Source organism: Amblyomma mixtum, chromosome 2 (genome assembly GCF_055824585.1).
Source record: "Amblyomma mixtum isolate Tamu chromosome 2, ASM5582458v1, whole genome shotgun sequence".
NCBI lineage: Eukaryota > Metazoa > Arthropoda > Arachnida > Ixodida > Ixodidae > Amblyomma > Amblyomma mixtum.
This window is the reverse complement of record NC_143013.1, coordinates 109,672,619-109,799,493: the sequence shown is the minus strand read 5'-3', so window position 1 is coordinate 109,799,493 and position 126,875 is coordinate 109,672,619. Positions and strand designations below refer to the sequence as shown.

At 47.9% G+C, this 126,875-nt stretch overlaps 3 protein-coding genes across 5 annotated transcripts; 2 read left to right on the top strand and 1 right to left on the bottom strand.

The window, feature by feature from the left end:
- Positions 1–6,850: 6,850 nt before the first annotated feature.
- Positions 6,851–58,324, bottom strand: LOC149360544 (WD repeat and coiled-coil-containing protein-like). 3 transcript variants are annotated; one of them, XM_089572382.1, is made up of 13 exons: positions 58,159–58,324; positions 57,182–57,317; positions 44,654–44,835; positions 39,912–40,035; positions 37,564–37,636; positions 34,802–34,866; positions 33,356–33,512; positions 31,456–31,578; positions 30,540–30,635; positions 28,991–29,250; positions 23,032–23,073; positions 10,554–10,785; positions 6,851–8,776 (listed from the first exon to the last, which is right to left on the bottom strand). In XM_089572382.1, the coding sequence occupies exons 1-13, from the start codon at positions 58,211–58,213 to the stop codon at positions 8,231–8,233; spliced, it is 2,091 nt and encodes a 696-aa protein (XP_089428508.1). In that variant the 5' UTR covers positions 58,214–58,324; the 3' UTR covers positions 6,851–8,230. The 3 variants fall into 3 exon arrangements, with proteins under 3 accessions (XP_089428508.1, XP_089428509.1, XP_089428510.1); XM_089572383.1 differs by having other exon boundaries at positions 10,566–10,785; XM_089572384.1 differs by lacking the exon at positions 23,032–23,073.
- A 204-nt stretch (positions 58,325–58,528) lies between these two features.
- Positions 58,529–98,046, top strand: LOC149360543 (glutathione S-transferase 3, mitochondrial-like). The gene is made up of 6 exons (XM_089572381.1): positions 58,529–58,664; positions 91,427–91,576; positions 91,952–92,016; positions 92,830–92,887; positions 95,267–95,339; positions 97,631–98,046. Exons 2-6 carry the CDS (start codon positions 91,448–91,450, stop codon positions 97,729–97,731), a joined length of 426 nt encoding a protein of 141 aa, XP_089428507.1. The 5' UTR covers positions 58,529–58,664; positions 91,427–91,447; the 3' UTR covers positions 97,732–98,046.
- A 16,803-nt stretch (positions 98,047–114,849) lies between these two features.
- LOC149360542 (uncharacterized) lies at positions 114,850–117,973 on the top strand. Its single transcript, XM_089567869.1, has 3 exons — positions 114,850–115,015; positions 115,620–115,873; positions 117,839–117,973. The coding sequence occupies exons 1-3, from the start codon at positions 114,850–114,852 to the stop codon at positions 117,971–117,973; spliced, it is 555 nt and encodes a 184-aa protein (XP_089423995.1).
- The last annotated feature ends 8,902 nt before the right edge of the window (positions 117,974–126,875 follow it).

Genomic DNA, 126,875 nt, shown 5'->3' with positions numbered 1-126,875 from the left:
CACAGATGCAGAGCTGTACAGAGAGTTAAACGGACACTGAGGACAACTCTCTTAATTCGTTATTAGCAGAATCTGATAGCTGGGCCTTTCATGACTCTGTTGATGCTTGTTCAGCAGCAAAAGGCGGTTTCATTGCTGAGAGATCTAGAATTAAAAATTTTAAATATTTTTTTCTCCACTCTGCTTCAAACTCATTTGGTTGGTTTATTGGGGTTTAACGTCCCAAAGCAACTCGGGCTATGAGGGATGCTGCAGTGAAGGGCTCTGGAAATTTCGACCACCTGAGGTTCTTTAACGTGCACTGACATCGCACAGCACACGGGCCTCTAGAATTTCGCCTTCATTGAAATTCGGCCGCCGCGGCCGGGATCGAACCCGCGTCTTTCGGGTCAGCACCCGGGCACCATAATCACTGAGCCACCGCGGCAAGCAAACTCATTTCAGCTGATGACGTTAATAATGATTGGAGTGCTTTGTTGAATTTCCCCCCAAAAAAAGTTTTCATTTTTGTCTTGTTCGTGTAATAAAGATGAACTATAGTGGTAATGACGCAAATGTTACCCAATGTATTGGTGCGCTTGTTCTCGATTATGTTACAAAAAAGATATTAGACAACGTCAGAACAACGTACTTGCTGAAACGGCCAGTGATGAAGACTCCTTTCACTTTTTGCCCTTTCTAGCTTCTAAGATCTCCGTTTTCTGTAAGAGTAGGCTTTTTTTTTAGTTGTCAGATTGCGAACTGGTAATCTATCAATTAGGGCCATCTTCAATTTATCCCCAGTGTCCCTTAAACTTTATGTACGACTATTTTCAGTGAGCAACAGCTAGCGGAGTTAAGCGACTACGCTGCTGCAATCGTCGAACGCTTTTCAGAGGTTGTAACCTGTAGAGCCATGAACGACACACTGAATCCTTGTCACCCACATCAGCAGTGGTAGTGAACCGGACTAGCCAAAGTAAGAATGTGCTTGAACTAACACCCACAGTAGTGCCCCTTTTGGCCGTGAGTCACCCTGTGATTTGCCTGAAAAGATGCCGCTCCGTCTCTCACATTGGAGGCAGTGTGCGCATTGTCACCAACTTTTAACTCGGATGCAGCGAAGGTCCCCCGATTGTTGCTCACTCTGGATGTGATGGGAAACAGCAGCGAACACAACTCTTGTCGGCAACAACAAGGTGAACAGCATTAGACTATAAGATTGCACCACAGCACACTGAAAACGACTAGTGTTGATAATCTCAAGCTTTCTTCAAGTTCTACTTAATAATCTGTGTTGTAAGAAAAAGGGGGACCATTTTTTATTCTCCCGCAAAAGTATGTACAAAAGTCAGCATTTATTATTGGTAGTGGCAACAGCTTGCCTCAGATCCTCACTTCGCAGAGACCTCTCCATGAAAAGTAAGGCGAAATTATTGATAAAATTTTCTTGTTTTTTTTTGTCTCCAGAAAGCCCTCTTAAATTTACTCATGTTCTCAAGGAGACGGAAAGCCTTTTTTAAAATGCAGCCTATGCATATGTTCCCTTGTAGACATGACGAGTAAGCCCAAGTCAGAAAAATCACGATCAAGAAAGAAGGCCACAATAAAAAGCCAGCGAGCTTACTACCGTATATTGCCGCGTATAAGTCGACTCCGAATATAAGCCAACGCTCCAACTCGCAGCCCTCGCTGAAAGTAGACTCCAAACATAAGCCGACGCTTACACCCCCCTCCCCCTTCGACGTGGGATGGCATTGTGGTGCACGCAGCTCAGAGTAAAAACGCATAATGATCCAATTGCAAGGCCAGAGATCAGACGCAAATGTAGATCAAAGATAACTAATTAAAGGGCGCTTCTTCCCGTATTCCTAACCTGCGTGCGGCCGGCTGACTAGCGGCAAACAGAGCTGCCAACGGTCCTGTAGTTTCGAATTGTGGCGTGACACGTACTACGGAGGTTACTGGAAGTTTGTTCTCACGCTATCTATCGCTCTCCGTGAAAAGTAACTGCCAGAACGAGCGAGCCGGGTAAACGGATCACAAACGCATTTTCTTCGCGCAACCGATTTTCACACGAATTAACGATTTTTTTAGACATGTAGCTCCAGGCATCTGCTGGAAAAGGGCACACAAGGCGAATACAACTTGCAGCTCGGACGAAACTACAGACCCCACAAATAGTTCGGCTCCGCGTATTGGTCGACCGCTAAATTTCTAATGACTGGTTTTGAAAAAAATTTGGACTTATACGAGGCAGTATACGATAAATGAATCTCAATGTGATTCCGCTTATCTCTGAAGGGTTGTTCGATTGGCTTTGGACAACACAAGCTCAGTTTAAACAACAGATGACCACATTAAGACTGAAGCAGAAAGCATTTAGCCTGAAGTACTCCCACTTACCCCAAAACCCCCCCTTTCTTTTTGTTCATTGCTCAGACGAACCTCTGAATCCAGAATGGCCTTCCTTTCTGAAGATTTGTTCACTCGTAAGCAAACAAGTAGTACAACAATAAATAAAACAGTAACAAACAGTAGTTTCTTTTCATCAGCCAACAGTTTTCATGTTTTCTAGTACCATTACCAGTATTACAGCTCAAAAGAACTGTGCTTCACAAAAGAGGAATGCAGCCAGGGAACCCCTCAAATGAATAAAAAAAACCCCAAAAAGCTGGTAGCCAAGCTTGAGGCCCAATGCAAGGGTGAATGTGATTAACAGCCATAGTGTGCTAGCAGGCCCAGACTGTGTCTCAGCTTAAACCCTGCTTTCCTGTAAAACAGCCTAGCACAATAAGAGAGAACAAAGCGGACCTTCAGAGAGCTCTGAAGCCTCCGCGGCTCTAGAAACAATGCAAGGAACTGGCAATACTGAGAAACACTGCAGCGTCATAGCTTAATTGCAAACATGACTGCAGCACCGCAGAGCGCACTGTGAGATAGAGGAGAGAGATAAATGATGCAAGCACAGCTGATCAGCTCTGGGCTTCGGAAAAAAAAAAAAAAAAACAAAGACTAATTAGAAGTGAGTACATTTCAAGAGACTTCTGAGGTGACGAATGACACCCGCGATGCTTACGTCTCTCTTAATTCTGCTCAGTGTCGCAAAAGCCTGCAGCTACAGCCACGAATGCACTTCAAATTGCCAAATTGGTACTTGGGATAGGTTGAGTCCCACTCACGCAGTGCCAGTGCATAGCAATCTGCAAACAGATGAGTTCCGTTTCATGTTGGACACAAAGCATCATAACCGCTTATATTTCCGGTGAACACTGAAAGGCTTGTCTGTATTACTTTGGTTCAGGGCTGCATGCCAGAGTAGAATTTAGCAAAGAATGAACAGCACCCTTCTTTACAGCCGCTCTGTCTCGGTGCATTTCAGGGCAGGAGAAGTGCCACAGAGAAAGTATAGCCGAAGACATTGAAAGTTATTTGACACAAACAGGAAAATAATATAGAACAAGACTTCACTTAGCTTCTACGCTATGACTAGTGCAGAAGCTGCCACGTCCGCTCTGAATAAGTCAGCAGGATCGAATGAGCGACCTTTGCTGCCAGGCTTCCTCCCCCCAAAAAAGGGGAACACATTTCATTCTGAGGGTGCTTTCCTGTAAAGTTTTCCCACGGAGGAGGAACAAAGCAAGCCAGAACGTCAGTCCTCAATGAAGTGTGAATAGCCCCAAGGTGAACACAATGCATCTGAGCTCCCTTGACCCATCTCATGAAGGGGCACAAGATTAAGTCAGGATACATGCCTCGTACAAGCTAGGTTATCAACTCGCACACATCTTCGCCACTGTGGCACACATCTTCAACACCGTGGAACATATCTTCAACACCGTACAGGCTGCAGGCATTTGCAACACTTTGCAACGACGATTTGGTTACACCTACATTGTGCCAAAATTAAGCCTGGTAAGCTGACGATGGCAGCATAAAAAAAAAAAGGAAGGTGTTGTGCGTAGTCTCGTGTGAAAGTGCCACGCAGTCGAGCTTATTCTTGTGTACCTTCGCAACGCCGACCCAGAGGGCAACACCGCTATGCAGATACCGGTACCCGTGCTCATGCCGTCGGGACAGACCAGAGTAGGAATGACCAGCATTCGTCAGATGAAAAGGGAGCAGGAAATGTGAGTGGCGCGTTGCTTGCTGACAGGTTCATTGACCCCAATGCTATAATAAACCAGGGCCACAGCTTCGGGCATCCAAGGGTCAGTTGTTGCTGCTCTTGTCGTGGGACTGACTACACAAACATGACCTCACAAAGCTACACAGAAAGATTCAACCACGCGATCACTATGCTACACAACCAATGTATAAAAAGTGTTGAGCAATCATGGCTATTTTTTTTTTTTCCACTTTCTCCCCCACAGCAACACATCGATCGCGACGCGGTGGCGCATGTCCTTAACCGCGCTATATGTGTATATATATAAGTGTGTGTATATTTATATATATATGTATAAAGCTGCCGTTTCCTGCTTATTGTGGAACATGCCCCCGCAGCTTGCTCTAAGCCCCGTACAACTAGTGCAAAGTGGAGCACCGAGAATAAGGAGAATCGTGGCATCAGAAACGAAGACGTGCTCACAGACGAGATTTCCTCAACTGACGGGAAAGAAGCGAGAGATGAGAATGCGCTGCGGATGCCTTACCAGGTGGCTAGAGAGGTACTAGTACGTGATCACTGCAGCAGTCACAATGCACACCGGCAGCAACTCGGGTCCAGAAACTACTAGCGTGCCAACGCTGCGCACGAGATTCAACATACGAGACAAGGAGGACGGGCTGCTACTGGCGCTGATCCCAATGAGAACTCAAGCAATACGTTATGCACTGTAGCGTCAGCCGCCCAGCCTGCCAAAGAGGCAAGTCGTCGTTTCAAATACAGCGGCTCGACTGGACGCACACAAGACCAGCTGCAGGCCACAATCGAGAATTTGACGCATGCTGCTATCTTGAGACACTGCGGTACATTCGTGTCAGCTTTTCACTCGAATTCTAAGAACTCAAGACAAACTGTCAGCACAGGTTGAAGCAGAATCACACCGAACACGAAACCTTCAAGATGAGAAATTGAAAAGTGAATGCAGAAACAGTGCAGAAAAAGTATTCAGGGAACTAGCAACAGACGACAGCACTCTTGTGTGTGACTTCTTTTTCTTGTCCAGTTTTTGTGCTGTTTCTGTACTCGAGTATATGCCAACTGGCCTGACTGCACTGTCCCCTGCAAGACGAAAGACAAACAACCCGAGGTCTGCAATATCAAATTGAAGGGGCTTCAACTAGAAGCTCAAAACAGCAATAGGAAACAACGCTCTGCAGAAGCTCCAAAACACGATGGCATGTGCAAGCTCGCAAACCTCATACTTGTCCCAAACCGCTGCCGAGGTAATGAAAAGTGTGTGCCTGTGCTTGCTACGTCTTCAACTGCAGGCGAGCATGCTTACAGCCTCAAAGAAAGGTTGCAAGCTTAGTAAAAGGTGCTTTGAAACCTAAGATCATCCGCACGTTGCAGTGAAACAGCTGAAGAGCAGCTACAGTTGAAAAAAAGAAAAGTATGAAGCTTCATAAAATGCATGTCTGGGCTCGTTGGTAGTTAATGCTCAATGAAACAGCACAGTAAGGACATGGACAAAGTGACACAGGATGACACAAGTGAGGGCTGAAAGTCGGTGCTTGTGCAGTCCTGTACCACTTCACCCACGTCCTTTCAGCACTATTTTGTCGACCAAGCTTCCTGGAGTTAGCACAAGATGAAAAGATCATGCCACCACCATACCGTGCTAGCGTGTCGAGCAGTCGATGGGCAGGCATGGCATCCTCTGTCAGCTGTTAATAATTTCCTCAACGCTCGCAAGAAATGGAATCTCGAAGAGGCAGCCCTTACGGTTGGTACGCTTGCACTGAATCATTCGTGTAGCCTCCCTCGCCGCTCTAATCATTACAAAATAAATGAAAAATAACGACTAAAGAAGTTTTCGAGCCTCCTGTTAGCATGAAATCTGCATTCCTGGTTGCTTGCTACTGGGACAAAGGTATGTGTGCTTGCACAAGGACAAACCAAGGTAGGAGCCGCAGGAACAACAAATGCCTGCCTGTCACGAGCATCCAGCAGCGAGACACGTCCACATCAACCACAGCTGCTTCTACGTTGCACGTAATACTGACCACACTTGCACGCCGAGGAGTCAGCACTGAGGCCTGCTTCTTTGGGGCGCGCCCTGCACACGTCGCTGGCACCGGGCAGCCCTCAACTGGAGGTGCGAACAACTGGAAAAGCTTGCGCAAGAATACGCAGCTGCCCACTCATACTCAAACGCTCCTAGACTGCAGGGAAGCCACTTCTCTTTGCTGGCTCATGGTTGCCCTATGATGTAAACATACACGCGCATTTACAAATGCATTTATAAATCCTATAAAAAAGCTGAAAGGAAACGATGCCCCTCTTTTCCCCTTCCCCATTGTTGTAACAACAGCAAGACCGGCAGCTGTCATCTGTGTCTGGCAGGAACTGCTGAGCGGTTTTGCATGCCAAGACTTGCCGTCAGTGGCTGTGCGGCAATTCTGTCTGACCACCCTGCTCCCCATCTTTGGTATTTTTTTTTAAAGCTGTTTTTATCATCTTTTATCCTTCTATGTATAGTATGTACAAAGAACATGCGTCAAATAGTAGATTAAGCGACATCATACGCACCCTCGCAGCACACAAGTTGGTGGCGACCGTTTTTGCGTACGTCTTCGGCAGACATGCCTCAACGCCCAGTGGTGATCGCAAGCAGTGACCGCTTGGTTCGCCTTGCGCTTCTGCCCTCTATATTCCCCCCTCCCCCCCCCATCCCGTGTTTCCCCGCCCACCCCTGCCCCAGGTTCTGTGCTTTGAAGTCAATCTAACGTGACCCGGTTTTGGAGAGGAGAAGGCAAGGCAACCCTGGGGCCCCATACTCCGAAGTATGTAGCCCAACTGTTGTGCTGTGACGCAAACCCGTTTTGCTGGGGGCTTTCGCTCTCTCCCCCCCCCCCCCCCCGCACACTGCACGCACACACACATACACACAGGCACGTGAGAAAACGTCCTTTGAGAGCAGAGAACTGGATGTGCTTTCTGGCCGCGACTTTTCCCCAGCGCCATTTTCCAAGGTCACCACAGTCTTGTCTCCTGTCCACGGAAGGGCGCTTTTGTGCAAGCAAGACTGCCTAAATGTATATTTGTGAATGCATGTGTGTATACGTACCTATCCCAACACTGAACGGTAGACAAAAGCGCACCGAGCTGCTTCTTGCCACTAGCATTTACCCACGTCTGCAACAGAGGCAATGGCATCTCTTTTCAGTGGGTTCGTTGCATTGCTGTGGCCTGAGTTTTGCAGCAAAGCTTTGAAAGCCCGTCTGCACAGATGTGCCATGCCCCGAGACTGACTTGTCATGGATGTCACCCATGCTGTGAGAAGTTGTGACCAACGAGCAAGAAGGAAAAAAATAAGAAAAAAAAGAAAGAGGCAGCTGCCAATGTTCCATGCCACACCACAGCCGAGTGAAAGTAGTGAGCAAAAAATGTGTTGATACATCGCTGCACTGGAATTCTTGGTGACCTAGCTGGTGACCTGGGGACACGGTTGTGGTTTGTGCACCAAGAGAGTGCACACTCCCGTCTTTATGATTCCGTGCCCACATAAGCGTTCCCCTTCAGGTCGTGAAAATATTACACCCCCCGTCCACAATAGTATTGCGTAGGCCTGTACAAAATAACAGCGACATACTACTGCAAGCTGTATACAGCAGGTACGCTGCCCATGAAACATGTCACAATATTATCCACGTCAATTCAGGTGCAAAGTCACACAAGCGCATTATAAAAGAGAACCATCCATGGCACAGGCTGGGAAGAGCACACAGCTACCCCACAAAGCTGACGGTGACATGCCCCATGGCTGTGCGTAGTGAACGGACCGGAGCCAGTAGCTCTTCACTCGGGTCTGAGCATGGAGGTTGCACAGTCTGCAGCCACAAACTGATGGACAGGCCGAGTGGTCTGGTCGGCGGCTGCTCAAACACCTGTCGGCTGCTCGATGACGTACCACAGGTTGGTGCGCATCTCCTTCAGACCCAGCGGTGCTCTCCAGCGTCTCCGTGCCCGGCTACGAAATGCGGACAGAGACGAACCTTCGCGTGTGTCGCGGTCGTCGCTCTCTCTCCCCGCTCGAGTCTTTCGCTTCGCGGCTGGCGGTGGCCTAACGGTGGCAGCACCAGCTCACGTGTACTTGGCGACGGCGTCGCTCCTCGCTTCCTCTGGCAGCACGTGGAAGAGGACCGAGATGAGCAGGCGGCGAATGGCCGATAGCTCGCCTTTGATCTCTTGCAGCTCGCGGCTCTGGCTGCGGCCCAGCGCGGCCAGGCAGCCTTCGAGGCCGGCCAGCCGCGAGGCAACTGAGCCCAGCGTGCTGGTCGCGGCCGCCGGCGCCGCGTGCTCCGCGGCGCGCGGCAGTGTGTGCGAGCCTCCTGGTGCCGTCATGGGAGTGCGAGGAGTGCCGCCGCCGCCGCTGCTGCCGACGTCCTGGCGCCCGTCTCCCGAGGACTTCTTGAAGAACTCCTCGTGGAAGCCCCCGCCGAGGCGGCCCAGGTCCCCGTCCAGCTCCTCGAAGTTGCGTCCCACGAGCAGCTCGGACGAGGAGAGCCCGCCGCCCGACAGGAGGCTCGATAGGTCCAGGAGGTCATTGGCCGGTGGCGGGTCCTGGCTGCGGCCGGCTTCGTGGAAGTGCAACAGGCTGGTCAGGTCCTCAACGAGGGGGGTCGGGTCCTGCGCACATGGGGCACGTGGTTAAGCGTGCTGAGACGAGCGGGACCGCGGGATTGTTGCGAGCGAGTCAAAAAGAAAATGCCTAATGGACTAGCCATTTCAGGAGGAAACAACACTCACCAATCATATGGACCAGGGTAACTAAATCAATCACAAAAGCATTAAGCGGTTTATCGCTTGAAGTGAACAAGCACGCTTGAGGAGGCATAAAATTGAAGATTCTGAAGCCTGAGAGAGCTGAGGACATGAAAGTCTGCACGAGTGCAACATGTGTTCTTAATAAACTAGTTCAAACCGTTTAATGACCAAATTAAGAAGGCACCACATAAAAAAAATAACTACCTCTTCAAAAGACACTGTCTGAAATTTATGAGTCGCTAAAATTTGAGACACCTGTACGTCGTGAATTTGAGACAATGGGCATTTGGTCCATTTTGTGCAGCTAGTTGGAGTTGAAAGTTCAACTTGAAGGCCTCAAACCAACTCAAAGGCCCAGGGACAGCAGGTGATTTTTTCATCCACTAAATGTCTTCCTATTCTTCGCACAAAACTTGTCACAAAATGAGAAACAAAGAGTTGTTGAATGCATGGCTGAAAGCTACCTAGTGATGTCGAACGTTTTGATGGAAAGTGCCGGCTGCTGAGAACACGCTGAGGTCAAACTCTGTATTAAACTTTGCATGCATGTTCCATGTATTAATGACTACACAGCGTTCAAGTGGTACGTAGCAGAGTCGAGAAACTGGGCACTGCGGGGTTACCAGAACGTTGTCTCAAACAAGGCAGTGCCGGCTGCTGAGAACACGCTGAGATCAAACTCTGTATTAAACTTTGCATGCATGTTCCATGTATTAATGACTACACAGCGTTCAAGTGGTACGTAGCAGAGTCGAGAAACTGGGCACTGCGGGGTTACCAGAACGTTGTCTCAAACAAGGCATAAGTTTGGGCTAGTCGGGGGTCATCATCATCATCATCAGCCTGACTACGCCCACAGCAGGGCAAAGGCCTCTTCCATGTCTCTCCAATTAACCCTGTCCTTTGTCAGTTGCGGCCACCGTATCGCCTCGCCGCAAACTTCTTAATGTCATTCGCACACCTAATTTTCTGCTTCTCCCATGTCTCTCCAATTAACCCTGTCCTTTGCCAGTTGAGGCCACCGTATCCCTGCAAACTTCTTAATCTCATCCGCCCACCTAACTTTCTGCCCCTCCCATGTCTCTCCACTTAACCCTGTCCTTTGCCAGTTGAGGCCACCGTATCCCCGCAAACTTTTTAATCTCATCCGCCCACCTAACTTTCTGCCCCTCCCATGTCTCTCCAATTAACCCTGTCCTTCGCCAGTTGCGGCCACCGTATCCCCGCAAACTTCTTAATCTCATCCGCCCACCTAACTTTCTGCCCCTCCCATGTCTCTCCACTTAACCCTGTCCTTTGCCAGTTGAGGCCACCGTATCCCCGCAAACTTTTTAATCTCATCCGCCCACCTAACTTTCTGCCCCTCCCATGTCTCTCCAATTAACCCTGTCCTTCGCCAGTTGCGGCCACCGTGTCCCCGCAAATTTCTTGACCTCATCCGCACACCTAACTTTCTGCCGCTCCCTGCTACGCTTGCCTTCTCTTGGAATCCACTCTGTTACCCTTAAGGACCAGCGGTTATCTTGCCTTTGCACTAGTCGGGGTAGATTCATGATACTGGTAGAAAACAGCGCAAACTGGACGAAACAGGCGAGAGGAGGGAGACCGCCCTAGCACACGAGCCATGGGGAGCGCGCACCGAGCGTCTTGCCTGAGCCCGGTGGGCGAGGTGGCTCTCGCTGGTGGCTGACGAGGACGGCCGCGGAGGGGGTGCCGCGGACGATGCCTGCAGGTGGCTCTTGAGGTCGCCCAGCAGGCCCCGGGGCCAGGTCATGGTGGCTGCGGGGTCGCACCGGTTCAGCTCACCTGCCCCGGCCAGCAGGTGGCTGGAGCTGGCCGTTGACGCTGGACCCTGCGGGGTCTTGCTGTACCTGCAGCGGACAACAGCGTACTCTCTCGCCAATTCTGCAGCCTCGGCACACCGAGGGATAGCGGGGAAAGGGTGCTTCAGAGCACCTGACCACAAACGTTTGAGAAGGATAAAAGAAACTTCTTTGCGTGGTGAAACTAAAACCATATTTCAAAACTGCATTTCCCACAGTAACCTCGCTGATGTCGTCTATCCCCAGTAAACTCCTGCCAAACGTATCATGAGCATTTTTTCCTTCAAAAACCCTAAGACTTGAATGGCCTTCCATCGAAAATGGCCACCAACATCAACCCTGGATCCCTTAGAGCCGCCACTGAAGTCCATCTACAATCATGTTAGGTACCTATAATTTGACCACTCACCTCTACCATTATGTAATGTTCCTCGTGCCCCTTTGAGAATGAATGAATGAATGGACAAACAAACAAACAAACAAACAAACTAGCAAGCAAGCAAGCAAATAATTTTAACGACTTGATGCGGTAGTGGCAGTGTTACTGCTGAGCATTGTCCAGTGCCTTGTGCTTTTTAGGCCAATAAACCCCTCTGCAAATGGTGGAGGTGCGAGGTGAATAAATAAATAAAGGTCTGTCGATGGCTGAATATAACTGCAGCTCGAGTTTGCATAGCTCTGTTCAGCTCGAGGAAGCAGTACATTGCTGAGTTAAAACTGATCTGCAGTGACAAATAAAAAAAAACACAAGCGTGTTGAGAAAAATATATCACTGTAACCTGTATATCACTGTAAATATATATCACTATGAACAGCGATACCACTTTTACCAAACACTTACAAAGGCAACATTTCCATGTGCCATGGGAGTGCAGGAGCAAGTATTTTCAGTGTCAAGCACAACGCCAAATGCAAATGAAATATTGCCACGTATCATTGTATTGTTTGTTCGTTCACGCTCAAGGCTGCAGGAAAGGGCTGTTATCATTTTTGTTCGTGACGCGAGAAGCGACCGGACTTATCTCGATTGTTCACAGCCATGAACAGCTGCATCTACGTGTTTCTAGATTACTCTAGATGATCTCGACCTGTTATCTCGAAGTTTCCTTGCCGGCTTTAAATTGAACGATGCCGCGAGCAGCGGGAATTCGTAGTTCGACGACCGACGAGCACGTTTGTTGCTTACGCCGCCGCCGAGTGAGTCAGTTATTTTGCGGGCGCAAGTCAGCCCAAATAAACAGCTTCATTTCCAAGACTGGCTGGTGTCTTCCTGACCACTGGACTGCCGTCACTACAACGTGACATCTGGTGGAGGTGCTGGGTAGCCTTCCAGGTACCGGCCAACTCCTAAAAGTCGGGACGCCAGCCCTTTGAGTTATTCGCCGGAAGACCTGACTCCAGTCTACCACGCAGCCTCTGGAGCCTCCAGCCATGACTTACGCCGCAGCAGTGCGCCGTCCTGTACCTCGACGACGGGACCCAAGCCCCTATCGCCCTTAGCCAGCTGCGCTGGAGCGCCGCCCTCTCGCCCCAACTCGCCCGTCCTACGAGCGTCGTACACGGCCGAGGAAATGCGTCGAGTGGAGAACGCCCGACCAGCGCCGCCCACAATGCTTCCACTGCGGAGAAGCCGGTCACATTCTCCGGTACTGCCCATACAGGAGAATGGGCATCCGAGGGTTCCCTTACGACGCCCCACAACCCCGACCCGGCCAGCGAGCAGCCGAAATCGAGGAGTTTTTACGTCGGGAAGAATACTCATCGCCGAGCCGCCTATCACGTTCCCCGTCGCCATCGTCCCAGCGCTTTGTATCTCCTAGCCGAGGTTACGCCGTGCATGGACGCTCCCCCAGCCCCCGAAGGTTAAACTAAATAAAGCAGCCTCTGGAGGTGAGGTTGCTTCTACGCGCAATGACAAAGATCCTCCATCGATGAGTACTCAAGACCATGCCACCACGACGATACCGACGACGACGACGCGGCCAGAATTGAAGCTTTTACCGCTGCCCAGTGAAGTAACGTCGCAGTACGCCCACCGCAGCCTCACTACTCGACGAAGCTGTGATCGGACACCGAAGACAACGTACAATACGAGAACGCGTACAAGTGACCTTGAAGTTACGGTCGATGGTCACGCGGTTACTGCCTTGGTGGACACGGGAGCTGACTACTCTGTCATGAGTGACCCACTCGCTGTCCGACTCAGGAAGGTAACAACAACCTGGGATGGCCCGCTGATCCGCACCGCAGGTGGCAACCTGATTACGCCGTCAGGACGCTGCACCGCGAGAGTTACTGTAAATGGGAGAATCTATGCGACAACCTTCCTGATCCTACAGCAATGCTCGAGAGACGTGATTTTGGGAATGGACTTCCTGAACGAACATCGGGCGATCATCGACCTTCGATCTAAGTCGATCAAGCTTTCCACGGAAAAAGCCATACCTGTTGCGACGAGCGCGACTCATCACGTTGCCTTAAACGTCCTCGATGAAGCATTGAGCGTGCCACCCCGATCAAGTGTTCTCGTCGGCATAGGTACTGGAGACATCGAAAATGCCGAAGGCGTTATCGAGGGGAACACCCAGTTACTCCTGGATCGAGGATTAGGCGTCGCGAGGGGAGTCGCCAAAATCCGAAATGGCCAAGCCCAGGTGTTACTAACCAACTTCACCGAAGAATACCGGCATCTAAACAAAGGTACGACGATCGCTTTCCTCGACGAGCTGGCAGACATCAGAGACGTATTTGCCCTACCCGACCAACCCGCAGAACTATCTGACCAAGGCCATCAACCCACGTTCGACATCAACCCGGCATTACCCCGGAGCAGACAAGACCAAATACGCAGTCTTCTTCAAAGGTACACCGATTGCTTCTCATCAGCATCGAATGTGCGACGAACCCGGCTTGCCAAGCACCGCATTGTCACAGACGAACACGCGCGACCACTGCGACAGAGCCCCTACCGCGTATCGCCGCTAGAACGCCGAGCTATCCGCAAGCAAGTTGAGGAAATGCTTCGTGACGACGTCATACAGCCATCGAGGAGCCCCTGGGCAGCAGCAGTCGTCCTAGTGAAAAAGAAAGACGGCACCCTTCGCTTTTGCGTCGATTACCGCCGCCTGTACAACATTACGAAGAAGGATGTCTACCCCCTCCCCCGCATCGATGATACACTGGACCGGCTGTGCAACGCTAAGTACTTCTCATCGATGGACCTGAAGAGCGGCTACTGGCAAATTGAAATCGACGAAAGAGATCGCGAGAAGACTGCGTTCATCACGCCAGACGGACTCTTCGAGTTCAAGGTGATGCCATTCGGCCTCTGCTCTGCCCCAGCGACGTTCCAGCGAGTAATGGATACGGTGCTCGCAGGCTTGAAGTGGCAGATTTGCCTAGTCTACTTAGATGACGTTGTTGTCTTCTCCTCAAGCTTTGAAGACCACCTCAGAAGGCTTCGGATAGTGCTGGAAACGATCAAGTCTTCAGGCCTGACACTGAAACCAGAGAAGTGCCACTTCGCCTACGAGGAGCTGCTGTTCCTTGGTCACGTCGTAAGCAAGGATGGAGTTCGCCCAGACCCCCAGAAGACGGCTGCGATCGCAGAGTTTCCACAGCCTAATGACAAGAAGGCTATACGCAGATTCCTTGGATTGTGCGCTTATTACCGACGATTCGTCAAGAACTTTTCGCGCATCGCTGAACCTTTGACTCAACTTACCAAGGCTGACGTGCCTTTTAAATGGGAAAGGCCACAAGAGGAAGCTTTCAACGAGCTGAAGCGCCGCTTACAGTCCCCTCCTGTGCTCGGGCACTTTGATGAAAACGCCGAAACCGAAGTTCATACCGATGCAAGCAGCGTGGGCTTAGGAGCGGTCCTCGTTCAGAAAAATGGCAGACAGGAGAAAGTTATCGCGTACGCTAGCCGTTCACTGTCGAGAGCCGAAGCCAACTATTCGACGACAGAGAAAGAATGCCTCGCCATTATTTGGGCCACGTCCAAATTTCGCCCCTACCTATACGGACGACCATTCAAGGTTGTGAGTGATCACCATGCTCTGTGCTGGCTAGCCAATTTGAAAGATCCCTCCGGCCGCCTTGCTCGTTGGAGCCTGCGTCTTCAAGAATTCGACATAACTGTAGTCTACAAATCTGGCCGCAAGCATTCCGATGCAGACTGCTTGTCACGAGCTCCTGTCGACGCAGCACCCGAAGAGGAAGACGACGACGCTTTCTTAGGACCGGTAAGCGCCAGCAGTTTCGCGCAGCAGCAGCACTCGGATCCTGATTTGCAAAGCCTAGTTGATTATCTGAAAGGCAAGACCGCATCGCCTCCCCGAGGGTTCAAGCGGCAACTGTCGTCCTTCGTCCTTCACAATAATATCCTCCTGAAGAAGAACTTCGCGCCGAACAGGACAGTGCATCTTCTTGTCGTGCCCAAAAATCTCAGGCAAGAAATTATGCAGGCATGTCATGATGAGCCGACTGCAGGACATCTCGGGATTGCTCGCATGTTGCACCGCATCCAGGAGAAGTACTATTGGCCACGGCTAGCTACCGACGTTTCCCATTACGTGAAAACGTGCCGTGAGTGTCAGCGACGCAAAACGCCTCCGACTAGACCATCCGGACTCCTGAACCCCATACCACCGCCAACTAAGCCCTTTCAGCAAATAGGGATGGACCTCCTCGGCCCCTTTCCGACCTCTTCATCAGGAAACAAGTGGATCATCGTGGCCACCGACTACATGACCCGCTACGCCGAAGCAAAAGCGTTGCCTAGTGGTACCGCAACAGAAGTCGCAAAATTTTTTGTCGAACAAATTCTCCTGCGACACGGCGCCCCGGAAGTGCTCATCACAGACAGAGGAACGGCGTTTACAGCGGAGCTCACGCAAGCCATTTTAAACTACAGCCAGACAAGCCATCGGAGGACCACTGCCTATCATCCACAAACCAACGGACTCACAGAGCGTCTGAACAAGACCATCGCAGACATGCTCTCCATATACATCGACGCCGAACACAAGACGTGGGACTCCATTCTGCCCTACGTGATCTTCGCTTATAATACTGCCGTCCAGGAGACAACCAGGTTTACCCCATTCCAGCTGGTATACGGCAGGAAGCCCACGACAACACTCGACGCAATGCTCCCGCACGTTTCCGACGAAGACAATCTCGACGTCGCCGCCTACCTTCATCGCGCCGAGGAAGCCCGAAGACTTGCGCGGCTTCGCATTCAAGACCAGCAGCACACCGACGCCCGACGCTACAATCTGCGCCGACGAGACACGCATTACAAGCCAGGTGATTGGGTTTGGATATGGACGCCAGTTCGCCGCCGTGGATTGAGCGAAAAGTTGCTGCGACGCTACTTTGGCCCGTACAGGGTTCTCCGTCGCATCGGTGACCTCGACTATGAAGTCATCCCCGATGCCACGACAGCATCTCAGCGACGCCGCCCACGCCCGGAAGTCGTACATGTCGTACGCCTGAAGCCATATTATGAACGCTAAAGCACTCGAAGTTTCATTTTCCGTGTTTATTTTCATTTTAAAGCATCGAGACGATGCTTCTTTGGAAGGGGGGTAATGCCATTGTATTGTTTGTTCGTTCACGCTCAAGGCTGCAGGAAAGGGCTGTTATCATTTTTGTTCGTGACGCGAGAAGCGACCGGACTTATCTCGATTGTTCACAGCCATGAACAGCTGCATCTACGTGTTTCTAGATTACTCTAGATGATCTCGACCTGTTATCTCGAAGTTTCCTTGCCGGCTTTAAATTGAACGATGCCGCGAGCAGCGGGCATTCGTAGTTCGACGACCGACGAGCACGTTTGTTGCTTACGCCGTCGCCGAGTGAGTCAGTTATTTTGCGGGCGCAAGTCAGCCCAAATAAACAGCTTCATTTCCAAGACTGGCTGGTGTCTTCCTGACCACTGGACTGCCGTCACTACAACGTGACAATATTCGCAAGTAGAAATTTTAACACAATGTTTTTATGAATTGGTGTTTGGTGTTTTGAGGAAAGGAAATGGGTAACTATCAGTAAGGAAGAGTGAAAGAACACAGAGAGAAAGAGGTGCTGCAGTGGACGGCTGGGAACAATTTCGACCACCTGAGGATCTTTAATTAAGTGCACTGACATCACATAGCACCTAGCCCCCTCTGGGTTTCGCCTCCATCAAAATGCGACCCCTGTGGCTAGATCTGAAACCGGGAACTCCTAGTTTCACAGGCGAGTACCCTAACTACTGAGCCCCTGCAGCGGTTTTTATGGATACCATTATAATATTTTCAAAATTTATGCTCGACGAAAATCGAGTGCAGTAAATGACAGCGACTTTGTCAGGACTACCACACTTCCGTGTGAGCTCCCGCTGATCTCACTGGCTCTAAGGCACAATTAGAAACTTCCATCTACTATGCTTGGTGTTTCACCTAACATGTTCTGCAAGTTAGAAAAGCACTTTCTTCGGCGTAGCATTGTCAGCGATGTAGTGCATCAGAATACAGTGTAGTGTGCCAACTGTGACGGGCTCCACTACCGCCATGCACCAACACTACACTGCGCCTGATGACGACAAAGTTGCTCCGCTCTCTTGGTGCTCGCTATGCCTGTCTACGTTGCCAGATCCTACACAGCGGTTCGGTCTCTTCGAGGATGTCTAATAAACGCATCCCTACAATTGGTGGATGTGCTATGGTGCCATGGTGCTCCGGAAGAACTGCTCAGCAACCGTGGACGCGTATTCCTGTCTGACGCTCTTGAGGCCCCCCTCACGGAATGCCGCATTATCCATCGAACCGCTTCGTCTTACGACCCTCAGACCAACGGCCTGACCGAGAGTTTCAACCGAACCCTCAGTGACATGCTGGCCATGTACGTCGACGCCAACCACTCCAACTGGGACCAGGTTCTTCCCTTCGTCACCTATGCATATAACACTGCGACGCAAACCACCACTGGATTGTCTCCCTTCTTTCTTCTGTACGGCCGCGAGCTCCCTTGCACAATGGATACTTTTTTTTTTATTTATTTATTTATAGATAGTGCGATCTTGTACAGATCATAGCAGGGTGGGACAAAACAAAATACAAGCATATAAACACACACAAATTCACAACATTTACAGGCACTTTTCAAACAGAAGTAAAGAATTTTGATTAACAGTCTCGCTATTAAAGGGTCAGTCTACTGAATTTTATCGACCATATTTTCTTTGCGGCAACCGATAGCTCTTTACTCAAATTACCGTTTAGCCAGCTGTGGTGCCAAGGAGTGCGGTAGAACATTTTAAAATAGAATTTAATAATGTGGGAGCACATCTGTATGAGATGGTAGCCTCATCTGGCAACCATCTGGATTTCCGCCGCGCGGCGACAAACATGGCGGCGCCCGTCGAAGCCGGACCTCTCGCTTCGGACTGAATTCTCGTTGTTGCTGCCTTTTTCAGTGCGTTCACTGGCCATAAATGGGGCGCCTGTCTTTCGCTTCGTCTCATCTCGCCTATAAGAAAACATATAAGAGATAAATTTGCTTTATTTTAATTATTAGAGCGACGATTCTGCCGCTCCTAGGCTTGAGTGGAGAGTCGGTTTGTTTACAGCAATGGTTCCCGTCCTGACGACCAGATGGCGCCACTATAGGCTGAGTTTATTTTTGCGTCTCTGCTAGCATACGCTGAACTAAAAGTGGGAATGTGCCTGCGTTTTGCGTACGTGTAACTATAAATATTCATGTGATTTACAAAAAAAGAGAGTGGTACGCCTTCTACAGTTTACTAGAACAAAACGTGCGTTTCTCTGACATTGGGGCATACAAATGGTACGTAGTATATTCACTTATGCTTCTACAAAAAAAGACTACCACTTTCTTGAACAAAATGAACGTTTGGGGTCGCCACCATGCTTTTTTACGCAACTTTTAACGCCGAAATAAAATATAAATTCCTGCCTAAACCGGGCGCAGACCCCTCGTTATTGATGTTATAGGGTGCCAACTACCAGAATATGCCATTATTTATACACTCATCTCGGTGAGTAGACTGACCCTTTAAGTTTGTTCCAATCAGTAATTGTCCTCGGAAAAAAAGAATATTTAAAGCAGTTATTTCGCGCGTTCAAAGGGGTTAGTGTTACTGCATGCCTTTGTCTCGTGTTATAACCTGAGGAGTAAGAAAAATAATTAGAGGTATCAACTTTATAATGTCCTTTTATAAGCTGGAAAAAAAACTTTAATCAACAAACACGATTGCGTTCAGTGACGGGAGGTAACCCACTTCGCCTCACGAGATCACTTACAGATGCACGGCCATATGAGTTAAAAACAAATCTAGCTACTTTATGCTGTATTCGCTCTAATTTCTGAATGTTTGTTAACATGAAAGGGTCCCAAATGATTATGGCATATTCTAGTAACGGACGGATGAGGGAATTGTACGCCAATAGACGAACACTAGGTGGGGATGACTTTAGGGAGCGCCTCAAGAAAAATAGTTTCCGCATTGAGTTTGCTACTACAGCGTCTATGTGTTTTGACCACGAAAGGTTGTTAGTAATCCATAGGCCCAAATATTTATACTCTGTCACTTCTAATAATGATATGCTGTTAGTACTGTACACAAAATGAAGAGGCATTTTCTTGTTTGTAATTTTCATGAAGGACTCTCCTTCGCTACTGGCCTGACATTTCAGAGTCCATGCCACTCTCCGACGCTCCCAGGTATGCCGAAGAATGCTGTCAGCTTGCTCGCTCATTTACCACAAAGATCCAGTGGCAGCAAAAACATGACCGCGGCACTTCCGAGGCCTCTACCTCCTATCCAGCTGACTCCTTTGTGTGGCTCTGGGTGCCCCCCACAACTCCCGGTCTTTCGCGGAAACTGCTGGCTCGATATCATGGTCCCTACCGGGTTCTCATGCAAATCTCTCCGGTGAATTACATCGTTGTGCCCGTTGTACACTCCGAGGACTTGTGTCGCCGTGTCCGCGAAACCGTCCACGTGACCCCACTGAAGCCGTACTACGACCCCTCTGTTCTTCCTTCCCCTTAATACACCAGGCTAGCTCCTTCTCAACAGCTAAGAGGTGCTAACACTAGTAGGCTGGTTAACCGATACTTAATAGTTAACTTTTTAGCGATTGCTGTTAGTCTCATTTCTTGAGAGGCATGTAGCCCACTGTAAGTAACATCCATATCAGTTATTATAATTTCAAAAACGCAGTTACCCTCAGTGCTGTGGCCCAGCAAATTTTGCCTACACTGCGCCGAATATGTGCACTTTCAAAAAGCTTGCATGCAAAGCAACCTCGCCAGTGCATGTAACTCGCCGAAGAAGCCAAAGTTTGGTGGACCACAGCACTGAAGCTTACTGCATTTTCAAAATTCTAGAACATGATATGGATATTGCATACAATGGGCTGCATGGCTCTTAATAAAGAGGAAGGAGACTAACAGTAATAGTTAAAAAGTCACCTACTCAATATTGGTTAACCAGCCCATTAATTAGGATGTCTTAACTACATTCTGACACACATTGGTGCTGACAACGCTATGCCGAAAAAAGTGCCTTTCTAACTCAAGAAGCCGATTTTTAAAAATTTCAGAACATCTCAGGTGAAACTGACCTATAGCTGTGCCTTCAGCGTTACCTACAGTGGAGTGAGGCAACCTTTGTATTAAGGCGGAAGCCTTTAATGCCTCATCATTGTAGGCAGCCGTTGTCGACAGAAATGTCACGCTTTTCAATTGGTCGGAACGGTCATGACGTCACAGTACGCGAATTTCAAACGGGGCCAATTGGACTTTGGCTAGTGGCCGTGCAACCAATCAAAGGGATCGTATAGTGATGCTCCAAGTAAGCGGAAATCAGTTTAGTTAACCCAATTAGCCTAATTAACCTTTCTAGTCAGGCCAGATAAATAAATAATATCGAGTAAGAAATTGGTCGAGTTCGGGAATCGGACCCCGAGCTCTGGAGTGCGAGACGAGCATGCTAACCACTACGCCATGCCAGCTCAATGGTTTGGAACGAACAAAGGCGCGTCTAGTGAATACGGTGTCTTCGTTCACTCCCATCTTCCTCCCTTCCCTTACGGCGAGGTTCAGGTGTCCACTGAGGTATGCGAGACAGGTACATTTACTTTCCTGTCGCGTTTCACTCTTAGAGGCAAAGCTGAACATCTTAACAACGCATCAGTGACACAAGCAGCAACACTGCGCTTGAGGCTTTCACCTCACCGCATTTTAGGTGAACAAAGTGCCCCCCTGAATTTTTTGTACTGTGCAGCATTCACCAGCTGTCGTTGGTATGGCTGGTAGCCCCCCCTGTGACAGTGACAAGACCACTGGGTGCAACATTCGGGCCTGCCCTCGGTTCGCAATGTAAAAACAAAAGTATACTGTGCGGTGCACACAACCATTTTTGTGAGTGTATGCTGAATGACAACGGGGTCCCGGGGTGGGAACCGCGGAAACTTCCAGCCCCGAAAAGCTGCCACATACTGCTTTTGCTTTCTTGCTTTCTGAGGTACGTTGTCACGCTTGCACAGTAGGTTGCGATGATGATTCGCATTTCACTTCTCTCATTCCCTTTTAATTCCTCCGTTATTTCCTCTTTTTACAGCAATGCTGTTTCAGCCAGAGGTTGTTCCGTTAGTCGTGCACAGCGGTGGCTGTGTCCGCAGTAATGAGGTCACCCATGGACGCCTGACGCCCCCTGTTGGAGCGGACGAAAACTATTGTACTAGTTGTCGTCTGCTACGACAGGGGGGGGGTCAGGCGTCTGTGGGTGGTACTGAAATAAACACTTGTACATACTGATGGCTGAGTGTTCGTTGATATTGGGAGGAAGGGGGGGGGGGGGGGTACTACAGACGACAACAGATAGAAATGACGAGTATAATCACACTTAAATTAGTTGAACCAAACTCAAACAGCATCGTTGTGTCATCAGTCTTACACAAGAGTGTAATCTGCCCTACAATTTTTTTCAATTCTTTTCCTTTTGTTGCTCTCTCCCTCTCTAATCCCATCACATGTGCAGAATGTTGCAACTAAAGAACAAAACAAAGCAAAGGAGATGAACTTTATCTCATTGCGAGCACTCCTTATCTCCGACCACAAAGACGGAACCAAACCAAAACCAGTGTTGAACTTGATGCCACAGAGCCGAAACTACTTGGCAGAGTGACACGTTTCTAGTAGCTCTGCTCCTGTAACTTTTCCTTCCATGCCAAGAAAAGTTGTAGCCAAGTATGGCACATTTGGACATGATTTAAAGTACCTCGCCATTGAATGCAGCAATAAACACCATTACCTCGGTGTATCTGATGCACTTTGAACTCAGGTCTTTTCCCAAAAAAATGTACAGCAAACAGCCGCAACTTACCCGCAGCGTCACAAGTGGTAAAGCAAGCATACAGCCTTATGTGCGATGGTTGTGTAGCAATGAGTCAATTGCAAACTGTCCTTCAGTAACATGAACTACTCCACCATTTCCTTTGGTAGGAATAATCACACAGATGATGGCTTCATGCTACACGGCTGTAAAAGGTCCCGAGCCTACTAGTGCTGCCTATAACTATCAATGCATATAAATCAGTGCTCGTTCCTGTACTGATTTTAAAGGTCTGGGAAGATAACTTTGACTATCCACATGAACGCATGCGAGTCGTGTTGGCAATGGTTCACAAATCTGTCACAAATTTTTTTCACATGTGCAAAATAACTGGAATAAATGTTTATAGAACATTTAAACTCTGCACTGAAACTTTGGGGATCGGTCCTGTGCATTTGGAGTGTGAAGTGCATGGCTTTCAGCAGCCCTTTTTGTGACGGAAAGGAGCAAACAGGTCAGCAAGAACCAAAGAACCAGACAAACTTCATTCCAAGTCAGCCACCAAACAGAGGCCACTGGCATGTGCATGCGAAACAAAAGCCAAAATTGAAGATTCAAACAAAACGAGCAAAATCAGGTGCAAACAAGCCAACGAACGGAAACGATCGGCACCGTCGTGCAGTACATCGTGCGACAAAAACAAAATTTTCAAAAGAGACTTTGCCTTGACCCTTCCAGACAGAATCGATAAATGATCACCCAAACAGACACAGAGACACTGCGTAACTGCAGCAAACTCAAAAACGAAAGCCCACTGATGAGCTGTTCCCTCGCGAAATTGGGATGAGCAAAATGCAGACAAAATGAAACACAAAGAAACCAGAAGAACAGTGCAAAACTCCTGCAGACAGCTGCAGTGGAAGTGTGAGGTTTGAATGCCTCGATACCTTTCGGCCGCCAGATTGTCCCGTCTGTAGGAATCCCTCCGTCTGCAATGAAACAAGGTGACGGTGCGGCCATGGCACTCAAGACTCGGCCACCACTGGTTGCAGTGTTCTGTTGTGACAGCTCTATGCCTGCCTTCTTACGTGTAAATGTGAAAAAAAAAAAAAAAAATTTGCATCTGTAGGCAGGCTCCTCTGGTAACGCATTTTTCAATACTATGGACGTAACTCTGTGAAGTTTTCATGTTCCCCCCACACTCCAGCTTCACCACGCACAGGCATGCGGCAATTCGTGACAGCAAACTATCAGTATTCATTGATCTAGATTGTTCTTACTAATAAAGAGGCCTTTAGTGATAAACGAACACAACTTACTAAACAAGCTTTTCTCCTCGCCAGCCTTCATTTTAGTCTTACAAGATCACCATCATCATCATCAACCTGACTATGCTCACTGCAGGGCAAAGGCCCCACCCATGTCTCTCCAATTAACCCTGTCCTTCGCCAGTTGCGGCCATCGTATTCCCGCAAATTTCTTAATCTCATCCGCCCACCTAACTTTCTGCCACCCCCTGCTACACTTGCCTTCTCTTGGAATCCACTCCGTTAACCTTAAGGGCCAGCGATTATTGCCTTCGCATTACATGACCTGCCCAAGTCCACTTCTTCCTCTTGATTTCGACTAGGATGTCATTAACCCGCGTTTGTTCCCTCACCCACTCCGCCTGCTTCCGATCTCTTAATGTTACATCTATCATTTTTCTTTCCATAGCTCGCTGCGTTGTCTCTTTGTTAGCCTCCACGTTTCTGCCCCATAGGTGAGCACCAGTAAGATACAGCTGTTGTATACTTTTCTCTTGAAGGATATTGGCAAACTGCCGTTCATGATCTGAGAGAACCTGCCATATGCGCTCCACCCCATTCTTATTCTTCCAGTTTTTTCCCTCTCATGATCCGGATCAGCTGTCACTACCTTCCCTAAGTAGACATATTCTCTTACTACTTTCAGCACCTCGCCACCAATTGCGAACTGCTGTTCCCTTGTGAGACTGTTGAACATTACTTTGGCTTTCTGCATGTTAATTTTTAGCCCCATCATTCTGCTCTGCCTGTCTGATTGATCATGCTTTGCAGTTCTTGTCCTGAGTGGCTTAGCAAGACAATGTAATCAGCGAATCGCAAATTACTCAGGTATTCTCAATAAACTCTTATGCCCAACAGTTCCATCTTCAGGCCCCGGAATACCTCCTGTAAACAGGCAGTGAATAGCATAGGCGAGATTGTGTCTCCCTGCCTGACACCTTTCCTTATTGGAATTTTATTGCTGACTTTATGGAGGACTATGGTAGCTGTGCAATCGTTATAAATATCTTCCAATATTTTCACATAACACATAACTGAAACCCCCCCGAAAATTGGGGGGACACTTAAGCTCCGCCTATAAAGGTATGATGCGACAGCGGTTCCTCTTGCCCACGCAAACAAGGTCACTGTTTCCGCTTTCACAGTCACAGTCATTATATGAAAGACTACACGATGTGAATATAAAGACCCGCTTTAATCAAGCTGAATGGACATGCCTACGTGGCATAGCGGTAGAGCGTCTGAATTGCAACCCAAGGGCCCAAGGGTCAGGGGTTTCCTATTCGCCGCTGGTGTGGCTGGCGCCATCTATGGGAGTGTCTGGCAACAACCACCTCTTCAACTAGTCCAATTTTTCTGTCACGCCGCCGGCAACGCCAACACCGGCTTTTCTGCGACGCGGGGCGTTTACACTTTCACGCAATATGAAAATTGAGGCACACTCTTATTTGATTCGAGCAATCTTCTTGTTTGGGACAAATATTCAATGTACAAGTCTCTACCTACGAAACAAGGGATGTCGGAGAAAGGGAGGGCGACTGCATTTTTTCTACTTTAAAGCTCCCTATTCTTTTCACACCGTGGTCAGCCTAAGAAGAGATGTACAGTAGGGGACAAAATTATCTGGACTGCGTGCTCCATAAATGAACCTGCGTTCTATTTTTAGCCATCGGCTGTAAACCACACTTGTGGAGTGAAGGTCGAAACCCTGTTCTTTCTCCTACACAAGTATGGGCTCCAGCTGATGGCTAATAATAGACCTATCAGCTTCATTTATGGGGCAAACAGTCCAGAGACTTTTGTCGCCTACTGTCCTTCAAGGATTCTATGCATGGTGCTTTTCTGCTGTGGCAGGTGTTGGGGATAAAAACCATGCATAAACCAGCTCTTATTGACTGCATAATGTTAGTACTTCAATAAGATTTGCATAAAAAGAGATAGCAAATGTCCTTTTGAAGCAAACAAATCATAAATCCTGTCAGAATTGGAAGGCCAATAAAGTATCTGACAATCTGCACAAAGTGAGGGATACCTCAAATGGACAAGTAAAGCGACATAACTACCACTTATGACCACAGCAACTCATATACGGCAGCTGCTCAAAGCCCAGGCCACACAGGGAGTAAGTGTGCTATCCTGGAAATATCTGCTCTTGAGAAAATAAATGAGGTGAGAACTGCCTCACTTGTAGAAAATGCCATCCAAGACAATGATTTCATAATACCCAACATGTTCTTTCTCTATAGCCAGCTTATTAAATATGGAGAACAAGAGGTGAAAATATTCTCGTCATGACTGTCAAAGCATAAAGTGAATTGAGAGAGAAATGACCAAGTAAAAGTCAATGCTTTCATGTAAGAGACCACATCTATTGAACATCATAAAATGCATGAGAACTTTCTGGATTTGCCACATGAATGTTAAAACAAAGCAAACCAAACGAGCAAGAGTTATAGGAAAATGTTCCTTGTAATAGTAGGTCTGTACTGATTGCATTGAATAACTGGTTAAAAAAGAAATGAATGCTCAAGCCTACATCACAAGCCGCACGGCGTACTCATTCCCCTACCTCCCCCTAAAGCAGAAGGAGCGGGACCGCATCAACGCGCTCCTCAGGAGTTTCACGAAGGTCGCCCTCCGCCTACCCCCCAGCACCTCTACTGCCCGGCTCCTCAACTTCGGTACCCACAACACATTTGAGGAGCTGGCAGAAGTCTAACAGCACAGCTGACTCGCCTGTCGAGTACCGCGACAGGCCGCACTCTGCTCTGTCAGCTAGGCATCGCCCCGACCACCCATCCTACCGAGGAGGCCCCCCTACCTCCAGACCTACGCTCCCATCTCATCATCCATCCCATCCATAAGAACATGCACCCGGAGCATGACGAAGAACACAGGGCAGCCCGCGCCAAAGCCCTGCACAAGCTTTACGGCGACAGTTCCGAGGTAGCCTATGTGGACGTGGCAGCGTACTCGTCGGGCTCTTGCATGGTCCTCGCCATCGCTAACAATCAGGCCCGATTACTCGCATCAGGCTCCATCACCACAGACTCATCAGAAATTGCAGAGGAAGCAGCCATTACGCTCGCTCTCATCTCCACCTCTGCCACCAAAATTCTCTCAGAATCAAAATCCGCCCCGTCCAATTTCGCTGAATGCCTGATATCCCGCACTGCGGCTCGGCTTCTACGCTTCTGGCACCCCACCCGCCCTGTAACCCTTATCTGGACCCCCGCACACGCAGGCCTCCTGGGTAACGAGGAGGTCCACTCCCTCGCCCAAGGTCTCACTTTCCGGGCTGGAGTTGGACCCCCTCCGTCATCCCAGGAGCATCTGCTTACCTTCAGAGATATCCTTACCCACTACCGAGATACCCGGCGCGTTTACGCACCACCGGCTCCCTCTCTAACCCTAACCCAGGCCTCCCAATGGCGCCGACTCCAGGCCCGTACTGCTCCTTACCCTATTCTTCTTCATGCCCGCTACCCCGATCAGTTCCTTTCCTCCTGTAAGCTCTGCGGGAAACCGGGAGACTTTATTCATATCCTTCTCACATGCCCCACCTTCCCACACCCTCCAACCCCAACTGCAGCGGAGTCATACTGGGAGACTCTCCTGGCCAGCTCTGCTGCTGCTGACCAGCGCCTTGAAGAGGATAGCCCTCCAAGTACTGTCCTTTGCCCTTTAAGGGCAACCCCCTAAGGGTTGCCTCGTGCCACGTAAGGGGAGGCAGGGATTGCCCCCTCTGCATTGCTTGGCAATAAATGTTTCAACCACCACCACCATTTGAATGTCATAGGAAGAGTTCATCGCATTTTTGGTGTCCCAGCACTGGGTTTCCTTTGTATAATGGAACTGTCAATGTAGCTTATTCCGTATTCAATATTAGCAGCATCAGTGGAAAGAAGGCAGGACAAGAACAAAAAAAAGAGCCGAAAATGAGTGATTCATAGCATGAAGCAACGAAAGAAAACAAAACAAGCAAAGAACTAAGCACATCACATGTATTAAAACTGTGCTTTGAGGGAAGGCAATAAACAAAAATGTTGTAGAAAACTCTGATGTGTCGCGTGTGCATGCAGGTCACCTGCATCTGAGAAAAAGGGACCCACTGTACCTTTCAAGTTCAGACAAAAAATGTTTATTTGGGATGCACTGTCCGAATTTGCATTTTCTCACGGCCACTTCGCACATGTGCACCTCTCCTTCTCTACCCTCTCTCAAGCTCCACTGGTTGAAAACGTGCCGCCAGGTTCTAGTGCGCATGGACAGTTTATGTTGGTGACAGGTTCAAGTGACAGATGGTGGCAACTATCAAGCATGCACCTGCCACTTAGAGTAGCACCTCTCCTTCTCTGCCCTCTCTCGAACTCCACTAGTTGAAAATGTACCGCCAGGTTCTAGTGCGCATGGACAGTTTATGTTGGTGACAGGTGCAAGTGACAGAGAGTAGCACTTCTCCTTTTCTGCCCTCTTTCAAGCTCCACTGGTTGAAAACAAACCCCAGGTTCTAGTGGGCATGGACAGTTTATGTTGGTGACAGGTGCAAGTGACAGATGGTGGCAACTATCAAGCATGCACCTGCCACTTAGAGTAGCACCTCTCCTTCTCTGCCCTCTCTCGAACTCCACTGGTTGAAAACAAACCGCCAGGTTCTAGTGCGCACGGACAGTTTATGCTGGTGACAGGTGCAAGTGACAGGCACCTGCCACTTAGAGTAGCACCTCTCCTTCTCTGCCCTCTCTCGAGCTCCACTGGTTGAAAACGAACCGCCAGGTTCTAGTGCGCACGGACAGTTTACGCTGGTGACAGGTGGCACCAACTGTCAAGCACACACCTGCCACTTAGTATAGTATGTGCAGTTTATGCCTTGTGGAAATAGACCATGTTTGTGCTACCCATACGCGCTTGTTTTCAACCAGTTTTCTGGGCAGCAGACAAATTTTTGTGAAAAAGGTGGATTACATCATTTACAGGTACCTATTTAGCAATGAAGAGGAATGAGCAGAAACCACTCATTGAAATGTTGGCTACAATCATACAGAAGCACTTGTACCTCAAACTCATTAGCCAACAACAAAAGGATTTGCTTTAACTGCCCTCACACCTGTAGCCTCAAAACTTCGCTTCTTGGTCTGTAAAGTTAACCTCACTCAGCTTGCAGTAAACTGTTCGTTTAATTAACAGTCAACAGTATACGCCTTTATAAGCATGAAATGGAGCTCCATTTTCTGCCTTCGCAACAGTAAAGAAATCAAATAGTATGGCCTGTTGCTTCTTTCTGGCTTCCTGCTGGCGAGTAGAACTGAACACAAAAACCATTCATAACAAAGAAAAGGCTTCTGTTTAGCATCCTAGCAATTGCATTACGTTCAGCTAGACACCTGTGAATAAAACGTTAGAGATGACTGCAGCCCCCGCATTGGAGAAATGCGTAAGCATGAGTTTTCAAACTACGTACAACGCTCCGTTTTCAAATTTGGCGCCATGCGTTGGCTCCGCCCCCCCTCCCGGTCACGTGGTGCCACACTTCCGGCATTTCCAAATTTGGCGTCACTTTTGCTAGAGTTCAGTTGAATGATGACAGGTGGAGACGCACCTGCCGATGGGGTCCGAGACGGCGCTGTCGAGCGAGGCAGACGACTTGGCCGCGGCCTGTCCCAGCAGGCTCTGCAGAGTGCACGCCCCCTGGGGCTGGGCCGACAGTGGGATGCTCTGCAGCACCACCTCGTACTCAACAAACTCGGAGCGCGGCAGCGACAGCACCTGCCGCTCTTCCTCGGGCAGCTTGGCCATCATCAGCAGCGCCTCCTGGTTGTGGATTGTCACCCCCTTGGGACGCTCCTCCTTGGGAAGGTTCTGCAGCAACAAACCAGGTGGCGAGGTGTACAGTTAGGCTTAGCGGGTGGTGCAGGTGTACAGTTAGGCTTAGCGGGCGTCACACACGTCAGTCCAGTTCAGCCCGTTGTTCCTCGTTCAGAGGGCAGAAAGGATGCGCTTTCTCAAGTAAGCGCGTAAAAGTAGAATGACAACACATGCACCAACTCGGTGAACCAACAGCCCAAATTGCCACTCGATATATAAAAAAAACAAGAAATGCAAAGAAAAGAAAAATGGTGAAAAATACAATGCTCTGCACATCAGCAGGGACATAGCACCGAGCTAGTCAGACATATACCAACGAGCCCAACTTGCCATGTTTCTGGGCCGTAGAAACAAGATAAATTTCATCGTATACAGACTATACAGGACGAGGTTTTATAAACACAGACTGTCCAATCCTTTGCAAGTATAGTGATACAGTTATTACCTCACACTGCAGAAAAACACAACAACAGTAATATAAGAAGGAATATAATAATTTATAAGAATAACAATAATAAGAAGTAATATAAAAACAAATATTGCAATCAAGAGAGTTCCACAAAAGCCGGAGAAAGAAACCAACTTGGCTTTAAACGATTTAGCGTGAACAACTGTTTTGCAATACTAAGGGATAGTGCATAACTAAATAATGCTGCTGAAAAAGAGTACCATGAAGCCGTCATAGTTTAAGTATTTTTACAGTTTTATTCTTCATTTGCACAAAAGCAACAACATAAATTGGCTGCATATTCTTGCTGCCAATGTATACTAGTTTCACTGCATGAAATTTTTGTTCTGAACTTTTTCTGTGAAGTGCACATAAACTGGAAAACATACAATGTTCACTATCAGAGTCACAGGGTATCAACTGTCTTCATCAGTAAGCATCCACAATCAATGACGATTGTGTCACTACTTGGCATTACTATTGAAAAAGATTGGTTTGGTTTGGTTTATTGGGGTTTAACGTCCCAAAGCGACTCAGGCTATGAGGGACGCCGCAGTGGAGGGCTCCGGAAATTTCGACCACCTGGGGCTCTTTAACGTGCACTGACATCACACAGTACACAGGCCTACTATTGAAAAAGATTCCAAGCTTCACACATTTACATGGAATGTCCTCATTGAAGAGTATAACCCGATTTTAGTAGAACAAAGTCACATTCTGCACTCTGGACAACGAGCAGGCAGAAAGCTTGTTTCGCAGAACACATGTGGCGGACACCTGTCACCGCACACTGGCCGGTCAAAAAGTTGAGAAGAGCGAATGCCCAGCAACTCACAATGTCGTGGAGCTTCTCGAGCTGCTCGTCAACGATGCCATACACGTACAGGGTGTGGCAACTGTTGCTCCCGACCACAATGAGGTTCGACGAGGGCTGCAGAGGGAGAGGTGTTCATTGTGTTCAAGCAGCAAGGCAAGATGCGAGCAAAAGTAACCAAAAACGCCAGGCACACACAAAGCCCTCGTACTCGAGAAGGCGGCCCCACTTTTTTTATGTTGCCATGTTTTTCATTTGGACCCTTTTTCCTCCTGTCCGTGGTGGCCAATTCAAACGCTCGTGATCAGAAAGCTACAGAAGGAAGTGAACAAAAGTTGTAGCAATGCTTGCCACAACCTTCTCTGTGTGGGGAACATGGTGTTGGGCACAGCTTTCTTCAGGGAAACGAGTTTGGCTGCAAATGTATTCTCAGTGTGGCCATCATTCAACTTCTGCAACACATAAAGAACTGATGTCAAGCTCAATCACAGATGACCACACATTACATCTTCTTGCAATGTTTCCAACGATCATACTCAACTACTTGACCCCCTCAAACCACAAAAATCTATAAAAAAAAAGAAGTGCCATGTTTGAAGAAATGAAACTGCAGTGGTGCACCTTAATGTTTTCTTTTTGCACAAGTGCATAGGTGAATATCATGCTTGATGCCAACAGCAGCAACAGTACAATGTCCCACAGATACCAGACAAAATGATTTACAGTCAAGATCACGTGGAAAAACGTGGGACCTGCGTGTGTACACACCAATAAATACCAAGTGCATCAGACACTTGCCTCAAAATGGCCTGTTGAATAATTCCTACTGCCACCACATTGCATTACGTGTCTATTACCTCATCTACTGCCTTACTCCCTGCCAGTGACATCAGGTGCCTCTGACCCCCCACACTGGGAATGGCAAAGGCAAGGGTACCTCGACAGCTAGGAGGTCAGGCGAGAGGATGCCATAGAGCTCGTCCCAGCTCCGGACTTCTGGCTTGTCCGTGTCCGGGTTCCACTGGAGCAAGAACAGTTGTGAGCTGCCTTCCAGCGGACCCTGCAAAGAAAGTTGGCAAAACAGCCACACCAGAGAAGGTCAGCATAGCAGTATGCCTTGTTCCCCCTTTCCTCCACCCCCTTCTTTTAAAATGGAACTGGCTGAAACACCCCACACAACAAGAATGCTTCCAGGGAAAATGTTAGGCCTAGCCTTCAGCCGCCACTACATACAACGCTTGGCAGATTTCTTTTTGGGTGCTGGCCTGGTCATGGTGTAAGAATATATTTAGGTGTTGACATTGCACCCGGCGGCACGACCAGATCTTGTTCTCTGCTTCTTGCGCTTCTCTTGAATGCGGACAGATGGCGCCACATGATGGGGGCTTGTCTAGTCGCTGAGCTGGGTTTTTTTAGTGTGCAGAGAAATCTCAAGGGCATTTCTGCATTTTGCCTGCATCAGAAATATTGCCTCCACAGAGAGGAATGCAACCCTGCGTTCTTGTGCTGCGTTGCGGAACACCTGTACCACTATACGAATGAGTATAGGGACCAAAAGGAAATCATTTGAGATGTTTTTTATGGCTAGAGCAGTGCACTTTAAGCTACGCGACACGAAAAGTTAGTGGAGGTTCGCCTGGCATTCCACCTGTCAAACTCACCTTTTAAGTCGACACCGACGACTCAGAGCTGTTGTCTCCCTCAAGGAAAGACTGGCGTGCACGCGCAAAGGTAAAATACTGACGCGACTCTAAACTGGGATTGGCAGATGTCGGTTGAGATTAACTGCAGTTGGCGTGGTAAAGCTGCTTGTTGACCACAATAACGTTGGGCCACGAAATTCTCCATCTAGTGTTCTACGCTACGGCAAATTATGCAACTGCATATTTGTTATACACGCCGCGGTAGCTCAGTGGTTAAGGCGATCGTTTATGGAGCCGAGTACCCGGGTTCGAACCCGACCACGGCAGCCGTGTTTCGATGGAGGAGGCAGAACGCAAAAGGTGCCCATGTGCTGTGCGATGTCAGTGCATGTTAAGATCCCCAGGTGGTCAAAAGTATTCTGGAAACCTCCTCTATGGCACCTTCTTTCTTTTTTCGCTCCCATCTCCCTCCATTCCCTTACAGCACAGTTCAGGTGTCCACCAAGATATGTGAGACAGATACTGCCTCATTTCCTTTCCTCAAAAACCAATCTACCAAAAACCAATTTACCATATTTGTTATAAATATTAGTGGCGTGACTGGTAGATTTTCCTCTCAAAGTGATTCGTGTTTTGCCATCAAGAAACTCTCGCGTGGTTCGACCAAATTTCGAGAATCACAAGGTAATAGATGGGTGGTGGCGGTGGTGTGAATGTACAGGCTAGATTAACAAGCTTGCACTGGCCAGTTGGCAATAGATATTCGGTGTAGAGTTCACAAAGCCAACCGCTGCAATACCTTCTTTACGTGGAATTCACAATTACATGGTCTTCAATGGGAATGACAGTGGTGAATTGAGAAACTGCGTAATATCAAAGAATTCTCGCTACACGAAGGTTTGTTGCATTCAGGTTTAACATGGTGCCGCTTCCCCTTTATTTAGGGATACTGTAGGAATACCGTAGGGATTTAGGGATACTGTAGTTTTGCCACAAATCTGGCATAAGCTTTAGAGCTGGAATGACATCGAAATTAGAACAAAAATAGCAAGGAAACGACCATTTGCTTTCAGATTTCTCCGCAACTTTTTAGAGCACATGTATATATGCCACATACATGCCCTTTTGGTGCATGATCAGTTGTAAGTTGTGCAGATCAACAGGCGAGACATCTGTAGTGCGCGTTCAACCCACCTCGGTGGCGGCGTGTATGTTGAGCAGGGTCTCGAGGGGCCCCCGGGACTGGTCCATGAGGTAGCGCTCCGAGCGGCTCCGCACCACCATGCTGTCGAGCGGGAGCTCCACCGTGCACACAAAGCGGTCCCCTTCCAGCCCCTCAATACAGCAGACCCTGCACTCATTCATTCATCCACGCACAGACGTGTACACATAACTGCCTGCACTTCTCTCAAACAGATGGAGGCAGCACGCAAGCTCTGCGAGGACAGCCAAAAATTAGAAAATGCGATTACCCTTGGTGTTGTGGCTCGATAAAATTTGGCTTTTTCAACTAGTTATGTGCACTGGAGGGGTTGCTTTGCCTGCATGCTTCTGAAAGCCCATGTATTTTTGCACGATGCAGCCAGATTTTGTCGAGTCACAGTGGCGAAGGGTAACCGCGTTTTCTAATTTCTAAAAACTGATATGGCTATTACTAACGACCGGCTACAAATCTCTAATTGCAACTAGGTGCCTACCTCTGCAAGTTAAAAAGTTAATTATTAAAAATTAGTTAACCAGCTCACTACTTAAGACAATGCACTGCTTTTCTGATGTCAATCAACACTGGTAACACTGCGCTGCAAAAGCCAGATTTTTACCCCAAAAAGCCTATTTATAAAAGTTTTTGAAAGTGTTCGCTCAAACACCTGGTATATATAATACATTCAGTTTCCAGTTAGCACTGTGCTATTGTAATGTCTTTACCATCACACATGCATTCTCCTCCAAGAGCAATAGTTTCAAGCAACCGAGGTCACATTTCAGTGGAGGCAAAACACAGAACATGTCCATGTGCTGTCAAAAGTCAGTGCACGTTAAGGACCTCAGGGAGTTGAAATTAACTTAAAGCCCTCCATCACAGCGCCCCTTTTCATCTTCTTTCCATCACTGCCTCCCATATCCCTTCCATCATGTAGTGCTTGAAGTGTCCACAGTGTAGTGAGACAGTTCCTCGGCCCTTCCTTTCTTCAAAACCAACTCATTTATTTATCCATGGCTATAAGCAGTTTGATTCCATCAACACGGAGAGTACTGCAAGCACGGAAAAACACCTGTGACCACGTCTTCACCTCCTCCCATCAACTGGGGACTGCTGCTGCTAGGGGCTTCAGCCTTATATACTGTGTTATTTTAGCGTAACCTTTTCACTTTCTTGAAAAAGTGAGAAAGTGAGTGAGTGAATGACTGAATGAAGTCAGGCCTGAGCATAAGCTGGTGAACAAAAGAGCACCACTACGCCAGGCAATAGATTATTAAGAAAAATTATAAGAGGTACATATTATTCTACTCTCACCAAAGACAATGACACCAAAGAGCCTTTCCTCTCAGGCAGACAATGCAGCCATGGCTCAGTTGCGTGCAACAGTAGACAGAATGCCAGTTCAGAAATCAGTGCCTGGAAGAACACTTCACACTTGCCTTTCCAGTCCGAGAATGACTTCCATTTCCGTTTGCTCGATGTCGGAACATGGTATGCTGTAAAACTGCAAAGAGAGAGAGAAAAAAAAACTCCATGAAACGAGAAAAAGAAGCGATCCAAAAGTAGTCTAAAAGAATGTTGACCAAATGTTTAGGGGAATCCCCCAAGGTGGAGTAGATTTGTAATAAGGGAGTAATTACTCATTGACGTCCACCCGAGCGCAGCCATACGGCTACAAAGGAAAGCTATACAGCTTTCTCAGAATAATTACTCCCTTATTACAAATCTAATCCACCTTGGGGGATTCCCCTAAACATTTGACCAACACTGTTCCCACTACGAGTTATTGATCAATTCGCTCTCGCCCTACCATAAGCTTGCCGTCCCGGTTAGCTCAGTTGGTAGAGCGACTGCTCCGGTGAAGCGGTGGTCCCGGGTTTGAACCCCGGACCAGGACAAATTTTTCTTTAACTACGAAGTTTCTGAGAAAGCTGTATGCTTTCCTTTGTAGCCGTATGGCTGCGCTCGGGTAGACGTCAATGAGTAATTACTCCCTTATTACTAGCCTAAAAGAAGTGGCAATCCAGTGAGATGTTTATGGTAGCGTGGCTCAATTGTCTCTGGATATCATTTACAACGCTCAAGACATTGTGACACCTTCAACTTTGCCTAGTGCAAGGGGAACAGCTTTTCCTGCAAATTTACTTTCATCGTACACACACATACATGAACAGAAGCCCCATGCTTGCAACTTCAGCCTGATGCAATAAAATTAAATTGCCTGTAAAAGCTGCAAACAAATTTAAAAGTTGAATGAGACTTGGTCACTTGACTAAAAAAAAATTAACCTACTTTCCAAACTAATCAGTGCTCAGAAGACTGAGTGTGCCTTGGTTAATACCACAGTAGATCTCAATTCTCAGAGTACATATATGCGAGCAATCAGTATGCACTCCATTTCATGTCAGTGATGTTCTTTGTCTTTTATTTTTGTAGCTTCAATCAAATCCTACAAAAAGCACTGAAAAATTTGAGCTGTCGAGGAGCTGTCCCTGCCCCCATTGTGTCCACAGAATGAAGTCACTCCAATGAATGAATGCGTAAAAGTTTAATGATAATGGGCAATAAATTAATGGTGTTATATGCCATGATGAAGAATGATGTCACAATGTTAATTAGCAATTAAGCAATTAAGAAAAATGAGTCAATTAGTAAAGTTGAAAATAACGAAATGAAAATGATGACGTAACAAGATCACTTAAAAAATGAGTCACCTGTTAAGGTGATGACATCATACAAAGCCACTTGACAAGAATACTTGCAAAATTTAGAGTGATGACATCACGCCAGTCTCATTACAGGATGACTCAAAATTTAGCTGCCACGTGCAGACAGATGAGAGGAAGAATGATGGAAGCCGTGTCCAACCCACGTCCCAAAGCAACTCAGGCTATGAGGACGCCGTAGTGAAGGGCTCCGAAATGATTTCGACCACCTGGGGTTCTTTAACGTGCACTGACATCGCACAATACACGGGCCTCTGGAATTTCGCCTTCATCGAAATTCAGCCTCCGCGGCCGGGATCGAACCCGCGTCTTTCGAGACAGCAGCCGAGTGCTGTAACCACTGAGCCACCGCGGCGGCGGGGCCACATGCAGACAAAATCGTAGTGATATCATCACTGGTTGACCTCAATGTGACGGCAATATTCCCGAATACATTCACCAAAATTTTGAGCAACCGTTCATCATACAGCATTCTGGGTGGTGTCATAGCATTTCTTTTTGCATACAGCATACATGTTTTAGTCAAGTTAGAGGCTAGCTTGTGGCAGGGGTTCGGACCAATGACATATGCAGCTTCAATTGCATGCTATCCTAGAATACATTTTCCATTAAGGTGCCCTTGAGGTGTCCACCTAGATGTCAGGTTGACCAATGACATATGGGCCCTCAGTTGCATGCTTTAAGGCACCACTGAGATGTCAAGATCTCAGAGCTACTGCGTCCTTTCCTTTGCTCAAAAACATGCTTTCACATTCCTCCACATACACAGACTTAAAGGTGCACTGAAGAGGAATCTGAACTCGTCCTTTTGCCGCCGGAACTCGATCTACACCTTCCCAGCAATCTTAGAAACTGCGACTTATTGCCCTGTGTGGCCGATTTCCGGAATTAAATCCAATTAACGTCCGGCTCCCGCCTTTTTTTTTTTTTAATTCTGCCTCGTACGGTGGGCGGAGTCGACCAATGCGTGGAGTGCCCTTCAGCCAGCTCCGTGGAGGCTTTGCTTTCGCTTCATTTTGTTTTTTAGGTTTCCGTGAATAAATAGTTTCATTTGTACATAATATAACCGCAAAATAAGCCCTCAGAAATAAAAATATGCGCGGACTCTTTGCTTTCGCCGATTACTACGTATTACTCCGCCGATGGCAGAGCGGCAAGCCGCCACGGGACTGGGTGAAAGGCACTCCCCGCGTTGGTCGACTCCGCCCACCGTACGAGGCAGAATTAAAAAAAAAAGGCGGGAGCAGGACGTTAATTCGATTTAATTATGGAAATCGGCCACACGGGGCAATAAGTCGAGGTTTCTAAGAATGCTCGGAACGTGTAGATTGAGTTCCCGCGGCAAAAAGACGAGTTCAGATTCCTCTTCAGTGCACACTTAAGTGCCCTCAGACTTAAGTGAACAAAAGGGTTGTTCAAAGTACACAGTGTCATGTGCAATGCGGGTGACGAGTTTCCCAGCCTGGAACGCTCACCATGAGAGTTGACTCCGTCGCCAAGATGAGCCTCTTGCCATTTTTGCTCCAGGTTCCACATACAAACCGAGACCTGCAACAATGATGCCCATTCAACCACAGTAACCACAGTCGTCATCTTCAACCATGTGTTATCTATAAGCAGAAAGGCTCAAACCGCAGACAAGAAGGCAGTGCTAAGGAACCCTGAGAGTAATGCTTAGAGACAGGGTGTGGTTTTGGTAGTGACAGCACCCTGCAAGATCATGGAGGCGAGAGTCAATAAATCCATGGCTATAAAACTGCCAGAAAATCAGGCATATCTATGATGCAGACGTTGTAGGTGATGATGTATGATGATGTACGTGATGATGAACGCACATAGCTATGATGTAAGTGATGCAGAGACCGGGACAGAGTGATTTCTTAGGTATTGTCATAAGCTGGGCCAATGTGCCATGAGACTGCAGAAAATTAGTGAAATCTGTCCGCATCTACCTTCGCTACCTTGTGCCTCATTCCGCAAGACCTTACACTTCATTTCACTGGTTATTTTAGGGCAGTGATGGTTGTAGTGCCCTGTACAGCTTATACTTCTACCCACGCTTCTGCCTTTGTTGACACTCTACAACATTTAAGAGCTTTTACATGAAACTACCAGATAGGATCTGAAAACAAAATAGGTTGTGCCACGCGTAGTGCAACCTTGGCTTCATTTCAGACCGGCTTCAGCCCCCATTCTGTTATAATTGCCAACTTCACTGGCCATAAAAAGCCCAAGGCATGAGAAGCTGCAACTGATTTAGGGCGGCTGTCAATTGACCGCTGAACTTGCAAAACGAAAACTCAATTTAAAAAAATCACATGCGAATTTTCACTGAGGTTCACATCTCGAGCTTACAGGATACTCTGAGGCCAACTGCAGAAGAAGGAAACCCCAGCCACTCTTTTTAGCTATAACTATAGCAAAACTATAGTAACTATAGTAAACTATATAGCTATAGTAACATTAGCAAAAAAGCTAAACTGAAAACAGCAACTATGAATGCACTAAGATGCAAGATGCATAGTTACAGTATACAGAGTGTTTCACTTAAGGCTTTCCACATTTTTAAAAAATAAGCTTTTTGAGTTAGAAGAGTAATTTGTCGGCATATCATGGTCAGCGGTATAGTTATTCAGAATACAGCTATGACGTGCTAACTAGCGGGCATGTTAACTAATGTTGAACAGATAACAGTATAACTATTACTGAAAGACTCCTTAATCACTGAGAGGCGTGTCGCCCATCGTAAGTAATATCCACATCAGTTTTTATAATTTCGGAAAACGCGGTTACCCTCGGCTTTGTAGCCCAACAAATTTAGGCTATTTCGACGAGTTACGTGCACTGGAGAGGCTGCTTTGCCTGCAAGCTTCTCGAAAGCACATGTATTTTGGCTCAAAAATGAAGGAGCCTAACAGTAATATTTAAAAAGTTAATTATTCAGTGCTATTTAACCAGCCTGCTAGCTAGCACGTCTTAGCTGTGTTCAGGTGTATACATCATTGACAATACGCCCAAAAAAAAAACTCTCTTCTAACTCAAAAAGCATATTTTAAAAAATTGTGAAAAGTCTTAGGTGAAACACCCTGTATAGCAGATCCATAATTTTTTTGGATGTCAAATTGGATGAGATAATAAGCCTCTTCTCCTGGATTCCTGACTCATCTGAGCTACATACTTGTGTCTCGGAACTGCAGCAGCTTAAAAGCAATAAATTACTTCCCAATGGGCACTGCAGATACCTTGGATGTCCTGGGGACGTGTGGGACATCCTGTGAACGTGCACTGGATGTCCAGTGGAGTTTCATTGTCTATCGGGCTAATTAAAAGTATCTTTTCCTGCCAGAAGAACATCATATTGCATAAAACCCTGCAGGAGGCATCAGGCATGCTTTGCCAGACAAAAAAAAAAAGGGCACCTTTGGAATGTACCTTCGTTGCAGCTGCAAATGCTGAGCTTGACTCTGGTTCAGAGAAGTAAGTGGACTGAAAGAGTTTACAAAAATTTCAATGAAAGCTGCAATTTAACTTTTTACAAAGCGCTGTTCTTTCCTGAGAAGTTTATTTAGTGTTCCCCCTCCACCTTAACTAATTTCCTTCCTCTGAAAATAATCCGGTTTACAGTGAAATCCCATTAACTCAAAATTCATTTCAAACATGAAGTTCATTCAAACGGGCAATTTGGTCCAGTCAACGTCAAGTGCATTTAAAAAGAGAAAACTGCCCCTAATTCCGACCTCGCATGAGTTGAACGAATTTCAACGAATTTCAATTGCAAGGACTCGCAACGTTACTCTGACACGCTGTTGTAAGCGGCACTGACCCAGCAAACGGGGTAATGGTCTTCACTTCCTGCAGTTCGGAGCTGTCCTCGTTGACCACGTAGATGCGTGCTGAGTCCTTGAATACCAGGCAGAAGACATCTCGCTCAGGGTGCCAGAGACACCCTGCATGACAATAATGCCGCCGGTGAACGCACGCCAAGTTTTTTTGTCACTGTACACAATGCCCACTGAAACATCACAATTGATAATGAAAAAAAAAGTGCAAAAAGCACAAAAAATTGCTACCTACATGAAAAACGCAAGGGTGGAAGAGCGGGCTAGTTGGTAGTTCATCTTGGGGAAAAACACAGCGCACTATTAAGACAAGGACGAAGAAAGACAAGACGATACAGCGCTGTATCGTTTTGTCTTTCTTCGTCCCTGTCTTAGGAGTGCGCTGTGTTTTTGCCCAAGATGAAAAAAGCAAATCTTGTTGTTGTTGTGTTGAGTTTAATGGTGTACAAGCATCTAAGGCTATCATGCGCCAAGATCAAGGTGTAGGAAAATTGTTTTCTGCTGAATTTTACAAACATGTGAAAACCCATCATTGGTGTAGGGGACCTAAAACTTTAGTTCGTAATTGTTAGTAGTGCGAAAGGAAAGGAACATTAAAATTAGCAATTAGGAAAGCTTTAAAGAGGGTCAGGCAACCTCAACGACCATCCTTAGGCGCCCAGCCCATCAAACAAAAAACGTCAGCCTTCTTCCCTGGAACAAGAAGGCGGCTGAGGTGTATAACGATATATAGGAGGTATTCACTGAGGCCGCGCTACCAGACGGCGCGAGCGTCGTCGCGGCAGGCGCGCCATGTTTGCGGTCGTTTCAGGCCAGCTCGCGCAGTGTCACGGTGCGCCGTGAGGTGCCCGGCCTGAAGTGTTAGTTATCCGTAACATATTTGTACGTTGTTGAATACGTCAGCGACCACTTATCTTTGTGGAGCGCGTATTGTGCATGAAGTTTGCAGCAGAATTCTTCTGCGCCGTGATATAACCGAGCTGCCTCAACTCGGCAGCAAAACTGGCGGGCTGTGCTGCACGCAAGAATGTACACGACTTGCAGCTTTTAATATCAGTTGATAACTGTCAGCTAGTCATGCAGGGCACATCGTGGATAAACAGCACGATTAATTACCGAAATTCCAGAACTGCCACCGCAGAAATTGATAATTCAAGCGCCTAGCTGTAGTCCGCGAACTGCTGACGCTTCTCAGACGTACGGTCTTTCAGCAGAAAGGCAAAACGTCATAGCTGCTTTATTTACCCAACAGAACGGCCAAACAAATACTGCCATGCGCTCGCAGCACGAACGGCAGACACAGCGAGAATGTTTTGCAGTTTTGATTGTAGCTACATAGCGCTGCTTCGTATGCACAAGACCGTTTTCGCAGCAACGCAGTGTGCAGCCATTCCGCTAGATTCAGTTGTAACACGTCACTTTCAGCAGGTAGAGATGACAAGTTAAGCTACAGCTAAGTGAACAGACCCTTCGAATTACTCACCTCTTCAAAAACGGCACTTCGGCCGTCGGCACCGCGGACGTCGGCACCCACAGCACGAGTCTTGGACTCACCCGCTTGTCAAGTAATTGCACCCTCTCATAGGTTTATATCCTTTAATTCCTTGGTCTGCCAGCAAACTTAAGCCGTGCACAAGGTGGGCCTCGATACCGGTGAATTCAACGCGCGGCAGCAGTCCTGTACTACGTCGCACACATGCATGCCGGTGCCTCCGCATTCCTACGGGGGGTCGACCTTTTCACAAAGTAGAACCTTCTGAGCGTGCCCGCTCTTTTCTGCTGCGCACAGTTCACGGAATATTCACTCAGTCACGCGGCGGCACGGGTCGGACAGAAATTACGTGTGGCGAGACGCGAAATACACTCACATTTCACCCATCACCAGCTATTCAAACGCTGTGGCTGGCTGTGGCGGCCGCGCGCGCGACCACCAACATGGCGAATGCCGCGCCGGCCGCTAGCGCCCCTTGCGGATGACGTCATGTGAATACCTCCTATAGCAAGGTGCAGGGTTGGAATTAGAGCTTTTCAATGGGACCTGCTTCCCTTAAAAAGCAAAAAACACTTGGGATATCAGTAAGCGCATCTTGACCTAAAATCAATGCCGAGTGAAGAGGAATGCTTTCTTTGTAGCATGGCATAAAATACTTTTTCCTCAGTGATTCAAGTTCTATGCATGATAAGGAAAAAACAACTGTACAGACTAATACATTGCACAGATTTTTTTTTCATTCCCAAACAACAACACAAAGTACGGTAACTCTCTACAACTAAGGAAAGTTGAAAATACCTCTTGTTCATACATACGTAGGTTGTGAATGCATGATTGTGTAAAAGTGTTATGGAAAAACTGCAGATAACAAGCGTTAAATCCCATGTAGGAGAACAAGTATCACTACTTAATTTTGGTTGAGTGCAGTCCTGTGACTTGCTGTAAACACTTTGCACTTATATATCCTTGCTTTAGGTGAAACAGTGCATAATGTTAAGAACACTGCCTTTTTTAAATTTTGAAGAAAATGTATCAACTAATATGGTGAAAACTCAACAAACACCAACCGATAACTTGATACAACTGTCCCCACAATTACATCGCATATTATTAAGAACACTTTATTTTTATGTTTTAAAGAAAATATACCAACCAATATGGTGAAAAATCAGCAAACACTAACCGACAACTTGATACAACCGTCCCCAGGATTACTTCGCATAATTTAAGAACACTTTATTTTTATTTTTTAAAGAAAATATATCAACTAATATGGTGAAAAATCAACAAACATTAACCGACAACTTGATGCAACTGTCCCCAGGATTACTTCGCATAATTTAAGAACACTTAATTTTTATGTTTTAAAGAAAATATATAACTAATATGGTGAAAAATTAACAAACACTAACTGATAACTTGACACAACTGTCCCCAGAATTACATCGCAAAATTTAAGAACACTTTATTTTTATGTTTTGAAAAAATATATCAACTAATATGACGAAAAATCAGCAAACACTAACCGACAACTTGATACAAATGTCCCCAGAATACTTCTGCGGACAACCTGAGTAGAACTGAAATCAATTCTGTCCACTTTCCTTCTGTGGACATATACAGGAAAAAAATGAAAGAAAAGAAGACACCGAAGGGTTGTTTACATCCTGGAATAGGTCGATTAAAGGAGAAAAAGCGTGTGCCCACAGCGAGCCAGCCGAATGCGGAATGTGAGCTGCGAGCAGTCAGCCAGGCTCAATGCCGGCATGCGACAAGACGCACGAAGCTCAAACAATGGCCACTCAAGACGGAGTGCTTGTCAAACAGAGCCCTGCCACTCAGCTGTGACACACACCTCGCGTCTTGCATCACTGAGCAGGAGAAGGAACCCTCCCTCAGGCCGTGCGCAGACTACAGACAAAAAATATACGCGGCGTAGTGCAGTGTGCAGTCTGCTTCATACGATATCAGGTGTGCCTTCGGGGGAGGCGTTATCTCTGTTTCTCTCTCTTGTTGCCGGTGGCAGATTATGTGCTGCTTTATCGTGTCTTGTTTCATGCGGAGCTTGCACGCGATACTGGGTCACTCGCTTGCAGAGACTAGTAGTGCAGAATGGACACAATAAAGTTTGCTAGCCGATTTAAAACTTACAGGGAACCTTTAGCCTCCGTTTTACGGACATTATGCAATAGCATTAATGGCTATTTACTATGTTATTTTGTAATTAGTCCCTTTTTCTAATTACCCACATTTATTAGCATACATCACTCGGCGTACTTGACCACAAGATACACCATAAAACACACAAGGTCTATTCTAAAAATCGTGCACTTCGCGAAGTTATTTAATTTTGCTGCAGTGAGTCATGAGCATTCACTTTCAAAACATGCTTAGATCCCATCATTCGTCTGAAAAAGAGAGCAGTATGCATAATGACCTTTTCATTCTGACACTCACTGACACCTTCATTATTCCCTCCAGATACTTCCTTTTACTCTTGCGTCAGAAATGAAAGTCTGTCTCGTAAATGCCATCATTCTCAACGCTCATCTGCTTACTTTTGCAATGTTTGTTATACCCACTAGAAACACAAGAAATGCTAGCAATGTAATCTACCTGTCACTCGCAATTTTTACGGTCAATGCCTTATACAATACAGTGGCATAAAAATATGAAAAATGGTTCCTCTTGAAATTAAAATGGCCAATATTTAAGTGTCTGTACATGTGCTTTTCTTTTTCTTTAGTGATTTTTACATGTGCTGTCTTGTACTTTGTTAATATGCTTTATCCCGATGATCTTCCTCATGTCCTTCAGGCATGAGCCTACACTAGCTTTGGCTCTTGGCCCAAGATTTCTTTTTGCAAACAAACAAACAAACAAACAAACGAGCGAGCGGACGGACGGACGAACCAAAACGAAGGAAACGAAACGAATGAAAGAATGAAACGAACAAACGAATGAAAAGTCGTACGAACATACCCCAATGGCACTGGGGTAACATGTTGACTTGTAACCCAAGGGCCGTGGGTTCGATTCTCAACTAATTACCCCAATTTTCTATTCAGCGTAATTAGTTTACTTTACATTCTTACATGTCACCATGACATTTCGGTGACGCTACGACCTCGTAGTCACAATTTAACTTGAGTTCTAATCCTTTCCATTGCGTGACGTCACAGCCCTCTCGTACAAACCCAAATCAGTGTGACAATGCGCGCGGCTCTTTCTCACCTTGGAGCACGGGCAGCTGGGGCAAGGACAGGAGGGCCCACTTGGAGAAGGAGACGCACTGGACGGCCGTGTTCATGCGCCAGATGGAGAGCTCCAGGGAGCCGTCGTCCACCCGCTCGGCCACCACGCTGATGAGGGGCGGCCATTTCTTGGGGCTGCTGTAGCACAGGCCGTGCACCGTCCTGGAAAAAACACAAAGCCACACGCTGTTACGGCAAGTGGCCAGACAAGCCAAGCTGCTTCCTGGCAAACAGTTCAGGTTCTCCACAGGCTCAAAAGAGCCTGTTTGTGCTGACTGCGACCATCTTTGATTTGGAGACCGACCCACTATCAGAGAATGGGGCTGCCGTTCCATTCTTAAGGTCTGGTTGGAGCACATGTCGTGACTACACTAGATGAAATGAAACTTCAAGCCACACACTGTTAAAGGGACACTGAGGAGAGCACTATTAATATTTTTTTTATAGTAAAATCCGATAGTTCGGCATGTCATGGCTTTGTTGCCACTTGGCCGGCAGCGAAAGATGCATTTATTTCTAAGAAATTTGGATTCCAAGTTGAAAAAGTTTTTCCCGCCGCTCTGATTCAAACTTGGGATTCTCTTATGACGACACAGGACTAAGAGACGTGAAACATGACGTGCGCATGACGTAACGCAGACTCCGTGATTTCTGGCTGCCAGCAGTGCGGCCTCAGCCGAAAAGAAAGCTACCGCCGGCCGCACGTTGAAGGCATCTATCGGCTATTGCGGCCGTCGCTACAGTCGCTTCGATTACGTTTGCACTGGCGTTTTGCCAGCGTTACGATGGATCTCGTTCTCGAAGTCGTCAACGAAGTTCTCATAAATAGACACCTTTAGCATACCGTGTACCTTGTTACCGCTAGCGGAATACCGGGAGCCCGCCTACAGCCGGAAAACAGGGGCTGATTGGTCCCGATGCTGCAGGAGCGCGCGTAGCTGCCGGGCACGTGGCGCCATCTGGCGACGTCAAGGACATTTGCGCATGCATTGGCTGCGCCTCAGTGATTCATGGCTTCTCGGGTCCTAGAGTTGCTAGAACCATTGGTTCTAGCAACACTGCTTTGTCCTATGACGTCATCACGCTTGTACTTGCGAGTTTGGCCTGTGGCGGCAATACCTGTATTTTAGTTCTTGCTCTTTTCTACGTTACAAGAGCTTTGTTGTCCGTATGAGCGGCGTTTTTGTAATCAGGAGCTGGTATTCTGTCGATACAAGCCAACTTCAATTTCTCCTCAGTGTCCCTTTAACAAGAAAAAAGCAGAGCAAGTAATTCTGATTGGCTTGATCAATTGAAGCCATGTGTGAGAAGTTCTTTTTTTTTCTTTTCATGTATGCACTTAACTGTTATAATATTTGCTTCCATTTCTTGTCAGCATATCTTGCTGCAGGCTGTCTTTTAATTAAAGAGTGATTAACCAGGACTTAAAATTGTTTGCCAAGACCTACTTTGACCAATTATGACCTATTCACTAGCACAGCCAGAAAAAATTCTGGCAGATCTCAAGACACTTAAGACTGCAAACGTGTGGGAATGAGAGAGCAATGCTGTTCCTGAGTGCCTTCACAACCCCCTCCTCCCCACACACATGCTTACCCCACCACTCTGAAACCATATTAATAAAATTTCTGCATGAAAATTGCCTTTTGGGGAAAGGGAAAGGTGCAGCAAGTGTCTCACATCTCGGTGGACACCTCAACCGCACCCTAAGGGAAAGGGTTCAGAGTCTGGGAAGGCATACAATTGAAGGTGCACATGTCGTCGGTTCGAATCCCTGTTGAAGGCTAGCCTCCAACTTGACTAGGACATGTAACCTATATGCAAGGAGGAATCGTATGACACGACCCGGAACGCTGTACGCCAAACGGTTGCGTCACAGTTTTGTTGCGAATGTTGTTGGGAAAACTGGCGCCACATTGAGATAGGCCAGTGCAGAGTAGATATAGACCAGTATATATAGATGGCCACCTATTTCTTTTTGCCGTTGCTGGGATTTTCTGTACCATCTTCGAGCACACAAAGCTGGCTTTTTTCGTTATAGGACTAGTAATGCTTTTGCATTAATAAAGCAGAGTAATGCTTCCAGACCTTTGACCTTTTCCTTCCTAGGCAATGAAGAGACAGTTTGAAGTTTGTTTTATTTACATCATAGATGTGGGTAGGTCCGGGTAAAAAGTGATCGCAGATCACTTGAGGGACCCCCGGAGCCCCCTTTACATGGCATACAGCAACAAACATCGGAAGATTGGAAGTAATAGCATGAAGGGCCAAACAGTGCAATTGTTTGTAGTCCGCTCTGTGCTTGTTTGTGGATGTCACCTCCTCTGTCTCTGAAGACCCTGAGCCTTGTTACATGGCTCAAAAGTAACCAGGATGCAAAGTTCGCGAGCACGTCTTTGAAAATATTATGAATCATTTTAAATGTTTTTTCATCGTTAAATCCTCCACAACATCGTTCTTGCAGCAGTTCTGCCTGTGTTACACAACTGCTTGAAACTACCGTAATTACTCGCGTAATGAGCCCACTTTTTTTTTTTCCAGAAAGTTTACTTCAATTTTGGGGGAGGGTTTAATAAACAAGAAAAAAGAGTTGACAGATTTTTTGTGGGTCGAAACTTCATATACCTTTCTTCATATACCTTCCATTCAATTTCAATATCATATGCCTTTTTTCTTACTCCTCCATACTGCACACAGCATGTACACCTCAGTACAAATGGAATAACAAAAGCAGTTGTATGCAGTGTCCTGCCCCTGTTCATTTTTTTCCATCCTCAGGGTTGGTTTTGCTCTATTGCACCACGAGTTTCTTTTCACACCACTATACCGCAACAGTGTGCAATTGGATGTTAGTTAGTTATATGGGGTTTTATGGCGCATAAGCAACTAGGGCTATCATGCGCCAAACACAAGGCTAGATGATGTTATGTCAAGTGTACAGAGGTTACATTATAATAGACTTAAAACATTGGCTTTCTTTAGAAACTTACAAACAAGTGAAAATTCGACAAGTGTTTGCTCGCCTAAAAGCAATGCGGGATGAAATGGAATGTGTTCATTGTAAAATACCGTAAAAAATTTTTTTCTAAGTTCTTCGAGATCTGAACAAGAAATTAAAATGTGATTTACTGTGAGCTCCTCACCACATTTGGAAACTGTGTACTTGTGCAGGTAATGTACACCTAAGGAGAAATGGTGGCATTGCATATATAAAACCAAAGAAATTGCACAACACTTATTTAAAACTATCATATTTAGCCAGATATAAGCACTCCTTTTCTTTGTTTTCTTATGCCGACCTTTGCTAGTATAAACAGTAGAGAAAGATACGCCTTAATTCGAAGAAGATAGAAGTGCCAAAAATAGAACCAGTCTTCGTAACAGAAATTTCGTTATATTCAGTTATGGAACCTGAGTTAGCTACCTTGCTCAGAGAAAAAACTCGCAAAGCATAAATAGGAAAGGCCAAAGAGAAAAAATATTAGCAAAATGAAAAAAAGCCTCAATGCAGTTGCAGCTATGAGCATTAATGCTAAGTATCAGGTAAACTGTGGCTAGGATCGGTTGGAATAAAAAGCATAAGAACTTGGGAAGCGTCCACTGCTCGACCGTAGAGCAATTACACTAACGAATGCTTTGTAAACTGCACAAAAAGCGTGCGACATCCGAGAAGTCATTAGTCTGCTTCAGTGAAAAACTCTCATGTTACTTTCAGTAGCACGTGAAAGTTCAAGGACAGATGAGTGGTTCGACGGTGTGAGCAGTGAAAGGTGCCACTCAGTAATTGCTCCTGCTGTTTTGTACTGTTTAGAGCACATATATTCTATACTAAATGTATATATAGATTGATTCCATACTACATGTATATATTTATGAATTTAGCACACGTTTTTGAATACATCAATGTATGTTTAATGATCTGCCTAGAGGTATGCTATATTGTATTTTATTTGTAGCAATTATCGTTCTGTAGACGCAGAGACATATGCATATGTACATAATATTTGATTTATTTGATTTATTGGAGTTTAATGCCCCAAAGAGACTCAAGCTATGAGGGACGCTGTAGTGAAGGACTCCGGAAATTTCGACCACCTGGGACTCTTTAACGTGCACTGACATCGCACAGTACACGGGCCTCGAGAAATTCGCCTCCATCGAAATTCGACCGTCGTGGCCGGGATCGAACCCGCGTCTTTCGGGCCAGCAGCCGAGCACCGTAACCACTGAGCCACCATGGCGGGTTATATGCACATAATAGTTCACTGGTATTATTAATGCTAACCCATGTGTAACAACCTTTCACTTCAGTTAAATGAGTTAAATGAGCTAAACAAGAAGGAAAGAAAACCTGGAAGAACCAAATGCCTGCTGCATATTCATCAGTAAAGCTGCCCTAGCCTTAAGACACTGTGAGCAATTTTATGCTGGCAGTGTCGCAGGTGACTTACTTCTTTTTAATAAGATACGTGATGAATACACAGTGGGGACTCAAGGTTCATCTGTGTTTTTTTTACAGAAAGATGGAATGACTCCTAAAAGGGATAGCGCGGCTAAGATAATGTCATCACAGCTTTTCAATTCCATCTAGAAATAATGTGGCTTTTCTGCCGTTGTCCTCCTCAGTCGGTTCTTCTCGGTGTTTGTTACAGGCCCCCGCATTGTACTCCGGACTTTTCAGAGAAACTTACTAACTTGCTGTGTGAACTTACTGCTAAATATCAAAAGTCGCATATACTTCTCTTTGGTGATTTTAATTTCCCGGATATTGACTGGAGTACTAACACTGCTTCAGCATCAGGCACGGTGGAAGCCAAAAATTTTATAGAAGTGTGCCTGAACTTTGGCCTTACACAAGTTATCTTGGCGCCAACAAGAATAACACAAACGAGCGCTAACATATTAGACCTACTACTCGTCAGTCATCCCGAAAGTGTTAAATCAGTCACGATTCTTCCTGGAATAAGCGATCACGAAGTAATTCATACCGATATAGCCTTAACCCCGCTTCGGAACCAAACTTTTAAAAAGACGATCCGTTTGTACGATAAGGGTGACTACGCAGAGATTAATCGTGAACTAGACGCTTTCTTTCAATCTTTCCGAACTAATTTTCATATTCGGTCTATCGAAGAAAATTGGACTATATTTAAGAAGAAAATTACTGAACTAACTGATCAGTTCATTCCTAAGTTCACCTTCCGAGAGAGTTCACAGAAACCATGGTTCACTAAAACGCTAAAACGTTTGGAGAATAGAAAGAAGCGTCTATTTCGCGCAGCCAAAGCAAAAACTAACCAGGCGGCCTGGGACAAGTATTACGCAGCCGAAAAGGCATATAATTCATCTGCTCGGAACGCCAAACGTTCCTTTTTTAACAAAGACTTGCCCCGAGTACTACACACTAATCCTCGAAAATTCTGGGACACCATCAACCCAAAACACAAAGGCGATATCAGTGTCACAAATGAAGCAGGAGACGTGCTTAGTCATGCAGAGTGTGCTCACATGTTCAATGTTGCATTTCAATCAGTGTTCACTAATGAATATGATGCCCCCTTTTCTGTGCCAAACACTTTTATTTATAATGTTATGTCACCTGTTGAATTTAACGCATCGGGAATTCTGTCACTAATCGATAAAATGAAACTTTCATCTTCGGCCGGTTTCGATAATGTCAACGCCAAATTTCTTAAGAATACGAAACTCACCAGTGCCAGTTACTTATGTTTGCTATTCCAGCAGTCACTCTCTTCTGGCCAACTTCCTCGTGACTGGAAAAATGGGAAGGTCATTCCAGTCTTCAAATCCGGTAACACAAATTCTCCATTAAATTATCGCCCCATTTCTTTAACAAGCGTGCCTTGCAAGCTAATGGAACACGTCATATTCTCCCATGTCATTGCCTTCTTGGATTCGAACAATTTTTTTCATCCTGCGCAGCACGGGTTCCGGAAAGGCTTTTCTTGCGACACTCAACTAGCCCTTTTTATTCATGACTTGCATGCCAACCTAGATCTTAACCTGCAAACTGACGCTATATTTCTTGATTTTAAAAAAGCCTTCGATAAAGTTCCCCACAAACGCCTGTTGTACAAGTTATCTAACCTTAATATCGATCCTAATGTTGTTGCATGGATTAAAGAATTCCTAACTAACCGCACTCAGTCCGTCTTTGTAAATGAACACACTTCCAGCTTCCTTCCTGTAACATCTGGCGTCCCTCAAGATTCCGTACTAGGTCCCCTTTTGTTTTTAATATACATAAATGATTTGCCCTCGCATGTGTCTTGTAAAATTCGCATGTTTGCTGACGATTGTGTTATTTATGAAGCAGTTAATAACAATTCTGATCAATTATCTCTCCAAAACAACCTTAACAATATTCGGGATTGGTGTAAAATTTGGCTAATGGAGCTTAACCCTCACAAATGCAACGTACTCTCTTTTCATCGCCGCCGTAACCCACTCGTGCCCTTCTATCACATAGACTCCGTTCCCGTGCTGCCAGTAGAATCATACAAATATTTAGGCGTAACCTTGTGCGCTCACCTCTCCTGGAAAACGCATATAACTAACATCATTTCTTCAGCTAACAAATCCCTTGGTTTTCTAAAACGTCATCTACACGATGCGCCAATGCATGTTAGGTTATTAGCTTACGAAACACTTGTGAAATCAAAATTAGAATACGCATCACCCATTTGGCATCCACATCAAGCTTATCTAACCAACGCATTAGAAATTTTGCAAAACCGTGCAGTCAGATTTATTCATTCTTCATATCATTACAGCACGAGTGTTTCATATCTGAAATCGCTTTCAGGCATACAGCCACTCGAGCTGCGCCGCCGCACAGCCAGTCTTTTATTATTTCACAAGTTCTTTTACAGCCATCTACGAACTGCACCCTACATGGTCCCTCCGGCACGCATATCTCACCGCACTCTCCATCAACTCCAGATCAGCCGTCCACGTGCACGCACAGTCACCTTCGCAGCTTCATTTTTTTCACGCACCGCCGCGGACTGGAATGGCCTTCCCGCTGACATTGCAACAATAAGCTGTCCCGCGAACTTCGCACGCAGAGCTAACACCTTTTTGTCATCATCATAACGCATGATTACCTTGTCGCACCAAACGTTGTACCCACCCCTTATGTAATGCCCCTGAAAAGGGGTCTTTAAGGAAATAAAATTGATTGATTGATTGATTCCTTTTAGCTTTTAATTACTGGCTCAAGAGGTGTAATGCCACCACAACAAGCCAGCTGACATGGTGAATGATAAAAATTGGATAAATCTTTAAAGAAAATCAATAAGTGCAAGATGTCAGCCAAGAAGAATACACAAGTGTATTTGTCACAAGCGTATTTGTAGCTAGGCACAATAAAAAATGCACACAGAATGCTGGAAAGAAACAAGAAAGATGCGATTCATGACACTGCATTTCACAGTAAGTCCTGAAGAAGCAGCAGGTCATTATCTGAGAAAACTACTTATAATGCACTTCGCTTTGCACCTAAAGCAAGTCATTCGTGCATGAGCATTATTTTATCCATAAGACGACACCAATCATAATTGAGAAGACGACTGCCCTGCTCTGACACCAGTAACAACACAGGCAAGTGAAAACGATTACCACATAAGAAAATCAGGGACCTGTGTTCACTAAGGTCGCGATAGCTGTTTGTACTATTTTACTAGTAGCCGCCACGATGGCTCAGTGGTTATGGTGCTCGGCTGCTGTCCCGAAAGACGCGGGTTTGATCCCGGTCGTGGCGGTCGAATTTTGATGGAGGCGAAATTCTAAAGGCCCGTGTACTGTGCGATGTCAGTGCACGCTAAAGAACCCCAGGAGGTCGAAATTTCTGGAGCCCTTCACTACGGCGTCCTCATAGGCTGAGTCGCTTTGGGACATTAAACCCCATAAACCAGACCAAACCACTATTTCACTAGTGTCAGAACTGCAGTCAGATGAGGAAAAGCTAACTGCTGATTTGTGGAAGTGGAAGAACCTTTGGAGCAAACCCCACTGACTACTTTGCACAGCCCCAACTCAGGACTTGAATTGCAATTAAAACAGCACCTATGCCGCTCCATACTGCATGGCCCTTTAGGTTATTCAATGGCAACAGCCTACCGCAAATTATGGAAGGGACACAGTGAACTTGTAGCCTGCTCTGAGCTATTTCCAAGATATTAATGCAATAGCATTCAGGCTGTCGTCGCACAAAAAATTTCCCGCTTCTTTGTCAAGAAAATACTTGAATGGTCGAGAGATGTCATGTGACCTTTGAAAGCCCCCACACCCTGCCTGCCGGACTGGGATCAAACTGCCCACCATGGCAGGTGGCAGTTAGGTTAATGATTGGCTGAGAGAGGTCACATGACCTTGTGACATCATCACAACTTGGCCGCCATGGCGCTTGGAAACCTGCTTTCTGGGCTGTGTGCCCCCCATGGCAGGTGGCAAAAAAATTAATTCATAATAAATTCATTTCAATTGCCACCTACCCACCTGAAACAGCCACCTGCCGGGGCAGAAGTGCATCGTTTAACTGCTGCACCACTGTGCCAGCAGTCGTACGATGACTTCCCCCTAACTAGTACGCGACTGAGATGGTCATGACATCATCAATGCCACATTACCACCAGTGAATCGATCAAGAAGCACCGCCAAATTTGAAAATCTGAGGACCCCCAAAATTTGGAAGTTGGTATACCCGCAAAAATTCCAAAGGACCCTCAAGATTTTGGACGTAGGCTCACCTCACAAAATGGATTAAGGTGGTTGGTGGGGATAAGTAGGTGCATTAATTAGGTGGAGTAGTGGGTCAGATTAATGTAATCCCATGTGACAATCCAAAGAAAGGTTCTGGAACATTCTAGAAGGTGATGACCCATGCATACCATATAAGGGCTATGGAACCAGTTCGAAATGAACTTTTGGCAAGAAAATCAAAAGAAGAACATTAGGCACTCATTGTAGACACCATAGCATGCAATCTAAATGCTACCACATTTTTTTCTTTAAGACAGTGGTTTTGACAGCCTCCAAGTTTTTTTTTGGCCTACTGCAGTTTTATTCATTTTCATTTTAATTCACAAATACACATTCCACATTTTATAGGTTGTGAGTTAACTGTAAAGATGCACGCACAGTTCGAACTAAGCTGGCTGCTTATTTTAACTTTGCACGCTCCTGACTTGAGCCTTCTGGTAGATGAAGAGTAATCACAGCTATAAATTAAACCCATACACGTCCAACAAGTGCTGCACCAATGGATCAGAACTAGTTTAAAGTTTCTGTGTAGAGCGAAGGCACTTGCAAAAATTTGTTTTTGTTGTTACGCACCAACCAATTATATCTTTTACCAGAGTACAACTTTAAAATAACCAGAAGCTTATATACATGAGAACTCAAGGATATCAACAAGACCATGTACTTAGTTAAACACGTGATTTCGCACAAGAAAGATTAAAGACTGAACATTGGAAATGCAGCTATTCACACACTGTAGGTTAATTTTGTTCATTGTGACTCATAGATAAATCCATAACTATACAAGTCCCTCTAATATTACAAGCAGTAGTCTGTGGCCTAATTATTATACAAACCTACTATGATTGCACCAGAGACCCTTAACGGCAGCGACCAATAATTCAGATCCACATGAGCAGCCATTTAGCCTAACCCAGGGCTTTAGACCTTTTGCGCATTTAAAGATTGAACTATGCCACTGTGTAGTGTGAAAAATGTAGCCTTACGTCACTTCATTACTAAAGGAACCTAATGCTTGTAGCTGCACATCTTAGCATCCCGTTAGTGCAACCTAAGGTCCCTGCTTGGGAATTATAAGCATACTTATTGCAGCTTTCTTATGCCTGTAATATAAGTCGACCTACAACTCAGCAAGAGCTCTGGCTGCTTCAAGCTTCAACGCATTTTTGAAAAACTCCTGCCTATAGCTTTCAAAACCTGTAGCCATCTTCTGCATGGCAAAATAAACAAGTCTCTGCTAATAACATTATCTAACACTGGTGTCAACGTGTCAGAACCAATGGTTAATGAATAAAACCACTGATCAATATAATGAGGCTAAACGAGGGCTACCAGTTAATTGCGACTTGACGATACCCTTACGTCAGTGACTTGTGCCATGCAGCAGCAAACATCTTTTACTAGCATGAACAAATCCACCAAACATAAAGAATTAGCAACCATTCAGAGCAACCATTAAGTACTAATATGAAATACGCCTAAAGGGCTAATACTGGTTTTAACCTAAAGCAGCGAATTGGTCAGTTGTGTGTGGAATTTTCATCCCCGGTAAGCCCCTGGCTTGACCACACATCAGTGCTGGTCAGCAGACAGCAAAGTAAGGTAGTGATTGTTTGTGTCATTTCGTTGATATACAGACCTTCCACAAAGTGTACAAAAGAACTGAGAGTCTGTGTGTTCAGAGATTTTGGGCTCAGCAAAAGACAAGGTTGGATGAAGACAAGTTTATGTCACACCAGTTACATGCAGCTTCTATAGATTCAATATTACGTAAGAACCTTAAACTTTGCTTATTAGTTATTAAACGCGCTGTAGAATACTGCTGTGGTAAGCTTGAAAATAGTGTATTACACAAGTAGATGTTATGGGGGGGAGTCAAACATTCACGGATCCTTATCTGCTTTATTGCATTACCTTGAACTTGCATTATTGAGGTGCTGCAATACAATATAAGAAAATCAAGGTATGAATTGATTTATAAATATATCATGAATCAATGGCAACACTGCGGGACTACGGTAATGCGGGATGACAGCGAACTTTGAGTTAAAAATGAAATAAATGCAGTTTTGCATCTGAAATCTCAGTGCATGAACAATGACAGCATTTATCAAAGGTCAACTTCAGAATGAAAATAAAAAATAAAATGGAATTCTTCAAAACTAGTGCACTATCTTATGAGATATAGCGCAGCTTGAGTTAATGATGTGAAATTTTGAGTCTATCGTAGCCTGAACTTCAATTAACTAATCAAGAACAGTGCAGTCACTTGCATGCATTCATACGTTTAATGCCTAATTTAAATGCGTTGTTGATGCATGACCTCAGTCAAAATCGCCAGTCAAATATTTTAGGGAGATTATAGATTGATGTGAGATATCAAGCACATGTACTTCACAAACAATTAAATATAACCTTTGTCACAAATAAACTTACAGCTAAGCAATAGGTCTCCTATGTGATCAATGTCACATTTTAATACCATTTAATCTCAAACATTTCCCTTAGCTCATGCGAACTATGCAGCATACATCATGCATGCAAGCCTGGTACAACGCGCAAAATTTTGACACATTCTGCACTAGAAGTCGAAGCACTAGAAGAATGCTCTTCTAAACGTTATAGCTGACAAATGAGAACAAACTTTCCTTTCTCGATGTGTGGGGATGTTTTCATATTATTTGTGTGGATTTGCGGAAAATTTCGGGCGTTACACGAAGAGTACACGTGCCGCAAAAGATGCAGCGAAATATGCACATAATTCCTTTTTCACCTTTCAGACTTAAAATGTTAATTCACTTCATGCCAAAGCATGGTGCCCGGAGCAAAAGAAAATATATAAATGCTGAATACTGAACAGTGCCATCATTTACGTTAACTCGATATAATCCCACGTAGCATAGCTGCAAGGATTTCCTTACACAGGACATCATCAAAGGAAAGTTTAGGCCTAGTGAGTGAAGCGCTTCGGGGCAGGAAAGAATCGCTTTTAGGCGTGCAAGTCCGTCGCCAGGTTTACCCCTTCAATGTTCAACGTAACACCTTCAACAGTGCACGCAAAACACAGAACGACGCAAGAGATGCAACGATCCATGCACTGCAAAGACACTTTCCCGCACTACTCATTGTACTGCGGGGAAGCACGCTTTCTCCAAAGCCGCTGCCTCGGTTTTCACGGTCGTGGGCGGAACGATGCATGTTCTGCTACGCGCTGGATCACGATATTTAAAGAAACCGGCATCCGATATCGACATTGCGACACTCTCTTCATCCGCCGGCCTCCACCGACCAGCACCCTTTTTTGAGCAAAACGCACCGCGATAACACGTCCGCGGGCTCACGCACGAACGGTCATCGATATGCGATTTCAGATATCGATCCGCGTACAACGCTGGAAATAAAGAAGAAGGGCATAAAATAGCTCAAAGCATCCCTGAGGTTCTTTTATAGCGCACTGAGGGTAAAAACTGGCCCATAAATAATTCAGTACGTGCACGCGTGCCGATGTGCGCGCAGCGAAACGCGAACGGAAGTGCCGCAGCCGGAGTGCTCACCGATCGCGCGCACTGCACGGAAAGAAGGCACGCTTCTTGCTCGGTTCTGTCAAAACCACAGAAAACGGCGATAAGAGCTTTTGAAGGCACTCGGATCTGCAGCCTCGCGAGCGCGTGTGTGTGATGCACTCATTCACGTGCGGCCAGGGAAAAGAAATTGGGTCACTCGCCTGAACAAGCCGAGCACCTGGTGACGGCAGAAGTGGACTTGGTGGTGACTGGTCGACGAATTCTTGGGCGGCTGCAGTGGAGTTATGAACACGCAGTCGCCGTCCGCCCAGATCAGACCCACGGTGCAGTAGAAACCTGTCGGTTTGTGGACGACGGGGGAAAAGAAAAGAAGGGAAAAGAAATCGATGAAACAAGCCGACAAAAGTGCAGCGCGTGTACGCGCTAGCGCCGTTGGAGCCAGCGCATGTATATATGGAAAGGTCGACGTAACACTCTCTTCCCTCGCGCGCTCGGACGCCGTGGGGAGAAGCGAAAGATGCGGTCCCGAGAAAGCGGCCGCCGAGATGGCCGAGCGCTGTTTCGCAACGGCGGGTGTGCAGAGCTCACGGCACCGCGTGCGGTTCGCCGTAGTCGCCTCGCTCCGGCGGCGGCCGCGATCTCGCACCGCAAGGTGTGGGCCGCTCCGCCCTCTTCTAGTCGCGGAGAGCGCGCGGCGCGCCACCGACACCACGAACGCACGCAATAGTGAGCGCTGCGCTCGGAATTAGCGGCTAGAGCAAGCAAATTCGCGAGAGACGCTGGCCAGACGCGACCGCTTCAATGGAGTCGCCCAGCGGCCCGTCCCATCCGCGCGGAGATGAGCTCCGGGCGCCGATCTACTACGCGCGCCGCTCCAGCTTCTCTGCATTTTTTTCCTCTCCGCTTCCTCCCCGAGCCGCGCAGATGCCCGAAGCCCGGGCCCAGACCACCGATCCAGCTTTGCGTGCATGCACGGCGAACGCAGGGGCATTCCAGTGGGTCGTGCACGCTGGATCGGGGCGGCATGCGAGCGCGGTGGCGGCGGCGGCGCGCTTTTGACAGCCGCGGGCGGATGGGAGGCCAGCCGAACGAAAACCGATTAGAAAGACATACGCAATGCGACCGCGCGCGCGCTCGGGGCCGCGGGCGTGCGGCACGGCGAAGGAAAAGTACTAACAGCTTCTCAGGGCATTGCATCCGGTGCGCCTGATCCTACAGCGCGACAGCTCCATCCTTCCTTGGGCCGGGGTCACATTCCTCGTCCACACATCGCACGATCGAAGCGATTAAAAAACTCCAAAATCCGGAAGGACCGCAGTCCGCAGTCCCACTGGGATGCTTGTCGCCGGTTCCCGCGCTGGCCGCCAGATGTCGCGTCCAAAGAGCTGCTTTTTATTTACGACGCACGTTCTTGCGTAAAAAACTCTCATTTGAAGCTTAAATAAACTGAATTATTTTGTAAAACAAGTATTTAAGTTATTCATTTGTTATTTTTGTATTTATTTTGTTACAATTGGTCGACTTATATGTAAGGTGGCGACACTAGTGGCCAACGACGCTAGCTTATCAGCGTCGTCTTCATTTATTTCTCGCATCACGAGTGCGTACCTCAGGGCTGCCACTGTCGAGTCGGCTATTCGATCGGTTCATCTCCAAATTCCGTTTCACTGCTACCGCTAGTAGGTGAGTGTGCCTCATCATCGCCACTCTTGACCGGCACGCATTACCCTACCGATGCCTGGGCGAGATCCTGCATGCATTGGTCGGCTTGAGGAGGCGTGGTCACGGGCGTCGTGTTTGGGAACGCGTGCGTGTTTTCGAAAACGGCGTGGTCATCCACGCAGGGACGGGAACCGTAGTGGTGCGTTTTGCGGAGTCTTGTCTCACCTCGTGCATCGTAGCTTTAGAGCTGCATTGAACCGGCGCGTCGTTCGAACTTGGACGATTCTTTCTTGATAGCATGTAACAGTAGCTGCGTAGAAGCGATATGGGTTCTGAGAGTTTATCATAGCCAAGTGAAGTCGTCGCACTCCTGATTTCGGCTGCATTGCGTTGAAATCGGACTTTTTCCTCGAGTGTCAGATATCGTCAGTTAAGCAGGCATTCTCTGTAAGCAGTGGGGCGCTGATATGCAGCTCTGACGTAAATCGATTTCGAACGGCTATGCGTAAAATGCCGTTTTCTGGGAACACCGATTCTTTTTGTTCGGAGGCCAATACTGTTGTTACCTTTGCTTCGATCTTGTTACGGCTCCGCCGTGTTAATCCCTCAGAGGAAAAGGTGTACTTCGCAAACGTCGACGGTTTTTGTTGTTGAGCGAATCTGGTTTTGGTCGAACTGTCGAATAACTGGCTTGACCATACTTTACGTGTGTGTCGAGACTTCCACCTGGTGTAGAAATTTTTATTTCCGTTTTAAGAGTTCGAGCGAACTATAGTTTTTTTTTTTTTTTTTGAACAGCTCTAGCTGCTGCACATATATAAAGTACTGGGGTACGTCGAACGATTGCCTCGTGTCGCTGGGCCAGATACACTGCATGCCGAGCTCACGTTGAGAGCTCATCCCGTTCTGTACCGTTTTTAGGGCACGCTCATACGTGCACCTGTAGACTGATGAGCGAGCGCATGCGGCATATGTTGCGATGTTGTTATTGTTTCGGGTCTCGGCTGTAGCGTTTAGTACCGCTAATGCTTTAAAAAACGAAACAAAACGCAGTATGTCACAGATATTTACAACTTGTGATCGTTCTGTAGCAATCGGCTGACGCAACTTGCAGTCGACATCTAGCCACCTTTCATAACGCCATACTGTGAGGCAATTTTGTTGCACATTATGCAACATTATTTACCAAACTTCAAGGGTGGCAAAAATATAATTACCTCTTATATTTGTCACTTCTCCTTCCGCCGTTTTCTTTATTCCTTGGGGACTGAGACATTTATTAATTACATTTGTAGACGGCATATAATCGCTAGCTTGCCGTTAATCCCCTCCCCCATAAAAAAAAAGGGGGATAGCGCCATTTGTAGTACTAAGTTAGACGTTACGTTGTAGTCGTGCTGAAACTTGAACGAGCAAAAGACTCAATCGCCATATCTAACGCACACAGCCAAGTGCCCACAAATTTTTTCTCCTTGCAATGTTTTCAACTTTCGTGCAAGCTAACTTCCATGCCACGTGCTGTTGTAACCCGTGCTAACACCCTCTCTTACTCATGTACACAATGTCGTGGCAAATAGCTTTTCCTAAGGCTCGGACAGACAAAAACAAAAAATACTGTCTTCTCGCCTCCCCCGTCGGAGGGCAGGACGGGATATAGCGATATTTCTAGGGCGTACTTCGCATTGTTACCATCAAAATTAGTTGATTGACGAAGACAGTGCTCGTTAAAGATAAAAATTGGTAAATTGAGGAAAGGAAATCGCGCAGTATCTGTCTCGCATATCTCGGCGGACACCTGAACCGCGCCGTAAAGGAGGGGAGGAAGGTGGGTGTGAAAGAAGAAAGAGAGAAAGAGGTGCCATAGTGGTCTCCGGAATAATTTCGACCACCTGGGGATATTTAACGTGCACTGACATCGCACAGTACAGAGAGGGCAGGTGGTGACGAAGCGCGCCGCTTATCTGTTCTTTTTCAGCCAGCGTCCGCTTCGGCAGACGCTGTTGTTGCTGCGACGCGCGTTTTTTTTTTTTTTCCTCTTTCTCTTTCCTCTGTTCTTTTTGCTCTCCTCTATATGCACGTGGCAGCGGTGGTGGCTTGGCTTGAGCCAGTTGGCAGGCCCGTGCACTTTCCTTTTCATTCTTCTCTCAGTCGCAACAGCACAGTACACGGGCGCCTCTTGCGTTTCGCCTCCTTCGAAACGCGGCCGCCGCGGTCGGGTTCGAACCCGGGTACTCCGGCTCGGTAGACGAGCGCCTTACCACTGAGCCACCGCGGCGGGTCCGTTAAAGAACCCCGGGTGGTCGAAATTTCCGGAGCCCTCCACTACGGCGTCCCTCATAGCCTGAGTTGCTTCGGGACGTTAAGCTCCAATAAACCGATAAACCGAAGAAAGGGCAAGACTTTGCCGTCTTTTGCGCCGTTTAACAGCGTGGAGTACGAACCATCTCGCCCAGCTGTCTGTGCTTTGGACATGTACAGTGTCAGCACCTATGGGGAACTGTGCAGCTTATGTAACTGCTGTAAGACAAGCTTATATATATATATATACAAATAAACCTGAAACCTCTCGGAGAGGTGATTTGGAGGACAGGTGGGCGGGGTGCTATAGTGGAACGACGCATTTCTTGATACATTTTTCCACAAAATGGGGCCGATGCTGTTGTCAGAAAATTAAAATTTCTCACCTTTAAAGCCCCCCCCTTTTTTTCTCACTTCATAGATGTGTCGCTTTAACGTCAGTCGCCATATAACCGCTCACGTGCCATTGCGTAGCTACTTCCTTGCACGATTGATGGCGTCCACAGCAACACCTAGTTGTGACACCCGCAAACGGGGGGGTGCTCGAGCTGCCTGTTATATAACCGTCAGCGCGTCGTCTTATGTAGCGTCCGTGCCCGCGCTCCGTCGACGAGGAAAACGCGACGCGGATCGCGGGCCCTCGCGGTTCCGCCAAAGTGGGCATCGTTAGTCCAAGGACGCGAATCGTGATGACATTATTCCCTGCGGGGCAATCGTCATGAGGGGAGGGCGAAAGCGGTCTGTCCTTGGCCCGTTGCGGGACTGTCTGCCGTTCCGTAAGACTCCGCCTCCTCCACGTGTTCTCGCCCTTCCACCCGCTCTTCAAACGCCGCAGCGGAAATGGATACGAAGAGCATTGAGCGCGGCAATTCCATTTTCTGACGTCGGGCACGCGAATGGGGACGCTGACAGACGTTGCTTAAAAGCATGAAATGTTTTTATTGCGAAAGCAATACTAGCACTTTCACGCCGTTGCCGTGCCGCGGCGGTGACCACCGTTGACCTTCATTTGACCTTGATTGCATTAGATTGGACTGGACTGGATTAGATTATATTACATTGGATTGGAGTGGATTGAATTGGATTGGATTAGATGGGATTGGATTGTATAACCGATGCATCACCACAAGCACCACCACCAGCTGCACCATGGCGTAGGTACGGATATAGCTTTCGCAATTACCGGGCTGAACCAAGTTAAGCCACAGCGAATTTTTAGCTCCGTTGTCGGCAGTGTGGTGACGTCACGCCGAGACCGAGAGCCACTCATCCGGGCACTGAAACGAGAGCATCCGGGCACTGTACAAGATTTGACGAGACGCTCTAAGCCCTCCTACAGAACCGGCATACAAGCGCCGGTAGCTTCGCGTCGAATGGGTGGTGGCATTCCTCCCTTCCTGTACGGTGCGGTTCGGGTGTCGACCGAGGTGACAGTTACTGCGTAATTTCCTTTCTTCAAAAAGCGTCGCGTTCAAAGGGCAAGGCATCGCTCCGAACGGGTGGTGGCGTTCCGTGGACTGGCTGGCAGCGCTACAACACGCTGTCGCGTTCCACTCCTAAAGACGAAGCTTAAGCGTCATTATTTAGCAGTTTATTAATATTTAGTCATTAATCAGTAATTAGTCTCTAATTAGTAATTTGTCATTACGTCGTCATCAATTATGTGTGACGTAATCCGGTGGTGACGTCACCAGTGTCACGTAGGCAAAGTGGTGCGGAAAACGCTTTCGCCTCTACGCACTTTCGACAGTTCCGAACGCGCTGCATATACATTCTTGTCGGGCCTGCGTCTCGTCGTGTCCGCGTACGCTTCGTGTTATGCCTGTAAACATTTCATGCTACTCTACTCTCGGTTACGGGAGAGGCAGAGATTTTTTCAGCTGCATTCTGCGAGTGCGGATTTCAAGTTTTCCGTTGACGGACTACGGTCGAGCTCTCGCAGGGTGTGCCCCCGAGTCGTCCGTGCGCTTAGAACCGATCTCCAGTCTCCCGTCTTATCGCAGGATTGAAGACCAGCTTAAGATAGGCCTTTGCCCGGCAATGAGCTGAACTGGGCTGCTGTCCCAAAGGCACACCAACCGCTGCTAGAAGCTCTGTTATCTAAGGACTGCGGACCCAGTGCAACTACCTCTGTCTCACGGTTACGGAAATCTAGCTGCGCGCTGGATTTAGAGCGATGGTCCCTGTTTGGGGTTCGCTCTGGTGTGTAGTCCCGCGGAAGTCATGGTCGCCGTAACGAGGGGCTCAACAAACGACTACACGCCCAGAAGCACAATGCCATGGCCGCCCAATCCGCGTGGCTGTTCAGCTTACGCGGAAATAAGAAATCGAGGCAAATGAGCTCAGTAAAATATATAGTAGGGTTCTCCGGAGTTCCAGTTCCAGGCGAAGTCCACAAAAATTCAGGGAGGCACTTTGCTGACCTAAAAGTGCGGTGAGGCGAAAGCCTTGATCGCGGTGTTGCTGCTTCTCACTGATGTGTGGTTAAGATCAACGTTAGTTAAGATGTTAAGCTTCGCCTCTAGAGTGGAACGCGACAGCGTCTTGGAACGCTGCCAGGGAGTCCACAGAACGCCACCGCCCGTTCGGCTGTGCGCCTTGTTCGTCGGTAAATTGTTTTTGAGGAAAGGAAATGTATCTCTCTCTCTCTCTCTCTCGCATATCTCGGTCGACAACTGAACCTCGCCGTAACGGGAAGAGATGAAGATGGGAGTGAACGACGACACCGTATTCACTAGACGCGCCCTTGTTCATTCCAAACCATCGAGCTGGCTTGGCGGAGTGGTTAGCGTACTCGTCTCGCACCCCGGAGACCCTGGTTCGATTCCCCAACACGACTAATTTCCTACTCGGTTTTATTTATCTTGTCTGATTAGGAATCATCATGCAATTATCATAGAATGCCTTAAATCGCGTTTCTATATCGATCGAATGCCATCGATTAAGTAATGATTGGCATATGCCCATATAAGGCACGTAATCCAAACGCGGACACATCAGCCGACATGGCTGCTAACGATAGTATGATAAAATAGCATGAAGATGACGGCGGGGACTAGGGGCTGGAGGTGTGTCCTGGCGCTGTGTGCGACGTGGTCCTCTCTCTTGTAGCCAGAGCAGGAGGCGAATGTAAGCGATCGTACGACGCCATTCCTCATTGGCGCCTACTCCCGTTCAGACGGCGGCAGTCGTCTCGAGTTGGGCTGGGCTCCCCCGCTTGCCTGGCGCATACGGGAATGTAGCTGTCGATGCAAAGATCCAACTCCACGCAACCTGATTTGGGCCCCCGGTCACCAGGGACTCCAGGGAAACGCACAGGCCGATCAGGCCGCCCGCGCACTCTCTCCCCGGGCTATCTCCTTGTCCTTGGAAGGGTACTCCCAATCAGACAATCTGGCCATTACATTCAAACAAATCACCGATTACTACAAGGAGGAGCACCGGCGCTACCCGGCCCCTTGTAAGGGTCTGGATCGCGCTGACGAGCGCCTCCTCATCAAAATTCTTACTAACACTGTACTGTGCCCGGCGGTGCTTAAACATTTCAATACATCCTTTGATGGCGCGTGCCAGTTCTGTGGGGAGGTGGCTGACACCTTCCACATGGTTTGGGCGTGTCAATCAAACCCATCTATCCCCCCCAACCCCACCAGAGAGGACTGGGAGGCGGCCCTGCTCGGCTGTCAGGACCTAAAGACCCAAAAGGCTTTGGTTCAACGGACGCGGGCGGCGTTGCTTGCCAATGGGGCACCGGAATAGGGGCTCCACCCAGTATTGTAAGGGGAAAGGGCCAATAGGGTCCTACCCCAATCACCTTTCTGTAAAAAAAACTTAATTTCCCATAAATGTTTTTCACCACCACCACCTCGACTCAGGTGGCGCTCACGTGAATCTGGCTCGGTGCGCCGGTCGGTCCGGAGTGCATATCGCATCGCCTGCCTATACTCTTCCATTTCTTCCTGGCGCCGTCAGGACGCCGTTTGCATTTGTGATGTTTGTTTTTTCGCGAGTGCGGCGCGTCGACTCATCAGCGTCGGCGGCAGGAGGCGCAGCGGAATGTGTGTGGTGCGCGAGCGATCTGAGCGGACGTGCGTAAGACAGTGCGAGCCCTGTTGAAGTGCACGAACTTGAATTATAACTGAAATATATGCGTTGTTTATTTTCACTAATTTGTGTGTGCGTCGAGTGTCCTTACTCGCTCCCCTTCCTTTTTTCTGTCACCTCTAACAAATGTGGACTCGTTATGGTTGGTTTGGTTTATGGGGTTTAACGTCCCAAAGCGACTAAGGCTATGAGAGACGCCGTAGTGTAGGGCTCCGGAAATTTCGACCACCTGGGGTTCTTTAACGTGCACTGACATCGCACAGTACACGGGCCTCTAGAATTTCTCCCCCAAAGAAATTCAACCGCCGCGGCCGGGGTCGAACCCGCGTCTTTCGGGTCAGCAGCCGAACACCGTAACCACTGAGCCACCGCGGCGGCTCTGGACTCGTCATGGGCAAAGACAAATGCCGCGCCAACGGCGTCGTCGTCTTCAGTGGATAGGGGCGTTCACAATGCCCAGCAGCGTTTCCGAGACGAAAATAATGCCGACAAAACGCGGGCGGACGTTCCATTCAGCACCGTATTCAGAGACGGCGGGAGGTACTGCGTCATAAAACTCGGCCGGGAGACTATTACTACGAGACGTCGACGACTAACGCAGGACGGAGAAGAGGCGTGCCGCGAACACATTGTATAACGATTTGGGGCGGGCAATATGTCTGCCGTGGGGTTTGCGATTCTATGTTTGTCGCCCACGTGGGCCGCGCTAAATCTTTGGTCGCGCTAATGGTTCAAGCGGAGACGTTGGAGGATGGTTGCGGCGTTTCAGCGGGCCGTCACCCACTATCGCCACCCACTATCGTCACAACGGCATTGGTTTCTTCAAACCGCCGCGGCTCCACGACGCTCGGATCCCGCGCCGCGAGGGAAGTTTACGGTTTCTGCCGTGATAGTGAAATCAGAGGTGAGTGTGCTCCCCCCCCCCCCCCCCCCCCCCCGCCCCTCCCTCCGCCTCCGGAGCTTTAAAACGTCATCCGGTGGTGCGCCGTTGACCGCCACTGTTCCATGCAGCGGGGTGGAGGCTGTAGGCGAAGGTCGACCTAACCGGGGAAAGGGAAACGCGTCCCATTCGCGTGTATACCATGCATTTCGCGAAGTCCCAACGTGGCCTCTCTTCCTTGGGGCCGCGTTACTACTGCCCCGAAAGGCCTTCGTAAAGGGTTTTAATGCGACATCGTTTAGGCTGTAGTCTTGCAAAACCACCGGATTTCTCTGGAACGAAATTGCGTGATTGGTCGACAGAGTCGTGACGTCATCAGCACCGCCAAATTTTAAAATCTGAGGACTAGAATGTTCAAGTACCTTGCATTGGATTGTCATATGCGATCCCGGCCGCGGCGGCCGAATTTCGATGGAGGCGAAATTAGAGGCCCGTGTGCTGTGCGATGTCAATGCACGTTAAAGAACCCCAGGTGGTCGAAATTTCCGGAGCCCTTCAGTACGGCGTCCCTCGTAGCCTGAGGCGCTTTGGGACGTTAAACCCCAACAAAGAAACAAACATCGTATGGGATTATGCTAACCGGACCACTCTTCAACCTTAATCCACCTATGTGAACTCTGCTAATCCTCTTACGGTCCATAATCCACCGTAATCCACCAAAAATCCCCACTAATACAGCCTGATCCATTTGTGGAAATGGGCCTACTTCCGAAATTCGGGAGGTCCTTTAGAAACTTTGGGGGTGCGCCAAATTCTAAATGCTATCGCATTTTATTCTTGAAGAATGTAGTTAAGAAGTTTTTGTGCGTTTTATTTTGTGTGGGATAACGCCTTCCCTCCGCACTTTCCTATCAGAAAAGAGAACGCAAGTGTGAAACTGCGCAAGACCATGGCACCGACACAGACGCTATGCTGAACCGCCGCGTGTAATCCCGCGCGCGTCCGCATGCCGCAGATCAATCGTAAATCACAACTCAGCCTGAGTTGTGAAGAAAGGTGTAACCGGATAGATTAGGCTCTTCGAATCCTTCCAACTTCACCCGACGCGGTGGCAGAGTGGCTTTGGCGTTCGACTGCTCATCTCAAGGTCGCGGCTTCGATCCCGGCCTCGGCTCACAACTCAGCCTGAGTTGTGAAGAAAGGTGTAACCGGATAGATTAGGCTCTTCGAATCCTTCCAACTTCACCCGACGCGGTGGCAGAGTGGCTTTGGCGTTCGACTGCTCATCTCAAGGTCGCGGCTTCGATCCCGGCCTCGGCTCACAACTCAGCCTGAGTTGTGAAGAAAGGTGTAACCGGATAGATTAGGCTCTTCGAATCCTTCCAACTTCACCCGACGCGGTGGCAGAGTGGCTTTGGCGTTCGACTGCTCATCTCAAGGTCGCGGCTTCGATCCCGGCCTCGGCTCACAACTCAGCCTGAGTTGTGAAGAAAGGTGTAACCGGATAGATTAGGCTCTTCGAATCCTTCCAACTTCACCCGACGCGGTGGCAGAGTGGCTTTGGCGTTCGACTGCTCATCTCAAGGTCGCGGCTTCGATCCCGGCCTCGGCTCACAACTCAGCCTGAGTTGTGAAGAAAGGTGTAACCGGATAGATTAGGCTCTTCGAATCCTTCCAACTTCACCCGACGCGGTGGCAGAGTGGCTTTGGCGTTCGACTGCTCATCTCAAGGTCGCGGCTTCGATCCCGGCCTCGGCTCACAACTCAGCCTGAGTTGTGAAGAAAGGTGTAACCGGATAGATTAGGCTCTTCGAATCCTTCCAACTTCACCCGACGCGGTGGCAGAGTGGCTTTGGCGTTCGACTGCTCATCTCAAGGTCGCGGCTTCGATCCCGGCCTCGGCTCACAACTCAGCCTGAGTTGTGAAGAAAGGTGTAACCGGATAGATTAGGCTCTTCGAATCCTTCCAACTTCACCCGACGCGGTGGCAGAGTGGCTTTGGCGTTCGACTGCTCATCTCAAGGTCGCGGCTTCGATCCCGGCCTCGGCGGCCATTTTTCGATGAAGACGAAATACAGAAAAAAAAAGGCCCGTATGCTGTGCGATGTCAGTTCCTTTTTAAAGGACCCAAGTGGTCTAAATTGATTCGGAGTTCTGCGGCGTCCCTCAAAGCCCGTAAGTCGCTTCGGGAATCTCACAATCATCAGCGCGCTTTATTCTCTCTGACTTCCGGCGTAGGTCAAGCGTAACGGCTATGAAGGCTACATTGGGCCTAACTTCACTTGCATCATGACGCAGAATTGCACGCCTGTGCCTTTTTCAGAAAATATTTCATCATGAGTCCATTCGCTGCGAGTTACTTCTTCCCCCTTCATATATTTCACGCCGCATAGATCACACGCTTAAGGTAGGTATTTCTACATGCAAAACTAAGACATTCTCGGATTCTTTTATTCCTCGCACGTCATATGACTGGAACCACCTTCCTTCTTCGGTTGCCACCATTCCTGACCCTGTATTGTTTCGGACTGCTGTTACTGCTTCTGTTGATTGATATATTCTAACTTATATATTCTTATCTATGTTTTGGCAATTTACTGTTCTCTGCTGTTGTTTGTATTTTCAGTGTTATTACGTGTTACCCACTCCCCTCTGTAATGCTTTGCCCTGAGGGTAAAATAAGTAAAGAAAAAATAAATAAATTTACAAATTTTTTCTTACTTTCCTCGCCCGCAAGAGAGCGCCCTCGGCACGATACCTGCAAAGCCCCCGAAGCCCCTCCAGGGGCTTTAGGCCTACTTAGGAGCCTCGATATTTAGCCTCCAAGTAGGGTGACGACAACTACGCCGTTTTGTTGCGCATGGTTTGTTCAGCGGCTACGATATATTTTTCGTCGAAGGTCGCAATTTCGACTGTCAGGGCCGCGAGATCGTCCACTACAGCTGCCAGGCATATATAGAAGCCTTTACTTCAGTCCAGCTTCGTGTCCACGCCTGAGGTATACGAGCAATTCTTGAAAACGAAAATGTCCTCTCCCTGCCGTACAACGGCTGTCGCCAGCCTATACGGACGCGCTCATATACAAGGCATGCCGTTGGCCACGGAGGATAAAACAACCCCTGGTTTGGCTCAGAGCCATATATATTCCCCGCTTGGACAGGCTCCACTGAAGTCTGTCCCTGGAGGTCCCTCATAAACCATGAGATATAGTGCTCGGTCTCTAAGAAAAGAGCCCCCCTCTCCCCCCCCCCCCAAAAAAAAAGAAAGAAAATAAACCAAACAGGCTACGTTGCGTCACGCGGTCGGCCTCCGCAAGCCAGTACCTTCCTGAAGCCGTTCCCATTTCCTCTTTCTCTATTGAGCACGCCAAAGTCGGTCCCACGGGAGGGCTGAGACTCGGCCCAGGTGTGTATAGCGCGTCACGCGCTTTCACGTGGGGGCTGACGTCCTCTCTCTTATTTTTAATGCGTTAGCATTAGAGGGGACATGTGGAGAAAGAGTGACGTCCTTGTTGAAGCCCTGCTTGTGAAAAAATGCCCATCATGGGAGGTGGCAGTTTGGTCACGAGAGGTCGGGATGAGCAACCTTGGTTTATTGGTTTATTGGGGTTTAACGTCCCAAAGCGAGTCATGCCGTAGTGGAGGGCTCCTGAAATTTCGACCACCTGGGGTTCTTTAACGTGCACTGACATCGCACAGTACATGGTTCTCAACGCGGCTTGCACGAAAGCCTATTTGTCGAAGAAGAGTGGGGCGTAGGGAGGTTACATTTGACTGTCGTTGGTACTGTAAAGTTTGGCGCCGCGCCTTTTCGCTTCATCTATATAACCGGCTTGAGCATGGCAGTAGCCGCGATGAACACGGCGAAGGTGATAGATACCTCCGATCGGGCAGTAGCAGCAGCACGTATCCGGCCAGCTTGGGGGCGGTCATGTTCAGCTCGCCAGTATCGGTGTATATTTTGGGCCACAATGGTCCGGGCGAATGTAAAACCCCGAAATGATTTTTTAAGGCCCATTCACACTTGCGAGTCGCAAAGGGCGTGCGACCAGTAGTCGCTTGCGACAGCGGCTCGACTGTACTGATGTTCACACTTACAAAGGCCACCCGCGGGCTCTCTTTTCCGAATCGGTCTCGTTCGGAACGAGAGTGGCCGGTCTTGTCTGTTACAGGCGGCGGGAAGCCGGATGTGGAACAAGCTTCCGGTCACGTTCCGCGGCGCCTCAGTGATTCGTGGCTTCTCGTGTTCTAGTGTTTCTAGAACCATTGGTTCTAGCAACACTGTTACCGGTTTGCAGTTCCGAAGTCACAAAGCTATATAGAAAATCTAGCAGCTTGCTACTGGCCTGCGACTGTCGCTTTTCGACCAATGCGACTATTCGGACACTATATCGCTTTTCGACCAGTGCGACTATTCGGAGACTGTCGGTTTTTCGACTGAAACGTTCGCTCAACTTTTGCGACTCACAGCTGTTAGAGTGAGCACTTAGAGTGACGTCAGGATGAAGATCTAATTTATATACTTTTGCCTTTTTTTCGTGGAAAGGGGTTGCGACTCGCGCTGTATTTTACCATCGCGGCCCCTTGACTGTTCAGTAAAGGTTTTCCAACCAACGCAGACGGTGTCCTCGAGTAGCCGTGTGGTGGGTTCCAGGAGCGTCCAGACAGTTTAAGTTCTGTCTCTAACGTGTTGCTGTGTACATAGTCAACGACAGCGGACTCCCTGTCTTTCCTATAAGGCATCCAGAGGCGCAGGACTTCGACGAAGTGAAGGACTTGCGCATTTTTACTGTATCGTCTGACCCTGAAGTGCTGCAAACTTTGCGCTTCTTTTGAAACGAGTGTCTCGTTGGGAAGGCTGACACATTTTAATCGCTCTTTCTCTGCTTTCTGAAATCTGTCCGTTGAACTCTTCTTCCAAAGAGAAGGTGATAGCAGACGTGGCTGCCAGCGTGCTGAGGTGTACGAGTATAGCGCTTCGCTGACCGCGTATAGTCACCGCGGCGTGTCCTCGTGTAGACACGAAACATGTTCGATAAGCTGTCTACCCCAGCATCTTCGCTAGTGTCGGAGTCGCTGAACTTTTCTGTACACGTTTAGGCAGCATCTGTCCAGTCTGGCGAAAGCACTGCAAGTGACAGGATATGACAAATACAGCGCGGTGTCGGTCTATACAAAGAAATTAATTTAGGGATTCGGAGCTTCGTTCAGTGTTTAAATTCTTTGAAAAGCTGGAAAAGATGCCTAAAAAATCCACGAAAAAACGATTGCTGCTCGTATGTGGTGATGTACCTTTTCACTACTGATTTTGGGCCAAACAGTTTAATTAGGAATCAACTGAAGATGACCGCCGTCCTGGGCGACCAGTCGGCGTATCTTCAGGGGAAATGCGCCGTAAAGGGCAGGCCGTGATTGTGGAAGATCATCATTTCAAGTTCAGTGTTAAAGCTCACAAATTATAAGTTTTAATTGGTGCGTTTTCTGCAATCATTCATGATGCCGTACTACCTTACTGACAGAAAGGCCAAGAACAAATTATGGTACACAAACTATCCAACATCAAATTTCAGTTCTGCAATTCCTATCCAGATATAATAGCTACTGCAAAAAATGTTACATCTGTACATCAGTTTAGGCAAAGAGCACGTGCCCTATTGTGTCATTGATGTTCTTGTATGTTTTTTTTTTGTTAAATATTCCTATGTTTCTGCATGTCGCTATTAAGCAAAGTGTCATTTATGTCTCGCAGCTTGTGCATATGTATATTGCATGTAGGATTATATAATGATCCGATCTGATCGTGATTAGGATGTATACTTAAGGTGATATGGTATGTACTACTGCCTCTGCTGCGCTCGGCGAGGCCAAGACCTAGTCAGGAGACCAATAGTCTCCTTTTGTCTTGCCTCGTGGGCAATACTTGTATTGCCTAAAAAATGAATAAATAAAAAAATAAAAAAAAGTTTGATGATGCCAAAGGTCAGTTCCCAATGGGTGACACGAATGTCGACGTCTGAGCGAAAAACAAAAAACAAAACAGCTCCAGTAATTTAAGCAAGAAATTCGAGACATGGTTTAGAGAACATCCAGGAAACTTTAGCGCCGGACAGTTAACCAATGATGTAGCATGGGTCTACTACCACGATCTCAGGGCCAAAGAGGTGTGAACACTGCGTGTTAATTGTGAATGATAAATTGTGTTTAACGTCCCGAAGCGACGCATGGGCTAGGGGAGACTCTGTAGTGGGGTCTCCAGATTAATTTCGACCAGCCGGGGCTCTTGAACGTGCACAGTCAGCGCACAGCACTCGGTTTTTTTTTTTTTGTATTTCCTCTCAAGTCGAATTATGACCGCCGCGACCGGTATTGGACCCGCGGCCTTACAATCAGTATACCCGGACGCCAAAGCCACCGTGCCGGGCTTACCAATTTATTTGTGCGCAGTAGTTAGCAGGAGAGGTGCAGTTTTTGGGATTCAGAAGAGCTTTTTTTTTTTTTAACCCGAATTCATGGCGCACAGTACAACAGTCGCTGGACACATCTATGCTTTAGTAATGAAGGGAATAACACTATGCAAATTTGTCGAGAGGTATATGTTGCTGCTTCACGACAGTGCCGTAAATCACAAGCTGCTGTCGGGGATTGCGGCTTCGCGGAGCTTAACCAACCACTCTATATACAGTCGAGACCTGTCTTCCAGTGGCTTCTTTCTCTTCGGTGGCCTGAAGAAATTTCCGCATGTGGCAAAACAGGGTTCCTGCCGCAGCAGAAATATCCTCCTATCCCGAAGGCGTCCGATAGTCAAGGTTATTGCACACAAGTTTAATTCTGTCACAAAATATTGCGTTGATATGGATTTAGATACCTTGAACACCCCTCGAGCAACCAATCTTCTATATGCTTTCGCTGCACGAAAACATAGCTCGGGCGGAATGCATTGAAAGCTTGTTTGGGCGACAGGAAGACGAACCTGTAAAAAGGTCTGCTACCTGCAGTGAAGGTTCGCTTGAATGATACGATTTAATGCGTCGTCCATTTCATTTCAGGAGGAGAAATTCTAGAGGCCCGTGTACTGTGCGATGTCAGTGCACGTTAAAGAACCCCAGGTGGTCGAAATTTCCGGAGCCCTCCACTACGGCGTCCCTCATAGCCTTAGTCGCTTTGGGACGTTAAACCCCACAAAACCAAACCAAACCATTTCATTTCAGAAACGGCATTTCGGGGTGTTCAGATCAAGGTGGCTGATTCTTCGCTTGTTAGACGCGTCTCCGTCTGGACAGTATAGCACGTTGTTCGTTCGTATGAAACTTTTGACACGGAGTGGTGTGTTACGGGTACGTGGCCGGAGGCCACACAGCTGGCAGGGACTGCACGTGGCAGTTTCGCCAGACAAAAAAAAAAAAAAATAAGAGCGACGTTTATTGTCGGCTTGCGAATATATAGCAAAAAAGGGAGGGGACACCCAGGCTTCGCCTGATGGGCATGACGCGATAGCATAATGAATTAATTTATATGCAGCTGTGTTTCACCTAAGACTTGCTGCAATTTTTAAAAATAAGCTATTTGAATTAGATGCGCGCTTTTTCTGGCATAGCATTGTCAGTGGTGTAGTACATCATAATGCAGCTAAGACGTGCTAACTAGCAGGCTTGTTAACCAATATTTAATAGTTAACTTTTAAACTATTACCGTTGGGCTCCTTAATTATTGAGAGGCATGTAGCACACCGTAAGTGATGTCGATATCCGTTTTTAGAATTTCGAGATTGCGATTATCCTCGGCGCTGTGGCCCAACAAATTTTGGCTATCTCGACGAATTAGGTTTACTGGAGAGGTTGCTTTGCCTGCAAGCTTCTCAAACCGCATGTATTTTGGCGCGATGTAGGCGAAATTTGTTGGGCCACAGCGCCGAGGATAATCGCGTACTCGAAATTCTAAAAACGGATATGGACATTACTTACGGTGGGCTACATGCCTCTCAATAATTAAGGAGCCCAACGGTAATAGTTTAAAAGTTAACTATTAAATATTGGTTAACAAGCCTGCTAGTTAGCACGTCTTAGCTGCATTATGATGTACTACACCACTGACAGTGCTATGCCAGAAAAAGCGCGCATCTAATTCAAATAGCTTATTTTAAAAATTGCAGAAAGTCTTAGGTGAAACACCCTGTATACGCAGACGGTCGTTCTCGACTTCACACTCATAGATCCCTGGGAGTCCTCGTACCCCTCCTGGCGCAGTGGTGCAGCGGTTAAGCGGCGATGCTCCGCTGCCCTGCAATGGCAGATGCTGCCATGGCAGGGGTTGTGAGACCCAGGTTGCTATTGTCGAGCGACCAGTCATTATTCTGGCTGCCACCTGCCACGGTGGACAGTTTGCTCACTGTCCGGTGGGCAGGTTGGGATGACGTCACAAGGTCACGTGACCCAGGGGGCCCATCTGCCTCCTCTAGGTTGCTCTCTAGGGACCACCCGCCAAAGTCATGCTCGTGATTTTTCGCTCACAACGCCGAATCCGTATTTTCTATGTAACGGGACCCCCTTTAACGCGACATCGTTAAAAGGGTGGGATTGGAGCAGACGTGAATGATCGACGCATGCACCGGTAGACGTAACAACAACAAGGCGCCGGAGGGCACAGAGACACAACTAAAACAGAGAGACGGTTGGTTTCGTTCGGCTATCAGGAGCGTGGTGTTGCGTTGTACAGGGTGTTTTACCGAAGACCTTACACAGTTTTTAAAGAAAATAGGCTTTTTGAGTTAAAAGAGCCCATTTTTCGGCATAGCATTGTCGGCGGTATATACAGGGTGTCCCAGCTAACTTGGACCAAGGTTTATAAAAAAAACTAAGCATTCTTCAGAATTGAAATCGCGTGGATGTTGTTAAGGTTTATCTAAAGTTACAGTACCATTTTTTTGCTCCTTCTATTTGAATAATTAGTCGAGATAAATAAACTAACCTTTTAAATATAGCTTGAAACGTTCAGGCATGAATAGCAAAGTTGTGGAGCTCCACAAATATCGTCCAACCAAGGCACTTCCAACGAGATAGACTTAGCGTGGCCTTTTTTATTCGGGAAAAACGAAAGCCCGCGGAGTTTAAAAAATACCACGTGACAGCGCGCTCCGTGCGCCTGGATGCGCCGCGATTACAGCGCTCTCATCCGTGCTTTGTAAGAAACATCACCTACTTCGGCCTTTCGTGCTGTCCAATACAGGGCTTCGCGATGTGCTTGGTTCCAAGATAAGCGCCAGTGGGTTCGGGCGGGAGTTGAAAGAAAGCGCGGCTCCCGTTTCTGCGGCAATAACTGCACACTCACGTTAGCAGAATGCATGCGGGGGAACGGTGACAATTTCATGAGTGAATTTGGGAGCAAGATCCCAACAAGCAAAGACGCATATAACAAGCCTGATAACGTCGTGTGAATTACGCTGAAAAACAGGAGCCGCGCTTTCTTTCCATTGCCGCCTGTACCCACTGGCGCTTATCTTGGAACCAAGCACATCGCGAAGCCCTGTCTTGGGCAACACGAAAGGCCCGAAGCGGGTGATGTTTCCTACAAAGCACGGATGAGAGCGCTGTAATCGCGGCGCATCCGGGCGCACGGAGCGCGCTGTCACGTGGTATTTTTTAAACTCCACGGGCTTTCGTTTTTCCCGAATAAAAACGGCCACGCTAAGTCTATCTCGTTCGAAGTGCCTGGGTTGGACGATATTTGTGGAGCTGCACAACTTTCCTATTGCCGCCTGAACGTTTCAAGCTATATTTAAAAAGTTAATTTATTTATCTCTACTAATTATTTAAATAGGAGGAGCGAAAAAATGGTACTGTAACTTTAGATAAACCTTACCAACATCCACGCGATTTCAGTTCTGAAGAACGCTTAGTTTTTTTTATAAATTTTGGTCCAAGTTAGCTGGGACACCCTGTATATAGTACATCAGAATACAGATAAGGCGTGCTAACTATCTGGCTGGTTGACCAATATTGAGTTAACGTCTTAGCTATTACTTTTAGACTCCATAATTATTGAGAGGCGCGTAGCCCATCGTAAATAATATTCATATCAGTTTCTAGAATATAATTTCGAAAACGCGGTTACCCTGGACGCTTCGGCCTAACGGAGGAGTACCCATTTCTCAGCTATACCGCGTTAGGTACGCGCCGGCAGTTTGAGGGGGTTTGACCATCATGATCGCACGAACTGTCGTCCCCTTCAGGACAAAGGCCTCTTCTCCGATATCTCTACAGTTAACCCTGTCTTGTGCCAGGGCATGCTTGGCTTTCAGGCGCACGCAGCTACGCCTACCTTCTCTTGGAATCCACTCCATTACCCTTAACGACCATCGGTTATCCTGCCTTCGCATTACATGCTCTGCCCAAGGCAATTTCTTCTTGATTTCGGCTAGGATGGTGAGCACTCCAAGACACAGCCGTTGTATGCGTTACTGTTGAGGGTTGATGGCACGGTAGAGCACTGCGCGGGCCTACTTTCTGAAGCCCGTCCCGATCCGGTTAACCCAGTCAGCTTGGTCAGGCGACGAATGGCGTTTGGTGTAGCAGGCACGTAGCACCCAGCACCCTGTCGTAGCTTAGCGGCGAACAGAGGACGGAAGTATATGGCAGCTCTCGTACGTTGGACGCTGCTGCATTGCATAAAGGATCGCTTATTGCGTTCATTTGAGATTGTATTTAATATTTAATATTTGCAAGTTTTTATGCAAGACAGAAAAATACTGTATTTCTGGCTCGTCACTGCACAAACAACGTGGAAATGGTAGACTTCGCTTAATAACTGTTCGCCAAACCAGATATTATTTTTCACTTATTACTATTTCGTCGCATGCATTACCAACTCCTGCAGAGCACTAGCGTGTCCATGGAAGACCTGCTGCTGCTTTTCGTCCTACACTGCAGTAACCTTCATTCGACAGTAAACGCGGGAGAGCAGGGCGCTGTTAGTGTGAGTAGTGCACGCTTGATAGAGAGATGTCAGCAAGGCGTCCGGTCAGTTCCCGCGTCTTGGCCTCTCGCTTCTTAAACGTACCTTCCATACTTATCCTCTAATTAAGTCGCCTCACGAGTAACAATCATCAAAAGAGGCTTTCAATTCATCAATTAACTGGAAATATCCTTCCGAAATAACCACCGGTTATCCGCTGATTCTCGTGAGGTGTTTCCAGCTTTGTGCTGTGCAAAACTACGTTCTCTTGAAGGTGCATTTGCGGTTAAAAGTCGGGTTTAACGTCATTAAAAAAAAAAAAAGTCTTGGGGGTGCGAAGGGAATTTAAAACCTGGTTTTGCTCGAAAACCAACAGCTCTAATCATATGCTTGTATAAACGTTATACTTGCAAAGCTTGTAATCGGAGGTGCGCCTTTTTAGCGCCCAAGGCTCTCAGCACTGGTAGCGTGGTTGAAAGCCTGCGCATTCGGCCAAGAATGAGCCTAGAATCCAGCCATCGTTTGCGTTCCGTGAGGTCGCTCAGTGGCCCGGGGCTGAACCCAACGCCACTGAGCCTTGCATTTCGATGCTTTGCATTTAGATGAAGCTGAAATGCAAAAAAAAATAAAATAAAATAAAATGATGTGCCCTGTCAGAGAAAAGCAAGAGCCCACGGGCCGCTTCGAGCGTTAAACCGTACATTCCAGTCTTCTTGTTTATTATTTTTTTTTGTATGTGAGACCTTGTTTGCCTTTCTTTTTTTCCCCACACTGTTGGTCGGTTGCACGCTTATCTTCACAACGTCTCAAACACTGTGCCACAATAGTTTTAATGCGAAAGGATTGCTATGTCGGCGGAGTCATGTCATCACAACGTGCCAGCAGCAGTTGTGACGTTCTCAAAAGTACCATCAAACGGATGATTGTAATCGATAGAGGATGATGCGAGGATGATGCACAAAAAATGTGATGTCAATAGGATAATTTGCTAATTACTTAGAGCCAAAAATGTGTAAAAGCCGTCGAAATAGCGGGGACGTCGATATAGTGAGAGGACGGGAAAACAACTGCGGACGGCGAAATAGTGGGAAAATAGGCAAAGTAGTGAAAGTAAAGTTTGAAAAGAATTGAAGTGTGTTTGATGAGTGATAATTAATCGAACAAAAAAGTTCGAGTGACAGACTAATTATGAACAAGAACCATTGGACAGTTGAACAGGCCGGACGAGGATATAGTGGGCGGACGGGAAAGCAGCTTTGGCGCCAAATTTGAAAACCAAAGTGTGTTGTTGAGGTGAAGGTATGTAGAGTAAAAGTAATTAATTAGGTGATTAAGTAAGGAAAAACGTGATTTCGGTCGATACGTTAATAAATGAGAACGATTAATTGATAGCAAATAATTGTAATTAATTTGATAATTAATAGGAGTGCCGTGGAGGCGCAGGGCTTTCGCATTAATTCTCCCAATGCGGGTCGCCTCAGTGATCTCTAATGTTTTGCGCTTTGGTTCAGGATGTGTCTAGTGCGTAATGCGATGCCAGCGACATTGCTTTTTTTTTTTTAATGTCCCTGAAGTGGTGTTTGCCTATGCGTTTGTGCCTTAACCTGGTGATTGGTGTCCTCGATCGAGAACCTTGGACCCTGGACGCGCTAATTTCTGGTACAATTCTGCTCCATTTTTTTAATCTTACTATGCGCTTAACGTCGATCAGTTTGCCGGTCCCCGCTGGTGGACAGTTCGGTGCGCTGTCGCTCTCTTGGTATAGCAGCGGGCCACTCGATCCAATACCCGGACAGTGTCCTGTCTGAAAATTTGCAAGTTTTATTTATTGAGCGTAGAGTAGACTTAAACTGCTGGCACCCAGCAATAATAATCGTTTAAGGGTCCCAGCTAATGTAACGAAGATAATCTATGCGAGGCCACAAAGACAAAACGAAAACAAATATGGGGTGAATTGAGTAGAGAAGAAAAGTTTTGTTTTTGAAGGGTTTAGAGCGTGGGTAGACATTGAACTTCTTAATCAACACTATTCCATAAATTAGTTTCCCATGAATCCTAGCGTTTTTCGGTCCTGATGTCGCGGAGCGGACCTGTCGGTGTGTAGTGGACGACGGAGTACGAATCGTTCAGCGAGCACAGGCGCGCGGTTGAAGCAGCGGGAAGGCTTCTTGCCTTTCGCTTTAAAGGGGTCGTGAAACGTTTTCCGAAAATTTTGAACGACGTGTGTATTTGGAATTCTGACCCTTCATTCTATAGTATACTTTGGTTCGTTTCATCGTCTGGGTTGATTGAATAGCGAAAAAAACTAAATTTCGGTTTCCCAGCGCGCGTCCCCCTCAACTCACAGAAAACGTCATTTTAAGAAGCCAATCAGAGGCTTCTGTCGTCAACACAACATGGCGGCTTAGCGAGGCCTGTTTAGCCATAGTTGACCGAGGTTACAGCACGCATATTGACTCGAATGTGGCACCGTCGTCTGCTCAGAATGGAGTCTGCTAGCTCTCAAGCTGACACATGTGCGAAAACTTGGACGGCGCGCCGCACCAGTCGCCGCTTGCGAACTGTCGCCCACAGCAAGCAGGGACACGGAGCGGCAAGCATCTTTGCGCCACTTGACTCATGCCCGGCCACATCCGGTGTAACACTTTGCCACCGCACATCAGCGCCTGCGCGCTGCTTGGCTACTGAAGTTGGCACCAGAAAAGACAAAAGAGCGATGTTATCAGAAAGACTGCCGGCTGTACTCGGGCGGCCACAAAGCATGCCTGCCCACGTAGCGCGCTTTCGGCAACGGCGCTAGACGCGGGCGCGCCGGGCGACGAACTGCACTGCTCTCTGGCTGCCCTGGTCGTCGCTAGGCCTGTTTCGCACCGAAGCCGCGGTGGACAGCGCTTCGGAAGTAGCCTGGGTTATGATAAAATGCCTGTTTTTGGCATCGCTTTACTGTCAACAGCATCGTCTCACAACAAAACATATGGTCATTGCTGCGGTGCGCTCGGCAGCGGAGCTATATAGCGGAGGCCAGGCGCGCAAGCCGGACCGCAACGGCCGCGGGCAGCGGCAGCTGAGCGGCGGTTGTGGCAAGAAATTTGCTCGTATTACAGTTGCTGCTTCCAGCAACTCGGCATTGTACAACGATCCTCAAAAATGATCTATTTTCCGCACTTCTTGCTCCCAGAGTTTATTATTTACATGAAAAAAAATATTTAGCTCATTTTTATGACGCCAGCGGACGGGATCTAGGTTTGCCGGCCGGCCTGCAGCCTCGCTGTATTTCACATTCGCACCAGAAAAGACAAAACAGCGCCATGCTATCAGAAAGGCTGCCTCTTATATTCGAGCGCATGCCGAGCTTTCGGCAACGACGCCGCCTGCGGACGCGCCGGGCGATGAAGCTGCGATCGAGGCTTGCCGGCGGCCCTGGTCGTCGCTAAGCCTACCTGGTTTTGCATCGATACTATCGATACCGCAGCTGAGGGAGCTTCGGAACTGGTCAGCGCTGTAAAAGGTACTACTCTCGTCACCCCTTTAACTGTGAACCTGTCCCATAATAAAATTAAGATATGCTCGATTTCCGCGACGCCAGCGGAGCTAGCAAATGCCAGCTATGCGAGCGGCGACCAGGCAGTAAATAAAGCGGTCATTTGATGAAATTTGCTTGTATCGCCGAATTGAATACTGCCAGCAACTCGGCATTAACCAACGATCCTCAAAAATGATTCATTTTTGGCATTCATCTCTTCCAGTGCTTGTTATGAGCGTGAACAAATAATACTAGCGTGTTTTTCTGACGCCGGCGGCCGGCATCCAGGCTGACAGGTCGGCCCCGAGAAACGCGTCCCCATGTCATTATGACGCTGGCGCTCTGCGCGCTCGCATTCTGCCCCTTGTCAGTGCGACGCGCCGCGTGCGGCCTGTCATTGACATCGGTTGGGCGCAGGCGGCGAGCTGCTGTCAGTCGTTACGCCGCTCGCAACGGCACGTCGCGCGCCCGGCAAGTAGCAGTCATGCCGAGAGACCGCGACACCTCTGCCCAGCGGGAGCCCCGACCGTGAACCTCCGAACCCGGTCGTGGACTCGAGTCTTCATCTCTATCGCAAGGGGTGGGTTGACTCGCAGCCCCATCTGCAAATTATGCCTAACCCTCTTCACGCTTCTGGAATATATTTTTCTACAGCAAAGAACAAGCGCGGAGCCGATGCGCGCCGCGATAGCTGACTCGTTCGTATCGAGTTCATGTAAAGAGAGAGTCGTCGAGATGGGCTGGCCTTGCTCAGCTCGATTCTCTGACTCAAACCACCGCTGTCAAGGAACACCACCTAGATAGGTTCACGTAAGCAAGGCTATGTCGAGCCGCTGATACTGAAGCCAAGGAGGATGTAGAAGTAGAACCGAAACCGAAACTGGTCCCAGGTCAGTGATTGATGTATGACCACGCGCTGCATTTTAACAGAGTGCAATTACGCGTGCAAATAATTGGAAAACCTTGTTTCACTTTCTGAATTTCTCATAAAGCTATTATTTTAGGGCAAACGAAAGTTGAAGATATCTCTACGTTTCTGAAGATCTTAAAATGACGTAGTCGAGTAGTGCGTGTGCCAGCCGACGGCGGCGCATGGTCGTTTCAAGAGCTCGAAAAGGCAGCGATTTCGAACGGGCTTTATTAAATGCAGACTCAATATTGAGTCGAAATATTTCGGAACTAGCATGTCTAATGTTTATGGAAGCAGTAAAAATCAAAATCGGGCAGCTTCATTTTCTTTTCACAACCCCTTTAAGGCGGAAAAAGTCTCTGACGGGCGTCGCGAACGTCTGGCGCATCCGTGGCGGATTGGCTCCCCACTCGACCTCCGAGCAACCGCCGGTGCTGGCTAAGTGGCTCTGACGACGCCCGAAGAAAACATCTCGCTCCCAAGCGATGCCGCAACAACAGCGTCGAGGCAGCGTCGAGGAAGTTGACAACGGTCGTCGCACTTTCCGCCGTCTCCGGGATAGACGCCGTTCCGAGCGGCGGAGCTTTTTTCACGTGCCGCTGATGGAAGGCGGCTACGCCGGGCGGAGGGACAGTTCAGCTGAAGGAGGGGGGGGGGGGGGGGGGGGGGGGGGGGGCGCGCGGCTGAGCGTTCGTAGATTACCGCCACGTGTCGTCTCGGGAGGGAGCATCTACATTTGCCGCCGCCGCGGCCGTCTGCTGTTCCTGGCCGAGGCAGCCGGAGCTATCCGTTACCTTTTAGCGCGCGTAAATTCCCACGAAAGCCGACGCTGGGAGAGGGCTGGGATATGGAGGGACAGTGACCGCATCAACCCAGTCGCGCTGAGGTACGCTCGCCGCAGGACGCCGTGCGCACGCGTCCCGTGCCTAGCTGTGGCATGCTGTGTCTTCTTCACGGCTTGTACACATCGGAGCTCAGTTCTTTCTACTTTAAAGTTTGACGTGAATGGCTGGGTGCCGTTTGTTCAGCTTGTGTAACCGTCAGCACCGACGGAGCGGAAGTTGTGGTCGCTCACCGATGCGCCGTACTGTGAAGCAGGCACTGAATTCCTGCGTCAGGCGACGAGACCAGCGCGTGCCTGTTGCGTTTGCGTTGGAAAGCTACGGGGAAGTGTGTACAGACACGGCAAGTGCGCGTCCATTGAGCGGCCGTGGTACAGATATGGACAAGCTGATCCGAAATGAAGTGACGCCTAACGTGAATTGACGCGATAACGTTAATTGGTCAACGCCGATATATGCAGAATCGGTCATTCTCTGCTTTGCATTCATAGATCCATGGGAGTCCTCACACCCCTCCTGGCGCAGGGGTGCAGCAGTTGAGCGGTGCGCCACTGCCCTGCGATGGCGGGTGCTGCCGCCGGTGTGGCTTGTGCGACCAAAGTTGCTCTTTCGGAGGAACCTCTCGCGACTAATCGTTAATTTAACTATCAGTAAGAAGTTCGCGGTTATTTGGTTGGAAGCACAGGAGGGTCCCCTTGGAGGTGTTATGTCATGGTGCCGAGGGCAGGTGGGCCGACAGGCTGACAGCCCGAGCCTCTACTTGCCGGATCACATCCTACATACTTCCGCTGTCTGAAAAACTGCGAAAAGCACTCGACGGCTAGTAGCTAGTGGGTTGGAATCACCGCTTGAGTCGTGCCCCAGGTAGCTGACCCCGTGTTAGGTTCTCCTGTGTCCGGCGGTCGGAGCCCGTTACGTTTGGTGGGTGGTCGGGCATTCCGTGAGTTTAAGGCTAGTTTAGGATAAGGTGAATTTGTTGCGAAGATAGATGACTTTAGGCGCAAGGTGAGGTTGGGTTAATATTAAGGCTTGATTCTTCTAAACATAGGAGTTACCATTTCGCGGAAAGGAGCCCCCCCCCCCCCCCCCCCCCCCCCCCCCCGCCATCCCTTGATTCCAGGTTCGCGAAAAAATTAGATGAACAAAGAAAGGCGTCAAAAACCTTCAGGGCGGGAGTTAGGCTTGGGATCGAAAATGTACGATGAACTCTAATGAACTCATGCCATAGATACAAGGACATCGTAAGCTTTTGTTCGGATCAGTCCGAAACTGCTGACTTTCTGCCTAGTGAGATTTTGTCGGGTATTCCTGGGAGATGGGGCTACCGAAATATGTCGGGCTTTTGACGACCGGTTGAGAAGACGGCAGAAGAGGCTTATTTTGAGCGAGGTCGATTCTGTTGCGGTGCGGCTATACTGGCCATCCGTTTATATACACCATTGCCTTGCCTCTATTACTGAGCGAGTCTTATCAATTCAGTCGGCGGCGGCGTCCCAAAGCGGTGCTTGAAATCGAAGGCGCCCGGACACGCTTCGTATATACACAACACGACTCGACAGAGGTTGACGAGCGCCGCCCGTATACTACACGCGGCATGCTCCGGCCTTTAAATCTGGAATGCAAAAGAGTATAGGTAGGAGCCGTGATTGGCTCCCGTAATTTATGCTCCTCACAGTCGGGATGGCATCGGTTGGAGCTGCAAAATGTGACTCTGCGCGTTGCGGCCGGCCTCCCGCTTCGACCAGCGGCGAGCAGGTGTGTTTGCTGCTGCCTCGAGGACGCTGCTGGCCGTTTCCGCCTCGTGTATGCTGATATGCGCCGCGCCCAAGCATAGGGGCGCGTGAGGCATGCGCGGATCGTGAAATAAGGGCGGATTCCCCGCCGAGTTTTTGCCAGTGCGGACGCGCGTGCTGTACGCGCGATCTGCGTAAGTGCGACTTCATAACCGTGTGCTGGCAGCCTTGGTTTCTCCTGCTGTGTGGGCAGCGTCCTCACGGCCGCGGTTCTGTTCTGAAAACGAGCCTTTTTTTTTTTTGAACGGCTTACAGCTCGCGAATGAGGTCTCGCCAGATAGTCTTGCTGTAATACTAACCGTATAGTTTCAGACTTTGAAGCTTCGTGATTCGTTTAAGTCCGAAATTCTCAGAAAGTGCATTTGGAGGTTGTATGTTTGGTTTGGTTTACTGGTGTTTAACGTCCCAAAGCGACTCAGGCTATGTGGGACACCGTAGTGAAGGTCTCCGGAAATTTCGACCACCTGGGGTTCTTTAACGTGCACTGGCATCGCACAGTACAGGGGCCTCTAGAATTCCGCCTCCATCGAAATTCAGCCGCCGCGGCCGGGATGGAACCCGCGTCTTTCGGGCCAGCAGCCGAGCGCCGTAACCACTCAGCCACCGCGCCGGGGCGGAGGTTGTAGGGTCACCCGCCGCTGTGGCTAAGCGTTTAGCGCGTTTGGCTACTGAGCCGGAGGACCCGGCTTCGAACCCGTCCGCGGAGGTCGCGTTTCGATGGAGGCGAAACGCAGCGTTGTCAGCGCACGTTAAAAAACTCCAGGTGGTTCAAATTTATACGGAGCCCTCCACTACGGCGTCCCTCATAGCTCACGTGTCGCTTCGGGACCTTACAGTTCACAAAGAGATGATGGGTGTGAGATCATCCGTAAACACGCCAACAAGAGAGCCGCTAAAGTTGTTCGTATTTGTTTGAAAGGGCTTGTTGACAAGTTATTCAAAGGTCGCCAGGTCGTACGGCTCACTGCAGAGACGTTCTTATAGGTCTCTGCAGGCCGGTGCATAAGTGGTCGCCCGACATGCACAGGATTCATAGCAGTGGCTCATGAATCTACCTTGACATGAGCCTCGCGCTCTCGGTCCTCGATGCCTCGGTCACACATGCAGCGTAACACGAATAATATATGAGGGGCCACTTAAGCTCCGCCTTAAGGATATCACGTGATAGCATTAATTAGTTAATGCCTATATTTGCGGAACCGGTCATTCCTGACGTTACATTCACATGTCCCTGGTAGTCCTCATACCACTTCTTGCGCAGAGATGCAATGTTTAAGGTATGCGCCACAGCCCTGCAATGGCAAGAGCTGCCACTGGCTGGTCTTGTGCGACCCAAGTTGCTCTTTCCGAGCAGCCTCTCGCGATCATCCATTAATTTCACTGCCTCCTGCCAGGGTGGTTATTTTTGCTCACAATCTGGTGGGCACGTTGTGATGACGCCACTAGGTCACGTGACCTAGTTTGCCCACCTTGGTTGCTTCTCCGTGGGTGGCTGCGTGGGCCACCCTACGCCACCCTATTTATCGCTCACAACGCTGATGACGATTTTCTGGGTAACGGGGCCCTTAACCCCCCATCCCGTGAAAAGTGTTTATCATGGCTGGCCAAACCCCCGGTCGATGTGGGGGTCCCGTGGCTGCCCCAAGGGCCTGCTGCTGGCCGGGAGGGCTACGAAATCCTACGCTGCTCCGGGCAAGCTCGATATGTGGGCACGAAGTGAAATCACGAAAGTATCCGCGGTGGGCCTGTTCTTGGGTGGCGGTGGCTTGCCTATAGCGCGAGCACGAAGTACGTAAATACCATACTGTCCGTGCTTCGCGCAGTTCGTGTAAGCATTCACGATGGTTTTGTAGAGGGGGAGGCTTTCTACGAGGAGATGACGTGCTGTAGTCCCGTTGATGCGCACTGCTGCCAAAGGAGACAATTGGAAAGGCGAAGTTGGACGTATAAAGGCGAATTTTAGGTTCAGTGAAGTTACCCCCATTTCGGTGGCCAAGAGATTGAGAAGTAGGTTCTTCAGAGTAACGTTGCGCTTTCGGTAGTGAAAGGCGCGTGCACGGAATTTCGAAATTTGTATTCTTTGCCCCGAAGGGATGCAACCACAATTTTTCTTTTCTTCGGCTCTAGCCGTAGTTTTACAGCATCGGCAGCTCTATTAGCTCGTTCCTCAAAAACATGGCGGCAGCGGCGTCGTCCGCAGTGGCCACTGCCGGAAACCCACCGGTACCAATGCATCTCACACTTACGGATCAAGTACCTTCCGCATACAGGCGCATTAAAGACGGGTCTGAGCGGAGACACAGACAAGCCTTATCAAAGCATCTACATACATTAAAGCCCAGTGTAGTAGAGTTCATACTGAGTAGAGCTGGAGTTCGGGTCAGTTAGTATGTACTTATTCGTCGTGCGTCAGCAACGCGTTAAAGACGGGACTGAACAATGGGACAGACAAGTGCTGTGTGTTCCGTCCCGTCTTTGATGCTATGTTGACGTACATTGAATACGTACCAACTCGCTCGAATTCTAATTTGACTCCATTTGAGTGCGCCTTATTCTTTACATCTGTTTTTAGACGCTCTGGCGACACCTCCTTCCTTTCACTGTAGTCATCAGCTCATCGTTCCTCCGCTGCTTTTCTGGCCCTAGGTCCTCAGCTCCCACCAGAAGTGTTCACTCCAGCCGCTAGACGTCGCTGCTACAGCGGCGTCGCTAGGATGAATCCAGGCGCCATAGGCGTCGCTCCGAAGGCGCTAGGCGGATTGATGACGCTAACGCGGCGTCCCTTCGTGAAATTACGCGGTGGCGGACGCCACCGAGCTTCGAGTTATATAACCTGCCTCGTGTCGCGAACTGGCGACGCCGAAGCAGCCCTTCCGCGCGTAATAAGGACCCCCGCGAGCGCTCTCGGGACCCTCGTTCCCGCTCGGCCGAACAGGATGAGGAGGATGACAACGAGGGATCATGGGAGGCTTGGAATTCCCGTTACTCGCGACGGCGCCTGGGCCAGCGTCCTCACGAATGCCTCCCGCTGAAGCCCTGTATCGACGCGACGAAATGAAGGGCTCGCGGCCTCTCCCTTCTAACGTCTTTTGTTTCGTCTGCTCCGGGAACCTTTGCTGTTTTCTTTTATTTTCCATCCTTTCTCGCGAGGCTCGGCTCCAACAGCGCGTGAGCTGTTGGAGAGTAGAATGTCGTACAGAAATCGGCGGTGCTTCCCCCTCTCCCTCGTCCTGCACTGCGTTCCTTGGTCGGCCCCGCCGTGTATCGGGTTTGTGCCGGACCGATCTCGCCGTGGCGGCGGATGTATAATATAATACGCGGGGCGTACGTGTATACACGGCGCATTCCTCTCCCGGGCCGAGGAACGGGGGGAGATATATGACGTCTCACCTAATTCCCCTTCGGTCCGGCCTTCTTCTCGGGTGCCTCGCGCGCCGAAGTCCACGCCTGCCGCGGCCGCACGGTTCGCCCGGTATGATCTGCGTGCTCGTTCGTCGAGCTGGCTGTGTAGGCGGATGGCGTTGGTTGTGCGCTGCACCGCGGTGACAGATGAGGAGCGAATTTGTTTTTGATATAACAGTGAACCGAAGAGAAGTACGCCTCGTCTGAAGTTCAAGGCGAAAAAAATGTTTTACATTCCCTTATAAAAGTGTTCTATAGACAGTATCGACTCCCTATAGATATTTTTTCCCATACATATTCTGTATAGATATTATAAGCCATTTTATAGGCCATTTTGTATGGCCACAAATCAATAGATTGTCTATATAGACTGTCTAAGGATGTGTATTGCCTGTATTATATTCTCTAGGACTTGTCTATAGACAGTCTATACACTTTATAGACAGAAGTCTATGGAATGCCGAAAGAAATTTTAGTAAGGGTTGTCAGTGCAACTTCGGCAAAGAGTTCCATCTTAAACACCTTGGTTAAATTCACAGAAAATGCGTGCTCTGTTTCTGTTGACGGACTCGGTTGCTTCAACAAAATCCGGCATTTAGCGATCTACGCGCCGGGGAGTGTGAATGCAGAAACGTGATATGCAATGCTTACGAGGGTTATGCGCATTTTTAATTACCGCAGTTAGCGAAATGAGGTAATCGGAACTTTTTCTCCAAGTGTTCTTCATATTCCGCGAGCTGTCAGCAAAATGGCGGGTTCATTGTTTTCAAGCCGGGCCTAAAGTGGCTTTTCATATGGGGAAGAGAAAGATTTAATGCATGTGTCTTAGCTGACAAATTCATGTGGAGACGTTTGCACTGAAACAGCATGGTTTCACCGCATCACACTCTGACCAGTTGAAAGGTAATCAGTTAGGCTCACACGCAACAGCCCTAGAAAAAGTTAATAATAAAGAACGAGCACGTTTCTGCTCCTTATCTCTTCAGAGGAGGGGACAGTTGAAGTATTTCCACTCTAATAAAAGCGTCCACTTTCTTCACGAAGTGGTCGTCCGTGAATGAAGGTCTCTCTGTCGAGCTGGAAAATCCCTTTTAAAACTCAAAACGGTCACATATAGAGGATCGTCAATTATTTATTTCGCCATCACCGTAAATTTGGTTTCATCTTGAATTTTTAGCGGGCGCTGTTTCCGTTCAAATGAGGGAACGTAGTAACACTCCGGGCTTTCATCTTGTCCACATCGTAGAGTCGTAAATTGACGACGTCTACCAGCACCTGAGAAAAAGTAAAGAACAAAGAATTTAACGTTCAGTTGTGCATAAATGTACGCAGAACGGTTGTTACGTTGGCAGAAATATATCCGCATCGCTCAATAACCTCACGGCGATGAATGAAATCATGCATGCACAGCTGAGGTGTTCCGCCGGCAGCCAGCAAATTGAATTAAGTCAGATTCGTGGTCTTTTCTTGGGCTTCAGTCATTTCGACCCGGACGAAGGCAAGCTTTCCTACGCGTGGAATTTCATTTCGCGGCTGGGATTAGCCGAGAAAGGGGCGTAGCGGCGTCCCTTGTTCGCCGAGTGGTTCCGCGGAATCTATGGGACATGCTGGGCCTATTAATGTATTTCGCTTTTGCTGCGACCCTCCTCCGGAGTGTACGTTTCCTTTGAGCAAAGTAGCCTGTTGGGCGAGTTGGTTTCTCATTATTTGAAACCACCGCTGAAGGGCGTGGACTGGTGAGTATCTCGTGGACGTGGGTTGGGGACGTATACAGGTGCGGAGCCCGCTATTGCTTTCAGCAATTTTTCCCCCGGTGTCTAATTTTTAGTGGCAGCTGTGGTATGCACAAGCTGGCAGTGTACGATAGTGCGTTTGTTCATGGACAAATAATGTTTCTTCAGGTAAGATAGGGAAGGCGTGATTCCAGTTAGAACGGAGTCTTCGTTTGCTTATGTCCGCACCTGTACGCGGCGCTGAAAAGAAAAGCAAGCTTTATTTAGGAAACACTTCTAAATATATATGCAGTGCAGATGACCATAACATAGTAAGAGCGCGGACCACAACATAGCTAGCTGAGTAAGAAAAAAAATGTGGTTTTTATAAACCTGGCGAGTTGTCAGAGGTAATCTAGGACGATAACAGACACGGGTAAGAGTTGATGCAGGGAGTTCAAAGAAACAAGATCCGGATCAGATGTCGTGCGGCGCAGTCCGCTGACGTGCGGGAAAAATAATGTGTGAGTCAGACAGGACGGTGACTAAATGGCCGTATCCGTGAGTGGTATAGAACATCCTTGCCCGCACATGGATGACGAGAATGCGAGAAAGGCGAGTGTATAGACCCACATGCGTGAGTCACCCTTCCATATCGCTTCTTGAGAAAGAGCTGGCGTTTCTGAGGACAAGAAGGTGAGGAAAATGCCGGAATCATGCGAAATGATCGGCTTCTGATTATAGTCATCTGCACTGCTTATATACAGAAGCGCTTGTTAAATAGAGCTTGGTTGTCAGCTCAACGCCATGTCTCTGTCTCCCTTCTATCCGTCCGCTTTTTTCAGCCCTGCTTTCAAAGTATAGGTATTTGTTGTGCGCGTTCTGTTCGCGTACCTGTGCTCGCGATTATCGCTGACCAGCGATGTTCGTATTGTTGTGTAGTCCTCAAAATGGGAGACGAGCAAGCGCCATTATCTCCACATTGCGTGGCGTCCGATAAGGTGTGCGTTGTACAAGTCCCCGTGGCCTAGAATGTCCTTGGCATTATCCACCAGGGGGAGCCACAGCACACTTTCGGCGGCTCTTGAAGACCCGTTTCTTCCGGTCGTTTATTTTGTGCGACGCGGGACCAGAGTCGGTGCCTGTGTTGTCGTTGAATCGTTCGCACTTGATGCGTGTCAGGTTCGAGTCCTTGGTTGTTGATGTTCCATAAACAGTTCCGTATCGGCAAATGCTGCGCTTGAGAGTGTTTATTTATCGCGGCGTCTTCTCTGCGTGATTCGCAATGCAGGTGGTGCGGAGACGTCGCATTAAAGGAGCTTCGATTTTGGTGATCGCGGCCTTCGCTTCTAGTTGAAAATTGGAAATTGGTTTTGGGGAAAGGAAATGACGCAGTAACTGTCTCACATATCTCGGTGGACACAAGAAAGGAGGAAAGAGATGCCGTATCGGAGGGCTGCGGAATAATTTCGAGCGCCTGGGGATCTTTAACGTGCACTTACATCGCACAGCACACGGGCGCCTTTTGCGTTCCGCTTCCATCGAAACGCGGCCGCCGCGGTTGGGTTCGAATCCCAGTACTCCGGCTCAGTAGACGAGCGCCTTAACAACTGAGCCACCGCGGCAGGTCTCTTCTGGTTCGACTTCTCTTTTTGGTAATATCAATGTTCATGTTAAGCCTTCCAGTGTTGTGACATGAGCCATTTGAGCATGTGACATTTGACCATGAGCGAATGAACTGCCGTTAGCTCTTGTTTTAGAAAAAAGTACGAAGATGAGCGGCGCAAGGGCGGATCATCTACAGTTCAAAAGGGTTGAAAATTGGGCGAGTTGGTACGAATTCATACTGGTGTGGCACCACAAGGACAGGGACAGAGACAGAGTGACAACAACACAAGTGCTCACTAACAACTGTTCAAGGAAACGCGCGTTCTCTGGAAGCATAAAGATAAGACTTCCCGGGAGATTATGGAGGCCTTCCGCATAAAAAAGTCGGCAGATGTATGCGTGAGTTTGCCATCCTTGCTACTGCTTGACGCCGAGGTTGATTATCTTCAAAGAACACTAAACCATGATAACAGGTAGATTCGTTGTGATTTAACGTGTCTTCTTGCCTGTAACCTTTGTAACCATGTTATGACTGTGCATGTAACCATAGGTTTCGTCTATATATTTTTTGTGCTTTTAATAAACTTTGTCAGTTGTTAGTGAGCACTTGTGTTGTTGTCACTCTGGCTCTGTCCCTGTCCCTGTGGTGCCACACCAGTATGAATTCATCTACAGTGTGGCCTCTTCGCGTAGAATCAGCATTGTTTTTTTCGTTTCAATGTATCGGAGTAGAAGTCGCAATCGTGGCGTTCTTTCCCTTTGCAGGCTGCCCCTCTGCCTTCCACCATGAGTACGTTCAGCCTGGTGGTCCCCAAGGAGTACGGCTACGTGGTTCTGGTCGGCGTGGGCTCCACGCTGGTCAACATGTGGCTCGCCTTCCGCGTCGGCCAGGCCCGCAAGCAGTTCGGCGTCAAGGTTTGCGCCTCTCCTCCTCTCCGCTTTCCTGCGCGGACAAAAGCTGAACTGCCGTACCTTGGTCATCATCCCTTGAGCTGCCATTCAGCGCTTTGCCGTTCGAGTTGGGGGTCCACCTACGGGCTGGTTCACAGAGAGCGCTTTTTTCTGAAAATAATCGCGTGGTGTCAGGTGTGACGGTGATAACACATCATGGCTGGAGATTGATAAAACTTCAGGTCGTTAGTAGCGTTAGTTGAATAGAGTGACGTTTAAATAATAGAGCTAGTCTTTAGGGCTACTTGTAACCAGACACCTTCAGTTGGGAGCTTTGACGCGATGAATTCTTTTCCCTCTCTCCGAAGCTCATTGAATCTTATTCGCTGTTCCTCGTAGTATCCCACCATGTACTCGGACACGAACGTTGTCTTCAACTGCGTCCAGAGGTCCCACCAGAATTTGTAAGTGTGCAGTGATTCTCTCTTGTCTTCCAGTGCTTCTGACGGTTACGTATAGGTGTGAGCACCGATGAAAGCAAGCAATTGATTGATTGATTGATTGATTGATTGATTGATTGATTGAAAGCATCTTTATTTGCTAAATATTCGTAGAACATGTGGGTGGGCCGCCTAGTCCGGTAGTCCACTGGCTGCTGCTGCGCTGGCCCTCCCCACCAGCCGCTGCTGACGGTCAGGATCATCGCTGAGCAGAATAGCCTCCCACTGCTACTTCGAGGGGTTGGGAATGGGGTCAACTAAGGGATTAAATTGGCATGCCCACACCATGGGGTAGAGGTTAGCTACCTCTGCACAGTGTGGCCACTGCGGACTATAGTGTAGGGTAGTACTGGTGTAATTTAGCTGGCGTTGGGTGTGTGTTGGTTTGTAGTCTCCTGAGGGTGTTCTCTTCTAACTTACTGAGGGATTCAAGCGAGGTTTTGCAATATTTGCGGCTCTGGATTGTAATAGTAAATTGGTTTTAGAAGAAAGGAAATGGCGCAGTATCTGCCTAAACCGCGCCGTAAGGGAAGGGAGGAAGGTGGGAGTGAAAAAGGAAAGAGAGAAAGAGGTGCCTCAGTGGAGGCAGTGGAGGCCTCCGGAATAATTTCGACCACCCGGGGATCTTTAACGTGCACTGGCATCGCACAGCACACGGGCGCCTTTTGCGTTCTGCCTCCATCGAAACGCGGCCACCGCAGTCGGGTTCGAACCCGGGCACCCCGGCTCGGTAGACGAGCGCCTTAATCACTGTAACTGTCGCAATCCCTTGTGCAGCCTGGAGAGCTACCCGCAGTTCCTGATGACACTGTTCCTGGGCGGATTCGAGTTTCCGGTGAGTGCACCACCGGTCTTCGCCTATTCCGGTTTTGAAACTGGCCATCGGCATTCACGAAGCACGGCACGCAGACAAACCATGGGCAGACCTTATGGCGTTGTGCTCTGCTTGACGACTTTCGGTCTCGTCGGAACGTGAGGGGCACAGAATAAGGATTGTGCGATCTCGGTCAGTTCTGAATTCGTGAGACAGCCGCGTCTTCGTACCCCCCTCCTCCCAGCATGCTTGGCTGCTAATGTTTCACGTCAGAGAAGCGGAGCCTAGAGCACCTCCTCAGGTGCAGAGGTCGGTAGTATACGAGCATTAGCTTTATATAGTAGGCTTGGAGTTACTGGGTGCCATTATGGACTTCTTAACTGCGTTTTTGCACTGCCATTTTAATTTTTTTTTATTTGGAATACTGCCAGTGTCTGGTTGAGACCTGCATTACATGCATCATAGTAAATAACATTTCTAAAAGCGGCTGTGCATAGAACAGTTATTTTTATTTACAGGTATAAAGGTATAACGTTCCTGTCATGTGAAGGCTGTCTTATTGAAGAGACGCCCGCTTTAGGAGGCTGATGTAAACTTGTGCGCCAATCTTGCCAGAAAACCGTAAATGCAGAACCCGAGTCTCATGTTCACACTTGTGTGCACTGGTTATTGTTTTTTTTTGTTTTGGAATGTCAGTCAGGCGGCGAAATCTCGGGTGAAATAGCGCTCTGCCTTTTCCCGTGCTCGTAGTTCTGACCTCTTCCTGCTTTTTGGGTAGGATAAATAGCGTATAGCGCTTCGAAGCCGAGGAACGCTGCGAAATAATGGATGCGCCCATTGTGCCGAAAGCCGCTCGCAAGCGGAGTGGCTCTCTTTCCGGCCGTTAGGTAATTCACAGATGAGCTGGCTTTCTGTCATTCTTGCTGAACCCTGCCTAAGCGCTCGTAGCGGCGGCTCTTCGGCGCGTTGAAGATAGCATCTCGCCGCGACCAAGGGCGCGCCTCGAGGATTTGCCACGTAATGGGCGCTGCTGGCACGGCGTGGTCTCGTAGCTGCTTGTGTGCTTCCGCTCCCGGTCGGGTGCAGGACGCGGCACACTTGGGGGCACCTACTCCTGCTGGCAGCGCCGTGGTTCAATACCGCCTTAAACAGACACTGAACGCTTGCTGAAGGTGACTTGCATCGCGTTCAAATGGCAGTGGAACTGGCCTGTCTCAAAACGGAGCTTTTAGTGCGAAAGCTTTCATACGATTGTCAGAGCGGAGCAAAAATCTTGCTTGCGCTTCTCGCTTCTGCATCGCGCTTGCGCATCGCCCGTTGCCGTAGCAACTGTGACGCCAAGCGGCAAGAATTTGGCCCGGTCCACCGTAGAATTTTGACCTTGGCCGATTTGGACCAGAATCGATGTCCGACCATAATTGACCTTGTCCGACACGATGGCGACGTCTAAATTTGACCCGGATCATTTCCGAAAATTTGATCCGGGCCACCCCCGAAAAAGTTGTTCACAGTTTTGAGATTTGCGCCACCTCGTTGCTATGGTGTTGCTTGTGGCGTTGCCGTTTGCGTCACCGCGCTTTCGCACGTCCCACATCGGTTTAAGCGGAGTTAAACCCCGGCTAATTTTTAGAGAAGACCAGAAACAATGACGTACAGATATCGGCGCCCGATGACGTCGGCACTTTTTTTTTCTGGGGGGGGGGAGCGGATCTCGCAGTCTAAAGTCTCTGCACTGCACCACCATCGACTTTCAGACAGTGATCACTGAGTCCATAATATACTAATTGATTCGACGTCGGCATCCACGTTGCGAGTTGGAATCGGGTGGTGGGAAAAGAAAATTCCATTTTCGATTATGAATTTCTGAGTACTAAAGTGCGTTTTCCTCATCAACAAACAGTAAAAAAAAAAAAGGAAATGGAAATTGAAATTGAAATTTCACTCTGAACAGAAATTGGGCGAAGTTGTTTTCATTGACCTATTTAGGTTGGTTATGTAGAGACCTTTGCTATTCCTTAATGACTGTTGTCCTGCATTGTGATGGTTTGGGGACAAAGTTTTCGTGCCCCTCCGGTGAATTTCGGTGACCTTTACAGAACTTTCCGAGCATCTTTTTTCGGCCATGCGAGTCTGAGAGTGCAGCTAGTTTTCTCAACCGCCGCTTGGCCTGTGTTAGTCATTGGCGCTGTCTCAGTCTGCCATCAGGCCTGACATTTCATCTGCTCTTAACGTACGCTAAAACGCTATAGGTATGCCACGGACACTGTTACTTTATGGGAAAGGATCATTTACTACGCTCTGGGAGCAGCGAAATCCGTGCGCCTTCTCCCAGCGGGGAAACTGTAATTTCTGTGTTACTACAATGATAACGCTTCACTGGGACACTCTTTCCTGATGCAGAAAGTGGCTGCTGGTGCCGGCCTGGTATTCCTTGCCGGCAGAGTCGTCTATGCCCTCGGCTACTCCACAGGAGGTATGTGGCATATGCTTGCACTCCTCGGTAATCCGTTTCTTTTAGTTTTTGTTTACTGGGTTGCTTCGTAGGTCTGCGATCTTCTGGGCGGCCGCACGGCCATGCCTTGCATGGACTATTCGGTTCTGTGTGGAGTAGTGATGTTCTGTGTCGTGCTCTGCAATTATGTGCGGATCTGTTAGGATGGCATTAGCGGTTTATATGGGCTGTGCTTTCGAACATGATATGTGGGGCCCCTTTTCAGTGCTGCCTGCGATTCTGTTAAATCCAGAGGGAGCCGTTGATAGTTCACGAACGCAAGCGTGCTTATTTATTCGAAGCGGCTCTTTTGGGCTGCTTCTGTGTAGAACAATCAGTATTAGAGACAAAGCTCTAAGACTGAGTTATAGAGAATTTTGTCGCCGTATTGCTGTTTTTTTCTCGGAATTCGCCTCCTGACGAGGCGGATTTCTGCCGAAATGTTCACATTCCAGCATTTAGTATATGAACTTCGTTTCTACCAGACGGCAGGAACTAAGTGCTTGCCGGTTTTGCACATTATTTTGGAGCTCATGGAAGGATGAGCTATTCTACGCGCACTTAAATGCGGCGCCCTTTCTACTTTTGGAGCTATGTGTGGTTATTTGCACAGCAGGCCAACGTACAGACTCGGAAGGAAGAAATTGAAGCACGTTGGGGCCGTCTAGACCTGCTTACGCATTGTCTGTTAGAAATTGGGAGGTATGGAATGTGCCGGTGGGTACGCATCGCAGGTTATTTTTCGGGAACTAGCCGCTTGTGTATTTAGACCCCAGCAACGTTGGTGCACTTCCGCTGTATCTATTCAGTATTGTCTACATGCCGTCGCAGAAATGTGTCGCTGCTGGTGGGGTTCTTAACACGTTCACTGCGTCGTGGGTCGCTGGCGGGTCATGTCGTGTAATTATGCTGCGCGGCAACGAATACTGAGTCGCGCGATGAATCCGTGGGTCGGCCCTGAATTATTGAAGAGCGTGAGGAAAGTGCAAATGACATGTAGTTTTTGGCACTGCCTTGCCGATTCCAAGGAGTTGTCCTCGCTGTGGGTCCCCGTGCATTGTTGCGGAGCACCCAAGAAAATTAAAGATGGCCCACCGGTGGGCCACGCTGCACAGCGATTGGGGCTCCAGAAATCGCTGCCTCAGTGAACACGTCAAGTGCAAAAATGGCGGGTTCCTGGAAGAGGTGACATTCTAAAATGTCATTTTAATGTAGTACCCGTCAGTTCCATCTCTACAAGTTACAGCAGGGGAGAAAAACGCTATTGAGGTTGTAACGCGGGCTTTGAGTGAGGCTCAGTTACGAAAAAGGTATCAACTCGCGGTGTGTTTGCACGGTGGATGCAACGTCCGCTGTTTGTGCGCGGCGACAGAAGCAGGATGCGGTTTGGTGGCAGCGTATCCTCTATCTGTATACTTTTCCTCAACCACGGCTTATGCGTGTAAGCTGTCGCGTGCGTGCACGGCCAGCCAGTCTCTACGGCTGTAAAGACTGTCCGAACCCATATATACGTACCATATACATGGTGTTTCACCAAAGACTTTACACAATTTTTAAAAATAGGTATTTTTAGTGAGAAGAATGCTTTTTTGGCATGGCATTGACCGTGGTGTGGTACATCAGAATACTACTAAGATGTGCTAACTAGCAGGCTGGTTAAGTATTATTCAGTAGTCAACTTTTTAACTATTTCTGTTAGCATCCCTAATTGTAGAGAGGTGTGTAGCCCACCGTAAATAATATCCACATCAGATTTTAGAATTTCGAAAACGCGGTAACTCTCGGCGCTGTGGCCCAGCAAATTGTGGCTACATCGTGCCAACATGCGCTTTCGATAACCTTGCAGGCAAAGCAACAAGCACCTCGTCGAAATAGCCGAAATTTGATGGGCCACAGCACCGAGGGTAACCGCATTTTCGAAATTCTAGAAACACATATGCATATTACTTGCGGTGGACTACAGGCCTCTCAATAACTAAGGAGGCCTAACGGTGATAGTTAACTATTCAGTATTAACTTGCCTGCTCGTTAGGACGCCTTAGCTGTATTCCGAAGCACTACACCGCTAACAATGCTCTGCCGAGAAAACCTATCTCCTAACTCAAGAAAACCTATTTTAAAAAAACTGTGTAAAGTCTTAGGTAAAACACCCTGTATGTCCGATATTTATCCTGTATATGCACCATATATGCGATACAGTATATACCATATATGTCGAAATGTCTATGTGTACAATGGCTCTAATGTGTTCAATCGTCGCTCTTTGCCCGCAGACCCGGCCAAGCGGATGCGCGGCGGCTTCCAGTACTTCGGCGTGTTGACCCTCCTCGGGCTGAGCGTGCGCCTCGGCCTGCGCATGCTGGGGCACGTCTAGGAAGCTGCCGCTGACCACACGGTGGCAAGACGCGGAGCCCACCTCAGCCACTTCCTGCGAGGAAATTTATTTCACACCGCGCACCTGTCAAGAGCACCCCGGGCACACCTCTTGCTGCAGTGCACTGCACCAAGCAGTGACCATTGTCTCTGCATTTATTTTTGCCCACTCAAGTGGGAGAACAAACAGTTGTAAAAGATAGCAAAGAGCTTTGCTCGTATTCGGGCGGCACTGTCACTTAACCGAACTGCCGTTGGGATGAGCGGGTCGGAGGCCATTTTCTTCAAGCAATAAAATTTATTTGTTGGTCTTGGTTTTCTGCGTTACTCTTATTGTGCAAAAAAAAACAAAGAACGCACGTGACAGGACACTGACATCACACTTCACGATCTAACAGCTTCTCTTTGGTGGAAACAACCTTGTAGTCGTGATTCTTGAGTCTAGGTAGTTCTAGCGGCGATTGTCTATAATGCACTTCTGTTGCTGCGGTTAAGGCGAACTCGTACTGCATTTTTCATAGAGAAATGTTCAGAAATCAGGTAAGATGTTGCAGTGTTTTGTACAAAACTGAGTAGATTTCAGGTGAAGAGATACAGCGTGGGAGAGATATGGTCTCTCTCTGTGTACTGTGTCTCCTGCGTTTGATCTCTAGGCTATGTAACACCAGCTGGCCCACAGTGCTCTTAGTCTTAGGGTAATACTTTCCCTGTGTCCTGTCTATCCCTGCGCTGGATCTCTAGGGTATTAACGCCAGCTGGCCCAAAGTGCTATCTTAGTCTTGAGGTAATACGTGTCCTTTCTCTCCCGCGCTGGTTCTCTAGGAATGTAACTGCAGCTGTCCCAAAGTGCTCTTAGCCTTAGGGTAATACTTTCACTGTGTCCTGTGAATCCCGCGCGGGATCTCTAGGGTATTAACGCCAGCTGGCCCAAAGTGCTATCTTAGTCTTGAGGTAATACGTGTCCTTTCTCTCCCGCGCTGGATCTCTAGGAATGTAACTGCAGCTGTCCCAAAGTGCTCTTAGCCTTAGGGTAATACTTTCACTGTGTCCTGTGAATCCCGCGCGGGATCTCTAGGGTATTAACGCCAGCTGGCCCAAAGTGCTATCTTAGTCTTGAGGTAATACGTGTCCTTTCTCTCCCGCGCTGGTTCTCTAGGTATGTAACTGCAGCTGTCCCAAAGTGCTCTTAGCCTTAGGGTAATACTTTCACTGTGTCCTGTGAATCCCGCGCGGGATCCTAGGGTATTAACGCCAGCTGGCCCAAAGTGCTATCTTAGTCTTGAGGTAATACGTGTCCTTTCTCTCCCGCGCTGGTTCTCTAGGAATGTAACTGCAGCTGTCCCAAAGTGCTCTTAGCCTTAGGGTAATACTTTCACTGTGTCCTGTGAATCCCGCGCGGGATCTCTAGGGTATTAACGCCAGCTGGCCCAAAGTGCTATCTTAGTCTTGAGGTAATACGTGTCCTTTCTCTCCCGCGCTGGTTCTCTAGGAATGTAACTGCAGCTGTCCCAAAGTGCTCTTAGCCTTGGGGTAATACTTTCACTGTGTCCTGTGAATCCCGCGCGGGATCTCTAGGGTATTAACGCCAGCTGGCCCAAAGTGCTATCTTAGTCTTGAGGTAATACGTGTCCTTTCTCTCCCGCGCTGGTTCTCTAGGAATGTAACTGCAGCTGTCCCAAAGTGCTCTTAGCCTTAGGGTAATACTTTCATTGTGTCCTGTGAATCCCGCGCGGGATCTCTAGGGTATTAACGCCAGCTGGCCCAAAGGGCTATCTTAGTCTTGAGGTAATACGTGTCCTTTCTCTCCCGCGCTGGTTCTCTAGGAATGTAACTGCAGCTGTCCCAAAGTGCTCTTAGCCTTAGGGTAATACTTTCACTGTGTCCTGTGAATCCCGCGCGGGATCTCTAGGGTATTAACGCCAGCTGGCCCAAAGTGCTATCTTAGTCTTGAGGTAATACGTGTCCTTTCTCTCCCGCGCTGGTTCTCTAGGAATGTAACTGCAGCTGTCCCAAAGTGCTCTTAGCCTTGGGGTAATACTTTCAATGTGTCCTGTGAATCCCGCGCGGGATCTCTAGGGTATTAACGCCAGCTGGCCCAAAGTGCTATCTTAGTCTTGAGGTAATACGTGTCCTTTCTCTCCCGCGCTGGTTCTCTAGGAATGTAACTGCAGCTGTCCCAAAGTGCTCTTAGCCTTAGGGTAATACTTTCATTGTGTCCTGTGAATCCCGCGCGGGATCTCTAGGGTATTAACGCCAGCTGGCCCAAAGGGCTATCTTAGTCTTGAGGTAATACGTGTCCTTTCTCTCCCGCGCTGGTTCTCTAGGAATGTAACTGCAGCTGTCCCAAAGTGCTCTTAGCCTTAGGGTAATACTTTCACTGTGTCCTGTGAATCCCGCGCGGGATCTCTAGGGTATTAACGCCAGCTGGCCCAAAGTGCTATCTTAGTCTTGAGGTAATACGTGTCCTTTCTCTCCCGCGCTGGTTCTCTAGGAATGTAACTGCAGCTGTCCCAAAGTGCTCTTAGCCTTAGGGTAATACTTTCACTGTGTCCTGTGAATCCCGCGCGGGATCTCTAGAGTATTAACGCCAGCTGGCCCAAAGTGCTTTCTTAGTCTTGAGGTAATACGTGTCCTTTCTCTCCCGCGCTGGTTCTCTATGAATGTAACTGCAGCTGTCCCAAAGTGCTCTTAGTCTTAGGGTAATACTTTCACTGTGTCCTGTGAATCTCGCGCGGGATCTCTAGGGTATTAACGCCAGCTGGCCCAAAGTGCTATCTTAGTCTTGAGGTAATACGTGTCCTTTCTCTCCCGCGCTGGTTCTCTAGGAATGTAACTGCAGCTGTCCCAAAGTGCTCTTAGCCTTAGGGTAATACTTTCACTGTGTCCTGTGTATCCCGCGCTGAATCTATAGGGTATTAACGCCAGCTGGCCCAAAGTGCTATCTTAGTCTTGAGGTAATACGTGTCCTGTCTCTCCCGCGCTGGTTCTCTAGGAATGTAACTGCAGCTGTCCCAAAGTTCTCTTAGCCTTAGGGTAATACTTTCACTGTGTCCTGTGTATCCCGCGCTGGATCTCTAGGGTATTAACGCCAGCTGGCCCAAAGTGCTATCTTAGTCTTGAGGTAATACGTGTCCTTTCTCTCCCGCGCTGGTTCTCTAGGAATGTAACTGCAGCTGTCCCAAAGTGCTCTTAGCCTTAGGGTAATACTTTCACTGTGTCGTGTGTATCCCGCGCGGGATCTCTAGGTTATTAACGCCAGCTGGCCCAAAGTGCTATTTTAGTCTTGAGGTAATACGTGTCCTTTCTCTCCCGCGCTGGTTCTCTAGGAATGTAACTGCAGCTGTCCCAAAGTTCTCTTAGCCTTAGGGTAATACTTTCACTGTGTCCTGTGTATCCCGCGCTGGATCTCTAGGGTATTAACGCCAGCTGGCCCAAAGTGCTATCTTAGTCTTGAGGTAATACGTGTCCTTTCTCTCCCGCGCTGGTTCTCTAGGAATGTAACTGCAGCTGTCCCAAAGTGCTCTTAGCCTTAGGGTAATACTTTCACTGTGTCCTGTGTATCCCGCGCTGAATCTATAGGGTATTAACGCCAGCTGGCCCAAAGTGCTATCTTAGTCTTGAGGTAATACGTGTCCTGTCTCTCCCGCGCTGGTTCTCTAGGAATGTAACTGCAGCTGTCCCAAAGTTCTCTTAGCCTTAGGGTAATACTTTCACTGTGTCCTGTGTATCCCGCGCTGGATCTCTAGGGTATTAACGCCAGCTGGCCCAAAGTGCTATCTTAGTCTTGAGGTAATACGTGTCCTTTCTCTCCCGCGCTGGTTCTCTAGGAATGTAACTGCAGCTGTCCCAAAGTGCTCTTAGCCTTAGGGTAATACTTTCACTGTGTCGTGTGTATCCCGCGCGGGATCTCTAGGTTATTAACGCAAGCTGGCCCAAAGTGCTATCTTAGTCTTGACGTAATACGTGTCCTGTCTCTCCCGCGCTGGTTCTCTAGGAATGTAACTGCAGCTGTCCCAAAGTTCTCTTAGCCTTAGGGTAATACTTTCACTGTGTCCTGTGTATCCCGCGCTGGATCTCTAGGGTATTAACGCCAGCTGGCCCAAAGTGCTATCTTAGTCTTGAGGTAATACGTGTCCTTTCTCTCCCGCGCTGGTTCTCTAGGAATGTAGCTGCAGCTGTCCCAAAGTGCTCTTAGCCTTAGGGTAATACTTTCACTGTGTCGTGTGTATCCCGCGCGGGATCTCTAGGTTATTAACGCAAGCTGGCCCAAAGTGCTATTTTAGTCTTGAGGTAATACTTTGTGTCCTGACTCTCCCGCGCTGGATCTCTATGTTACAGCAGCTGGCCCAAAGTGCTCTTAGCCTTAGGGTAATACTTTCACTGTGTCCTGTCTGTCCCCGCGCTGGATCTCTAGGGTATTAACGCCAACTGGCCCAAAGTGCTATCTTAGTCTTGAGGTAATACCGTGTCCTGACTCTCCCGCGCTGGATCTCTTGGCTGTGTTACAGCAGCTGTCCCAAAGTGCTCTTATCCTTAGGGTAATACTTTCACTGTGTCCTGTGAATCCCGCGCTGGATCTCTAGGGTATTAACGCCAGCTGGCCCAAAGTGCTATCTTAGTCTTGGGGTAATACTTTGTGTCCTGTCTGTCCCCGCGCTGGTTCTCTAGGCTATGTAACACCAGCTGGCCCAAAGTGCTTTTAGTCTTAGAGTAATACTTACACTGGGTCTTGTCTATCTCCGCGCTGGATTTTTCGGCCACAACGCCAAAGCCGTCTCCGAAATGAGATTTTCTGGAGAACGGGGCCGTTAGCACTATCGCGTATGATGCGACAGCGTGTGAAGCGATAGCGTTAATGCCCATATATGCAGAACGTCATTATCTACTCTACATTCATAGATCGCATGGGAGTGCTCATACCACTCCTGGCGCAATAGTGCAGGTGTTAAGCGGTGTGTCACTGCCTTTCGATGCAGATGTTGCCAGCGGTGGTGCCACCGTTGCCACAAGGTTGCTCTTCCCGAGCAAGCTCGCGCGAGCAATCTTTATTTTAACCGCCACCGGACAGGTTGAATGAGGACGTCATCTGTAATTGGCACCATCGAGTATTAACACGCACGCACGCACGCACGCACGCACGCACGCGCGCGCACACACACACACACACACACACACACACACACACACACACACACACACACACACACACACACACACACACACACACACACACACACACACACACACACACACCGCAGACGGGCTTTGAAAGCCTACTTTAAATATCTCAGACAGCGCTTGGGCATGTCGGTTACTCATTTTAAAAAATTGCAGAGCACCTTAGGTGCAAAGCCCGGTATTGCTCTGAACAGACTCTGAGAGGTGCAGGCATCCGTATTCGCGGTAAACTTGAAATCAGCAAACTGTTCGCTACAAAGAAGTGGTTAAGTGCCTGGGTTAAACGAAGGCAGTCATCAAGGGTGCAGGGAAAGTGAACAACTTTTTATCTGCCAAATTTATTCATATTCTTCCTGAAACACGGCTCACAAAATGAGAGACCAGGAGTCGCTGGAGGCACACGTGCACGCGAATTCTTTTTCTTTTGCACGGCTTGCTCACACTGGCGTCAAACATCTCGATAAGAAAGCACTGGCTACTGGGAACATATTCACATCAAAAGCTGCATGCAGCTTCGAAGTACCGAGCACATGGCATGCAAGCGCTATGCCGGGAATTCCAGACAATGGGCGTCAAAAGGCGAGCAAAGCGCCAGTCAATCAGTGCAGGAAAGATTTATCTCTAAGGCCGCTAGTTTTACGAAGTATAATCACACGCCGCTTAAAATGCGCACTTGGTCAAACGCGAGAATCCGCAGCGCCCTTCGCCACGCACATGCGTCCTTTCTAGCAATAAAAAACACTCTCGCAAGCTAACCGGAGAAAGAGCATTTATATCAACACCACAAAGAGCAACGAAATGCCAAGTTTCCCTGCTCAGCGTGGCTATTCTGCAGCGTCTTGATCGTATCTGGAGAGATTTTAGTCATGCGTGAGAAACGATCTAACGAGCGCTGCTTTGTGCAAAACCGCTAAGTTCTAGGAGATGTAGTAAACAAAGGAAGCAACTCAAAAAAGGATTTTGAGCCCTGAATTCCCTTCCCGTTTCCGAATTCCGTTCCCTTGGGAGGAAATGACCCCCTTCACCCTAATTCGCCAACAGCGGCTGACAGCCATCCATCCCTTGTAATAAAGGTTTTATTCACTCTATCATGTTTGGGCGCAATGAACTCCGGCGTTTACAATGAATTTCGCGCCATCTGGCTTCGTTGTGAAGCCTTTCTCTCGTTTCGCGTTCATTAACGCCATCTGTCGAACTCAAACCTCGTTCCGTACTTTGAAGGAAGGCCTCCGAGACTAACATGAGCTGGGTGTGGGTTGGAGTTTCAGAGGCCATACTGCCAAATTCGCTGATTTCAAACTACTTTAACAGGTGGCGGCAATAGTCAAATAGCGGCAATAGTTGCTGAAGGCATAGGCAGTAGTTGATGCGTGGGTAACGTCAGAAACCGTGACAATAACAAATTCAGCTTGAAAAACATGACGTTTAACGAACTCCGCCAATAGGTCAATATGGGCTAGGTCGCTTCTCTTGCCATTTCTATGCTCTCTTCGTCGCATTTTTTCCCCCATGATTGCACCACTTGTCTCTATTTCAGTTTTGATCTCTGTTTTCTTTGCAGCAACAAATCTGCTTCGTTTATCTCTTACTTTTGATTGGCTCGTTATCATATGCTTCGTTATTCTGCCTCTAAGTGAAAATGCTTTCGAAACTGCTCCTAGCTTCATTTGAACGCGCTTCTGCATATTTTCGTAGTAATTAATTACTTTGAGAGAGCTGGCACTGCTAACTCGTTCATGTCAATTATTTTTTGGTTCTCTGCCAATTAGGAAACATGCCGTTTCCTGACTGCTCTTACCCTTCCTGACGCATACTAGCACGCCAGCGATTTTTAAACGCCGGCTAAATTTTCTGTTCTTCATTAAAGGGCTTCTGTGTACCTTCCTGGCTTCTGTGATGCTATTTAAGTGGTTATGGGGGACTGCGGCTGTGTCAAGCTGTCGATCGCGACAGCTTTACTGCTGGCCTCCTACGTCGTGTATTTATTTGGTCCAGATAAAGGCGATACCAGTATTTAATCGCCATCCTATGCGAAGAAATCTTGCAGATGCTATTATGAAGCAGCGCGGATGGCAACTCTGAACAACGCTGGCGGATTTAGGCCTGCGCATTAGGTATCACATACATAGAACCCTTCGTTTTCGGGTAAAACCTAAGTTTACCGATTCTTGCACCCAGAAAGATTTCTTAAAAATCAAGTTAAACTCGATCAATTTCTCCCCGAAAGTGCTCCTTCTGGAGGACACGCAAGCGAACTGGATTGCGGGGGTTGTTATAACATAAACATTTAAATGAAAGGGCATAAAGTGTGTACTTTTTCTTGAACAAAGCTGCATACCCCGAACGGAAATCAGGACATCTTGCGCTTATTCCAGATGAGTGCTCGTTGCATGAGTTGATGAGCTTAAACTTCTTTGAACGCTTGTTATTCGTGACTTGGCTTAATTTGAGGATAAGTTCGAACAGTAACTTATAGAGGCGAGTGCTGACCAAGCTAGCATTTATTCGGCATCATTTTATCAAGTGATATCCACGGTAACGAAGTCCTGCTCCACGGCTTTTGCGCCTTTAAAATAGCCGCTGTGACGCTTATTGACTGTTTTCGCATACAAGGCAGGCAGTTCTCGCAGGCACGCGATTGGCTGCGGGGTAGTTGCAATAGTTGAGAAAGTGTAATGAGAAAATATCTACTTTATGTACAAGTTTTTCTGTGCAACCAATAATTTCCACGTTGATTGTGAAATACTGAGCAAAAAAGATGGCATTTTATGTCCCGCATAAAAACCAGACCACGCGAGAGAGTTGTCCAAACGAAACTGGTTCCGCTGGTGCTTTCACTGTGCTAGCGCAAGGTGCAGACGACAGTCCAGCGAACAGTTGGGCAGCGACCAGAGAGACGTTATTTCAAAGGTCTATCGATCAACGCCGTGTCGGTAAACAAAGCGGGTGGTTCGCCACAGGTGGGCACGACTGGGAGTGAAAAGTAGGCTTAGAGCCCATTAGAATACATGAAAGCAAAAGCTTTCAAAGTGTTTTATGGTGGTACAATGCACTTGCGATGTCGTCCCTGCGTGCAGAACAACTAAATTCATCCTAGAACTCGTTCTGAAAGTATGAACCGTTATTTTGGAGGCGATAAAGGCCTTTAAAGTAAGTAAATGAAATAGAATGAATGAAGTGAAATTAACTGTATTTTAATGCGATAGCGTTAAAGGTTTCGTTACCCAGAAAATCGGGTGTCGGCCTTGTCGGCGTCGGCGTTGTGACCGAAAAATCACTAGCCTGGCTTTGGCAGGTGGTCCTCAGAGAGCAACCAAGCAGGCAGGTATGGCACCTAGATCACGTGACATTGCGGCGTCATCACAACCTGGCCACCGGACGGGAGCAAACTACCAACCGTGGCAGGTGGCAGTTAATGAATGGTCGCTCGGGAAGAGCAACCCGGGCCGCACAATGCCTATAGCCTTGATTTGGGCTTGTTGGTCAGAATGCACATTGGAAAGCAGCAGCGCGAATAGACAAGGACAAACACAAAACAACAGGACTGGCGCCAGTCCTGTTGTTCTGTGTTCGTCCTTGTCTATTCGCGCTGCTGCTTTTCAAGGCCCACCGCTGGGAGCACCTGCCATCGCAGGGCAGTGGCACTTCGCTTAACCGCTGCACCACTGCGCTAATGTAGAGAATGACCTTCTGCATATATGCGAATTAACCCATTAGGTTATCGCGTCATGGGTGTGGCTCCTGACGCTGGGTACGAAACGGGAGCGCGGCCCTTAAAAACACATGTACGCAAGACATTCAGAAATATTTTTCTCTTTTCACAGAGCTCCAGGCGCTAGGGTGAGCGTCACCAGTCTTGCTATGCTGTTGGTGTTGTAGACGGGCCTGTCGGTCTTCTGCTCTCTTAGCGGCGCGGGTCTTATAGGAGTTGTGGAGAGTGGTAAGCCACTCCTTAGAATGCATTTCTTGTTCCCTGATGGGCTCTCCTTCCACGATGATTTCAGCAATGGAGCCGGCTACGCCGGGCGATGCACTGGGAGACGGTGTTGTTAGGCTTAGCGTGGCGGCTCACCGGCGCTGAACCGGGTCGCTGATAGCCAGCGTCCTGAGCGGTGTGCATGAGATCATCGAGCACTGATGTCGCTTAGCACACTCCCTTCCATAAAAAGGAGTGCGCTAGAGGACGGCTTACTCCCTTTTTACACCGATATAGGCGCATTCATATTTAGAGCGTAGGAGTGAAAGAAGAAAGAAGACATGTGACACAGTTGATGCGTCATCTCCTTTCCTCACAAACTAATTTTTTTTTCGGGGTTCGAACCCGGTTACTGTTGCGCGTGGTAGGCGTAAGGTATAAGCGGTCGGTGGCAGTGGAAGGATGTCGAGGGCCCACCAGGGACGCTGGGAATTTTTCACAATTCACGAGAACCGTGTTGTGCGTTCCCGACGGATGCGCTCCTATAGAAACTGCTCCTGCTGCAGTTGCCTAGGACTCTGAAGTGTGCACGGTGTAATGCTTTGCTGGCCATTTGTGATACACGACCCCTGTTGTGGACGTGCCCAGCGGGTACGTTAATGCGGGAACGTCCGCTTGATCTGAGAAGCGGGCTTTTCTCGTAGAACCGTGCATCTGATTTCGATAAGTGGATGATAGAAAGTGGTTTACAGAGTAACTGTGTGAATTTCTTGATCTGTACCCATTGCGACTTTGTGCCCTACCTCCTTAACTCGGCAATGATATATTGGCGTGCATCGATATATGCAACAACCGATCTATATAAATTGACTGCCAGTCATATTCGCGGCGCTCGTCCAATCCACAGCTGCATATATTGCAATTTACTATAAGCATCGCGAGCACTCTCTGCTCGTTGTGCAAGCAACTTGCAGTGCCTAAATCTGAAACAAACGCAGATATCGAAAGCTGCCGAGATGTAGTCATACCCACTGAACACGAAACATGTTAGAGAGATCTTTGAATACCTAGAAAGCGCTTCAAAATCTAAAAGCTTTTAAGATGTGCGTAAGGTTTCTTGCTCCAAATTTACGCCGCCTGGGCGTTTAGCTCAGGCACACAAGAGATCACTTTTTAAGCCTGTGAAGGCCCCGGAAAAACATTTACAAGCCGTCGACCGTCAGCTGTAAGCCATCTTCTAGGTATATAGCGTGCAGACGGAATCTTCACGACGAAAGTGTTGCGACCTTCCTCACACAATCAATTTTCTGGTGGTAGAGCCATCGCCGTTGGGAGCCTTGGATCTTCGGTACAAAGTTTCATGGTACCGAGCACGGCTGGAACGACGATAAGCCCGTGTCTGGACACAGCGGTACCACAAGCTTCACTAGTTCATTCGCAAAATTAGCCGCCACAGAAGTCGGGGGCTGAAGTGCACTGAATGAGCACGCGTGGCCACACAGATTATCCAGGGATTACTGAGACAACGGTGCGAATCGTAATACTCTGCTTCGCAGTTTGGCGCAAATCTGGTGGCGCCATTAGATGAACACTGCGTTTACCATACATCTAAGCAGGATATCTGATGATGATGTCCTCAGGCTTAAGTTGACATGGAACGTTCTTCTTGGGATTTTCCCGCCTAAAATCCGGTTGTAACCGGTTCCATTGCCCTTATATAGTATGAAGGAGCTTCTAAATCTTAAAAGCTTTTATTATGCGAGCAAGGTTTCTTGCTCTTTACGAAACCACAGGGTGTTCCTTCTTCTTCTTCTTCTACTCAGTAAACATGGCACATACCCACGCAGGGAGATTGGAAAAGGTATGGGGGTGAATTCCAAGGAAATATATGTGCGGTTAAGAAAAAACTGCTTAGAATAGTAGAATGACTGAAACTAAAAAAATATATTAATTGTTGAAATTTTTAAACATATTAAACAAATTAGAAATCAACTTGCCTTCTTCTTTCAAAATGAAGTTCACGTGCAGACGCCTGGGAGATACATATTTTGAAATATAGCGCCGTATTTGTCAGTGGAACCGACTGAGGATATTTCGGTGTTTTGGGGCAGTAAAGGGGTCATTCCCGTCTTTAACTGAAGTACACGGCAGGCACGCCAACTGAACTGCACCGCACCGATAATGAACAAAGGTTCACAAAACTGTGACATATAAAACTGCCTTGATGGGCTATCCTGATGGCCGGCAGATTATTTTATGACATCAAAACCTGTCCACCGTGGCTGGGCTCCGTTTTGCAAGCAACCTGCCCCCCCCCCCCCCCCCCCCCCTATCGTTTCTGCGCAAATTCTGTGTGCAATGATTTCTGTGCGCGCAAATCAACTGACTTGGATTGTGTTGTAGACTTGTTGCAATGGACCTCTTCCGCCTCACTGCCGGTGAAAGCGTTTATCCCTGAGCAACTTGCCTGCGTAAAAGGAATTATCCGCGGTGTGGATCCCTCCGCTACACCGAATTTCTTGAATACTTCCATGACTCCGGTGCTGGCATCCTCGCAGTTTACCGCTGCAGCAGAGAGGCTGGGGGCTCTCGTATACCAGCTAAGTCAATTGTCGCAACATTTGCAGGGTCCTTTTGCCCTTGTGAGATCAAACTTTGGCCTATTGTGTACCGTGTGGACCCACTGTAGCCCCGACCTTTGCAATGTACTAATTGCTGGCGGTTTGGTCACAGTGCCAAATCTTGCAAGTCCGCAACGCGCTGCCGCGTTTGCTGCGGTGATCATGCATCAGACGTTTGCACTTCTGCGTCGTTTAGCTGCTGCTTTTGCTCTCTGATCACAGAGTTGACGATCCCACCTGCCCGAAGCGTGCCGATGAACAGAGTGCCTTTTATATTGTTCAGCGTGACAGGTGCTCGCGCACAGAAGCTTATGCCCTACTTGACAGAAGACAGAGCTCGTATACGCGAGTATTGTCCGCACGACCGCCAGTGACGTGGAGACAAGCTTAACTAAGTCGGTTGTTGCTGCTGTGGAGAAGGCTGTGATGGTGTACATGACCGCATGATCAGTACTCTCAGCGATGCGTTGTCACAAGTCATTTCCGCGCAGGCTGCTTCATCGGCTTTAGGTAACCTCACCTCGTCTACCTGGTCTCCCTCCAATGCAACCGTTGACAATATTCAACCAACCACTCCTGCTTCCACGCCTGTGGGTGTAAATGACTTTGACCAAGTCTCCCTCTCCAACGTTTGTCACTCAGATGTTGAAATGACATCTCCATCTCAGAAGCGTCGTGCTTCCTCTTCTCCTTCTAAATCTGACCATCCACATATTAAGACTAAGAAAGGTTCGCCTGGAATTCCAAAGAAATCAGGTGTGTTGAAAGAGGCTGTCGCTGCTGCATTTCATTTTTAAAGGAATAATGATGGCGGGAACATTTGTACTCCAGTGGAATTATCGCTCTATCTCATCTTCTTTCCACGACTTACAGCAGCTCATCCTTAAACATACTCCAGAGGTTATTTTACAACAGGGATCGTCGCTCACTCCTAATCGTCCATTCACAATTAAAAATTTTAAAAACTGATCACCCAACGGTAAAGGTGGGGGCTTGTTAACATTGGTTTCAGCGACACTGTTTCATCGTGCTAAAGTGTCTCATAAATTATGCGACCTGATTGTGAGATACTTGCAGTTGAAATCCTTATTCCGCAGTGTGCCCCTATTAAAGTGACAAATATCTACTTCCCCACAGGTGTCCATAGAATTTATGGGCTCGATGCTTTAATGTGCAACAACAAAAGAGTAGTTCTGGCTGGGGACTACAATTTGCATCATGTTATTTGGGGTTTCAGAACAGACTACAAGGGGCATTTACTTTGGTCTTGGTTGTCAGAAAATGATGTGTGCTGTTACAACAGTCGTGCCACAACTTACATGAGGGCAAATTCTCAATCAGCTATTGATTTAACGTTAGCTGTTAATCGTACTGCAGTATCTTCGTGGTCTACAATTGACTACGGTACATCAAGTTACCACTACCCAATCACTTTCACTATTGCGTGCAGTCCGCTTAGGGCAACTGGTTCCGCTCAAAAATTATCAGTAATACTATTTTGAAGAAACTTCTAGGCGAGGCCTTCTCATCTGTTGTCCGCTCGGATAAATCTGACCGGGGTCTTCAAGTATTAACTTCCGTGTTAGATGCCACTCAGCGATCAGTCTTTACAGTCCAGTCAAGCGTTAAAAATAAGACTCCTTCAAGCTGGTGGAAAGAAGACTGCGCGAGAGCCTATCGCTAGAGGAAAGCCGCATGAAAGGGCCTAGCGTATAACCAGTGCCCAAAGAACTGTATACAGCACAAATCATTTGCAGCTTCTTTTAAAAGAACGGTTCTAATGCTAAGGATGATTACAATGCAGTCTGAACATCTATTTGACTAACCCAGTAAACCGGAAGTCTCTTTATAAATACATGGAACGTTCTTATGTGCTGCCCTCTCCTCAAATCTCTCAGTCCACAGTATTGACCCCTCGGGGCGAAAAAGATCAACTAGAGCCCATAGCTCAAAGCCTTCCTGCGCGTTTTCATGCTCGGACTACCTTTCCATCAACCCAGTTTCATTTGGGTGCAGACTTCACTGAGGTCTCTATATCTGATTTAGTGTCGGTAGTTAATTGCGTGCAGTCTGCTGCCCATGGGATTGAGGGAATAACAATTGGCATGCTGAAAATACTAATGCAAGACTTTGCCCCGTACCTCTTGCATATTGTGAACTGGTCTTTGGAAAAAGTGGGGATTCCACAAAATTGGAAAACGGCGAAAATTATTTTATTACTGAAAGAGCAGGAAAAGGGTTTTTATCTCGACAATATTCTGCCGATTGCTCTCACATCAAATTTGGTTAAGCTTCTAAAACGGGTAGTCTTCAGCCGCCTCACGAGTCATATTCGGACTCTCCAAGGCTTTAGCGAGGTTCAGTTTGGTTTCCGCCGTTGGTGTTCGATTTGGACCGCGCACATTGACTTGGAGAGCCATATTAATGTTGCTATGAGGCAAAATGATGTATCAGCTCTAGTTACTTTAGATATTGTACAGGCGTATGACAGCGTTGAACGCAGCATTTTGCTTCATAAACTAGCTGATGTACAACCTATATAATTGTACCGCTTCGCGTGGATAAGGAAATTCTTAAGGACAAGATCATTCTTTTGTTCTAAGGGTACGTTAACTTCTAACACATACGCCCAGTCTAGAGGTGTCTCACATGGCTTCGTTCTTTCGCATTTATTGTTTAACATACTAATGCGTGGGTTCAGCTTAAGTTAAGAACAACGCAGCAAGCTATGGAAAGGAAAATGATAAGTGTAACGTTAAGAGATCGGAAGAGGATGGGGTGGGTGAGGGAACAAACGCGGGTTAATGACATCGTAGTTGAAATCAAGAGGAAGAAATGGGCTTGGGCAGGGCATGTGATGCGATGGCAAGATAACCGCTGGTCCTTAAGGGTAACGGAGTGGATTCCAAGAGAAAGCAAACGTAGCAGGGGACGGCAGAAAGTTAGGTGGGCGGATGAGATTAAGAAGTTTGCGGGCATACAGTGGCGGCAACTGACAAAAGACAGGGTTAATTGAAGAGACATGGGAGAGGCCTTTGCCCTGCAGTGGGTGTAGTCAGGCTGATGATGTTGATGATACTAATGCGTGAAATTCCTATTCACCTGGTCGTCAAAGTTTATGTGCATGTGGACGATATTTCTTTTTTCGCTTCTGCCAAAAATATTCATATCCTCTATAAATTACTGCGAGAGTATTTAAATGTTCTGCAAGTTTGGCTAGACGGCCTGAAGTGAACTTTAAATGTCAACAAGTGCGCCGTCGTTGTTTTGCCTCAGGTATCCCGGACTCTTTACATTTCTTTGTTGTATCACTCTATCCTACTCCCGCAAGTTGATTCTACAAAATACTTGGGCATTATATATGACCCGCATTTAGACTAGCGGCCCCACATTAGAAGCATTGCGCTATTGCGCTTAAGGGTGAGCGTGGCCTTGGCCGGTTGGTGATGATCAGCCACAAAAAAATTGGGTATGCATCGGGACACTCTACTCCTTCATTGTAAAACCTATGTACGGCCAGTAATTGAATTCAACTCCGTTCTCTTTTCTGGGTGCTCAAGATACAAGCTTGAAACCTTGTTTGTTATGGAGCGGTGGGCTCTGCGCCTTTGCTTAAGTCTGCCTGAAACAGTGGCTAATGCAGTGTTGCACTTGGAGGCGTGGATACCTGATCTGAATTTGCATTATCGGTGAAGCGCATACGACGAGGACGAGATGAGGGAGAGACACAGCGCTATCTCTCAGACGCAACGCTAGTTGTGTCTGTGTCTCTTCTCGACTTAGTCGTATGCGCTGTACCGATAATGTCTAAGCAACATGCTCAAGCGTCTGCCTTGTCTGAATTCGCAGTTTCAGCTCCTCACTGTGTGGATGTTTTTAACGCCTTTGGAGACTGTTCCTGGATTGACTAACCCCATATTTACAACGAACCCAGCTCTCTTCCTTGATATTACATGACCTCGGTATAAGCTCCCTCAGGTTATGTTCACTAATTCCCTGCTGTCGAAAATTTCTGTATCAATAAGTTCTTTAGTGCAAGTTAACCACAGGCGGCCTGATACGGCACTCTCCTTTGACAACACCCTCCCAGGGAACGCTAAGAATCTGCCTGCCAATGTGTTAAATGAGCTCGTAGAGGAGTACCTAGATAATATTCCCAATCATATTGCCCTTTATACAAACGCCTCCCAGCAAAATGAAAAGGCAGCATTGACATTTACTCAAGGGCTCTTGATTGGAGTTATTCGTTTTGGGCCCCTGACTATACACCTATTTTTGTCGCTGAGTTTCTGGGCATTGAGTAGGCCTTAATAAGGATTCCCTGCAATATCTCTCAGGTTATTATACTCTCAGACAGCTTTTTCGTCTTGGCAGCGCTCGAAAAATCGAGGGATGCTCCCATGAGCCGTTCCCTTCAATTTTTTATTCCGCCACATATTACAGAATTACGCTTTTACTGGGTTCCTGGGCTCTGTGGCATTGATTCGAATGAGAGGGCTGATTTTTTAGCAAAGTCCGCCCTTGATGGACCTAATGTCCCGTTCGTCCTAAATACTGTCTACTTGACTGTAGCACGCTTTCAGCGATTTCAGCGTCTCCACTCCTTGAGCCATGAGTCTCTCTTTGCTGCAGCAGATTTTCAACACCTGGCATTTCCTTGGAGTGCGCGGATGTGCAGTTCCAGGCAATGTGAGGTGTCCATGACCCTCTTGCCATGCAGAATACCGCGGCTAAATCTTTATTTACGTCGATCAGGATTATCTGTAACCGATCTTTGCGTGTCTTGTGGCGAAACTGAGCCCATAGATCACTTCTTCCTCTTCTGCCGGCAGTTCGCTGCTCTCCGTAGAATTTACTTGGAAATCCCCCTCGCTCGACTCAGGCTTCCTCTGTCTACTTCGAGTCTCCACTCCTTCGGGGCAAGCGCCCAGGGATATGCTCTGAAACCAGTGTGCGATTATATCCGCGACTATAGAATTTCATCACGTCGATTCCTCCGCTTAATGTGAATTCACTACCGTTTCTTTTCCGTAGTTTTTATTTTGCCCAAATTCTAGCTTTAAGTCCCAAAATCAGCCAAATACTCCACTCCTCATACATGAGTGTGTTTGTATTCCTATGCACCTTGGACAATCCCCTGCCGTGGGTCTGAGAACATCTTTAAGTCTTACACCTTTAAGTCTGAGAACATCATCATCATCGTCATCCCCATGCGCTGCCGCGTTCTATTCTCGCGTCTCGTGCCTCGCGCAGAACGAGCTCGGGCCGAGGTACGAGCTGGTCTCCGCTTGCGCTTCGGTCTCCTGCCTTCCGAACAATGCTCATCGCAAGACCCTCGGTCCAGAAGGCCGGGACATCATCGGAATACTTTCGCAAGCAGCGCCGTTCTACGCCTACGCCGCCAATGTCGTCCGTGCCTCAGGAAGAGCGTCCCCGGGCTCTGCCTTCTCCCGGCGCCGACTCCGACGATGACGTGGCACCTTCCACTCCGTCGCTCGTGGTGACCGCCGAGGAGCCTTCGACGCCAGAGAAGGAGCCCGTGGGGTATCGTACGTCCATCCGAATGCCTGGTAAGTTGGAGTATCTCGTCTTGTTCCTGACCGATTTAGGTAGTCCGCGATTACTAGGAATAGTAATGCATGAAGTGGACGCGCTGATCAGGCTTAGCAACTGCTTGACGCCACTGCTCTTCAGGTTATTTAAAAGCCAATGGGGAAACCGACACGCTTTGTACGTAGTCATATTAGCACCAAATGCCAGGTGCCTGTTTCCTGACCAACTACGAAGGCTCTGGCCTTTTACAGGTTGCTCAGGCGGGGTTTATCGGTTCCTCAGTTTGCAGCAAGTGAATTGGTCGCGAACCAATATTACGCACATGGACGACTGCACGACCGAAGTCTCCAATTCCCCAAACTTTCAAGTCTCTCGTATACAAATATCAAAAACTGCTTCCCGACCTTGCGAGGCGTTTGCTTAATTCCTAGGGCTTCTCAAATTAAAACAGTACTCGATAATATTTGAGGTTTTTTAATTCACATTCACTGTACTCATAGTTCTCTACTACTGTACCTGTCATTTGACTTGATTAGGGACAGGCGCCCACTCTTTGTGCAATCATTCCTTATATATCTTTGTTTTTTTTTTGGTGTTTCGACCACTTCTCCCACCTTGAAGACGAAGCGGCCGCAATTGCTGAGACGTCGGGCACGGAGGCAGCGCTGCCGGTAGAGTCCACGGCAATGACGCCCATGGACGACTACTTCGGAGAGCTCCCGCAGCAGCTCGTCGATGGCAACGCCGGAGTCGGAGCCGGGCAGCAGCAGCCACCTGCACCGCGAGAGGAGTGGCCAGAGTTTTTGGCCGTTGAAGCCGCGCTCTACATCCTGACGCCACCGTCACACACCCCGCGGTTCCGTGAGGGCCACCAGGCAAGCACATCTGGCCGGGGCGTACGCTGCCAAAGCGGTGCTCACAGCGAGGCGCAGGAGTAGCTTTATTCGAGGCTGCAGCTCTTGGGCAGCGTGATAGAAAGCGCTCGCTGCTCCAAGGCTCGTTGGCCATCCGCTGAGCTCGCGTGAAGCCACACACTCAAGGGGGAAGGGGCTAGTAAGACATAAGGGGAGTCGTTGGCAGCTGCATTACACATAGGACGCGTTCTGTGTCTGCCGTGATCTCGGCGGTTGGGAGAGTGAGCAGTGTCACGCCATCAGATTCCGCTGAGAATTCGTAGAATGAATAGAGTTTTGGTCGGGAGGGTGTGCGCTTGTTTCGTTTTTGAATGATGGTCGCGGTCTTGTCGATGGACACTTCTTAAGACACTTCTTAAGCACTTCTGTGCACGGGGTATTCTGAGCCCTTGATCTTCTCGACCGAAGCCGTAATTAGTCCACTGCATGTAGGGAAAACCCCTGAGGTTGACTGGAGAAAAATTAAGGTAGTGATTACTCATTGGCATCCACCTGAGCTCACATATACGGGTCCAAAGGAAAGCTTGGAGCTTTCTCAGACGCTTCGAAGTTGAAGAAAAACTGATCTTGCTCCGGGGTTAAAACCGCGGCCACTTCCTGCCTGCGGCGGTCTCTCTTCCAATTAAGCTAAACAGGAGAGCAAGCAGATGTTAACCCTAGGAAGATTAGTTGAACAACTCGGAGGGAGAACAGTAGTAGTGCTACACAATTATGAAAGCCCCTATGAAGAAAAAGATGTGAAGAAGAGAATAACTGCTCAGTAGCATTTCTTTGTCGTTTTATGGCTGCGCCCGTGTCGATGCTAATGAATAATTAGCATAATTCTAAGTCGTAATCACTAACGAAATGGCGAAGGGATTGCCAGTCTGCGCTGATGCCATTTGGTGCAAATTTCCTTACATTTGCAGCCAAGCTCCCTGGTTTCACGGGGGGCAAACCAGAGTCTGTAAACGGAAAAGGCAGTGCCGTGGCGACCTCTACCATACATATAAAACATCACTGAGAGCTCCACATGGAATCGCAACGCTGAATATGAGAAAGGCTATTGGGCCTACACCCTAACTCGAAGCTCGATTCTAATTGCCTTATTCAAAGGTTTTTTCATTGAAGAGGTGAGCGAGTGCTCGAAATAATATTCTAACAGCGAATCAAATATCCCTCTAGTGGACTTGTAGAAGTAATAAAATAGTGCGAGTAAAAATTACACGAAACGAATTAAATATGTCCTCAAGTTCTCGAATAATTTTCGAATTGTAGGCGGGCAATTCGAATAAAGCACGCTGTAGCTGCCACGTGTCGCTCTTCACAGGCAGTCAGGTGATCAGCGCGTCCGCGCAAGCCGTGCATATAAAAAAAAATTGTTTTTTTCAGAGAATGAACAGCGCAAACTAGTGTTTAGTGTCCCGACGTGGTCCATTCGTGCGGCGGCATCCATAGTGCTCGAACATTGCCTCCAACTTTAGGTGAGGCGGCAGGGGTCAGACTGGTTTAGAAAACTGCCGTGATGCCCTATATCGCATTCCATAAGTGATGCGCAGCTGTCGCCTCTGTTATCTATGAGACGTGGCGTTAGTTTATTCGCTGTCGTCACAGTAGCAAAACGTAGTTTGCTTATACGAGAGGACGGTAATACACGAACGGCACCGCTGCGTTTAGTCACGGCAGTGCCTTAAACCTCCTAATTCATTCATTCATTCATTCATTCATTCATTCATTCATTCATTCATTCATTCATTCATTCATTCATTCATTCATTCATTCATTCATTCATTCATTCATTCATTCATTCATTCATTCATTCATTCATTCATTACCTGGGGTAGTCTGCCTTGCTTCAGCCGCGCTCTTTAAATTTCGACCTCACCACATATGACCGGTAGTTATTAGACTGCTGTGCTGCTTGCATTGCGCTTATTTTCATTGCAGTGCGGCAACCCCCACTGCCCCAGGATGATGCGCCGCGGCCCGTCGTTCGAGAACTGGTTCCGCCGAGCACCGGCCCAAGGCGGACTGCTGGCACTCGTCAATCCAGGACCCTACGGATTCCGGCGAGCCTTCTAGTCAAGTAAGCGCTTGAGGTGCATCTCTCCGGCACCACCCAACGACGCGTTGTCATTTGCCACTAGTCCATCACCATATGTGCAATACCCGTACCCGTGTGATCCAACCTGGTACTAATAGCGATAATCTGCTTATTTCATGGGCAGCGGATTACGGTATTTGGCGCCTAACGCTTCTGGCACCAGTGACCTGAGGACGTATTGTGTAACGCTTCCTTTCGTTTTCTTCTTTTTTGTTTCTCTGCCATTGATGTCATTCGCCACTTCCTACGTCACCGTCTACGCCAGTGCGTCACGGCCTACGTCACTAATGACAGATGATGACAAGCAAGGAAAACGAAACTGACTAAGAAATGTGGCCCTAGGTGATGGTCAGTCTGGCACTTTCCATGCGGTGCTCCGAACTCATAGACGGCTCAGCCCCGTCGAGTTGATTCTGTTCATACCGCGCTGTCAGTGTATATTGGGTGTCCCAGCTATATGTAACCAAACTTTAAAAAAAGTCAAAGTGTCCTAGTCCAGTGAAACCAACTGAGGTTTGTTCATAGTGGCATGGCCTAGTCTTGAGTATTTTTTTCGCTCTTCAAGGTTGATTAATTAGTTAAGTTTAATTACCTAACTTCAATTATTGACTTCAGGAAGAAAGTGTGAATTAAAAAGTTTTAGATCGCCTCGAAAAACCGCTTGTAGTGCTGTTTCCACCAAGTTACGATCTACGTAGCTTCATTTATTGGCTTTAAAAGAAAGTTATCACGTGACCAGCTGCTCGCTCACTTCTCTGCCTTAATGTGCTCCCAAAGTCTCACCGAGGAGAGGACTTCAGAAAAAATAGATTTTATTCTTTAAGGCGGGTCTTGGGACGTTGAAGTGGCACAGTTGTCATGTGGAAGCTTTTTCTTATTGTGCGGGTTATGGTTAAAGGGCGGTAAAAAATCTACTTACGTAATTATTACTTTGCTGCAAATGTTTCAGTAAGCTGTTTCTCAAAGCGATCTACAACTTTCCATTGACACTTTGTTCCTCAAGTCAATAATTAAAAAGTTAGTTAAGCTTAACTAATTAGTCGACCTTGAAGAACGAAAAAAATACTTCAGACTAGGCCAAGCGACTCTAAACAGCCCTCAGCCCCGCCGTGGTGGCTCAGTGGTTACGGCGCTCGGCTGCTGACCCGAAAGACGCGGGTTCGATCCCGGCTGCGGCGGCTGAATTTCGATGAAGGCGAAATTCTAGAGGCCCGTGTACTGTGCGATGTCAGTGCACGTTAAAGAACCCCAGGTGGTCGAAATTTCCGGAGCCCTTCACTACGGCGTCCCTCATAGCCTGAGTCGCTTCGGGACGTTAAACCCCGATAAACTATAAACTAAACTATCTAAACACCCTCACTTGGTTTCAGACGGCTAGGACATCTCGTGTTTTTTAAAAGCTTGGTTACATTTAGCTCGGACACCTGGTATATGCGGACGTTAGCCCAGTGCTCCCCTATTGGACAGAGTTATCTGAAGGTTAATGAAAAGGCTTGAATATAAATTGAGGGCTGAGCAGCAAGCTGGGCGAAACGATAATACAAATGTAACGTTAAGAGATAGGAAGAGAGCAGAAATGGCTGGGGAACACGGGAGTTACCGATATCGTAGCTGGAATCAAGAAGCAGACATAAGCAGAGCGTCTAATGCGGGTGGCAGATAACCAGCGGGCGTTAAGGGTAACGGAGTTCATTCCAAGAGAAGGGAAGCCCAGCATGGGGTGGGAGAGAGGTGGGTGGATGTTATTAGGCTTAAAGTTATGGGGCGTAAGGTGGATGCAGCTGGCACTGGACAGGGTTAGTAAGAGGGCTGATGATGGTTGAGTAAAAGATTTCTCGTGTGGTGGTCGGCAGGCCTTCTACCCTTCCTGCCTTAGAGCAGTGTAGCGTGGAGCTGCACTGAAGGTGACCAAGCCCACCTCTGGCCCGACCAGTTCTAGCTCTGTGCCGGTTTGATTAATTCCTCGTGCTTTTGCTGTGCTAAAACGCTTGTTTGTACCATGCAGAGTTTGCAATACGGGTTTGTGTAGTGGATGATTTCATTCAAGGAAGGCAATTTGACTGAAATGCACTCTTGCCTGTATCTGCCTCGAAGTTCATCTATGAAGGGACAGGCGCACCACGACGAAGCGAGGCATGACAAAGGGCAAGATTATCATAATGCGGGCCAACAGCGATACTTCTTTCATTAGCTAATGGCACATCATGTGAACTGCAAGACCAAGTTGAGCGACTTAGCGCTTTTGCTGGTCGCACAGCGTTGAACTGCCGGAGCCATGGATTCCCTATACAGAGGCCTGTCTCACTCAGTCGCTCCAGAAATGAAGACGTCGATCTTATTCCTTTGAAACCTGAGGAAGCACTGTACGTTTTAGGCGCTTTAGAGGACCACTACGTGAAGGAACTCATTACTACCTCGCAGTGATGTTTGCGCGTGTGGACAAATGTCTCGCTCGCTTTCAGTGATCTCAGAGTTTTCTTTATATGCGTCCATTGCAGACACACTGAAAGAAAATGCCACGGAGCAGAAAAGACTAATCCATTAATCTCTGTATGACTAACTACAAAATCACCTGCGTCGGCTACTTGTCTGTGCATGGTCGTCGTGAGGGCCAAGTGGTTCAGTTACTACTATTTCATCCGGTTTTGACATGGAGTATATGCTTATAAGCTGTGGTACTAAAAGTGGTTTCGTATATGTAAGCGATGGAGAGAAAACTGACAGGTGTAACGTTAAGAGATCGGAAGCGGGCGGAGTGGGTGGGGAACAAACGCGGGTTAATGACATCTTTCTTGGGATGGCGTTGCGCACACGAACAAACATACACAGGAGGAGGCAGAAGACAGAAAGAGCGCAAACTAGCAACTAGATTTATTGCTGTCGCAACAGAATATATATGCGGCATACACACGTGCAAAACAGAATAGGGAGAGGGAAAAAGAGTGGGGGGAAAGGGGATAGCAAGTCATCCTAATGACATTCTAGTTGAAATCAAGAGGAAGATATGGGCTTGGGCAGGACATGTGATGCGAAGGCAAGATAACCGCTGGTCCTTAAGGGTAACGGAGTGGATTCCAAGAGAAGGCAAGCGTAGCAGTGGGCGGAAGAAAGTTAGGTGGGCGGATGAGATTAAAAAAACTGTAGCGCTCGAGACGAGGACACAACGAAGACGACAACACATGCTCTAACTTTCAACTGAATCTTTATTTAATGCACAAACAGTTTTTAAATACTGCGCAAGCACCAAAATATCTTCCCCCGAGCCTATCACACCGCAAGCCACTTTTCACATTTTGTACAAGCCATCAAGAAAAATCATCTCCTTCTTTGATAAATATACAGATTGGATGCTTACACACTTATCTTCTAAGTTTTTTATTCGTTTTGCTTCAACAATCTCCCGTGTTAGCTGTTTCCTGCTCTTGTTAATCACCTGGCATTCATCGAACTTCGGCATGCATGCATCTGGTTTAGATTCCTCACAGTGTTCTGAAAGATTACCTTTTTTATTTTCTATATTCCTATTGTGCTCCCGTAGCCTCTCGTTTAGGCACCTCCCGGTTTGGCCTACGTACACCTTACCATATGACAGTGGCAAGGAATACACAACACCTTCTGCGCAGTCAACAAATTTCTTGGTGTGATTCTTTGTACAACCTTGATGTTTCACAGAGTACGGATTTGTCATCTTACATAGTTTTGCCAGTTTATCTGGGGCCGAAAACACTACCTGAACGCCTACTCGTTGACCTATCTTTTTTAGATTATGGGAAATCCTGTGCATGTACGGAATTACTGCTGTTTTCCTACATTTCTCAGGCAGAGTTTGACATTTGGATTTATTCTTACGAATCATCCCCTCAGCCACTGACACCAAAATGGCGTTAGGATACCCAGCCTCTCGTAACCGTTTTACCTGTTCCTGAAAACTACTGTTCACCTGGTGCCCACACGACTTCTCCAGAGCCTTTTTGAAGCACGTGTTGACAATGCCTCTTTTTATCAACTTAGAGTGCTCCGAATTGTAAGCAAGCAAGGATTTGTTGGCACGAGGGGCATAGCTCCAGCAAGTGTTCTTGATCACATACGAGTTTAATATCAAGAAAGCGAATTTATTTGTTTTCAGGATATTCACAGGTCAGCTGAAGTGGGTCGAGGCATTCATTAAAAACTTCTGTTACATCAGATGATACTTTGTTTAGGTCATCAGAGCTACTGTCGACGAGGATGAGAAAATCGTCCACATATCTGAAAACTCTGGTCACTTGGAACCAATTAGGCAATCATTGATGATTCTGTCAACACTTGCTAGGTACAAGTTGCTCAAAACCGGTGCTAGGCACGAGCCAATACAAACCCCCTGTTTTTGCAGGTAGGGTTTGCCCTGCCAGCTGATAAAGGTGGACTGGAGATGAAAAGCTAAAAGGCCTAAAAAATTCTGTACAGACACTCCTGTAGTGTTCTGGAAAACTATTACTCCTAAATCGTCTATGCTATCTTCGACGCACTTAAGCAAGCCTGCGTGGGGTAGTGAATAGTAAAGATCTTTAATGTCAATTGAGAAGGCTTGAAAGCCCTTGTCAGGTTGTGTGTTAAGGAAGCCTATTACTTCTTCCGAATTCTTTATAAGGTACGAATCCTTGATTGTTAACAGGTTTAGTTTCTCTTGTAAAAATAAGGCGATTGACTTGTGCCAAGTGTCATTTTCTGAAATGATTACCCTTAGAGGGACGTCCGGTTTGTGCGTTTTCGCACTGAAAAAGACCTCGAGCAACCAACTCGCCCAAACATCCACCCTGAGATTAAAAAGTTCGCGGGGATACAGTGGCCGCAACTGGCAAAGGACAGGGTTAATTGGAGAGACATGGGAGAGGCCTTTGCCCTGCAGTGGGCGTAGTCAGGCTGATGATGATATGTAAGCGGACCTCATAGCCGCCATCTAACGCCCTGACTGGCTTCTGCGCAGGGCCAGCCGTGGTGCACATGGTGGTTCCCGCCCTCCTGCTGCGTGTGCTCATCCCCACCGTGCTGCCGGTTGTGGAAAGTGACCGCGGTGTTTGCATCTCGCTCCCTTTCTGCCAGACGTGTGCTCCGCAGGAACCGGAACGTGGACAACCGCCTGGACCGCTTGCGCCCTCTGGCCAGCCTTGACAGTGGTTCCCCTGTCCAACTGGCCGGTCTCGCTTTGCGTGCACGAGAGTGGACGGCGCACGTGGGATGGGTGCGCGCTACTGTGTGGTGGGCTGCCGGGTCTTCCAACAGTCGCGGAGGCAAAGCGGCGTTGGCATAAAAGGGCTCTTTGAAAAAAAAAAAAAAGGGCTTGACTGTTTCGTTGATCAGCCCCCTCGGGCGGCTCCGCGGCTGTGTCATTCTGCTGCGGAGAACAAGTCTTCCTTCACTGTTCTCCGATTTAAGTGGTGCTTCGACAATTGTGCTTTGAAAACGTCTTACTCAAAGGCGCGACGGTATAGCAAGGAGTATATACTGGATTTTACAAATTTATCGGGAATCTCACTTAAGGATTTAATCCGGACATTTGGGGCCTTGCAAAGTCTTGCGTGTTTATGCCTAGCGCGAGCGCTCCTCGTCGTCGTCTTCAACGTAGCACTAATCCGGAGATTCTGACCCGAACGTTCGAACTTCAAATTGGGTTTTGTCATCATGCGTGTGCCTCAGTTTAGTGATTCATGCATGTAAGATAACTGAAAACACCTTTTGCAAAAAAAGCCCGTGCTTTCGCACTGAATAGAATATTGTAAATATTCTCTAATTTATTACGCGCGGCGTCCACACGAAGGTTGGCAACAAGTTAATGCGCCTCTTCTATGCAATTATTTCATCGATATGTACCAAGGACGGCATAAGGTGGAACGGGGCTTAGATGGGAGTTACGACGCCTGACTCTGAAACTAAGTCTAGCAGGGCACTGGGCAGAGGTGTCGCGTTTGCGGAGACTAGCCGTGTCGTGGCAGGTCCAAATGAAGTGCCGTAGATCGACGTTGGAGTTGGGAGGGCAATTGAGACAGCTGATCCTGGTTCAGTGCCATCGATTCAAGATGTTCGATGTGTACACCTCAGTCGCTCGCGCCTTGTGAGCGAGAACCAGGGCCCAGAATGAATAAGAGGGGTAATGTCGGAACAAGGTGCCGCTGCAAACTCCTCTTCCATGTTTAACGCCGGTGAAGACGGAGTCAGGTATAATGATGCTGATGGGACAGCAATAAGGGTGGTCCAAGGCTCACATCGAGGCAGCGCGCCAGAGGACTCGTGAGCACTCCGATTACCGGTCTCTCGTACATGACTTCCGGGCGTCCAGATAATATGTACTGGGACTTGGGATTGCTCTTGAAGGTAGAGGCAGTGCTATTTGTTTCGCTGTGCAGGCTGTCTCTTAAAAACGGGCTTGGGCGATTTGATTGCCGCTTGATTGTCGATGTAGATGTGGATGGTAGTACCTGGATGTCTGCTGCAGAGGTGAAGGGCCTTGTCGACGGCTGCTAGGTACAGTTCTTCCATGTCTGTCGTGTTAAGGACCACGCAGCGAGCTAGGGAAAGAAAAATGATGTGTGTAACCTTTAGAGATCGGAAGCAGGCGTTGTGGGTGAGGGAACAAACGCGGGTTGATGACATCCTAGTCGAAATCAAGAGGGGAAAATGGGCTTGGGCAGGGCATGTAATGCGAAGGCAAGATAACTGCTGGTCCTTAAGGGTTAACAGAGTGGATTCCAAGAGAAGGCAAGCGCCGCGGGGGTGGCATAAAGTTAGTTGGGCGCATGAGATTAAGAAGTTTGTGGGGATATGGTGGCCGCAGCTGGCAAAGGACAGGATGAGTTGGAGAGACATAGGAGAGGCCTTTGTGCTCCAGCGGGCGTATGCAGGCTGATGATGATGACGTCGTGGGATCGAAGCGTGTGTATCCACCGCCACTTGATGGAGCCTCTTAAAGTTAGTGGAGCTGCTGTTGCTTCGCGTTGCTGGTCAGGAAACTGGATTTTAAGCGCTTTGTAATTTTAACGTTTTCAACCCGAGTTGCGTACGTCATTACGTTTCCTAACCGGAGCAGAGCAGCCATTTAAGCGCCGCCTGAAGGAAAAGAAAACTTTTGTGAGAGCGGATGACATCAGTTTAAAGCGCTTGTTTCCGCTGGTTCCTTGGATAAATAGATTAGCGGTGAATACATTTTTTGTTTACTGGGAAGTTAACACATAACTTAGGCTGTTGTTTCGCTTCCGTGGTGTAGTGCTTTCAGTTTAAAAAAATTGGTAGTGTTTTACGTAATTAAACCGAGTAGACATGCGAAAGCGTGTGTTCAACCTGGTTGCCTCATGGTTTTACTCTGCTGGGTCGCTGGCGCGTCTGGCGATGATATTAGACTCAGGTTAAGCTCTGATCGATACGTTCGCGCCTCAGAAAGAAAGTTATGAAGACAACGATGTGCAATGCATACCTTTTTTTTTCACTCCCTGCCCTCCTTGTGGTAGACTCCCCCGGTGTTGCTTTCCCGTGTGCTTTTCTTTTGCCTTTACTATGTACAGGTGAATAGCAACCTTTACCTCCCGATTCTTGGCCGATCCGCCAGTGTGAGTATGTGCCATCTTTTCAAAGGCCAACAACAACAACAACAACAACAACAACAACAACAACAACAACAACAACAACAACAACAACAACAACAACAACAACAACAACAACAACAACAACAACAACAACAACAACAAACAACAACAACAACAACAACAACAACAACAATAACAACAACACGGGTTGTGATCAGCTGCTGCGATAGCCTAGTGCTCTCGTCTTTAAAGCTGATTTGTGCGCGCCGCCGCGGATTCAACTCTCAGCCGTGGACATTGGTGTGATCTAGCTCTTCTTGAACCTCCTAACGTGACGTCCTTACTGCAAGCCGACGACACCAGATACAAAGATCCACAGATGGAGGATTCGTCGTCGGTGTTGTTGAGCGTATAAGTACTTTCACAATAATAGCTATTTTGTATTTATTTTTTTTGTGGCCTTTGGCAGAACGCCTTTCACGAAGTAGCTTGTTTCCTTGCTTCAGCAGCAGGTACTTTTATCGCTTCAATTATTGCTCGCCGGTGTGCTGATTCCGTCCACAATCTGACAATTTATCCTTTCCCCTGGCTGCTTTAATAAAGGTTCTTTCGTGTTGGAGCTCTGAGCCGGAAATGTTATGCTCGGGCACGCCAAATACAGCTTGTTATTGTTTTCGTTATTGTTGTTTTCTTGTTTTTCTCTCTTCGGACTAAAATACCTCTGCATCCGTCAAGTTTTATTGTGAGCTATGCTGGATGGAGGGGAAGCATTCCTGTTTTATAATGAGGCGCTGTCTCCATGCGCATGTCATGGAGAAGGGCGCACGCATGGCACTTCGCATGGGCTCTCGAGGCATGCTGCCATACACATTTCAGTCTCTGCGAACGTCGAACTGAACTCAGAAATATTTGCACCCTGAATGGGAACATTTAGTTCCAACAGGTGCGTTCGTCAACGTTCAAAGGCAGGGATTTCTCCAGGAATTGAAATTAAAGGGGTTGTCGAAATATGTAGGCGGAAAGGTAAAGTAGAGGAGAAGCGGTAATCAATTTTTTAGTTTTGTATTTGTGTTTTGTGTCATTCATGCTTCAGGACAAGGTGCAAAACCTGTGTGTATATATACAGGGTGTTTCACCTAAGACTTTCTGCAATTTTTAGAAATAAGCTATTTGAATTAGATGCGCGCTTTTTTGGCATAGCATTGGCAGTGGTGTAGTACATCATAATGCAGCTAAGACGGGCTAACTAGCAGGCTTGTTAATCAATATTTAATAGTTAACTTTTAAACTATTACCGTTGGGCTCCTTAATTATTGAGAGGCAT

Excerpts from the sequence above, each read along its gene's own strand:
- LOC149360544 (XM_089572382.1), bottom strand. The coding sequence starts at position 58,213 with ATGGAGCTGTCGCGCTGTAGGATCAGGCGCACCGGATGCAATGCCCTG. Across the intron at positions 44,836-57,181 it reads CAGGTGCTCGGCTTGTTCAG|GACGGTGCACGGCCTGTGCT; the intron begins GCGAGTGACCCA and ends TGTTTTTTCCAG. Across the intron at positions 29,251-30,539 it reads TCGAGAAGCTCCACGACATT|AACCTTCCCAAGGAGGAGCG; the intron begins GTGAGTTGCTGG and ends TTGTTGCTGCAG.
- LOC149360543 (XM_089572381.1), top strand. The coding sequence starts at position 91,448 with ATGAGTACGTTCAGCCTGGTGGTCCCCAAGGAGTACGGCTACGTGGTT. Across the intron at positions 92,888-95,266 it reads TGGGCGGATTCGAGTTTCCG|AAAGTGGCTGCTGGTGCCGG; the intron begins GTGAGTGCACCA and ends TTCCTGATGCAG. Across the intron at positions 95,340-97,630 it reads CCTCGGCTACTCCACAGGAG|ACCCGGCCAAGCGGATGCGC; the intron begins GTATGTGGCATA and ends CTTTGCCCGCAG.
- LOC149360542 (XM_089567869.1), top strand. The coding sequence starts at position 114,850 with ATGTCGTCCGTGCCTCAGGAAGAGCGTCCCCGGGCTCTGCCTTCTCCC. Across the intron at positions 115,016-115,619 it reads TACGTCCATCCGAATGCCTG|ACGAAGCGGCCGCAATTGCT; the intron begins GTAAGTTGGAGT and ends CCCACCTTGAAG. Across the intron at positions 115,874-117,838 it reads GGTTCCGTGAGGGCCACCAG|TGCGGCAACCCCCACTGCCC; the intron begins GCAAGCACATCT and ends TTTTCATTGCAG.